Source organism: Balaenoptera acutorostrata, chromosome 11 (assembly GCF_949987535.1).
Source record: "Balaenoptera acutorostrata chromosome 11, mBalAcu1.1, whole genome shotgun sequence".
NCBI classification, from domain to species: Eukaryota; Metazoa; Chordata; class Mammalia; order Artiodactyla; family Balaenopteridae; genus Balaenoptera; species Balaenoptera acutorostrata.
The window spans coordinates 10,843,879-10,948,324 of NC_080074.1; the positions used below are offsets into that span (position 1 = coordinate 10,843,879).

At 55.9% G+C, this 104,446-nt stretch overlaps 6 protein-coding genes across 21 annotated transcripts in view; 1 reads left to right on the plus strand and 5 right to left on the minus strand.

Annotated features, from left to right (window-relative positions):
• Positions 1-4,594, minus strand: part of NOL12 (nucleolar protein 12) — a 4,669-nt gene extending 75 nt beyond the window's left edge. Inside the window, exons 1-6 of one of the 2 annotated variants that reach the window (XM_057555865.1) lie at positions 3,043-4,234; positions 2,840-2,945; positions 2,505-2,553; positions 1,826-1,968; positions 771-868; positions 1-364 (exon numbers count right to left, since the gene is read on the minus strand). The exon at positions 1-364 is cut by the window's left edge and continues 75 nt beyond it. In XM_057555865.1, coding sequence (XP_057411848.1) covers positions 199-364; positions 771-868; positions 1,826-1,968; positions 2,505-2,553; positions 2,840-2,945; positions 3,043-3,074 — 594 coding nt within the window. In that variant the 5' untranslated portion in view covers positions 3,075-4,234 and the 3' untranslated portion in view covers positions 1-198. Of the gene's footprint in view, positions 365-770; positions 869-1,825; positions 1,969-2,504; positions 2,554-2,839; positions 2,946-3,042; positions 4,235-4,436 lie in introns of those variants that run through there. The other variant, XM_007165642.2, reaches the window with a different exon arrangement.
• Positions 4,595-9,242: 4,648 nt separating this feature from the next.
• On the minus strand, positions 9,243-12,547 carry LGALS1 (galectin 1). The gene is made up of 4 exons (XM_007165643.3): positions 12,407-12,547; positions 11,065-11,144; positions 9,773-9,944; positions 9,243-9,441 (listed from the first exon to the last, which is right to left on the minus strand). The coding sequence occupies exons 1-4, from the start codon at positions 12,413-12,415 to the stop codon at positions 9,295-9,297; spliced, it is 408 nt and encodes a 135-aa protein (XP_007165705.2). The 5' UTR covers positions 12,416-12,547; the 3' UTR covers positions 9,243-9,294.
• A 7,318-nt stretch (positions 12,548-19,865) lies between these two features.
• Positions 19,866-41,265, minus strand: LOC103002857 (chronophin). 7 transcript variants are annotated; one of them, XM_057556417.1, is made up of 18 exons: positions 41,085-41,265; positions 39,887-39,929; positions 39,551-39,655; positions 38,331-38,407; positions 37,954-38,065; positions 37,786-37,862; positions 37,145-37,283; positions 36,517-36,585; positions 36,276-36,366; positions 35,719-35,864; positions 34,860-34,971; positions 34,411-34,492; positions 34,237-34,317; positions 33,608-33,724; positions 32,961-33,058; positions 32,461-32,626; positions 31,340-31,434; positions 19,866-21,207 (listed from the first exon to the last, which is right to left on the minus strand). In XM_057556417.1, exons 1-18 carry the CDS (start codon positions 41,141-41,143, stop codon positions 20,891-20,893), a joined length of 1,986 nt encoding a protein of 661 aa, XP_057412400.1. In that variant the 5' UTR covers positions 41,144-41,265; the 3' UTR covers positions 19,866-20,890. The 7 variants fall into 7 exon arrangements, with proteins under 7 accessions (XP_057412400.1, XP_057412398.1, XP_057412401.1 ...); XM_057556418.1 differs by lacking the exon at positions 19,866-21,207 and adding an exon at positions 29,084-29,251; XM_057556416.1 differs by lacking the exon at positions 19,866-21,207 and adding an exon at positions 29,084-29,251 and having other exon boundaries at positions 31,329-31,434.
• A 6,418-nt stretch (positions 41,266-47,683) lies between these two features.
• GGA1 (golgi associated, gamma adaptin ear containing, ARF binding protein 1) lies at positions 47,684-67,588 on the minus strand. 8 transcript variants are annotated; one of them, XM_057557087.1, is made up of 18 exons: positions 67,190-67,588; positions 64,552-64,647; positions 63,211-63,295; positions 61,888-61,963; positions 60,719-60,817; positions 59,614-59,737; positions 59,095-59,231; positions 58,323-58,403; positions 57,133-57,273; positions 56,974-57,055; positions 55,766-55,873; positions 54,934-55,086; positions 51,453-51,517; positions 50,817-51,085; positions 50,159-50,352; positions 49,052-49,221; positions 48,704-48,814; positions 47,684-48,611 (listed from the first exon to the last, which is right to left on the minus strand). In XM_057557087.1, the coding sequence occupies exons 1-18, from the start codon at positions 67,230-67,232 to the stop codon at positions 48,501-48,503; spliced, it is 2,145 nt and encodes a 714-aa protein (XP_057413070.1). In that variant the 5' UTR covers positions 67,233-67,588; the 3' UTR covers positions 47,684-48,500. The 8 variants fall into 8 exon arrangements, with proteins under 8 accessions (XP_057413070.1, XP_057413071.1, XP_057413073.1 ...); XM_057557088.1 differs by having other exon boundaries at positions 59,095-59,195; positions 67,190-67,586; XM_057557090.1 differs by having other exon boundaries at positions 50,817-50,983; positions 67,190-67,586.
• Positions 67,589-71,369: 3,781 nt separating this feature from the next.
• Positions 71,370-87,670, plus strand: LGALS2 (galectin 2). 2 transcript variants are annotated; one of them, XM_007165650.3, is made up of 4 exons: positions 71,370-71,433; positions 85,923-86,005; positions 87,140-87,299; positions 87,465-87,670. In XM_007165650.3, the coding sequence occupies exons 2-4, from the start codon at positions 85,938-85,940 to the stop codon at positions 87,609-87,611; spliced, it is 375 nt and encodes a 124-aa protein (XP_007165712.1). In that variant the 5' UTR covers positions 71,370-71,433; positions 85,923-85,937; the 3' UTR covers positions 87,612-87,670. The 2 variants fall into 2 exon arrangements, with proteins under 2 accessions (XP_007165712.1, XP_007165711.1); XM_007165649.3 differs by lacking the exon at positions 71,370-71,433 and adding an exon at positions 81,515-81,590.
• Positions 87,663-96,189, minus strand: CDC42EP1 (CDC42 effector protein 1). The gene is made up of 3 exons (XM_057557346.1): positions 96,035-96,189; positions 90,842-91,611; positions 87,663-89,506 (listed from the first exon to the last, which is right to left on the minus strand). Exons 2-3 carry the CDS (start codon positions 91,302-91,304, stop codon positions 88,884-88,886), a joined length of 1,086 nt encoding a protein of 361 aa, XP_057413329.1. The 5' UTR covers positions 91,305-91,611; positions 96,035-96,189; the 3' UTR covers positions 87,663-88,883.
• Between the last annotated feature and the right edge of the window lie 8,257 nt (positions 96,190-104,446).

Below are 104,446 nucleotides of genomic sequence, written 5' to 3' on the forward strand. Positions count from 1 at the left end.
TGGAGGCTCCCCCTGGCGGAGGCCAGCTCTCAGCTGCCTGCGTCGGCTGGAGTCCAAGCCCCAGGCCGGAGAGGTGCTGGCTTCCCAAGTTTGGGCCGGGGAGTCAGCGCCTGGGTGCAGGCTGGCTTACGGGACAGCCAAGCTGGGACAGGACAGGTCCTTGCAGCCAAGGCTGGGGCACGGCCTGGGTCTCAGGGCTCACTCCCCGCTGTGCCGGGCTTGGCCTGTCAGCCGGCGGCGCTGGGTCTTACTGGTACGAGTGGCGCTTGGGGGCTTCTTGGTGGAGTTCTGGGCCCGGCTGGGATGTTTCCTCTTGACCTTCTTGCGCTTGTGCGCGTGCAGCGAGGCCGTGAGAGAGGAGATCCTGTGGGAGGGTGGAAGGCTGGTGAGGCTCGGGCCTCAGTCTACCCTGGAGAACAGGGTGCGGTGGAAGTTTGGGCAGAGGGGGGACTGACAGCCCAGCTCATGGAGGGGAAGTCAGGACAGGCCATGGACGCCATTCCAAAGGCAGCATGCTCTGTCCCCAGAGGGCCTGCCAGCTCCTCAGCTCACGGCAAGAAAGGCCCTTACCCCAGGCACTAAGGGTACCCAGGGTCAGACATTCTCAGGGGTTGGAGGTGGGGGGCAGTGAGGGAGGCCGAGGACCACTTGACAAGCAGAGCAGAGCGCTGCCCAGGGCCCCACATGGGCCCCACACCACCCACCACAGGCCGCCCTCACAACGCCAACCATAGCAGCAGGCCCACAGGGGAGGACAGGCCAGGGCTCACCGCTGGGACAGCAGAGGGTCTCTGGACTTCCTGGGTAAGGCTCTGGTCGGCTTCTCTGCGGATGACGCGTCCTCCTCAGACCTGGGCCCGGGCCCTTGCTAAAGAAGCGCAGGACAAGGACCGTCACAGGGAATGCTGGATCGGGGGGCCTGGGCACCCTGAGCAGTTGCGGCTCTGTCGTGCGGGCGCATGACCTGCCGCCCCCCTCACCTGGGTCGGGGCTCAGAGAAGGCCATGGGCGGAAAGGCCACGTGTGCCCTAAAGCAGGGATGACACGGGCAGAACTGGATTCCAAAGTCCTCCACCGCCACAGCCTACAGTGAACACACTCAAACACTCACAAATGAACGAACTCTAAGATGGGGACGAGACTGGTCTTTGCATCAGTCCTTAGAGAAGAAAGAGCACCAAATGCAAGGTGAGTGCGAGCTCAGAAAGAATGTGATAAAGCGGCGGCCCTCGAACTCAAGGACACCGTAACCCATGCTCGGGGATGTGGTTTATCTGGTGACTGTGCGTGCACACGCATATAAACCCCTACGCGACCCAAACACAAGTTTAACTGAAACAAACGTTTCATAAGGCAGCACTTGCTGTGATGCTTTCTGACATTTTCAATGATATTGTGTTCCTTTTCTTTAAAAAAAAAAAAATGCTGGTTGAAACTTGTTATGACTCACACCCCACAGGTCAGGGCACAGAGACATACCGTGCAGTGGGAGTGATCACTGCTCTCTCAAGTGCTTCTAGTGGATCGACCACTTTTATCCTCCACAGCAACCCCACGAGGCAGCTGCTATCATCAGTGACTCCAAGGTAGTGGTGATGGGAAGCAGACAAGGCAGAGAGACCTGCCCAGGTTCCCACAGCCACTAGTGGTGGGGACGGCCTCTGAAGCCCCAGGCTCGGGGCTTTTGTCCAGGCCCTGGAGGGTGCCCCAGAGGAAAGAGGCCCTCACACTGGAATCCCATGACATGCACCCGCACTTAGTGACCCCCTGGCCAGCCAGGCTGCCCCTGTGTCCCTTCTTCCCTGGGGCTGCGAGGGAGACCCACCTCAGGCGGGGGCAGTCCGAGCAGCCGGGCCGCTGAGAAGTCCAGGTTGCTGATGGTGGTCACGGTGACCGTGTGGTTGAGGTGGTCGTACTGCACCGGCTCTGTCTTTGCTGTCACCAGCCGGTCCAGTTCGTCCGCCTCCTCTGTGCAGGTGGGCACAGAGCCAGGCCTCAGCCCCAGGGCACAAGTAAGCAGGCTCCAGCCACCGCCCCCTGCCCCCAGCCCTGGAGTGCAGTGGCCCCCCTGCTCTATCGGAGGGCATCCAGGAAGTCCCCAGCTCCAGAGAGTGGCCTGCAAATGCTGTAAATGACCCCCAACTCTTCCCTTCATGCTCCAGGGAGACCTCAGACCCCCTGGTCCCCCCCAGGACAAAGCTGGGGCCACACCAGGAGCTGCTGCTTCCCCTACCCCTCCACCCCCAGTCCCTCCAGGCCTCAGAAGCTGGCCTTTCTGCTCATGATCGGTTTACCAAGAGGTTTGGATCTCCTCCTGGTCTCTGATCCACTGACATTTAGAGACAGCTGAGGACTACCCCTGGCTGCCAGGTCACCACCAAGACCCCTAAAGCAAGGGATGTCAGCTTCTGTGCAGCCCTCACACCCCTCCGCTCCCACCCACCAAGGAATAAATAAACTCAGCCTGTTGGCTATTCTCCAGGACAGGCCAAGGATGGGATTACCCAGAGCCTCCTCTCTCTCTGCCAGCATCTTCAAGTATTCCTGGTGGCGCTGAAACCAAAGGGAAGGGAACATGGTGAGTATGGCCTCTCAGCTCAACCTCAGGCAGAGGCACTGCTCACCTCCAGGGTGAGTAAGACCACGGCTTGAAGAGAAAGACCAGGAGATCTCACCTTAAACCTTCCCCAGACCTGGGCCCATGACGTCTCTATCTGTATAAACTGCTCCCCAGGCCTGCCCACACCTCCCCTCATCCCTGCAGGTGTCCCTTTTCGGGCCATCGAGGCTGCAAGTCCCCTGGGAGTCAGAGACACCCTCCTGCCCTCTCCCTCTGCACCTCCTCCCGGAGCTTCTTCTGCTCCTGCTTGAGCCGTTTCTTGATCTCCTCAATGGCTGCCTTCTTCCGCTCCACCTTCCGCTTGTGGAAGCCTGTCAGGTACTCCCTACAGCAGAGAGGCAAGAAAGAAAGTCAGGATACAAGGAAAGAAGGGCTTGCTCCAGAAAGAGAAAAACAAAAAAAAAACCTAATACTGCACTCACCATGTGCCAAGCACCATTCCAAAAATGTACATGTTAACTCATGTAATCCTCACAGCAACCTGTGTAGTAGGTACCCATCCCCATTTTACAGATGGGAGACACTGAGGCACAGAGAGGCAAGGTTACTTGCCCAAGATCACAGAGAGTGTAAGGTTAGGGAAAGAGAGGGAGATGCTGCCTCTCTCCACTCACTACCCTCCAGGGCTCTCAGCTGCCAGCAACAGGGCCAGGTGGTGGGCACAGGCTGAGGGCCTTTGAACCTAGAACAGGTGAGGGTCCCTTCTTCTCTGGCAAACTCCATTACTCAGTGAATTAAGCCACTTCTAGTGGGGCTTTCAAGGCCACCCTCACCCAGACCTCCACGAACTTTCCATTGGACCAACCCCCCATTTGCCCAGGACCCCGCCCCTGGACTCATCTGTAAGTTGTGTTGATGCCACCCTGAGTTTTTTTTATTTGTTTGTTATTTTTGACTGCATTGGGTCTTCGTTGCTGCGCGCGGGCTTTCTCTAGTTGCAGCGAGTGGGGGCTACTCTTCGTTGCGGTGCGTGGGCTTCTCATTGCAGTGGCTTCTCTTGTTGCGCAGCACGGGCTCTAGGCGCATGGGCTTCAGTAGTTGTGGCACGCAGGCTCACTAGTTGTGGCTCGCGGGCTTAGTTGCTCCGCGCATGTGGGATCTTCCCGGACCAGGGCTCGAACCCATGTTCTCTGCATTAGCAGGCGGATTCTTAACCACTGCGCCACCAGGGAAGTCCCATCCTGAGTTTCTTGATGATGCTTCAGCATTTCCCTCCCTCCCCCTATCTGATCTCAGCCCCTCTCATCTCTCTAGAGCCTGCTGCACCATTCCCATCTGTTCCGCGGCCCAACGCTAGGCTTTTCGCTGACCCACTACCATATGCCCAGGTGGCACTCTGAGTGGGGGACATGTGATGGGCCGGACGCCAAGGCTTAGGGGTCCGACTCAGAGATCCCGAGGCCTGGCGCGCACACCCCAAAGGAGCTTAGTAATCGCCCGGTGAATAAATGAATTTAAGCCACTCATTTTATTCACTCATCGGTCATCAAAAACAGCTGAGTCGGCTGTGTGCGGGGCCGCCGGGCTGGGCTAGGGAGGTCGAAGCCACCGCTCGGAGACCCGAGCTCCCCGCTCTCGGGCGGCGCGTACAGCAGCGCTGGGCTGGTTGGGGAGCCGAAAAGAGAAGTAAGGGCGGGGCGGACGATTCCATTCCTCTGGGCTGGGAGCCCAGAGCGCCCGCTTCCTTCCGCGGGAGCTTCGCACCACGCCCAGAGGGCGGGACCGGAAGGGCCCTCCGCGTGAGCGTGTGCCAGCGGAGCTGGCCTTAGCCTTGCCCGGCGGCCCGAAGAGGATACGGTCCAGCCTTGACACTCACCGCCGCTTCTCCTCGTCGAAGCTCAAAATGAGCCGCGGCCGCCGGCCGTCACCATCTCGCTTCTTCTTCTTGTTGCGGCCCATAGCGGTGAGGCCTCGGCGGCGTAGCTCCCTCTCACCTGACACTTCCGGGTGTAGCGCTTCCAGCCTCCCGGAAGTGCCCCTCAGAGACGCCCCGCAGTTCCGCTCGCCAGGCCCCGCCTTTTAAAGGGGCCGCCCAGCCCGTCTCCCCGTCCCTCTCTTCTGCCTGTAACAGGCAAGATTCCTGCCCCTCCCCAACCCACCGCCGCGACTCCCAGCCCCAGTCCCTCTCTTAGACTAACAACGGTGAGAGCGAGACCCAGAGGTCCCAGCGCCTAGCACGGTGCCTTGCACACAGTAGGTGCTCAATACAGAGTTATTAGTGAATGGCCAAAGATTGCTGATCCTTCTTTTGATTTGGATGTCAACTCCGTGGTGGTCTCCAAGAGCACGTTTCTGGAGCCAAACTACCTGGATTAGAATCCTGGTACCCCAGTTACAGCTGTATGGTCCTGGACCAGTTGCCTTCGCTGTGCCTCAATCACCCTGTTTGTAAAAGAGGACTAATCATAGTGACTTGGTAGGTATTGTAAGGCAGTGGTTTCCAAACGTTGGCGTGCATCAGAATCCCCTGGAGGGTTTGCTGAAACCCAGATCGCTTGGGCCCACTCCAGAGTTTCTGATTCAGCAGTTCTGGAGTGAGCCCCAGAATATGCACTTCAGGCAAGTTCTCAGGTGATGCTGCTGTTGCTGGCCCACAGACCAAATTTTGAGAACCCTGATTGTGAGGGATAAGTGAGTTATGTAGCGTGTATCTATAACATAATACATGCCACACATGTGTTTGCTACACAAGCCATCACCCCTCTCTGTGCCTCAGTTCCCCAAGTATGCAGTTGGGATGTAGTAACACATCCTCTACTAAAAATGAGGGCATGAATGTGAAGGCAGTAAGTAAAACATCTGAAGGGGAATTTTAGTAGCTGGGATTGTATGCCTGAATCTCCCATTCTCAACTCATCTGTGTTGGGTACTGCAGACAAGCTGCTGCCCTTGCCCTTAAGGACTCACGGGTCCACAGGGTCAATGATCATTACAGTCCAGGGGATGACACCTCTGCTGTGAGGTGCATGGGAGGCTGGAGGAGCTCAGGGTTGGCTCTTCCAGTGTGGAGGGCTTCCCAGAGGAGGTGACCCCAGAACAGTACGAGAGTGCGGATGACAGACTCTTAGGACTCAATGCTCTTCTTTGACAAGTGACTGGAGCCCAGAGAGCAAGTAAGTACACACATATTGAGTGCCTACTGTGTGCCAGGCACACAGAGAAGGCAACTGTTATCTCAGAGAGGGGAAGCGACTTGTCCAGGGTTACACTGCTGTTCTTTGGTAAAGCTGGGACTTGACCTGGGTCACTGGCCTCATGGCCCAGCATCCTGGGGCGCTGGCCTGAGGGATCACTCTCCCAGTAGCAGCACACACCCTCCGGAGGGCAAGACGCAGACCCTGACCATGAGTTTTGAAAGGAGCTAGGCACACAGTAGGTGCATCTCTCCACGAATGTTGAACCCATTCCACAAGGGTCCTCCGCCTGGGGGATTCCACGTTGGGCACTGAGAGGAAGTTATCCTCAAATCCAGGGCACAGCAGGGGGCTTCAGGGTGATGAACAACTGCCCCTCTGACCCTCTGCCACCCCCTAGTGGCCATGCCCCATGCCACCCTTGGCACCCTCCTCCTGGGAGGAAGCATTGCCTTGGATGCAGTGATGCCCCCCAAAAAGATGCCTAGTGAGCCGCCTTCTGTGGAGGTTCAGAGAGAAGTGACTTAAGCAAAGTCACCCCATTATTAAGTGGTGTGCAGCGTCATCCTCAATTGCTGCCCTGTGTGTGGAGTGGTTCTGCCCTCCCAGAGCTTCCAGTCAGGTGCAGAGACTGGGGACTGAGTAAGGAGACACCTGCTTATGCAGGACCTCGTGTGAGGAGCTCTGTACAGTCCGCCCTCGCAGCCCACCGGGCCCGAGCTGCCAGCCCACGAGTGGTTCAGGGAGGTCACATCTGCAAAAGCTCCCAGTGCAGAGTGAAGCCCGCCACTTCGGGCAGGTGCTGTTGCTCCAAACTCTTCCCTGGGAGTTCCAGGTCCCCTTTACTCCAGGAAAAGAGATGCAGGACTGACAACCCCACCCAGATTCCAAAAGCTTGAGGGCCATTTACTGCAACTCACGGTCTAAAACACTTCCCTTTTTAGGTCAGTTTCTCCTTGACATTATTTTTATGTTTATTGAGCACCTGCTGTGTGCCAGGCACAGCAAGAGGTGGTATGTTCTCCGTAATAGAAATGATGATGAAGATGATGAGCCAAAAGAATAACGGCAGCTGCCATTTATTTAGCTCTTTACACGATTATCTATTTTGAGGTATGAGTTCCATTTTAATGAGGCCCAGAGATGTGCAGTCACTTACCCAAGGTCACACAGACAAGGAGAGCAAGTGCTGAGGGTGAAGCTTGAGTGGTCTAAGGACAGAACTCTGCTTAGTTTCTCTGGACCCAGTTTCATAGGCTCTTGAGACACACCGAGTCTTAAAAGAGGTGAAGGGAACCAAGAGTTACGGAGCTCCTACTACGTGCCAGGCACAGTGTAGTTCTCTACGTTATGTCAGCTAATCCTTGCAACGGCCGCACAGGGTGGATACTAGTACTAATGCAATTTGATAGATGAGGAAACAGGTTCAGAGAGGTCGATTAACTGGTCCAAGGGCACACAGTGATAGAGCTGGGGTTTGGACACAAGTCTGTCTGACTCCGAGCCCAGTTTCTTTCCTCCACTGCCAGTGGTCTCTCTCCTTATCTGCCCCAGGGCTTCCCTCTGCCTGGCTGTAGTCCCAGTCCTGGAGTATCGTTGAGTTCCGCCAGTGTAGAGAGAATAAGTGGGATCAGAGAAAGGCAGTCAAGAAGACACTTTCTCTCATGTCCAGCAGAGGGCGCCCCTCCACAGCCAGACTTCCAAAGCTGTTTCTCTCTGGGTGGCCAGTTGGGTGCCCCAGGAGAGCCTGGAGATTGGGTGTGGCTCATGGCAGCTCCCAGCCTTTGCGCTCCATCCTTCTTGGCCCTCTTATAGAGATGTGCCCTCCAGCAGACCCACTGAGATGGGAATCATCCACCCAAAAGGGCCAGGTGAAAATAATGACCCCCATTTCATGGATGAGGAAACTCAGACTGGGGGGTGGAAGAGACCTACCCAGGGTTCCACAGCTAGCGCTGGCTGTCCTGGAGAGTGAGATTTTGCCAAGCTCCCACCCCACACATACCTCAGGAGACTGCCTTGGGGGTTGGGGGTGCCTACTGAGGTCCCGATTCCAAGCCTTCCTGGAACGTTGGCTCAGTTCCCAGGGGCTGTTTCCCAAGGAGGTAGGGGGCCCTACAGCAGGGAGCAGAAAGGAAAAGGTGCAGGGGAGTGGTCGGTCTGCAGCGTTGCCCAGCTATCAGCTCATGTCCCATCACTTGCAACAAGTGAGTGTGATTGCCCTCCAAGGTAACAGAGCCTATCTGGTCTTGGAAAACACGTCCTCTGGAAACCAGCAGAGGAGAGGCTCATGGAGGCCTCATCTCAGGCAGAGTGAGTCTCCCACACTCTGCCGTGCAGGGAACAGGCTGTATGCAGCAGGAGGCCTCTGAGAACCTGAAGGCGGGGCTTCAAGTCGGCCCACCTGCCTCTACTTCTAGGTTCTCTGCAGGGGCTGGTGTATCCTGCCACCGACCCCAATTCCTCCTATACAGAAACGGGCCAGCAGGTGGCGCCAGGGCTATCGCACAAGCCCATCTTCCCTGTGTTGGGTTGAGGGTCCTGAGTAGGGCCACAGAACCTGAGTTTCCAGACTAGCACCCTGGTTGCCCTTACACTGTAGCATTGAGGTGTGCGGTCTGGCGCCACAAAGCTGGGATGCCTGGGGAGCCCCAGAAGGCTCAGCTGGGCCTGGTAGAGACCAGGGAGTCATCACTCAGAGCCTGTTTACTCCCCTTCAGATTCGGGGGGATAAGATCTCAAGGGGTAGTGCGGCAGTGACGGGAAACACTATCCACTGCGTGTGTACGTTGTGCCAGGCCCTACACTCATCCTCCATCACACACCTCATTTCATCCTCACAACAGTCCCACGGTAGGCTCCGTGCTATCATCTCCCTCATATAAATGAATAAACCGAGGCTCAGAGAGGTCAGTTAAGGCCCACAGGGGCACACAGCTGGTTTCCCTGCACTGTCTTGACCAGATCTCTTCCTAGTTCATGAAAACAAATGAGAGGGGCCCCAGGTATTCCTTTCACCTCCCCCTGTGTTGCCCCAGATACCATGTCATGAATCAGTCTGTCCTTGCCTCTCTTCCAGTTTTCGTTTATTTCAACATCTTCTGCGCATCTACTGTGTGCTGGGGCCCAGTGAGTTGGGAGCTGTTTGAGGGCAGTGACTGGGTCTTATTTAGTACTGAGCCCCTCGCTGTGTATTGAGCTCTCTGTTCAGCCCAGGAGACCCAGGGGAACAAGATGTCACTAACACTTAAGAGGTATGCATCGAGGGAATTCCCTGCCGGTCCAGTGGTTAGGATTCGGCGCTTTCACTGCCATGGGCCTGGGTTCAATCCCTGGTCGGGGAACTAAGATCCCACAAGCCGCACAGTGCAGCCAAAAAAAAAAAGGTATGCATGCATCGAGGCAGTGAATGGAGGTGAAGGAAGGGGCAGAGCCTGGGGGAGTCGGCAGAACCCTCCTCTTCCACACCCACACACACAGGAGGCTGGTTCGGGGGAGCAGAGGCAGCTGCCTTTATTGGGGGCCATGGGCCGGCTGGCTTTACTCAAAGGCCACGCACTTGATCTTGAAGTCGCCATCGGCTGCCAGGTAGTTGATGGCCTCCAGGTTGAGGCGGTTGGGGAACTTGAAATCGTATCCACCAGGCAGCTGGATGGTTAGGTCTGCCTGGTCGAAGGAGACGCACACCTGGGGGTGGAGAGGGGCAGTGAGCGTGTGGATCCCACAGCGGGAGCCTCGGCCCTACAGCCACAGCCTGCAAGTCCTAGGCCCTCCCAGAGCCCTTTCCTCACGTAGCCCTGACAACAGCCCCGCTTCATGGTGAGGCCCTGAGGTTGGGAGAGGGGATGATGCTCACCAAGGATCACACAGCAGGTGACGGGAGAGAGGGGAGATGGGAAGGGAGGGGAGATGGGGAGGGAGGGAAGGGGGGCAGGGTGGACCTAGGTCTCTAGCCACTCAACCCAGCTCTGCCCCAGCCCACCCAGGGCCCTGACCCCACCCCCAGGCCCCAGCCCACCTCCACAACACTTCCAGGCTGGAAGGGGAAGACGGACTCCCGCTGCTCAGCCCCCCAGGCCCCGTCATCCTTGCTGTTACACACGATGGTGTTGGTGTCCCCGTGCGCGTTGAAGCGGGGGTTGAAGTGCAGGCACAGGTTGTTGCCATCTTTGCCCAGGTTCAGCACGAAGCTAGGGGATAATGGGTGGGCTTGAGGCTGCCCCCGCCCGCTGCAGCCCCCTCAGACCGACCAGTCTGTGCCGCTCAGTCCACGTTAATGGACCTCACCGGGGGAACTCATGGAGCCGAGAGGCAGGAAACCTGGATTCTAGCTGTGCCCTGCCACCTCCTTGCTGTGTGACCTTGAGCAAGTCCCTGCCTCATCTGGGTCTCAGTTTCCATATCTGCACAGTGGGGGCTCCACCGGAAGTATCTCTTAAGGGCCTTGCTATGCTGACAGCCAGGACTCTTGTAGACATGAATTTGTGTCCCTGCCCGTTTGGTCAAGGTCAGAGACTCCCTCCAGATGGTGACCTCTGGGAGGGCAAGTGTCCTGTCTGTCTTGTCTATCTCTGTATCCCTGGTGCCCAGCATGATGTGTGACACACATTAGGTGCTCTGTAACCGTGGGGCGAATGAACGAATAACAATAATACATTTGCTGAGTGGAGGTAACAGCAAGGCCTCCCTCTGAGGGTTTAGAAAGAATGACATGAGCAGTGCATATGAAGCGTGCGGCTCTTTATACTGTCAGCTGGTCATCAACGTGTGAGATGACCCAGCATTTCACCTCCACACAACCTCCCCCCTCCATTAACTGATTAACAAACGAGGCTCAAGGCGGTTGGTTGACTGGTCCAAGCTCACAAGGCTGCGGAGAAACTAGGCCAGCTGGCCGAATGAATGATGAGTTAAGGAAGGGCCGAAGGAGTGAAAAGCCGAGAGTGAAGAGAGCAGGATACACAGACCTCAGAGGGCGGGCAGCGAGGGTGACACCCTTTCATTCCCTTTCCCCGCCCCCCTCAGCCTCTGGTCCCGCCCAAAGCAGTGGGGAGGAGAAGGCCAGCCGAGGCAGATGACGAGGCCGCAGCTGGTTTAGTTTAAGGGGGCGACAACGGTGGGGGCGTCCAGACTCCGCGGAGGAAGTGACTCACCCAGAAGACATAGCCTCAGCAGCCGCCGACATTAACCCCGCCCCGCCGGAGGGAGGAGCCGGGCCCGGCCAGCCACGCCCCTGCCAGACGCGGGGCGGGACCCTCGAGCTCCAGCCCCCGCCCCTACCGCCCGCCGCCCCCGCCGTCGTCCCCTCACCTCTTGGCGTCAGGGGGCACCTCGCCCCGCACTCTGAGGCACTCCCCAGGTTTGAGATTCAGGTTGCTGGCGACCAGACCCTGCGCAGACAAGACCCCGCCCAGCCGGGTTAGAGGACGCAGGGTGGGAGGGTGGGGGGTCGTGCCCCCGCCCCCCTCCCCGGGAAGACCAGGCCTGCTCTGACCAGGCCGACCCGAAGGCTGAGGAACCCGGCTGCAAGTTCTACTCTCCTTCTTTTTGTGGTCCTGGGCAAGTCCCTACTCCCAACTGGGTCAGTTTCTTGTCTGGAACATGACTGAGGTTCTAGAAGACAGGATCTAGAAGTTTCTGCGGTTTAGCCCAGGGATTTTAGATGCAGAGTAGCCTGGGAGGTGGAGTGCTGTGCTCCATCGCCTCACTGAATAGATGGAGAGAACCAGGCTCCAAATGCGTCACACTGCGAGTTGGGGGCAAAGGAAGGTGAGTGCGGCGTCTGCCCCTCTGCTGGAGAGGAAGAGGCCTGGGGCTGGGCCATCCGCCACCATCCCCTTCAAGCTCCTCTGTGCAGAGAGGGCCAGGGGCTGGAGAGGAGACCCCTAAGGAGCACAGCTAGACCCCTTTAAGAAGGGAGAGCAGCCCAGGGCGGGAGCCTGCAACCTGGCTGGCTCGGGGTTAACAAGAGCCAGCGCAAAGCTTAACTGGTGTGAGTGGTTCCTCCTGCCAGAAACTTGAATCCTTTCCCTAGGGGCCTGCAGAAGAGTCTTGCTGCCTTCTTGCTCCTTTATCCCACCCCCCACCCCCAGCTTGGAGGAATGGTTGAGCGGGAATTACCCCAGCCCCCACCTGACCAGCCTGGACAGAATCACCCGCCCACGGCTAACCCAGGCAGGCTCCCTCCCGGCAGCCTGTCTCAGATCCTGGCGACTTTTACAGCTCTGGAGCAGAGGGTGACTCTGCCCTGGCCCAGTGACAGGGACAGCTGCAGGGGGGAGGGGACAGGAGGCTCTTTGGGGGGAAGGGGGAAGGGATAGTGGCCTGGGCGCCCTCAAAATGCCCCACTCCACCTCCAGTCGGCCACACCCTTCCCACTCCCACTTAAAGAGCTGCAGAATGTCAGCCCTTGGCAGAAATAACTGTGCTGTCAGACCCTGGAGGAATCCAGAAAATTCTTAAGCCAGAGAAGGCCTTGCGGAACCATGGAGCCCACTCCCATTTTACAGACACGGTCACTGAGGCCCAGAAAAGACACTTGTTCAAGGCCACACCACAAGAACTAGAACCCCGATCGTGATCTGCCCTCACTCTGACTGGCTGTCTGCCCCCACGCCATCTCTGGGCCTTGGGGTGGGGTCCCCATACTCACACAAGCCATGACTGAGGAGAGGAGGATGTTCCTGGGACTTCAGGACCAGCTGTCTGAAGACTCTACTGGAGAGATGGGCCACAGCCCGCTCCCACCCTTTTAACTGGACCAGACCCGGGTGAGTCCCGCCCCCTGGATGCTGAGCCAATTGTAACTCAGAAAGGAGATGGGGGCCACGGGAGGCGGAGTCAATGGAATTTTGAAGCCAGTTCTGGAGCAGAGCTGACCAGTCAGAGTGGAGACCCCCCCCATTCCTTCTTAGCCACTCCCCCAAGGTCCAGGCTCCACCTCCCATTCTCTTACCCCTTCCCAAAATTATGCTGTGGCAAGGATTGAGGGAAGCCAGTGGAAAATAGTTTGAGGATGAGCTAGGCCCAAGAGTTGGCGGGAAGAGGGCCAAGGCCAGCTAGCTGAGCTCAGGGGGTCCCGCATAGAAGGCGGCTGAGGAGGTGCAGTGTCCTTCAAGAATTAGATCTGGGGTTCGTGAGGCTGCTCCCTGGCAGGGGCCAGGGCGTGGCCCGCCCTGGGCGCCTCTGCAGAGGACCCAGGACCCAGGACCCATTAACCACAAAGCCCTGGCCCCGCCTGGGCCTCCCCCGGAAGCAGAGATTGCGGCTGCTGCTCGTGCTCCTCACTAGCGCTAAAGAAAGGCTGGGCCGGTGCCAGGCTTGAGGCTGCCGCCCAGGCTCAGGGCTCAGGCCTCAGGCTTCGTTCTGCCTTCCCGAGGGGTCTGCCGGGGATCCTCCAAGAGCCCCTGCCTGACAGCCTCTGGCCTGTCAGAGAGGGTCAGGCCTGGGAGGGGGCCCAGAGTGAGCCAGGCCATGAGGGGTTGGGGTCCCCGGTCTGTGCACCCCCATCCACTCTCCTCACGTTTCTCCCTCTGACACCCGGCGCAGCTTTCCCTTTCCCCATCTGTTCAGCAGATATTTTACTGAGTACCTACTATGTGCCTGGCCCTGAGCTAGCCTCAGAGGATTCAAAGATGAAGCCCTCAGTCCCTGTTCTCAAGTAGCCCACTGTTGGGGCAGAATCTGGCCATGAACCTAATTAAGAAGCAGCATGATGCAGGCTCTGAGGGAAGTCATGAGCGAGCACCTTGGTGGGATGGTCCAGAATGGGAAGAAGGTGAGTCTTGAAGGATGGGTGAAGAAGCAGGGACTGGCATTCCAGTGTGGGCAAAGGCTCAGAAATGAGAAGGCACAAGTCTGGGGAACAGTGAGCATCTGGGCATGGCTGGAGTTTAGGGTGTGCTGGGGAGAGATGGGGCATGAGGGTGGGAAGCCAGCGGTACCTGGATCATGAAGGGCCTCACTGAGGGGTTTGGGCATTGTTTTATCTGAGGGTGCTGGGGAGCCACCGAAGGTTGTAGGAAGAGTGAGTATTGAGGCCAGATTTAGGCTGCAGGGAAAATCACTGCAGCAACAGAGTTGAAGGTGGGTTGGAGGGGTGCTCACCTCACACTCAGAAACCAGGTAGAGGGAGGAGCGTGGGGAGCACTGGGTGAGGTGGGGGGCTTGCTAAGAGAGTTATCAACAGGACCTGCTTCACATCACTGTCCCCCTCTGAAATCACCAGCACTGAAGAGGGAAGAAGATGTGGACCAGGGGTGACTCACATCTGGAGCAAACCCGCCCTGCCCTGCACTGCCTCCCCAGACCCCACCTTCCTCCAGATGCCTGAAACCCACGCTGGCACAGGAGGAGAGGGGCTGCCCGGGGCTGAGAGGCAGGCCCAGAGAGGTTGGGTCGCACCCCTTGCGAGCCCCTCATCCCTCCTCCTAGACCAAGCCAGCTGCCACGGAAACCAACCACAGAGCTTCACTTTTTCCTCCAGGGCCTCCCCCAAACCTCAGCATTAGGGAGGGGTGGGTGGGGCCTAGCTCCACTGCCTTTCCTCTGTGCTTCCCCTCCGAGGCCCACAGACACTCTCTGCCTGGTCAAGGAGTGGGGGCATTTCAGGAGGAGTCCAGGACCAAGGCCAGAGGTGCTTCAGACGCAGTCGTTGCTGTGACTGCCATCAGGTGGGACTGGCTGGCTGTTCCCACCCAGTAGTTGGGCTCTCAGGGCCTCAGGAGCTGCTCCTCCATTCTCCCCCCAACCTGGAAGACGGGTCCAGCACCAGGAAGTGTTTGCTGTTGGATGAGGGGCTGCTTTACTCCTCTCTGGCATCTGGCTTGTTGAGGGCTGGTAGAGAGATGGAGTGGCAGGGTGACAGGGTGTATAGGCCCCCGGAAAGGCCCCTTTGGGAGTCTGGAGACTTGGGTTCTGGTTCTAGCCCTGCCACACCCTCCCCAGGGCATCCTGGCAAGCTGCTTCTCCCTGCTTGCCTCAGTCTCCCCGTCTGTGAATTGGGGATGTGCAGCCCTGCTCTCCTGCATGAGGTTAGTACAAGGTGGAGTTCAGGTCTGTTGTACTTAATAGATGATTATTTTTTTCATAGAGTCTGAGAAGGTTTTAGCCTTCCTCTTATCTCTTCTCCCAGGCTGAGTTCACCTTCCTGGGTCAGCACTTCTGGGAGGCCTCCCTCTCACCACCCCCCTGTCCCTCGGCAGTCCCCTCCTGCCTAGGCTGCGGTGGGGAGTCTCTCCGGAGTCCAGTGTCCCCTATAACAGGGGCCGCAGTTTTCCTGAGGCAGGGACCAGGGACAAGGTGCATTGCGTGCCCCCCGCCCCCATCTTGGGGCCTCCTATTGGTGGCGCCCACTTATCTGTCAGGCCCTGTGCCCGGCGCCTCACTTTCATACATTATCTCATTTCGTCTTCACCTCCCTCCTGAAGCAGGCCACCTGGGTGAAACTTCTGCACAGGGAAGCTGCTCTGGGGCCCTGAAATGAAGCCGATGTTAGAATCAGAGAAGAGGGGCAAGTCCTGATTTGGGGGCTACCTGGCTGTGACTCTAGCCTTGGTCCTTGTCCTCCCTGAACCTGTATCCAGGCCCGGAAGGTGGGAATGTTACCCATCTTGGAGGGTAGCAGGAGTGTAATCCTCTGGCTGCTTGGAGGATTACAGGAGTGATGTGAGAGGGGCTGCACGTCAGTTCTCTCTCCTGCACCCCCCAAGGCCAAGGGCACCCACCCCAGGGACTCTCCTCCCCCTCACTGGCCTGCCGCAGAGGCAGCGAACTCTCTGGAATTCCTCCATCCTACAGGCTGGTGCTATGGGCTGGACCTTGGCTTCCACCATGAGAAATGAGCTGAGCTTGTCCAGACAGGGGATCCAGGCCAGCATGGCCCTTCCCAGCCTGCCGACTCTCCTGCCCCGCCCCCATGAAGGCTGCGCCTCCTCCAGCTGGCCGTGGTGGCGAGGGCTGCCAGGCCCACTGAGACGCCATCCACACCCCCAGGCAACCTGGCTGGCCCAGCTGGGGAAAGTGTGGGTGGTCAGAGCCAGCTCCAGAGCTCCTTCATTTAATGATGCAGAGACCACCCAGAGAGTGTGGCCATGTGGCCAGGGTCACACACACGGAGCTAGCGCTGCAGCCCTTTCATCTGCCGAGCCAAGGAAAGAACACTGTGGTCCGGGGATACCTGGACCTCAAAATGATCTTTTCCTCCTGCTCCATGAAGGAAGGACTAGTTGGGGGATGCCCCCAACTTCAGATACTTTTCCAACCAGTTTGTGCTGGAGCCCACCTCCCTGCCTTTGCTTATTTCCTGGTGTTTGTCCCCCTCTGAACACAGGCCCCAGCTCGCCTTTGGGGAACCACTCCTCCTCTCATATGAGGTCTGGGTGGGGTCCAGACCCTGTCATTCATTAGCCCTCCAGGGCTCAGGCATGAGTCTTTTTTTTTTTAACTTTTGGTGGGGGGGGAGGGTGAAATAATTATAGACTCACAGGAAGCTAAGAGTTTTTTAAAAGCTTAGAAAATATTTGAGACTTGAAGAAAAAAATGTGTTGGCCCCAAAATTCTAAGACTGAAGAGTTGAAATTAATGAATGTTTACTGTGCTCAAACCTAACACTTGGTAATCATAAAAATTGTATTACCTTGAAAACAATTTTGTGGGTTGAATTTTCTTCGAAAGTGTGCCCAGTTCTCCCTAGAGGTTGGTCACTCCTAAATTAGATCCCCATAGCCAAATAATGTCTAAAACAAAAGCATAAAAATATTTGGGAAAATGTATAGCAAAAACTCCCCACAAATATATTTAATGGGGGCTGTGGGTACATTTTAATGTTTTCTATAATGTGCTTGGGACCTGTGTATCAGGAGAGTTTGGGGCTGCAAATAACAGAAATCTCAACGAAAACTGCTTGAAAATTAAGGAAAATTCACATACCAAGCAGTCTGGAGCTAGGAGGTTTCCATGGTAGGTTAATTCAGTGGCTCAATGAAATCAAAGATCTGGGTTCCTGCATGATCATGGATTGTGGCCACGTAGACAGTCCTTGCTCTTCTGCACAACCACAATCCACAATTCATCCTTGCTCTTAGGACAGACAAGCTAAAGGATTTGGGATGAACTGTCTTCACATCTGCAACAGACTCTCGAATGAGTCAGTTAAAAAAATGTCAAGATACTGGATCGGCCAAAAAGTGAACGATCTTTTTGGCCAACCCAATATATACAGAGCAATGAAGCAAATCGGACAAATATGAACAATGGAATCTAGGTGAAGGGCACATGAGTGTTCATTGTGCTGTGCTTGCACCTTTTCTGTTGGTTTGAAACGTTTCTAAATTAAAATTTGGGGAGTGTGACATAATAAGAAATGTATATTTGGTCCATGACCCTAGTTCCTCACACAGAGTTCCTAAATCCTTTGGAATTTCCTAAGTGATATGGGTGCCTGAAAGAGCATCTTTTGTTCTAACATTTTGGTCTCTGACCCCAGTTCCTGACACAGCTCCTAAATCCCTTGGAATTTCCTGGGTGATAGGATCTTCTTTTGTTCTAATGAGGTGACTCTTGGTGGGTACCTGGATGGCTTCAGGAGGGGGGCTGGTCACCAGAAAGACCAAGCAGTGATCAGAAGCTTGTAACTTTCAGCCCCGCCCCCCATCCTCCAGGGAGGGGTGAGGGACTAGAGACTAACGATCAGTCATGCCTATGTGATGAATCCCCTCCATAAGAATCCCCAAACCACACAGTTTGGAGAGCTTCTGGTTTGGTGAACACATCCACATGCTGGGAGGGTGGCACACCCTAACCCCACGGGAACAGAAGCCCCTCACTTTGTACCCTCCAGGACCTCACGCTATGTATATGTCTTCATCTAGCTGTTCATCCGTAAGCTTTATCATATCCTTTATTATATAATAAAACTGCATTCATAGTGTTTCCCGAGTTTTGTGAGCCGTTGTAACAAATGATCAGACCTGAGAGGGGAGTTGCGGGAGCCTCCGATTTATAGCCAGTTGGTCAGAGTGCCAGGTGATGACCTGACACTTGTGACTGGCATTGAAGTGGGGGAAAGTCTTGGGGGACTGAGCACTTAACCTGTGGGGTCTGCACTAACTCCAGGTAGTGTCGGAATTGAATTACTGATAGATTGTAGGATACCCAGTTGGTGTCTGCAGAAAACTGGTGAGTTGCTTGATGTAGAAAACCCACGCATTTGGTGTCAGAAGTACTGTATTCTGTGGGCAGAGGAAACAGTTTGGCCTTTCAGTTGGAGTCAGAGAAGTGGGATTTGCTACAAAGGCCCTGGCTCATGGAAACGTGTGGTTTGGGAAGAGAAAGTGTGAAACGGCGCGGGATGAGGAACCTTTGATTCCTAGGTGGTCACGTGGTCACCCATGGTATGAGCAGCAGCTGTGCTGCATTGTCTAAAGGTAAACCTGGGGGAATCCCCTGGCGGTCCAGTGGTTAGGACTCCACGCTTTCACTGCCAAGGGCCTGGATTCAATCCCTGGTTGGGGAACTAAGATCCCGCAAGCCATGCATCGCGGCCAAAAAAAAAAAAAAAAATTTTTTTTTTTTTTTTGGCCACGCTGTGTGGCATGTGGGATCTTAGTTCCCCGACCAGGGATCGAACCCGTGCCCCCTCCGTTGGGAGTGTGGAGTCTTAACCACTGGACCACCAGGGAAGTCCCAAAATTATGTGCTTTCTTAACTAATTTTTTTTTAAAAAGGTTAACGTTACCAATGGAATTTAGACATGGCTCCAAGTCCTGGGGAGCTGGCTTACTGATGCATAAGGAATTGCAAAAAAAGTAAAACTTACAGTCCTGTGGTTATGCTTATCTGTAATAGCTAAGATGAAATAAAAAAGAGTGCTGGGTGGGACTTTGATGCTAGACCAAGCTCGGATTTCAGTGAGTCTGAGCTTTGGCCACTGTTTCAGAGCCACCCCCAGAGGAAAAAATTATGCCAGGGACAACAGAAAGTACCCCTAAGGCCTCTGGTCACCAAGAAAGTAGTCAACATGCAGGGGTGGGGGAGGAGGGAGGCAAAACTAGGTAACTGTTGAAACCAGGGGGTATAATGTGAAGGAGTTGTTTCATTTTGTGGATTGGTGTCATCAGCTTCCTGAAATATTAGCTGGGAGTCTAGGTGAAGGCCATGTGGTATTCATTGTGCTGTTCTTAGACTTTTTCTGTTGGTTTGCAACTTTTAGAGGTCTGGAGGAAACAACCCCAACAAGCTCTTCCCATCTTTCTGAAGCAGACTCACAAGCAGAGAAATATACTGGGCCATGCTTTGCAATCACATAATGGCTGCAACCGCTTTCACACCCAAAGCCCAGAAGAGTGAGAGGATGAGAGGGATGCACCCGGAGGGTGTTGGACCACCTCATGGGGCAGCCAATAAACTCTTATGCCTTAGCCAGGTTGAGCCAAGTCTGTCACAACCAGAAGTCTCCACAAGAGCACATTTGCTCCCACTTCCTGATGCAGCCAAGCTCAGTCAAGTACTCCCTCTTCCCCAGAAGAATCATACTGAAGAGAATTTTCCAGACCTCGAAGTCCTACCCTCAGCCAGCTCACAGATGGGCACCTGCTCTGCAGAAGGCACTGGGGATGCTCGAGGCCAGCAGGGCAGACAGTCACAGCAGCAGCCCAGGTGTGAAGGATGCCTGAAGTGGAGAGGGGTGCGCAGCATCTCACCTGAGCTCCTGGAGGGTGGGAACCGGTCTCCCACCTCAGTCTCTACAGAGAGGGGCTGCAGCCTCCCGGAGTCAGCCAACCCAAGTTCAGATCCTGCCGCAGGTGATCACACTTTCTAGGTGTGTGCCCTCATGTTTAACTCAGCATCACCTTTATGATGCTCATTCCCCAAGGAGTAAAGTGGGATGAGTAATGCAAGCTTGCTGGATTTTCTGAAGGACTGAAACAGATTGGTATATAAAGACTCAGTGAGGCATAAAGTGCTATTGTGCTAAGGTACCACTGCACACAGAGAATACTCTGGAACTGGGGTGAATCATTTCACGAAGCGGGTGGGCCAGTTCTGGGGACAGCAGGCTCAGGCAGGGGCTCCTCCCCCCACCCCACCCTGGACACAGACTTCAACCCACAGACACTCCCACTCGCACTTTATTAAGTACGGGAGGACTGGTTACAACAGGGGTGGAGGTGGCAGGGAAGGCCCAGCCCCCATCCCCACCATCACTGGCACGAAATAATAAATAGCTGGGGGTGGGCACGGGGGGGAGGTGGCACAGCAAACACTGACAGCATGGGGGGCGGGCCACAAAAGCCCCCCTCCCAAGCTGTGACCACCGTCAACACTGGTCTGGTACCATGATCAGGGAGGGGTGGGGCTCTCAGCTACAGAAGCCCCCAGAGCCACCAAGTGGCCCCCTTTGTGGAGGAGGGGTGTCTTCAGCACTTGGACCCTTATTTATGAACAGAAATCTGGACCCCTGGCTGGTCCAGTCAGACCCAGATGGTCAAGAGGCCACTGTCTCTCAGACTTCTGGATTGTTCTATTCAGGATCCAAGAGACTAATGGGTCATTATTACCTAGGGTCCTGATTGGTCTACCCCGGACCTACGACAAGAAAGGGTCATTGTCGCTTAGGCTCCCAATTGGTCCACTCAAGACCCAAGAGCAACGAGTCACTATCACTTAGCCTTCTGATCAGTCCATTCAGGGCTCAGGACAATGATGATTCTTGGCTACCTAGACCTCTGATTGGTCAATAGGAACCCAGGGCCAGGACCCAGGAGCAGGTAGAGCCCTAGAAGCCCCAGGGAGGAGGTAGGGGATTAAGTGCTCAGGGTTGGGGTAAGTCCTCACAAGGCAGCAGGGCCCAGATTTAAACAAGTGGAGGTCACAGGGCAGGATATAAGGCCACCTGGCTGGGTCAGGTCAGGGTAAACCAGTGGCAGGGAGGGGGCAGCTTCTGGGACGGCAGAGTGCCCAGCCACTGCTGGAAGGGGGTCCGAGGGCCCTGACATCTTCCCTGGGTTCCAGCCCCACCAGGGTAGAAACTGGGGCCAGGGAGCTGGTAGCCCTTAATGCAGCTCTTGGCCCATCACCTCCATCTACAGGAACAGGGTGAGCAAGGGTTGCAGCCGCAGTTGCTGGTCAGGTGGGCTCAGTCCTCCAACCCCTCCATCATGTCCGCGATGCTCTCCACATAGTAATGGGGCACGAGGTCGTGTTGGCCGGCTGCCAGGTAGGCCTGGGCCTCCTCCAGACAGGAGACGCCTGTGAGCGTGAGCACGGTGGTCATGCCACAGCGGTGGCCGAAGAGGATGTCGGTCTCCAGGCGGTCGCCCACCATAAGTATGCGGCTGGGGTCCACGTTGAAGTGCTCTGTGATGCACTCGAACATGTAGGGGCTGGGCTTGCCCACCACCAGGGCCTGGCGGCCTGAGGCTGTCTCTACGGCGGCAGCCAGGCTCCCGGTGCCTGCAGGGACATGGAGACTCGGTCAGGGCGGGTGGCAGCGGGGAAAGCATCCAGGCCCGGAAACTGGAATTCCCATTGAGGCAGCTTGGCACGGGGGTCAAATTAGGCACTAAAATGAGTTAAAAGGCCACCTACTTCCAAGTCTTAGTGTAGGGGTTAAGGGCACAGACTCTGCAACCAGATGCCTGCATTCACACCTCATCTCCACCTTTCTTGGGCAGGCTATTTAACCTCCCTGTGCCTCAGTTTTCCCATCCCTTGTATGGGGATATCAATGGCAGTATCTCATGTGGGTATTGTAAGGCCTGAATGAGCCACTGCATGTAACCGGGCCTGGCTCAGTCAGCCCTGCGTGCGGTTCACAATTTTACCCAGGCAGCCACACGCCTTTGGGCAAGCCAACCTCTCTGAGTTTCCCTAGACTCACTGGAAAGGGGGATCCAAGTAATGCCTACCTTCAAAGAGGTGCTGTGAGCACGACAGGGGCAAATGCTTTGGAAACAGAAAAGCCCTTAACGAACAGCAGTTGTGGTCACTGCTACAAGAATGTGTGCTCCTGGCATCGGAAACTGGCACAGCCCTTTTGGAACACAGCAGGGCACAGAAATGTTCGCACCTCTGACCCAGTCAGCCTCCACTGGGAAAGTGATCACAAGGCGAGAATTCAAACTGGAGACAAACAGCTACATGCTTGAAGATGTCCGTGGCCTCAGTAACTATAACAAGCAAAATTGTGGAACGCACCCAAGTGTTTAACAATAGGAGGACTGTTTAGAAAAGGCTAATTCCCAGCCCAGTACCATCCTGTCCCAAACAATGAGTCCACTGTGCCCGTCTCAGGGGTACATCTTTGTGCCAGAATGTTCTACCTTCACTCTAATGATGAGCACATTCTAAAGTGCCAGGGGCTGTGTGGGAGCTCATGAACGCCCATTTTACAGATGAGAAAGCTGATGTTCAGTGTCATTAATTAACTTGTCCAGGGTTGCACAGCTTAATAAGTGGCAGATAAAGGATATGCATTCAGGTAGGTCTGACCCAGACACGTGCAGGGCCAGCTTGTACTGGCTTGGGAGTGCTGAATGTTTCATTTTCAGGAATTCTGAAATGAGTTGGTGGTTAAACAAAGCCACTGTTAAAAGTCAACTTATATAAACTTAACAATCAAGTGAAATATGTTTAAAACAAAGGTAATAAATTCTCAAAACTCATCACTTCCTAATTATTTTACCATTATCTGTGCTCTTGAGGTTACTTGCATCCTAGTGATGGAAATATTACAGAATGGTGTGTACATATCTTCCCTACCCCATGATGAGAAGTGACTTCATGTTGGTAGGCTGAAATCAGCCACAGTGGGGGGAGTACTTACACCACAGAAATTGGCAAAAGGCATAAATCAAGACTCTTCCAGTTACTAGACATCAGTACTCCACTGGTCTGACCCCAAATGCTCTGGGCCTCCTGTCTCCCTTCTCACAGGGGATGACACTCAACTTGATTAAGCCGAAGACACAGAAGGTGCACAAACAGGAAGAATCCTCAGCCCTGTGGCCCCCCGATGAGAAGGAGGAACTTCCTTAGGATCAAGGCAGAGCTGGCCCAGAGCAACCCTGTTGGGAAGGTCTCCCTGACCTCTGACCTAGAACTTGCCTGCTTGTTTTCCTGAGAACTGGGTAGGGAAGAAAAGCCATTTGCCCTGTTAGTTAGAAATTCCTTCCAGGATGGGAAGGGCTCAACTGTGTCACCCCAAAGTGATTTTCTCAGCTCAAGAATGGTAGCTCTGGGGACTTCCCTGGTGGTCCAGTGGGTCAGACTCCATGCTTTCAATACAGGGGGCCTGGGTTCGATCCCTAGTCGGGGAACTAGATCCCGCATGCATGCTGCAACTAAGAGTTCGCATGCCGCAACTAAAGATCCTGCATGCTGCAACTAAGACCTGGCGCAGCCAAAATAAAAAATAAATAAATAATAAATATTAAAAAAAAAAAGGGCTTCCCTGGTGGCGCAGTGGTTGAGAGTCTGCCTGCCAATGCAGGGGACACGGGTTCGAGCCCTGGTCTGGGAGGATCCCACATGCCGCGGAGCAACTGTGCCCGTGAGCCACAACTACTGAGCCTGCGCGTCTGGAGCCTGTGCTCCGCAACTAGAGAGGCCATGATAGTGAGAGGCCTGCGCACCGCGATGAAGAGTGGCCCTCGCTTGCCACAACTAGAGAAAGCCCTCGCACAGAAACAAAGACCCAACACAGTCAAAAATAAATAAATAAATAAATAAATTTATATATATAAAAAAAAAAAGAATGGTAGCTCTGTCAGCATATTTCTTTCCTTTTTAAAATAAATTTATTTATTTATTTTTGGCTGTGTTGGGTCTTCGTTGCTGCACGGGGGCTTTCTCTAGTTGCAGCGAGCAGGGGCTACTCTTCATTACTGTGTGCAGGCCTCTTGTTGCAGTGGCCTCTCCCGTTGCAGAGCACGGGCTCCAGGCGCAGTGTGGCACCCGGGTTCAGTAGTTGTGGCTCGCGGGCTCCACAGCGCAGGCTCAGCAGTTGTGGTGCACGGGCTTAGTTGCTCCACAGCACGTGGGATCGTCCCGGACCAGGGCTTGAACCCATGTCCCCTGCATTGGCAGGCAGATTCTTAACCACTGAGCCACCAGGGAAGTCCCAGCATCTTCCTTTCCTACCAGGTCGGAGCCGATCCCTCTTGGCCCCCCATATCCCACCTCACTCACTCAGCCAATATTACTGAGGCCCAACTATATGCCAGGCACTGTGTTAGGCACTGGGAATAGAGCAGTGAATGAAACTAGGATCCGTACCCTGGGTGAGCAAGCATCCAAGCAGGGGAGTCTACGAACTTAACTCTGTCCTCAGATCACTACATCCCACTCTTCTCAACATCCTGTCATCCAAGGCTGGCATATGTTTTGCTGGTGACGTATTCCTAAGACAACAGGCATTTCTATTTGCCAGCTCAAGTGGCTGCCAGGTGGTAAATAGGTAAACACACAATTTAGGAGACCCATAGGCACTGCAGAGGGGGAACTGGGGTGAGATTAGCATTATTTCAGATTTTATGCATATTGGGGCCTTTATTAGTGTTTTCATTCCACTTTCAAAGCTGCATGATTCAGTTGTGCCCAAACAGGACAGCAGTGCTGTATTTGTTAAGCTCTGTCTCCCCCTCTTGGCTGTGGGAATGACCAGCAGAGCCGGCGGGCAAAGCCAGGTGGGTGCTGAGACCCAAGGGGCACGCGTGGGCAGGGCCTGGTCTCTCCCCATCTCCTCCACACCATCCTTCCTGAGCCCCTGGAGGAGCTTCTGAACCCACAACCTTAACCTGAGCTTTGAGGCCTCCAAAGAAACTCACTTTGCATAGCATAGCCTAGGGCATGAACTACTGCAGCTGGGAGCCCTGACCAGCGCCCTCACCTTGGATTTATGGGGAAACTGAGACTGAAGTGATCATGCAGCAAAGCTAAGACAGGCCTAGAACTATAAGATTCTCAGCCTGGAACTGGTTCTGCCATGGCTCAAGCCCTGTTCCATTCCCTAGTGCCCTGTCCTGTAAGATGCCTCCGCCAGGAAGCTTTCCCAGATCTCCTCAGCTCTAGGACCTCCCTGCCACCCATCTTAATACTGTGTCTACTCCTCAATCGATTCCACCCTGCCCTCCTAGGATTCGGTATCAATCGAGTCAGCGGCCAGCAGGGAGTGAGCAATGGAGATCTGTCCCTGCCCTCAGCTTATTGACTGGTTGTCCACACACACACTCACTACTGTCAGCTAGCCTCTGCTACCATCTGCTCTTGTCTAACTTGAACCCTCCAAGATGTAGGAGCCTCACTTGCTCCTGCTTTCTCTGCAGATCTGAATTCCCAAATGACAGCAGTGAAGAGTGCCTTGGATGGAGGGGGTGGGGTTTAGAGGTTGGGGGTAAGGTGGCCTCAAGACCCAAGTTCAGATCCTCTTGCTCTTGGGTGGCTCACTTCCCTTCTCTTAGCCTCAGTTTAACTGGGAAATGGGACAATAACTTCCATCTCCAGAGTAATTCTGAAACTAAATAACAGACACCAAGGTGCTTCATAAAGCTCTGTAATAGGAGAGGTCTTGGATACAATTTACATCATCTGAGCACCTACTGTGTAGCAGGCACTCATCCTGATCAGTCTCTCCTCAGCGAAACTGTCATGGTTACTATTCCCATTTTACACCCAGGGCAGAGATGCTCAAAGGTTATGTAACTTAACAAGATTACAGAGCCCTGGAGCTGGAACTGGAACTCAGGGCAAACTCCATCCACCTTCTGTGCTCCCCACACACCTGCCTTCAACCTGCCGCTAGAAACGCCTGTTTGAAACCTCCAACGGGGGGGGAATCCTTCCAGGCTTTGTCCCCAACTCTCCGACCTCACCCCGATGGCGGGTGGGGAAAATGACAGGAGCCCTTGAGGCTGGTTCAGAAAGGCTAGGATTGGGAGTCGGGGCCCTGGATTCCGCCTGCAACTCCTTGCGCCACAATGGGCCTCAGTTTCCTCATCTGTCAAACCGGGACCCCACTGCTGCCCCTCACAGGGTGACGGCTGCAAGAATTACCACATGTGGACATAAAAGCATCCTGGGCTCTTGCTGGGTGGGGACCGCCCTCACATCCCTCCTGTTCCCCACCTGTCACCTGGAGACGCCCCTTCCCCACCCCACTCCCAGGAGTGGAGGAATAAGCGCAGGCCGCCCCCTAGCTCAGTTTCCCCGCCAGCCCCGCGCTCACCGGGAGTCCGGCTGCCGTCGCTGAGCGGGTGCCACGGGTCGCGGTCGGTGGCCACCAGCAGGCAGTCGGGGTCGCGCAGGTGCGCGCAGGCCTCGCTCAGCTTAGCGAAGGAGAAGTGCTCGTCGTAGCCCACCAGCACAGCGCGCACGCGCGGGGCCGAGCCCGGGTCCTCGTCGGGGTCCCCCGCCAGGCGCAGCCCCGCGGCGCGCAGCTCGGCCCGCAGCCCCTCGCCCCCCACCACGAACACCGCGCCCTGCGCGTCCGGCGGCCCGAGCAGGCGCTGGCGCAGCAAGCGCGCGGCGCACAGCGCGGAGCTGAAGAGCTGCTCGGCGCGCAGCCCCCCGAAGCCGAGGCGCGCGAAGCGGAGGGCCAGCTCGGGCCGCGCGCGCCGGCTGTTGTTGCTCACGAACAGCGCCGCCTTGCCAGCCCGCGCCAGCCGCTCCAGCAGCTCCGGGGCGCCCGGCACGGCGCGCTCGCCGTTCCACAGCACCCCGTCGCAATCGAAAAGGACCCCCTGCGCCCGGCCCAGCACGTCGCGCAGGGCCGCGCCGCGCAGCCGTTCGCAGCGCGCCATGCAGCCGGCTGGCTGCCCGCACGCTCGCGCCGCACCGCTCTCTTTCCGCGAGCACGGCGCGCTCTTCCGCAGCTGGCCGGTTCCCGGCACCTGCCAATCGGCGCTCCGGAAGGGCCAGGGGGCGGGGTCACGGCCTGGCCCGCAGCCAATGGGGGCTAGAGTCTCGGGGAGGCGCTGGGCCGCGAGCTAAGGGAACCTGGAGAAAAGGGCGGAATCGCAGCCGCCACCGAGGGAAAAGGACCAATGACGGCCTAGCCTGGTCCTTCGTCACTCCCCTTAGTTCCACTGGGCCAGTAGTCGCTGAGCTTAAGCCCTAACTAGCCTCTTGCAGGGATGGGAGGCTGAGAGACTGACGCTCCTTTTGACCAATAAGGAGTTACAAGTAGAAAATATGGCCCGCTCCGTGTTCCCCAACCAATCAGAAGCTTAAGACAGCTGGTTGCTAGGAGGAAAACAGATGCTAAAGGAGATGTTATCTTTGGGTCAAATCTCATTGCCCTCTGAACCGTGATCACACCAGTTCCGAGCGAAGTCCTGAGAAGAGTGTGGGTGTGTTGGGGAGAGAGGCACACGGTGTCCTCTCGGACGCTGGAGCCCTTGGTCTAGACCAGTGGTTCTCCACTCTGGCTGTGCAGTAGAGTCCCCAGGGAAAATATTTTTTTTTTTTGAGATATAATTTACATACAGTAAGATGTGTAGATCTTAAATGTACAGTTCCATGACTTTTTAAAAATATATTTATTTATTTTAGTTATTTATTTTTGGCTGCTTTGGGTCTTCGTTGCTGTGCGTGGGCTTTCTCTAGTTGCGGCAAGTGGGGGCTACTCTTCCTTGCGGTGCACGGGCTTCTCATTGACGTGGCTTCTCTTTGTTGGGGAGCACGGGCTCTAGGCGCACAGGCTTCAGTAGCTGTGGCACACGGGCTCAGTAGTTGTGGCTTGCGAGCGCAGGCTCGGTAGTTGTGGCGCACAGGCTTAGTTGCTCTGCAGCATGTGGGATCTTCCCGGACCAGGGCTCAAACCCGTGTCCCCCGCATTGGCAGGCAGATTCTTAACCACTGCACCACCAGGAAAGTCCAGTTCCATGACTTTTGAGAAACGTTTTTTAAAAATACCAATGTGTGGCGGGATCCCAGAAATCCTAGTTTAATTGTTTTGGGTGAGACCCAGCATTTCAAAATTTCTTTGCTTTTTTAATTACCCAGGGATTCTACTGTGAGGCCAGAGTGGAGAGGCACTGGGCTAGAGGCAGCCTGTCACCCAAGGACCCTGGAGCGGGAAGGAGACAGAGCAGAAGTAGCCAGTTGCCCAGGGCAGTGATGGGACCCAGCTGCCTAGGTCCCCACTTGGGGAGGAATGTGTCACAACTCTGAGGTTGTCTGCCAACCTCTGAGAAGGTTCTGAAGATGTGTCTGACCCCCAGGAGCAGCTGGAGCTTCAAAGACCTGGGAAAAGCCACACCCTGTCACTCAGGCTCTGAGGCTGATATTTTCTGTTCCTCAGTGCCCTGGGCCTTTGCTCCTGGCCTTTACATAGGTGGTCTCCTTTGCTTGGAATGTTCTTCCTTCTTCCCTTTTTTAGCTGGCCAGCTCCTGAAAGACTCCCCCTCAATACCACCTCCTCCAGGAAGCCTTCTTGACGTCCACCCTACACACATAAACACACACACACATACACACACACACACACACACACCAGTCTGGGTTAACTGGCTTGCCCCTAAGTGGGCTAACATGGGTTCCCAGTGCCATGACACTTGATTCTTTTTCTTTTTTTTGGCCTTGCCACGCGGCTTACGGGATCTCAGTTCCCCAACCAGGGATTGAACCTGCGTGCTCGGCAGTGAAAGCGTGGAGTCCTAACCACTGGACCGTCAGGGAACCCCCATGACACTTGATTCTAATTGTCAGTTCTCCTGCCCGTCCGTTCCCAGGAGCTCCTAGGGCATAGGGCTGAGTTGGGACCTAGCCCAGAGTCTGGCACAGAGCAGCCTTAGGGAATATTTGAGGACAGATCCATCCCTGCTCCCCAGGGGAGGCTTCCCTGCCTTCTCCAGGAGCAGAGAACACCACAGGTTGGGGGAAACAGCAACAGCAGTCATCACTTATAGGGCACTTCTGTGTGCAAGGGCGGTGCCTTGGTCTTTACAAGTGTGTCTCTTGTAATCCTCAAACCAACATTTCTGTGGTGGAAGTTGTTAAAATGTTTTCACAGATGAAGGAAACTCCAAGAAGTTAAATAAATTGCTCAGGATGTGAGGGACAGATCCAGGCTCTGGAATCAGGCAGACCTGGGCCAGGTCCATGCCTCACTTGCCATGTGACCTTGGTCATTTTCTGAGCTTCAGTCTCCTCACCTGTAAGAGGTAATGGGATTTACTTCCCTGGAAGAGGATTAAATGGAAATCATGCATAGAAAAGCACAATGTGTAGCACAGAGTAAGCGCTAAAGATGTTGGCTGTTATTATTTCAGACAAGAAAAAAGAAAGGAGGCAAAGAACAGGTAATTTTTTCCTCTTTATCAAAGTGGCTTCTTTATTTCAAGAACAGAAAATAAAACTATCATTTGGGCAGCTGCTCCAGTTTTGTCCAAAATAATTTATTTACCAGCCTTACAAAAAAATATGTTGGCAAGAGAAAAATAAAAGTCCTGTAGGAGCAGGCAAGCCTCTCCTTCCTTCCGGCGGCTCCCCTGGGACCCTGCCAGAGAGTGGGGAGTTGGCTGAGGGGCACCCCCAAGCCCAGGGTGGATCCAAGAGTAAGAGGTATGGAAGTGGAGGACTGTCCTGAGTCCTCCTTGCCGTGAGGGCCGACCCAGCGGACACCGAGGCACTTGTAGGCAAAGGCTGGAGGCCCTCACCCCCTTGGGACGGGTGAAGGCTATGTCCTGGGAGGACAAGGTGGGGAGGAGTGATGCTGAGGGCTGTCGGGGAGAAGCCGCCGGCTCAGTCGGTCTCTGAGGCGAGGCTCCTGGGCCGGGGCTGAGGGGGGATAACTGGGGGAGTGGGGGCCCTGCCTGCAGCCTCAGGGGCCCCTCCCTCCTCTGCGGCCGCCCCCAGGTCCACATCGGTAGGTGCGCTCAGAGAGACTGGGATGAGGGAGGTTGGCCCCGGGGAGGCCGGGCTGGGGGAGGCTGGTGGAGGCCGGCTCTGGCGCCGGGCAGGCTGGGGGGCAGTGGGGGGCAATGGGGGTGGCACCGTGGGGGCCCGGAGGCTGCTGCCAACCAGACGGCGGGGCAGAGCCCGGGGGGTCACAGGGCTGCCAGAGCCAGGGGGCGGGGGTGGGGCTGGAGGGGAGCCGCGGGTGCTGGAGACCTGGGGGGGCGGCATGGTGGGCCTGGCCGGCGCTGGGCGCTTGGCTGTGGAGGAAGGAGAGGGGCGGTTAGGCGTTTACACTACCTGCGGCAAATCCCCAAGTTCGACGCCACCCTGGGATCTCTGAATCTGCTCTATCTGCCGTTCGCTCTGCCGGGAACAGTTTCCACGCTGGCTGCTCACCATTCGGGCCTCGGTCCACGTCTGTCCTCAGCTAGAGGGCCCCTCCCCCGCCCTGCCCCAGTTACTGGCATATTTTCCAGTTGTATTTTCTTCACGGGACTTCTTGCCCTCTGAAATGATCTTGTCAGTTTTAATTTTGCTCGATTATTGCTTGTCTCCCTGACTAGAATGTAAACTAAGCGAGGCCAGCTGATGTCCAGCTGGCTAGCACAGTGTAGGTGTTCAGTACAGAGTTGCTGAATAAAGAAAGAACTGCTGCCTGTTCCACCTGCCACCTGGGTCCTCCTCACCTCCTCTCAGAAGCCCACCGGAACTGCCCCACCCCAGCGCTCAGATCTCCCTGCACAGTCCAACCTCACAAGGCAGCCGAGGGGCTAGGTGGGGCAGGACATCTGGACCCTGGTCCTAGCTCTGTCTCCACCCACTGGAGGACCTGGGCAAATCACTTGCCCCCTGGGAGCCTCAGTTTCTTCATTGGTGAGATAAGATGACAGCCTTGACCTCCCAGGGCTGACGTGAGGACCAGCGCAGGTGATGCTGTGACGGTCCTTTGACTTGTGCTCCAGTGAGCACACATCCTGCTTGCACCCCATCCAGGAAAGGTGGCTAGAAGCCCCCTCCTGTAAGAAGATCCGTGTGCGACCTGCCAGCTCCTGCTGGTCCAGAGGCTCCTGACGCTGCCCCACCTACTCCCATCCAGGTGGAAAACTCTAGAGCCTCCTGGGCTGGGTGTCCCAAGTGTCCCAGTTACCCTGGCTGACTCTCCACCTGAACCCTCGGCCTTCTCACCTGCCTGGCTTTAGGCCACCTGAACAGGTGAGTGCACCAAAGGGGCTCAGAAGGAGGCTACCAAACCACCAGCACCGCCACCGCCCTCCTTCGCTGTCTTTTGAAGACCCCATCCTCCCTCTTCACTCTGTGATCCCTGGTCTTCTTGAGGGACTGAACTCCACCGCCCCCAACACTCAATCGCTGACCTTTATCGAGCATTTACTGTGTGCTGGGTATGGGCCAGGCAGCACCATTTAATTCTCCAAATAGCCCTACAAGGCAGGTGCAGTTATTGTCCCATTACACAGACGAGGAAGCTGAGGCACAGACAGGTGAAGTCACCTGCCCAAGGTCACAGAGCTGGAATCTGAACCCAGAGTGTCCGGCAGCAAACCTGGGCCCTTAGCCACCTGGATTCCTGGTCTCCCCTGGCTGTCTGAAAACATGGGACGGTCTGGGATTGCCCGCCCCCTTTCCCTGCCCACCCTCTGCCCCCCTTCTCCTCCCACAGCCAACTCACTCCTCCGAGCCATGTCCTCTGTTGGGGCGGCTGCCTCCAGGGAGCTCCTACTGACCTTGGGGGAGGCTGGTCTGGGGGGTGCCTCAGACTCTGCCCTGCGAGGGAAGGAGAGGGTCAGGGTCAGCCTTGGCCATCTCCCAGAGGACTCCTGGAATCCTGGGGAGATTCCCAGCCAACAGGCTGAGTTTAGGTCCTCCCAGGAGTTGTTCTCCACCACTTTGTGACAGGGCCTGGGATCTGATAAGATGCTTCTGGCATGGGCCAGAGTTTGTATCCACTGAGCCCTGGCTGCTGTGTGACACTGCGGCAGTGTCTGAGGTCCCTCATGTGGCCAAGATGTGGGGTAGAAAGCAGGGCCTCCCCTGTATCTCAGCTCTCAACCTCCATGTGATCTTTACGGGATGTTCCAGCCACTAGAAGCCAGAGAATGGACGAGAAGCGGGGGAGGAGGCCAGGGTTCATTCCTGGCTCTGCTCCATTGGCTACTCCTTGGGGAGGCCTTTCCTGAGCCCCCCTGGCCTGACTCCTGTTCCCTACTCGACCCCCCAACCCCCCGACCCTGCTCTACTGTCCTCTGTAGCACACATCACCGCCTGACATTATACTGTGCCTTCATCAGTGTTCTGGTTGATTCTGTCTCCCCACTCCCTGGAATGCGAGCTCTAAGGGCAGCATTTGTCTGTCTTGCTCATCTGAGGAAATTCATGGTTTGGGCCCCAGCAGTCTGTGATAACTGATCAATACCCACTGGGTACGGAGGCAACATGGTACCATGTTAAACCTTCCGATTTAAAGGACCAAAGAGAAGACTGGAAGGTACAGAATTTACACATTCCAAAATGATCAGTTCCCTAGTTCCCTAAATCTCCAGGGTCTGAAACAGTGCCTGGCACATAGTAGGTGCTCAGTAAAGAACCGTGTAACACAGAAGGGAACACATCAGAGGTTGAGAAGAATACGCCTCTGAGGTCTCTATCCTACCCAGTCCAAACTGGAAAACCTGGTATTTGGGATGAAAATATAATATTTCTTAAAATGCTACTGGACACCCTGAGAGATGGTGCCTCAGGCTGGGCATCTCGAGGCCAGGACAGGGGCCATTCATACCCGTCAGTCCTTACCTTTCCTTGAGAGCCACCGAGGCTGGGGCAGGGGCTGAAGCTGGAGCTGGTACAGCGGCTGGGGTGGGCGTGGCAATCGACGGAAGCTCCTCAGAAGCTGGCCTGTCGCTGACCTTGTCCTGGGGTGCAGGCCCTGAGAACAGGCCTGACACGTTGAAGTTGATATCTGCAGACAGAAGGGAGCAGATGTGAACTTACAGAGCTTCCGCAGGCCTCCCCGCCTCAGCCGGTGTCGGGACCACTTTCCCTTTCCCCTGATGTTGTCTGGACCATGTTTCGCCTTCCCACTCCCAGGTGGGCCTCACAACAATCTCACGAAGCAGGCATCATCATCCCCATTTTACAGATGAGAAACTGAGGCTCAGAGTGGAGAAGCCATTTCCTCCAGGCCTCGTGGTGAGTTTGCAGGGTTGCCAGGGACTGAAGCTGAGTCTGGAGGGCACCAAGCTGGGCAGATGAAGGCACAAAAAGGGACACGTTCACAAAGGCGGGAGATTTACCTCCAGGGAAGAGAGTGTCTGCATTTTGTATCAGAGCCTCGACCATGCCCACCACCTGGATGGATGAGACGGAGGCCGCGTCCAGCTGGGCCAGGTCCCTGGGACAAAAAGAAAGTGAAAGTGAGTCATCATTTAGCAAAGTCTAGTGACCCCAACTCTCTGGCCCCGTGCTGGGCACTGGGGACACAAGGATCAGGTGAATAACAACCCCTCACATAAAACAGCACTTTACAGTTTACAAAGCATTTCTCCGTTTATTATCTCATCTAATTCCCAAAGCAAAAATCCTCAATGTTTGTCTAGTTTCTCTCCAATTTACAGATGAGGAAATGAAGGTCCAGAGTGACTTCCTCAGGCCCATCTCTGGAAGGTGGGGGGCGGGGGGGGGCGCTAGAATCATATCTCTGGGCTCCCAGCTCCCCGTAACAGGCCACCAAGCACCCCATTACTGCCTTTACCCAGAATGCCTATCTCCAAAGCCCCATGGGGTCCATGATCCCTTTGGCTGCTCCTCACAGCAGCCTTGAATATTGGAGCTGCTCAACCTACTCCAAGGATGGGGAAACTGAGGCCCAGGGGAAAAATAAGCAGCAGATGTTGGGGGGAGGAGGGAACTGCCACCTTCCCCCCAACCTGTGGCCACTCACCCTTCTTTCTCAGGGGGCCACAGCAGGTTGGGCCCCAGGACAATGGCGATGTTGCTGGGTGTCATCTTGTTCACCTCCTGCTCCTCGGCCAGCCGTGCCAGGAACTTCATCAGGTACCTGGGGCGTGGGAGGGGGACTTGGACCAGGGGCAGGGCATCTTGGGTCATGAACACCCATGGATGCCCCCCAAGACCTGAGACTTCTCCAGCCTGGGATTGCCAAAGAGTGGCAAAGACACCACACAGGACATTTAGGAAAATTTTTACTAGTTACATTAGTTGACCTACTGAACACCACCTACGTGTCAGGCACTAAGTTGAGAACCTCCCAGCCACCCTACAGAGTAGGTACTGTTATGCTCCAAGTCTTCCACACGAGGGTGCTGAGGCACAGAGAGTTAAATTGCTAGCCTAGGACCACATAGTGGCAGAGGTGGGATTTAAAGCCGGGTGGTGTGGCTTCAAGGTTCAAGGTATGTGTTCAGTTCGATGTCTAGTATAAAAAAATACAGTTAATACCTCAAAGTGGTATTTTCAGAAATATTGCTTAGGACAAGGGCGCCAGCCCATGGCCCGGAAGTGGCAGCTGGGCCTTGGCTTGGGGAGGCAGGGTGTGGGCTGGGGGCTCACCTGAGGTTGCTGAGGTTCTCACGGGGCAGGCGGCTGCACACCTCCTGGAGGGCCTCCAGCCGGGCTCCTGGCTCCTTCAGGCTGTGGACGGGGGAGAGACCTGGTGAGCCTGCCCTGGGTGGCCCCTCTGCAGCCTCGTCCTCCCCAGCACCCGCCCCCCGACCCCATCCTCACCTGGATGCCCTCATCCAGTCGTCATAGAGGTCAAAGGTCATCAGGGGCTCCGGCAGCTCCCGCAGGTAGGACTTGAGGGCACCTGGAGTGGTGGCGGGGGCTCAGATGCAGCCCCCCAAGCCCCCAACTTTACCCCCAGTCCTCAGCTCTCTCCATGTTTGGAACCTTTGCCCTTGTTCACACTAACGTGTCTAGGTCTGATCATTTCTTTGGGCCACGGGCCCTTTTGAGAAAATGATAAAGCCTAGTGATCTTGTCCCCAGGAAAACATACACACGTTTCAGGGGGCTCACCATGGACCTCAACATTAAGGACTCCTATGTCTCCTCAGATGTCTTCTTGGCAGATTATCAGGCCTTAAGCCAAACTATCATGGGATCATTTCAGGCAGCTTCAGGGAAGGGATTTGGGGGGAAGGCTCTTCACCCAGGGCTCCTCAGAACAGGTACCTGCCACAGCATGGGGGTCAGAGCAGAACTCCTGCAGGCTGCAGGGGTCCGAGGCCATTGTCTGCTTGAGGCGCTTCAGCACTGAGGCCCCGGCGGCCAGACGGAAGAGGCCCTGAGGTGCGAGAGGGGGCAGGTGGGGATCACGGAGGGGTGGGCGGGGCAGGACACCCCAGTTGGGAGGCCCTGGCCCACTCATGGCCTGGAGTAGGCCTCGGGGGCCCCACTGGGCTGGTGGGCAGAGTGAACACCACTGTATTCGTGGTTCCTCTCGACTCTCAAGGTCTAAGATTCTGAGCAAAACGGGAAGTCCGGGAGGAGCTCAGAAAAGTCGTGGGGAGACAGGAGTCTGGTTAGGAATGAAAGGGAGATAGGAGGCCCAGCAGGACTGTCCTGAATCCGAGGTCTGTCTTTGGGTGTGGTCCACCTCCTAAGGGTCTGTCCTCAGGAAAGCAGCCGATACACTAGCACAACCGAGGTGCAAAGGACGGATGAGGGCAGCGTGTGGCTGTGACTCACGTGGAGTCTCCGGCTTCACGGCCACCTTCTCACCTGCTGGGCACATCTACCCATTGGCCTCTGCCTCCCCCTTGCAAAATGGAGCCAATGAGGGCTACCCCCAAGGGTTACTGGGATAATCCAATGGAACAAGGAGCGCAAAGGGCTGATGGCACAGTGCCCGGCCCACGTGAGCATCGTTAAGTGGGAGGTGGCATCAGTTCAGCAGCAGGAGGCCACGCCTTCTCCCGGCACCTGTACGCTAATGGTGAGATTACAGGTCCCAGCACGGGCAGCGTGTAGGAGGTGTGGGACCGAGTGAGGGCCCTGGTGCTCCTTCCCCACCCACCCCAGTGAGTCCCACCTCTTCCTTCATGCCCTCAGAAAGCAGCATCATGACGCAGGCCTCGATGGGCAGGGCGATGTCCCGGCCCAGCTCTCGCAGGTGGGTTCCCAGAGGCACCCCATACACCCTGGAGAAGGGGGCGGCCATCATCGAGGGGGAGGGGTCTGCAGGGACGAGACAGATCAGCGGCCCAGGGTCCTCCCACCTCTGAGCATCCAGGTCAGGGCAGACAGGGGCATCCCCAGACGTTCTCAAGGGGCTACCACCTCCCTCCTGACCACCCATGCCACACATCCTGAAGTCATCCAACACATCTCTTGAATCCGCCCACCTCCACTGCCCCCACCCCAGTCCGGGCCACCGTCACCTCCCTTCTGCCTCCTAACAGGGTTCCAGTGCTGCCCCTTCATTCCATCCTCCACGCAGCAGCCGGAGCAATCTCTTCATCGCGAATCTAATTGAGCGCTCCCCTGCTCAGAACTCATCCCTGGCTCCCTGCTGCCTTTCGTGATGGAGTGCAAGCTTCTTAACGTGCCCCAAGCAGGGCGGGGGTCGGGGCCTGCCTGTGTCCCCACCTGTTTGGCTGTGGTTCTCCCTCAGCTCAGCCAGGGCCGTGTCCAGCGAGCTCAGAGACTTGCGATGGTAATCGGCCTGAATCTCCATGAGCTATAGGGACAAGGGGGCACCCCCGGGGGAAGTGAGGGAAGCTGAGCCTCCCCCAGGGGCCACAAACGCAGACTCCTCCCTCCCACCATCTCGCAGGGGGTCTCAGTGGCCCCTGAGCTCCAGGTGGCAGGAGCCTGGTCTTGGACTCACGTGGATGAAGTAGTTGGCATAGGTGTCCTCCTTGGTGGCAAAGTGGTACAGATCGGCCAAGTACTCGTCCTTGGGGACAGAGAGGGGAGGGCTTATACCAGCGAGGCTGGAGCCCAGCGGGGAAGCTTGGAGGGGATAGCAACTTGCCCAAGCTGTACGGGGAGGGTCACAACCAGCTCTCCTCTCTCTGCTTACGGTTTGCTCCTGGGGCCAGCCCGAAGGGACCCCTTTGAACTCTTGAGGGGCTTTTACAGCTTCTAGTCCTCTTCTCTGTGTCCGTATATCCTCAGCACAGTGCCTTGTGTTACTCACCACTCATTTGTTCACCCACCCTTCATTCATTCATTCACTCACTTAGCAAACACACTGAGATTCTGGTGAACAGGCGTCTCTGCCTCCCAGGTGTTATGCGCATGGTATAGACAGAAGTGGCTACAAGGTAATGGCTAAGTACACAGGCCTTGGAGCCTGACAGCCTGGGTTCAAATCTCGGCTCTGCTGCTTCCTAGCTATGTGGCCTGGGGCAAGTCACGTCACCTCTCTGAGCTTCAGTTTCGTCATCTGAGAAATGGGGATAGCACCCACCCCTGCCACCACCACACACCCAGGAAGCCCCAAGTGCCCTCACCTTGCACTGCTCCACCTTCCTCTTCAGCTCCTCCTCCTCCTCCTTCAGCATCTCCACCTTGTTGGCTGTGGTGGTGTAACTGCCCGGGCCGCCACCCAGGCCCTGACCACTGCCTGAGTTCTTAGCTGCCTGACTGAGCCTGGGGATGATCCCAAGGTGGGGAGGTTACTGTCCCCATCGCATGTCCAGAGCCAAGGGCCCCTCCATAGGCCTGACCACATAGGATTCCGGAATTTATAGATGCAAATCCCAGAGCTGAACTGGCCTTGAGTCTCTGCCCACCCTGGGCAGAGTGCTCTGGCGCACCCCCTGGTGGTGGGCTTGGTGATCAGGGCCACGCACCTCCAGAGTGGAGGGTGGGGCCCCTCCCGCCATCCAGGGATCTTGGAGGATTGTTTATGGCTATCCCGGGCTTTTGGGTACCCCAGCTGGCACAAGCACATGCACATACGCGCACAGAGGCACCCTCACACGCACTGTCCCCATAGGTCTTCCTAAGGACCAGGCGTGTGCACAAGGACACACACTGTACTCAGTGGGCCCTGCAGTGTCCTCCTAGTGGGGGAAGGGCCTCGAAGCTCTGTGGCCGCATCCGTGGGCTGAAGTAGGCGTGAACCTCACCTAGAGGCTGTGGCGCCCACCTGCTCTTGAGCGTGTTCCAGTCAGACACCAGCTTCTGCAGGCTTTTCTTGTGCTTGAGGATGGCTGGCAGCTCCTCCTGGGGGCGGGCACAGGAAGGGTTCAGCGGGCTGCGGAGGTGGGAGCTGGAGGCTGGGGATGTTGGGGGCAGAGGGAGGGGGCAAGGTCACCTCACTCAGCCTGTTGAGCGGCTGCAGGACGTCCCGCTCCAGGGTCATCTCAAGCTCGGCCAGGATGCGGGCAAGCTGGTTCTGAATGGCACAGCTCATCTCCAAGGCCTTCCTGTGGACACAGCACCCAGTGGGCCGGGCCCCACAGCCCCTCACCCAACTCCGGAGAGACCGGGGAGGGGGGCCTCCTCCCTCCCCGTCACCCCCCGTCTATCTCTCCTTCGTCTTCACTGAGCCCAACACCCGCGCAGGTCTGGCCGCCCTCACTGACCTGGACACTCTTCCCAGCCTGGTCATCCTTCCACCGTGGATGCCCTCCCTGACTGGGACCCTCTCCTGACCCAGATCCCTCCTTGGCATCTCCAGGTCGTGCTCACCCCATGCTGGAATCAGGGTCCAGCTCCTTGAAGCTCTCGGCCATCGTGGTGGACAGAGCCATGAGGGGAAGCTTCTTCTGCAGGGAAGGGCGGGGCCGGCTGTGAGCGTGAGCGCATGTGCTCACCCACTGGGTTGCTTCCACACCCCTGCCTGAGCACATGGCGAGTCTCCTGGGGGCAGAATCCCCACCAAGGCCCTGGGCGTGGACAGGGGAGGCGGGAACCCAGGAGGGCCACGGACACAGGTGAGAGTAGAAGCAGGATGAGGACAAGGTACGGTGGAGGTGACAGCTCCCCGTAACCATGTACAGAGCCCCCACCCATCTGAGGCCCCCTTGCCCCCTCCCAGAAGCCACTTGATTGGGCACGAAGGAGTGATGGACCAAGTCCCATCACTGAATGGAAAACTAAAAACAGAGGGCATGGAGCTTGCCCCAGTTCACAGTTAGAGGGAGGGTGGAGGAGCCAGGAACACAACCTCAGAGTGGGCCCTCTCCCTTGCTGCAGGGCATCTGTGGCTGACCTAGCCCCTGCGGAGCTCAAAACCCTCCACGGTTCCCTATTGCTCTGGCCACACGGAATTGTTGCCCAGTTACAAGTTTGCCCCCCACATTCCTACCTAGCGTTGTAGAGAGCACCAGCTTAGGTCAGGGAGACCAGAGTTCGAATCTCAGTTTTGCCTCTTACTAGCTGTGTGACCTTGAGTGGGTCACTTTACCTCTCTGTCTCCGTTTCCTCCTCAGTACACAATGCTAATAAGGGCAGCCTCGTCCTAAGGTTGTTTTCAGCATTAAGTGAGGCAATGCATGGAGATATCCTAGTAACAGACTAGCAGTAATCAGTCCATAAATACTGGCTGCTGGTTAACACCAGTGAGTAACACTCAAAATCCAGCTCAAATGCCACTTCTTTCAGGAAGCCCTCACAGACTGCCCAGTTGTGAGCACCTGCCCTGGGTGCTGATTGGACAGAGAGGTTCAGGTGCTGTCAGAGGCGTGGCTTTGGCTCAGAAGATTGGTGCAGGCGGGCGGCGTCAAGAAGGGGATGGGGAAGAAATAGGACCTCATGAGTGGGGTGCCGGAGGAGCCTTGGGACAGAGCAGTCTCCACCCCCTTGGTGCCAGAAACTCAGACTAGTGGGGAGACCCCAGCCCCGACCTCGCTGCCCCGCTGGACAGAGGTGTCCTGCCCAGGCCCCTCCTCCCTGGGACCCCCACTCACCACCCGTTTGTCCATGTCCGCCCCGCTCTGGCCCTGCAGACAGGCCTGCAGCCGTTTGTGGACATTGTGGGCTGCTCGCTTGGCCGGCTCCAGTCGCTGCTCCACCTGGGAGGGGGTCCAGGGGTTATGGATCGTGGGGGGCTGTTGTTCCCCACGCCCCACTGTCCTGTTCTCCCCCAGAGCAGGAACTACCTTTCTCTTCCCTCCTCCTGGGGACCCCATTGCCAACAGCGTGGGAATGACTCAACTCGGGCCCCCAATGGCATCCCTGCCTGGCCCTCTGCTGACAGCCTGCATGGGCCTGCCCTGCCACCCGCTGCCGGCCCAGGCACGTACCTGCTGCAGGTCCTCCCCCAGGAACTCGGCAGTCTCCGAGGTCCTGCAGGGGGAGACAGCTTCTGCTGAGCTGGCCCAGGTTAGGAAACCCCCGCCTCCTCCTGCCCCCCAACTGCAAACAGGGCACCTGAACCCCAGTTGCTTCCAGTGTCCCTCCCAGTCAGGCCACCCTGGGTGGCCCGCCTGCCTCATCCCAGTCGGAACACATTCCGTGGGGGCGGGAATAGGATACCGGGCTTTTTCCTCCTCCACCCAGGGCTGTGTCCTGAGAGAGGGCGGCCGAAACCGAAGCAGGGACTGGGGGAGCCTCTCTCTTCTGCTGACCTGGGGAGAGGAGGCCCGGGCTGCCCCAAGAACAGGAAGTGTGCGAGTTCAGACTCCTGGGCTGTTGGTCACAAAGGACTCTGGACTGTGGTGGTGGGCAGGTCCTGGGCCCCTGCCCGGGGACACGCTGGGGACACTGAGGCTCAGAGCAAGGTGGCCTGACTGCCCACGCTCATATAGGCATCTGCGCCAGTGTGTGACTAGAGCAGGTCTGTGGACACCCAGTCCCCTCCCCTGAGCCCAGAGAATGAGAAACTCCCAGCGCAGGGGGAAGAGGAGAGAAGACAGGCCCTGGGAGCTCCCCAAATTTCCGCCCTCCACACCACCAGCTCAGGGGCTGTGGTGGGAATGTGGGGATGTTTCCATCTGAGGCTGAGAAAAGCAGAAACAAGACAGAGAAGCAAGGAGGCCTCTGGGCTGGAGGGCGGCAGGAAGAGGCGCAGGGCAGGGCAGGGGCGGCCCCTCCTCCCATCGCTGCCAGGACCCTATCTCTGCTGCTCCCGAAAGGTCTGGGACCCTGACCGTCCCTCCCCCGCAGGCAACCAGAGATGGTTAACAGTCCCCCCTTGTACAGAGGGGACAAGTGAGGCCAGGGAGGACCATCCACTCAGGGGCTCATGGAGACAGAGAAGACCCAGCATCCTTGATCCTCCACCCACCCTCCAATCACGGGTAGGGGTGCCCCTTCCCCCAAAGGCCAGCGCCTGCCTCTCCTGCTCTGGCTGGGAGAGGGGGTGGCATTCAGAGGGGAGGAAAAGAGGTGGCCAGTCAGAAGGTGGCTGTCCAGCTGTCCTCAGTCTCCCCCCGACCTCCCACCTCCCCTAGGGTCCTGACGGGTGAGAATGGGACTGGAAGGGAAGGGGTTGACACTCACCGTCCCAAGCTGCCCGTGTGGGCCAGCTGTCGCATGCGATGCAGCTGCCTCTTCATCATCTTGGGGGCGGGCTGGGGGCCGCGGGGTCACGGTGGGGGTCGAGGGCCCGGCAGCCCCCGGCCCAGCCTGCCTCTGCCCGCGCTGCCTCTCTCGCCCCGGGTGGGTGGGCGGCGCTCTCCGCTTCCTGGGCCAGCCGCGCTCTCGCTGCTGCTCACTCTCTCCTCCCCCGCTGGCGACTCCGCCCCCGGCCCCCAGGTCACTCCTCTCTCCAAGTTTGTTTTCTCGCTCTTTCGCGTCTTCCGGGCCCCCCGAGGTCGCCCCCCCACGGTCCCGGCGAGCGTGGGTCCGCCGGCCGCCTGGCGATCCACAGGTTGTGCGCGCGGCCCCTCCTCCCCGCTCCGCCCCGCCCAGCCCCGGTGGCGGGAAGCAGGTAAGCCCGTTCCTGCCACCGCGCCTGCCCGGCTTCCTGGGTTCCTGCCCCACCCGCCGGCCTGCAAGCCCTGGGTATAAATAACTTTGGCACCCTCTTAAGGGGAAAACAGGGTTCCATGTTTAGGAGGCAGAGGCCAAGGACAGGCCCATCTAGGCCTCCCAAAGTATGCTGTCCTAGACTCCCTTCCGGAAGGACCTCCTGGCCACCTTGAGCTAAAGGTCAACCCCTGCTCCCCTGCTGGAAGATGGGCTGGAGGCTTTGGCTTCCTGGGGCCACGCTGCTGCAGCGTGCCCGTGGACAACTCCCTGGAACTCTGGACTCACTGTCTCTAATGGCCTGTGGGTCAGCTGTCCTGACCCTGCCCACCCGGAAGAGTGGATAAGACACTCCTGCCTGCTCTTCCAGCACCCATACTTCTGCTCCCATCGCCCCTTTCACGGGGGTCCCCACTACCCTCCAGCCACAGCGAAACCTCCCAGAGCAGTTCCCTGACACCCTGCCGTCTTCCAGCCCCAGCCGCGAGTTTCCTCTGTCTGTGAAATCCCTTCGCCCGGCAGACTTCCTCAGTCCCTGCCCTAACTTCTTGTAAGGCAAGGACATGGACACTTCTCTGACCTCCCCAAACTCAGTACTGTAGTAGTTATTTCTTCGGCTCTCCACCCAAAACACACTGGGACATACAGTAGATGCTCCATAACTGCCAGTTAATACAAGATGAGAGCCTTTGGCAAACAGTAGGCTCTTCTTACTCTGAACCCCTGCACCCCTTGGGCATCAGGAGCTCCGGGGGGTGGGGGGAGAGGGAGGGGCCTGGGGTAGGGTCCTAGCACACCTATTGCACTTTGCCTTGTTGGAGTTTCAGTTCAGTTTGAGGGTTACTTGAGCACCTACTGTGTGTGGGTGGGCAGACTGGGCACTTCTGAGGGCAGGACCTCCACCTCATACATCTCCGTGTGCCCCGGGCCCAACATGGGGCCTGGCACACAGTGGGCACGTGCTGGACACTGGTTGCCCCTCCAACTCTCCAAAGGGAGAGCCAGGCAGACCCTGGTGGGGTGGGGAGGGTCTGCGAAGGGAACCTGAGTGTGGAATCCTGGCCGCAAGTTGGGAGGCTCCTGGATCAAAGGCTTAGGCCAGGATGAGGGGATTGATCCCAGGCTAGGTTTCCCTGCCCACTTCCCCTTCTCCCAGCTGGAAGGCCCCTGGAGGGGATTCTAAGGGGGGCAGGGCTTGAGGAATGCCTCGATGGAGGGAGACATCAGAGTCCAGTATAGACTTGGCTTCTGGTTTTTTTTTTTTTTTTTTGGCTGTGTTGGGTCTTCGTTGCTGCGCGGGCTTTCTCTAGTTGCGGTGAGCGGAGGCTACTCTTCATTGCAGTGTGTGGGCTTCTCATTGCGGTGGCTTCTCTTGTTGCGGAGCGTGGACTCTAGGCTCACAGGCTCAGTAGTTGCAGCGCGTGGGCTTAGTTGCTCTGCAGCATGTGGGATCTTCCCGGACCAGTGATCGAACCTGTGTCCCCTGCATTGACAGGCGGATTCTTAACCACTGCGCCACCAGGGAAGTCCCGACTTGGCTTCTTAAAATGTGGGGCTGCGCTTTGCAATGTCTGGGTTCTAGTCCTGGCCTCTCCACCTTCCTCACTGGACAGATCCCAGAACTTGGTGGTGACTCAGTTTCCCCTGTCTCCGCAATGGGCACAACCTACTGTGTGCAGAATTAGGAAACTGAAGACTCCCAAGGCAGCAACTTGACACCAGGTGCCACTGTCCTGCCGTCTGAGAAATCTCCAGGCTACATGGTGTCCCCATCCTGTTCCAGCCCTGCCTCTGGCCCAGACCACACTGGCCTGGGCTTGTCCACTTCCCCAGCTGTTCTGAAGGTCCTTCAGGGCAAGGCCTGGCTTCTACCCCTGTCCCTCCTAGTCTTGCCTGGGCCTGAGTCCCCAGCTGCAGCCTGGGGAGGGGTCAATCTATGTGGGCTGTAGCAGCAGCTGCTGTGGAAACAACTGAGCCGTATAATCAGGCCACCTGAGCTCTGGGCCTCCCATCTGGGCTCCAGACTCCCCTCCAGCCAGACCCAAGAGCCTTTGCAGGAAGGGCACCTGGCTCCTCCATGTCCAGCCTGGGTGGGGCTGCTGTACCTTTTAGCTGGGTAAAGGGTATGTTTTAGGGTATATTTAAGCTCAAGCACACTCAGATGTTGAATCGTGAAAAGGTTGGAAGCCCTGAAGTTTGGATCATTGGCTGTTCCTTCGAAGGATGTTGTCATCAGAGACTTTTGGACTCAGAGGTTTCAATCAGTGAATGTTGAGATCATAGTTGTAGAACTGCAGATGCGGAAGGGGACCTCAGAGGTCACCAGCCAACCCCTTCTCTAATGACTTGCTGGGTTGCCTCCTGAGGAGGGCCTGGGCCTTGTTTGGCTTAGGCTGAATTCAGGGGCCTAGCAATATGCCATAGTCACAGGAGCTCAATAAACACAGCCGACTTGAATGGCAAGTGAAGACTTCGCATCGATGGACGTTTATTTCCAACCCAAGACAGAGCTTACTGGTGTGGATGGAGCTGGCTGGCTGGGCTCAGCCTCTCACCAGCTGGGTGACCTGGGGCGAGGTAGTTCACCTTTCTGAGCCTTTGTCCTCCTCGGTAGCTTGAGAATAATAGCATCTACCTGATAGGTTGTGAGGGTTAAATAAATTAATTTGTAAAATACTTAGGACAGTGCCTGGCCCTGTTTATTATTCAGCCTGCAAAGTCAGTAAAGACCCTTTAACCCCCATTCCTGCCTCAGTTGCCCCCTAAATGTGTCCTGCAGCCTGGGTTCAATGGCACTTATTGTCACGTACTTCACATCCTCCAGTGAGGTTGGTATCATGTGGTTTTATTAATTAATTAATTTTTGGCTGCGTTGGGTCTTCGTTGCTGCACGCGGGCTTTCTCTAGTTGGGGCGAGCGGGGGCTACTCTTCATGGCGGTGCGCGGGCCTCTCATTGCGGTGGCTTCTCTTGTTGCGGAGCACGGGCTCTAGGCGCGCCAGCTTCAGTAGTTGTGGCACGTGGGCTCAGTAGTTGTGGCGCACGGGCTTAGTTGCTCCGCGGCATGTGGGATCTTCCTGGACCAGGGCTCGAACCCATGTGCCCTGCATCGGCAGGGGGATTCTTAACCACTGCGCCACGAGGGAAGCCCTTGTGTGGTTTTATAGGTGAGCAGACCCAGGCTCCTGGCCCAGGTCCCTAGCCGGCTAAGTGGTAGAGGCCAAGTTAGAAAGCAGATCTGACAGGCTCCAAAGCATCCACGTGCTCTCCTGCTGTACCAGATGGCACTGCCTGAAGACTCTAGAAATGCTGGTCCCTGCCCGACCCCCCACCCCGACCCCCCGCCTTAATCCCTGCGGCTGCCTCGGGGGGCCCAGAGGCTTCAGTGCAGATTGTCTGCCAAAACCCGCGACGGTCTAGGAAACGTCCGCTGCTGAAGCTCCAGCAGGATGTGGGCAGGGAGGCCAGTGGCCGGCGCTGAGGCGGTGGTAGCAGGGGTCAGCTGTGGGGCCGCGGGACTGAGCAGGAACATCCCACTTCAGACACTTGAGAAATTGTTTGTGGCTGTATCACTGCTGCCCTCCAAGGGGAGGCTTCTGCCCAGAGCAGCTAGGCGTGTGCTGTCATTTCTGGGGCTCCGAAAACTTCCTTGCCTCCTCCTCCAGCCAAAAGGACTTACCAGGGAACCCCGGGTGGGGCTGAGGCACGGGGACTCCACCGCAATCCTGACAGCCCCGGAGAGCGTGTGCCCTTAACCCTGGCCCCAGAGGACAGCAGCTGACCGGGAGGGGGCGTGGGGGGGGGTGCGATGTGCAGTCAGGGTGGTCACTTCACAGGACTGCTGGTCACACCTGGGCCCTAACATATGCCCTCAGGCACCTTTATAAGCTCCCTGAGCCTCGGTTTCCCATTTTCACGGGGCAGCTGGAGGGAGGGGCTGCGTGCTGCCGGCCTAGAGCGGTGCCGGGCTAGGGCCCGCTCCCCTCTTATCTGCCTTGCTGGGCCCGTGCCCCCACCAGGAGGCCCGCGGAGAATGGGGGCAGGGGCATCAAGGGGACTGCAGAAACAGGCTCCCCAGGCGAGCGGTGGCTTCTGTTTCTCTTGGCTGCTTGAACAGACGAGCCCAGTGTGCTGTGGTTATTAAAAAAAAAAAAAAAAAAGAGCTGCTGCCTCCAGCCACACAAATAGAAGTGGAAGTGTGCCTTCAAGGCCTGGGAAGTCCCACTGCTCCCGGCGTGGGCGGGGGTGGGGGTGACCCTTGCAGAGACAGAGAACACTCCTGCGTGTACCCCCTTTCAGCCTGAGGTCTCCAGGGGCTCTGAACCTGTGTCTGGATTGACACGCAGTATTTGGGGGATGACTCCTCCAGGTGGTGAAGGCAAAGGCACCCCTCCTCTGATCAGACCCCCCCTCTAGCCCCTCAGACAGATGCGGGCTCCTGCAGCAGCTCCCGTGTGCATCTCCCTCCCAGCTCTCGGTGGTCATGCTCCTGGCTCAAGGGTCCCGTGCCAGGCTGTGAGCTCTGAGGACAGGGCTGTGCCTGGCACAGGTGCTGCTCAAGAGGCACTTGCAGGACAGACATGCAGACAGCTGGATGGGTGGCCTAGGAACAGGGAAAGGTGGTCAGAAAGACTGAAGGGATCTCCCTGTCCCTGTGACATCTGGGTCACTCCAAGCCGACTGGGGGACCCTTTTGCCCAAGGACTCTTCAGAAGGCCTCTGAGGGGCCTTACAGCTCACTGGGTTCCTCCCACCTTTTCAAACAAGGAACCTAAAGGCCAGAGAAGGAAGCACCTTGTTCAAAGTCTCACAGCAAGCCAGAGACCCCACTGGAAGAGGCCCAGGCTCCCAGCCGGCAGTCACAGGCTCACGCAACCTGTAGAGTGCGTGCTCCTGAGGGTGCTTCTGGGACCCCAGGGGGACGCTACAGGGAATAGGGTTTTGTTTCATTTAAAGGAAGAAGCTTCCAACAAGAGATTATCTTTCGGAGACATCACAAGGGTTTAGGCAGAGTCCTGCCTGGTGGGCAAGGAGGGGAACAGGAAGGAGGCCACGTGGCTGAGAGGTCAGGGTGTCTGGGGTCCTGGATGCAGGATGGTGGTCACACTGTGGGGGCAGTGGGGAACTGGATACGCCGGCTCTGAGGCCTTGCTCCCTCTCCTGTGCCCTCGACAGCACGGCCCACGTGGAGAAGCTCTTGCCCTGCACTTCCAAGGGTCGGCCTGGCACAGAGAAGGGCCATCATTTGCAGAACTGAAAAGAGCACACAGGCTAGGCTGGCCTCCAGCACTTCTCAATAGTATCTATGTAAAGGTGTTCAGCGCCCAAGTTCACACTGGGAAACACTAGATTAGACAAAGGGAAATTGATGTCTTAAATGCAGAACTTCCACCGTCTGCTAGAAGAGAAAGGGCGGGCAGCCTTCCCCAGATGTCTGTGAGCAGGAACCCTCCCCGGCAGAGCGCGGAGGGCACGGAGGGCGGGCTCCCCACCACAGAGCAAGCCCTGGACTAGCTCCTTCTGGCTCTGCTCCGAGCTGGTTGGCTCCCTCAGCTGCTAGCCTCTAAGCCACTCCCCAGGCCTGGACCCCAGCCTCTCAGAGAAACACTGATAACCCAGTGGGGACTGTGCTGCGGCCGGGAGCGGCAGGGCACCCCCCCACCCCCTGTGCAGGGTCCGTGGGCCTCTCCGGAAACAAGCTGCAGCTGGCACCCTGCTCCCTGGGAGTAGCCTCTGGGGAGAAGGAGAAGCTGAGGCACGGGCCTCGGGTGGTGCTGCACCGCAGCTGTGTTTTGAGGGCTGAGTGCAGCAAGAGGAAGTTGTGAGTGGCCAGGGGCCTCCCCCTCAGCGTCTGCAGCAGCTGGGGCTCCTGGCAGGCCCGAGCAGCCGCTCTCTTCCAGCTGGGACGGCTCTGGGCCCACCACAGCCCTGGGTCCTCTCTGGTGACTCAGCAGTGGCCACAGGCCCCTGAGCTGGGCCTCTTCCGGTATAGGGACTGGGAGTAGTGAGGAGAGGAACCATGGCCCGATCTCCAAGGAGAGGCAGAGAGCTCTGCGGGGCAGCCCTGGGGACCTCCCACTCTTGGACCCCTCCTGACTCCCTCTACCTCAGAAGGACCACGAGAGCAGCTGGTCCAGGAAAAAGGACGTTTTATTTCCATAAATACTCCTGCTCTCACTCACACACTGACCCCACTTCTGCCCATGGACAGACGGATGGACAAAGCCCAATGAATGAAAGAGACACACTGAGAACTCCAGTGCAGGACCTCCCTTGGCCAGGGGCCTGGGAGCCCCCAGCTGGGGCCACCTGTCTCTCCCCCAGTCCCCCTGGAGGCCTGACAGCAAAGGGGCCAGGAGAGTGGAGTGAGACCCCCAGGAGGAGTGGGGGAGAGGTGGGGCTCCCCTCACTGGGCCCCCTGAGACGGTGACCACAGGGCCACGCAGAGAGAAAAGCTAAGAGAGTCAAACCACACACCCGAGAGTGCAAAGAGCTGGGGGTGTAGGCGTCGCCCCCCCCAGTCACCCGGTTCCTATGGAGGAGGCCTGAGCTGGTCCCGGCTCCAGCACGGCCCCAAGTTATGGCTGGGCCTTCCCATAAGGCATAAGAGACAGGCAGGGATGACCCCTCCCCAGGCTGGGGTCGGGGCTGGGCCTGAGGTCCTGGCCCTTGCCCGACAGCCATGCTTCTCCCCCACGGCCCCCAGTCCTTCCGGGGCCCATGTGCAGCACTCCCCTGCTCCAGCCTCCCACCTGTGATGAAGGTCCCCACCAGTGCAAACTGAGGCCTAGCCTCCTGCTGGGTTTGGCTCAGCAGGGGAGAGGGCAAGGAAGGAGGGGGCCACAGGGGGGAGGGGAGAAGCACCAGACCCAGGGGAATATGGCCGTGGGAACCCAGGCTCAGTGGTGGCCAGTCCCGTTGCCCCTCCTCTCCCCAGCCCCTCTCTGTTCTAGAGGCTCCCCCAGGTCTCCGGTGGGGGGAACTGGTCCACGTCCCCCATCTCGTTGTAGGTCTGGTCGCCCATGGTGAAGAGCAGCTTGTAGCGGAGACGAACCTTCTCCTGAGGCAGATATGGTGAAGGCAGAAGGGTCGGACGGGGAAAAGAGGCTGCCCCACCCCACAGCGGTGCCCTGTCACAGCCGGGCCCCTCACCTTCTGGGGGTTGGCAAGGAGCAGGACCTGGGTGATGGCTGAGGGGTGGACGATGGGGTTAAATGCTGGCAGCTCTGTGCCTGAGGGCGGCTGCAGCTTCACCTTCATGACCTGCAGACAGGAGGGCAGGATGGGGCACAGCTAGCCCTGGCTTCTCGTCCCTGGTCCCTGGGGAACAAGGCCCAGCCTCCTGCCAGCTCCTCCTCTGGGGGCCCTTCTACCCCCCAACTCCCCAAGAAGAGAGAGACAGAGAGATGGAGACAGAGGCCCTACCCCCGCCCTGGAGAGCTGGCTCCCCATCCAGCCCCAAGTCACCCTGCCTTGAGGAGGGGGGTCTGCCTATGTCACCTTGGGGACAGCTGACTGGAAAACAATGTTGCGGATGGGCTGGGGGGCGGTGCTCAGCATGGAAACCACCACCACCAGCACATCGGAGCGCCCGGGCAGTGGGTCTCGAGCGAAGTGGAAGAGGACCCGGAAGCCATGTTGGTCATACACAGTCACTGGCAAGATGCTGCCTGGCGGAGGAGAAGGGGAGAGGGCGATGGCGGGGGGCGTGGGGGGGGTGCCAAGCCTGAGCCCAAGCACATCTGACCAGCTCCCCACACCCGGCTGACCCCAGGCACTTGCTGCTCTGCTGGGGATGAATGAACAGACCCAGACCCAGGCTGTTGCTTTGACCCTGGGCAGCAGTGCAGTCAGGGGTACAGTCCGGGGCCCAGACAGGCAGGTGGACTTCTAGTGTGATGGTGAAGGCAGGATGCCCACCCTGGAACTGAGTCCCAACCAGGCTCCCGAAGTGCCGGGCGGCTGCTTCCAGAGTGCTCGAGTGAAGGGCTGCGCCTGAGCTTCACTCATGCTCTCACTGTGTGACCCTGGCACCGCCACTCTGCTTCTCTGAGCTCAGGGTCCTCCATACTGCTAAGACGGTGGCACCACTACCTAGCTCCTGGGGACACCAGGGGTGTGACACACTCGTCACAGTGAGCTCACAAGATGGACAGTGCCGAGAAGACTAGCACGTCTTCATCAGTCTGCTCACAGCCTGGTGCCGTGAGTGGCCCGTTTGCTCCTGGGCAGGAGAAGCCTAGGCTTGGACCTCAATCTTTATCCTGGTTCGGTTTTATGATCTTGGAGAGCCCCCCCAAACCTCCCCTGTCCTGGCCCTGCCTTCCCGGGGAGGGGCGCAGAGGCCATCCATGAGAAGTCCTCATGCCTGGGTCACCCTGGAGTTTAGAACGTAGTTTTGTGACACTCTGGGACCAGTGAGAAAACTGAGTCCTGGGAAGAGGAAGGGTCTTGCCCAGAGCCCCCTGCTGAGTCGGGCAGGGCTGGGAGGGGAGCCCTGCCTTCCCACCTGCTGCCCCAGATCCAGCTCCTGACAGCAGGCAAGGCGGGTGGGGCCGCGAGCTGACCCAGCCCAGCTGGTACCCGCTGTGCCCCCGCCCTACTCACTGGGTTTGATGGACTCCAGAGGCACAGTGATGTTGGCCAGCGAGAGCTCCGTCGGTGTGGGCTGCTGCAGGGGCCCAGGGGGCTCGGGGGACACGGTGTGGAGGAGGCTGGTGGCGCCGGAGCTGGACAAGCTGCAGCTGCTTTTATTCTGCAGGTCCCGGAGTGTGAGCCGGGGCGCTGGCTGCTGCTTCTCCCTTATTGGAGGGCGGTGCATTGAGAGGTGAAGCTTCGGTGGCCAAGAGATGAGGGGCACAGAAAAGGCTGGGCTTCCTGGCTGTCCCTGACGGCTGGCTCAGACGCCCCCTGTCTCTCTGGCCTTGGTCTCCTCACCTTGGAATGGGCAGCTCTTGCTCACCCCACCCACTCGGGGTCAATGCCCTCATCCCTGGCAGCCCTCTGGGCCTTCAGTCTTTGTCAGGTGCTGGCAGGCCAGCCTAGGGGAGGGCGTGTGAGTGGGGCACGGTCCCCTCTCATACTCTCCACGCCCTGCTGGATGGGCCCTGCACCTGCTGCGGTCACTGCTGTGTCCCTCGAGCCCAGGACGGCACCTGGCACACGGTGGTGCTCTGGCAGTGCTGCTCACGGGGACAGACCAGCACCGGGCCTCTCCCTGATGGGCCTGGGGCAGGGGCAGACTCCGGGCAGGGCGTGCCCTCACCACCGCACTTGCTGGGACTCCGGGGGCAGCGACTGCTGCAGGAGGGTCTTCCCCAGGAGGTCCAAGTCATCCAGACCACTGCTCGTGGGCAGGGACGTCTGCGCCGGGGGCCGACTGTCCACGCTGGGGGCCGGAGTGGGGTGGGGGGGCTCAGTGCCATCAGATGACTGTCGGGCATACAAAGGATGTGGGTGGGTGAGGCTGTGCTGAGAAGGCGTCAGGTCACCTGGCACTGCCCTGAGGCCCCTGCCCCTCCCGGCAGGAGACGTCTGGAGAAGTAGCAGCAGGGGTGTGAACAACATTCCCACCGGCCTGCGCCCCTCTCACCCCAGGGCCATCGGCGGGCCAGGCCTGGTCTGGGATTCTACTCGAGAAACCATCCCGTTCCAGGGAACTCGGAGTCACCCTCAAGAGAAAAGGAACGGGGAACCCCCATCTCAACCCAAGGGAAACCCAAGGCTGAGACATGCAGGGAAAAGCGCTGTGAGGAGAGGCCCGCCCACCTTCCTCCATCCTGGGATGGGTGCCTCCGCCCCCGGGCCACCCCTTCCCCCGGCCCTCCTGCCCACCCGTCCCTTCACTGCCCCTCAGGCTGCCTGTCCCAGCTGCTCTAACCCTGGGATGGGCCCATCCTACCTGGAAGCTGTTCCACCCAGCACCATCCAAGCCTGGGCCTGAAGGGGGTGTGGGGTCGCTTAGGCCTGCAGGGAAGCAAGACCGAGGTAAAGCAGCTGGATTCGTGAGCAAAGGCAAGAGAGCGGGGCGGCTATGTGCTGAGTCAGGGTTCCCTGATTTCTACCCTCCCCCTGCACCCCCTCCTCCGAGAGGCTCAGTTCGAAGGGGACACACCCCCTTCCCCCCTAGAGGGAACCAGCCGCAGAGCAGAAGTAGAAACCAAAGACGCCGAGAGCCCATTCCCTGGGCCCAAACACACTTCCTCTCTTGCCACTCAGAAAACAACTCAACTACTGAGGTCAGGACTTTCACCTTCGTTCATTAGCGGGCAGCTGGGAGCCAGTGGGGGTGGGGTGGGGGGGAGGGGAAGAGGGCATGGGAGATACCACGTGAGGTTCGTAAACTCACAGATCCAGGCAGGCTGGGGTCAGCATCCTGTGCCCATCCAAACTGACTGGAGGGACACCCTCTGAGCGTCACAAGGGCACTGCGGTGCAGTGAACAGGGCCCTGGGCCCAGGCCCGGCCCAGAATCTGCGGAACCGTGGGCAAGGTGCTGGCTGGGCCACAGGGCCCCTGAGCACACCACGCGGATGGCCTGGGCAGACTCTAAAGGCCCTGTCTGCCCTGGCACAGGCCAAGGCTGGCTGACTGGTGCAAAGGAGGGCAGTGGCGCTTCTGGAAGAGGCGTGCTCATCGCCTGCTGGTCGGTAGAGGGCATTAGGTCACCAGCCAGTTTGACCTCTGCCCGCCCTGAAGCACACCCCCAGCCAAGTTCACCCTGGTTTTTAAAGAAAAGCCAAGTTATCCTGTTTGTAGCAAAGCCTGAATAAGTGAGGTCTAGCCTGACAGGCAAGGGTGAGGCACGGGAGGCTGTAACTGCTGGGTCTCCACCTCTGGACATGCCTCTCTGAGAGCAAGGACAGCACAGTGGAGGCTGCGAACAGCCCCGGGTCAGGCACTGCAGACATGGGTCTCAGTCCTCACACAGCCTTACAAGGTGGACGTGGACAGAGCAAGGCCTAATTGCTGGAGCTCAAACACAGCTCTGCCACCCAGCTGTGTGACCTTGGGCTGGTGGCAACCTTCCTGTGCCTCCTCTGTAAGACGGAGACAACAGTAGCATTTGCATCAGAGGACTGTTGTCACTACTGAATGCGGTGCCTGCCCGGCGCGGGGACGCCCTCTCTGGCCGACGGGAAGTGCGTTTTGCTCACCCCACCCTCCCTCTCCCCCTTCCTGCCGCAGAACCGTTTAGGATGAGCCCCCTTTGTGGTCCCGAGGCTTCCTCCACTCCCCCGAGGCGGAGAGCTGAGCGGCTGCTGCCCTGCCACTTCTGGTTCTGGTTCCCACATTTTCTTTGCTTTGAGTAGCAACCAGAGGAAGCTGGAGGCTCAGGGCTCTGCTGAAGCGACCGGGGACAGGAAGTGCGAAGCACACAGTGCCTCGCTGGGGGCTGGGCCACACGCTCCCACTGCCGGGGTCAGGAGCTGGCGCAGGCCCTGCTGGGGAAGACGAGCCTGTGTGCGCTTTCTGGTCACTGGCCCATCTTTACCTCTCAAGCGGGGCCAGGGTCCTCTCTCCCTGAGTCACCCCGGGCTCTGAATGAAGAGGGGGCAGGTGGGTGGGACTCCTCGGCAAGCCCCCGGGCACCCTGTGGTCAGGGCCTCCTCCGGGGTGCTGGCTGACGGGCCCACACAGGGGAGCTTGACCCGGTCCGCTGTCCCCCTTGTCTCCTGCTCCTCACTCCAGGTCCTCACTTCCCGTTTCCAGCTGACAAGCCGAGTCAAAGCAGCTACGAGTGAGGCTTCAGAATCTGAGGGCCTCGTGCAAAGCCTGGTGCCCCGTCAGGCAAGTCACTCAGCCTTTCTAAGCCTTGCTCTAGCATCCGTGGACCAGGGACGTCGCCAGCACCGTCTTCTGGGCTGAGCGGAGGGTGGGCTAAGACACAGCAGCGCTCGGTGGCCGCGGTCAGGGGAGCCCCCGCCGGGACCCCGGCACACCATCGCTTCTCGGAGTCCGTCAGGTGCAGTTTTCACCTCAGAACTAACACAGGAGAACACAGTCTGACTTGGCTTCCAAGTTAGTTTCCCAACATATCCTCTGAGACTCCTGTGACAGGGTAAGGTCTCCTTGACAGAGCCCGATCACCTCTATTCCTTCACAACTTTGGGGCCATTGTGAGGAGGCTCTGAGGCCCTCCCGCTGCTACGCTCTCAGCGGGCGCTGCTGCGCCTGAAAGCTGGAAACTGTAAAACTGCTTGGCCGGCGGGGTGCCCTCTGCTTCTTCCCCAGGGACGAGCCTGCTCCCCACTGGGCTCTGGAGCCCCGACCCCGCCAGAGTGACTGCGGGCCTGGCCTGGGACCAGCGTGGCTCACAGAGTGCCTTGCACTCCTGCACGGGCTTCCCTGGAGCTTCCAGAGCTCCCCACCTCTTTCTCTCAGTGGCGAGGAAATGCTGACTTGCCTGGGGAGCTCCCAGTTCTAGGCTCTAACCTGCTACAGGGAAATCCCTTTGTTTTCCCTCAGGCCGCCAGAGCCTAGGTGTGGCTGGCTTATCAGAAGTGATGCCAGCCTTACCGTTTTTTTTTTGGGTTTTTTTTGAATTTTTTTTTTTGGCTGCGTTGGGTCTTTGTTACTGCGTGTGGGCTGTCTTTAGTTGCGATGAGCAGGGGCTACTCTTTGTTGCAGTGCGTGGGCTTCTCATTGTGGTGGCTTCTCTTGTTGTACAGCACGGGCTCTAGGTGTGTGGGCTTCAATAGTTGTGGTGCACGGGCTTAGTTGCTCTGCGGCATGTGGGATCTTCCCAGACCAGGGCTCGAACCTGTGTCCCCTGCAATGGCAGGTGGATTCTTTTTTTTTTTTTTAATAAACTTCTTTATTTATTTTTGGCTGCATTGGGTCTTCGTTGCCGTGCGCGGGTTTTCTGTAGTTGTGGTGAGCGGGGCCTACTATTCGTTGCGGTGCGCGGGCTTCTCATTGTGGTGGCTTCTCTTGTTGCGGAGCGTGGGCTCTAGGCGTGTAGACTTCAGTAGTTGTGGCACGTGGGCTCAGTAGTTGTGGCTCACGGGCTCTAGAGCGCAGGCTCAGCAGTTGTGGCGCAGGGGCTTAGTTGCTCCGCGGCATGTGGGATCTTCCTGGACCAGGGCTCGAACCCGTGTCCCCTGCATTGGCAGGCGGATTCTTAACCACTGCGCCACCAGGGAAGTCCCACCAGCCTCACCCTTTGACTGTAGGACCTGGCACAAGCTCCTTCATTTCCCTGAGCCTCAGCTTCCTCAGCTGTGAAATGGGCCTGGTGCCTATGCCCCAACCTCCAGAGGACTCACAGGAGGAGGAACACGCTGACGTGACTGCGCTCTGAAAGCCGCCTCGTGTGCTGGGGGCATCACCCCCCACCTGCAGCAGAGCCTGCCCTGCTCTGGGCCCCGCCCCTTCCTCACCCAGAGACATGAGCTCATCGTCAAGTAGGGAAACTGAGGTGCTGGGCTGCTCCAGGCTGGCCTGGTCACCAGGGCAGGTGGGCGTGGCTGGGTCAGTGGTGCCCACCGGAGGGAGATCCAGACCTGAGAGGTCCAACAAGGCCGAGGTGCTCCCTGGGGTGGGAAAGGAGAGTCAGGCCAGCCTTGGGCGGAGGACACTCAGAGTCCCTGGGGTCTGGGAGCAGCGAGCTTCCCCTCCTTGGCCACATTCCCTCTGCCCCGAATCTGCTTGCCAGGTCTCTTCTTTGGCACATAGTGTCCCTTCCTCACAGAATATACTTCCTTCTTCCCTCTTGGCCAATTGCCTCCCATCCTTTAAGGCCCCTCTTAGACTACGATGTTTCTGTGTAGTACCCCACCCCCACCTCTCCCAAACAGGGCCAATTCTAACCTCTCCTGGGGTCCCCCAGGGCTGTCACTTTACCCTGAGTGGAGCCGAGCCTGTAATGCTGATGTATCAAACCCTCCGTGCCCACTTCTGACAATTAAACTAAGCCTCGGGGGTGTGGCCTAGCCCCACACAACAGGTGCCAGACTGGTCAAATGAAAGAAAGGCCTTCCTTCTCCTGCCTGTCCTTGCCAAACCCTCGGCTCCCTCCCATCCGACTCTCATCCAGACCTCCTCCCCCGCCTCCCCGGCAGCTGCAGGCTTGGCACAGACTCCACCCCCAGCTCTCCCAGCGAGGGCCTCCCACATCTTAAGGGGCCACCAAGCTCTGTGACCAGCACCCTACCCGGGACCCCATGCCTCTCAGACTCGGGGGCCCTCCCAGCTCTCCTGCCACCTCCTCACCAGGGATGCAGGCGGCTGTGGCATCGCCGTTGACCTCCTCTCCTCGCACCAGCTGCTTGTACAGGTTAATGACCTGGGTGAGGTTGTCATTGGCTTGCAGGATCTCCGCTGCAACAGGCAGGAAGGGAGAGGCCAGGCTGAAAGAATGTGGGGGCCTCCGAGGGGAAGATGAGCACCCCGCGGCCATCTCAAGCCTCGTGGGAGGGGCCTGCGGGCAGCCCACCTCGACTCCTCAGACTCAGGCCCTCTGCGACCTGCCCTCGTCCAGTCTCCTCCATGCTGCCCCGTGCCAGCCCCCGAACACACAGGTGTGCCCCGGCCTCCAGGCCTCCACGCTGGCTCTGCTGTCTGGAGACCCCTAGATCTCTGCATGGCTTCATCCCTTCCTGCTTCAGGTCTTCTTCCAATTCACCTCAGGAGGCCCTCTCTAACCCCGAGCCCGCACCACCAGTCCCGCCTCTGTTTTTCTCCATGCCCCTTATCACCGCCTGACAAACTGCCCCGCTCACACCCTTGCTTTACTGTCTGTCTCCTCTCATCAGGCTACAAGCTCCATGAGGATTTGGCTCTGTTGATTTTGATCACTGCCATACCCCCCGGGGCCCAGAACAGTGCCCGGCATAAACAAGGCCCTCATCGATGTTACCTCCTGGGGGCCAAGGCTTAGAGGGATCTGAGCAGCAAGCCTCTTGGGTGGGGACCAGGTGCCTGGCACATGGTAGACGCTCAGGGAACTCCTGATGAATGGAGGCTGAGATGGTACCTAGACTGCTGCCCGAGAGGCCCTGGCTGATGTGGGGGCACAAAACAAGGACGAGACTCTGACGTGTGGCCCTAGCAGGAGCCATGGGGCCCAGCTCTGGAAGCGCTCAGTCCTGAGGGATTTGCTCTAGGTTTCGAGCTCACCCTTACTGGGGAGGCAGTGTCTGGAGGGAGAGAGCCTCTGGTCCACCCTGGCTCTGCCACCGTTCTGCTCTCTGGACAGGTCACTTCCCTCCCTGAGCCCCAGTTGTGAAATAGGGACAATTCTCCCTCCTGTGCGGCTTACGGGCAGTAAAAAAGGTGTCTGCGAAGGGGCTTGACCCAAAGGGTCTCTAAAGCACATCAGCCCCTGATCTCTGCTTCCTTCTTCCTCAAAGTGGAGAAACCCAAGGTCACTGCTGGAGAAGGGGGCCCCCTGGTGGCAGCTCCTTCCAACTGCAGCTCACCTAAGGCCTCGTCATTGTCCTCCGTGTCGCTGGCCAGTCGGAAAAGCGTGGGCCGCAAGCGCTCACAGCGCTGGTACAGTTCCTGGGGGCAGCAGGGCGGGCAGGTCAGGGCCGGCAGGGGCCCTGCAGTGCGTGGGGGGTGGGTGGGGGCGGGCGCACCTTCATGAGGTCCTCACTGCTTTGGGCAGCCGTGCCGCCCTGGCTGTGGTTCATCACCATCTCCGTCAGCAACTTCACGTTGTTGTTCACCTCCTCGATGGCGCTCACCCGCTTTGAGATCTTCTCCATTCGCTTCTGGTCCTGGGGAGGCATCGGCAAACGGCCCCGGAGCGCCCGAGTCAGGCCTGGACCTGAGCCAGGCACTGTCCCACACCACCCTCTGCTGGGTGTGAGATCAGCCCCTGCTAAGGGCCCCTTGGGCCCAGGACAGGGCACTCTGGTCCAAGAAGCCCTTGACCAACGCTGTGTTCACTTCCTCTCCTCTTGCCAACGCCCCCTGGACCCAGGCCTCTGCACGAGCCCATCAGAATCTCTAGGGGTGGCCCAGGAATCTGGGTTTCCAACACACTCACTAGGTGATTCTGGAGGGCCGGGAGCTAGATTTACACCTGTGGTTCTACATAACCCTCCCCCTCTCTGTGTTTGTCCCTTGAAAGGAGGTTCCCGTACTTGAGAGTGAAAGGGGACCTTAGCGGTCACCAAGTACAACTGAGAAACTAGTGCCGTGACCCCCTCGAAAGGCCACTGCAGCAGTGACCCTGCTATCCCTCTCCCACTCCGCTCACCATGCACGCTCCTCCCTTGTGGAATGAAAGGTGGGCTTGTGCTGTGCCGTCTGATACACTCGCCCTCCTTGAGAGGGGCTGCCCTTTCTCTGGGCTGTCAGAGCACACAGTCTGCCCTAAGACAGCCCCCAGTGTCTGCCCTCTGGGTCTCCGGACTGCACTTTTTTGATGACATACCCTCATCAATAAAAAAGATTTCAGCATGCACCCACAACACAGGTATACATACTTATAAAATACATGTATATTATTCTCTCTGTACGTATATGTATGTAAAATATACTATATCTTGAACATAGTAAGGCCTAATTTCCCTCTAACTTTTACAGAAGAGGTATTCAGCCTCACAGAAGCCAATGCAGGTCAGCTCGGCTGCTGGGAAATTCTTCCTTCCACACGCTGATCCTGGCTCTGCCCGCAGGGTCCCCCTGACTCGGTCAGCTCTTTTTCTGCTGTCACAGCCCTTTAGTCGGGCCACTGCGCACACGTACACACGACCTCCCTCAGTGGCCCAGCTCAACATCCCATCCCGCCACCTCCTTGCACTCTAGGCTTGGCCATCACCTCCTGCACCATCTCCTTGATGAGTTTGTTGGCTGCTCGGAGGTCCTCGGGGTGGGAGCTCTTCAGCAGGCGGGCCAGCATCTGTGGAGACAGAGGGACATGGCTGTGACAGCAGTCCTTGGGCCTGGGGTCCCGTGCTGGCTCCTTTTCCTGGTGGTGGGATGTGAATAAGTTACTAAGCTCTCCATGGGATGGCAAGGATCTACTGACACCTTACGGGGTGGCCGTGGGATAAGTGACACACTGCACGTAAGTGCTCTCCGCAGCGCCCGGCAGAAATAAGCTTTCCACAAATGGTGCGGGACATTACATTACTATTGCTAGAGAATTCTTCTGGAAGGATGTACAGGAAACTCAACAACGTTTACCCCCTGGGACTAGACTGGGTAGAAGAGGAGCTTTTACTTTTTATCCTACCTCCCGTGCTGTTTAAGTCCTTGCCCATGACCACGTGCTTCTTTAACAACAAGCTAGTAAAATTATTGTTGAGAAGGTCACAGACATAAAAACAGGCAAGCTCCTTCCTGATCAACCTACGAAATGCCCTCAAACCAACCCCAGGGCCACCAGCCTCAGGCCTGCGTTTACTAAGTGAAGGGCACTGCGTGTGCAGCACTCAGCATGTGTAAGGGCTCAACAACCGGCACCCGTCACCCACCACAGCGGCCGTGCTCAGCGTAGCCTCTGCTCCAGGGACAGGGCCGCCAGGGGCTGGAACCCGCTGACCCCCATTTGGCCTGGAGTCCTCATCTGGCCCTCCCTGAAGCCTCACCTTGGATTTCTCCTCGTCTTCAAAGATCACATTCTTGGGCCGTGGCGGAGGAAGGGGAAAGGTGGCATCATCTGGAAGCTTGGGGTCGGCCTTCACAATCCCTGCAGCGGACGGCGGTGGGGAGACCGTCTCAGGGGCTGGGGTGGAGGGGAGAGGGGGATGGGGGCAGGCAAGGGTAGGATGGAAGGTGGAGGGCAGGCTTTCTCCAGCATGCTGGCGCTGGACTTTGGGGGGTCAGGGCCTGCTCCTGAACTACCATGTCAAATAGTGTGTGTGTGGGGTCGGGGGCAGTTAGAAACCTGTATTTTGAGGCCATACCATGGGGACCAGTCTCTGACTCAACCCCATCTTTTCTCCATCCAAGCTGGCCTCAGGCAGAACCATAAAGAGGCCCCACTGGCTCTATGTTCTTGAGAAGTTAAAGGGCAGACCTAGGACCTTGCTGCCAGAGGCCCTGAAGCTGCCAGAGCCCCAGGGAGGAGGGGAGGAGGTGGCCACACCCCACCTCTGGTGCCTCACCCTGCTTCTTCAGCATCTGGTAGGCCTCTGCGATCTTCACCTCCTCAGGGAGGCCGACCGTCCAGCTGTAGAGAAGCTCCAAGATCTTGTTCTTCACCTTCTCCGACGTCCGAGAGCCCAGGTACTTCGGGGACGGAAGGGAGAGGAGGCTTTGACATTGCCCGGCCCCACTCACTGTAGTCCCAACCCCAGCCTAAACCTGGCTGCCTCCCCAGGACTCCTTCAGAAACCTCAGCCTACATGACCCTCCCACCTGACCAGCCTGAGCTCACCTCCTAGCCCTGCTGCTCACCAGCTGTGCCAGCCCTGGGTGTCCCAGTGCCCCGCCTGTTAAGTGGGGATGACAGCAGTAGCACCGTGCTGGGGACGCAGAGCTGGCACAGGTAAGGCCCAGAGCCCGGCGCCTGCTCTCGGCCAGCTCGTGGAAACCTTAACTGTGACCTCAGGAAGGAGGAGCCACCAGGCTCCGGGCTGACCAGGGAAGGAGCAGGTGTGGAACCGCTCGGCCCTGGGCTCCATTCAGTCTCCCAGCAGCAAACTCGGCAGAGGGAACCGGCTCTCACTCCGGTCATCTCCTGAGAAGAGCTGCTGGGTCATTCAGCTGCTCTGGTCAAGGGATGGGTCTGAGCAAGGATGGGCGAAGGGGTGGGCTCTCACCCAAGGGGCATCAAACATGTTCCTGCCCTAGGGGAGGACTCCTCAGGCCCATCAGAGGCTCTATCACTCAGGTTTGGGGCCTCAGCATCCAAGGCCTCAAGGAGGCCACTCTTGTAAGGTGGAGACAGGGAGGCCCTCCACTAGACACCTAGGTGGGGTGCTGTGGCCAGGTCTGCAGGGAGAGATCTCAGAGCCTGAGCAGCCTGCGCTGGGGAAGTGTTCTGTGTTCACTGCAATCATTCCTCCCTAAGTGCCAAGCAGCTCCAGAGCTGGCCGGCCACCAGGCAGCCTGGAAGCATTCTTCCTGGAAACCCAGCCGTCCCGGACTCAGCCATGAAGGGAACCCTGAGAAAGGGTCTGTGTTTGTGTCGGGTCAGGATGAGGCCAGTCACCCCTCCTCAACCGCCATCTGACAGCGCAGGTCGGAGCGCGCGCTGGGAGCACCCACCTTGGGAGACACGACCTTGATGAGCTCGTTGAGGAAGCGGAACTTGCCCACCTCGTCGTGGAACCTCTTGCCGCAGCTCTTCATGCATGTTTCCAGCACCTGAGGGGGTGGTGTGAGGTGCGGGGACCCCCAGGGAGGATCAGAGGAGGTACCCTTCCTCCCACGCCTCAGCCAGGGCCCAGAAGCCCAGGGACCGGCAGTGAGAAGGGGGAAAATGACTCTTGAGAAAAAGAGGATTCTGAAGTTCAGAGACCCCCTGAGATTGATCACCACCCTCTGGGGGACAGGGCTGGGCCACCCCGAGAGCCTGGCGATGCCCAACTCGCAGCACCGACTTAGTCCCTCCATGGCTTGGCCACATCTGAGGACCACTTGTAAATTATTTTCTTACTATTTTCCTTTGATGATTTTTTGAAACGTAAATAGGCACCATCAAACTCAGCCTTATCCTAAGCTAGATGTATGTGAAATCAGAGGACTAATATGTATTTCAGGGAAAAAAAACCCACCCAAACTCTAACATGTTAAAACAAATACATAACTATTAAAAGGAAAACTGTCTATCTACCACCGTCTAAAATCAGCTTTGCTGTATGGTTTGTTGCTACCTGACCCATGCTTGGGGGCCACAACAGTGCACTCCCTGCTCTTCTGCTACTGGCTCAGCTTTGAAACCTCTGGCCTGAGCCCAGCTGTCACCCCTTGCACCCCTGTGCTGTCCTGTGCCTGGAGGCCATCGATGGGCTGGCCCGGCCCGGCCCCGCAATGCATCTATAAACACGGAGCTCTATAAACACGAAGATTCCTGGAGGCATATACTATAGGGGTTCTGGTCGGCGGGCCTGGGGTGGGGCCCTGATTCAGCCTCCTGAAGGTCGGAGGCACAGCTGGAGCTGGGAATCCCTGGGCCGAATGACCTAGGGTTTCCTCCCCACAAGAAACCTAACTGTGCAGGGTCTGGGGTGGGAGGCCAGCCCACTGGTTCATTGGTTGCCATGGGACCCTCAGGGGCTGGGCCACACCCCCATTCTAGGCCATCCGGGCACAATTCCCTTGGGCTCTAAAGAAGAACCTGTTGGGACCCCAAAAACCCCAGTCTTGGCCCCCCCCCCCCGGTGCCACCCACATGGTCAGGGGACAGATGGCACGATGCTTCCCCTTCTCCTCACCGTCAGGGCCTGGATCGCCTCCCACTCCTGCGGGGACTGGATCTTGTGGGCCAACAGCCGGGTGGCAAGTGGAGGCCTGGGTGAGAGGAACAGCAAAGAGCCAGACTAGCCACAGAGCCCCGGGCACCCCAGGGAGGGCGGCCACACTTCCCCGCTGGAACTGCAGCCGGCAGCGGCTTCTCCAGGACACATGCAAAGGCCCAGCTCCCTCTCCAGATTGGGGCTGGAGACTGTGGCACAAGAGGGCAGGACCAGGTAGGGAGCGCAGGCCGGGGACCTTTGAAAGGCGTGAGCTCAGCCCGTTGGCCGGCTTTACTAAGAACTATGACCTGCCGTGTCCTTGGCTTGCCGTAGGGACAAGTACGGAGAGATACCCACAGCCTTCAAGGGCCCAGCCTGGGAGCAGAACATGACAATGTGCACAGAATATTCTGCTGGGAGAAGTCACGGTGGCAATGGTGACATCATCTACCAGATCATGAAAGACCTGTCACCAGTGACAGTAACAGCTAACACATACGGAGCACTTACGATGTGCGAGGCACCTCATGTCCATTTTCCTGCCTAACCTCCATAAGAGCCCCCCGAGGTAGGCAGCACTATCACCTCCACTTTACAGTCCCAGAAATGGGGGCTCAGAGGCATCTAGTTACTCGTCCAGGAGACTCAGCTAACAGAAGGGATGGGACTCCCACCTGAGCAGCTGGACTGGGGAGCACACACGTCACACTGTCTGCACGGCATCCCGAGTGGAGCGCCTATGCTCATGGGGTGTGGCGGGAGCGAAGCACACTGAGCTGTGCTCCCCAAACTTCAGTGCCACCTGGGGAGCCTGCTAACAACGTCCCCCCCAAGCTCCCTGCCGGCCAGTCTAGTCCAAGTCTGGGTGCAGCCCACAAATGGACATTTTTGACAAACACACCAGGTGATTCTAATGCAGACGGTTCTGGTTCTTCCTTGAGCAAAGGGCCTGCTGGCCCCTCCCAGCTGGGGAGCACGCAGCTCTCTGGGAGGCCCTCCCCAACAAAGCATGGGTGCTTCATCAAGCCCGGGACTACCTCCTTCTCTCTACGAGATCTTGGGGCAACTGCTGAGCTCCCTGAGCCTCGGTTTCTTCATCTGTAAGATGGGTCCAGCAAGACCCACCTCAGAGGGTGGCACACAGTGGCACTGAGTACAAAGTGCGCGCTGCCATTGTTAATTTGGGAGCACTTAAGAATGGAAACTGGGTCTCAACTCATCCTCGTCTCTGCCCAAGGCCAGGGTCTGGAGTGTGCACGGCAGGTGCTGAGTATGTGAGTGAAAGACGGGGAAGCCACCTACCCCTCAAAGTCCTCGTTGAGCTGCTCGCAGAAGCCGTTGATGCTGGCCCAGTGCAGCTCCTTGTTCAGGGGGTTTGTGGCTCTGTCTGGAGAAGAGAGGGCCAGTGGCCTGGTGAAGGGATCCCTGCCTCTCCCACTCCCTGCCCTGGCGTATGGCTGAGCGTGCGAAAAGGCCTCCCCTAGACTCCCTGCTCCGACGGCCCCGAGACCCCAGCACTGACGTCCGTCAAGTCAATGCACAGATGAGCCGTCGTCTGCGGGCTTCTCCTCGCAGCTTCTCCCCGAAGGGCCCCATGTCTAGAGATTGTGCTCAGGGGTCGTTCCCCTCCCGCCATTGTCCCAACCCCTGCTGCTGTACGCGTGTCTGCACCTCCTCTGATTCTGCTCCTGAAGTGTCCCCGTAATTCTCACGGAATTTACTCTCAGAGGAGATTCAGAGGTAAGGGAAAAAAGCAGTAGTTCCAACCTCAAGGAGCTTTGCAGCTGGGAAGTGGGCCAAGGTCAGCTAGGTTCTCAATAGAATGTGACAGAGGGAGGCAAAGGAGCCGTGGGAACCGGTAACAGGAGGAGAGGACTCAGGGGAGGCTGCCTGGAAGAGGCAACACAAGAAGCACTGGAGGGACTTAACCAGGCTGGGGATGACATGCCTCGGAACAGCTCCAGGGTTGCGGGTGAGAAGAGCTGTGGATAACAGCTCAGGGCATGGGGGGCCTTGGGAAGGAGTGCGGCTCAGGTATCGCTTCCTCCTTCCCTAACAGCGCCACCTGCCCGGGGCAGCACTGCCGAGGCAGCTCTCTGCTGTGTCCCCCAGACCCGACCTTCATCGTGGGCCCAAGTCTGCTACTGCACCGCATCCCAGCCACTACTGCACACGCCCGTAAATGCACACCCAGTAAATGAGTGAATGGATGTGGGCTCAGCTACAGGCAGGCAGGGGGAGGTTCTGGGGGAATCCGAATCCAGGAGTAGGTAGTGGCCAGGAAAGGGCCAACAGGAAGGGGTGGTAAACAAGGCCAGACAGTACCCCCCGACCCCTAACGTTGGTGAGACAACAGCTAAAAATAAACAACAAGGTCCTACTGTATAGCACAGGGAACTATATTCAATATCCTGGGATAAACCATAATGGAAAAGAGTATAAAATGAGAACGTATATATGTGTAAAAGTGAGTCACTTTGCTGTATAGCAGCAATTAACTCATTGTAAATCAACTATATTTCAATAAATTTTTTAAAAAACCCCAACGATTAAGTAGGTCACTTAACTTCCCCGAACCTCCATTTCCCCATTTGTAAAGTTGGAGCAAAATAAGAAGTGATTTGGGATGACAGCATACTCTACCCAGGGTAAGGCGTGGGGCAGCCAGAGCTGGATCTTCATCACCTCTCGACAGCCTATCTCCAAGCGTCACCCTGTGCTGGTCAGTTCTGCCCAAACCTGAGGATGGAGCCGAGGGTGTGGAGGGCACAGCCCAGGAGGTGGGACACAGAAGGATCTGTGGTCAGGAGGAGGCTGGGGACTCGGTCTGTGGCCCTGCCTACTTGGGGCCCTGTGCTCTGGTGGGAGGCCTGGAGTCCTAGGATCCCAGTGCCTGGCAGCCAATCATTTAATTCATATTTATTCAATAAATATTCTGAGTGTGGGACCACAGCAGTGAACAAGACAAAATCCCTGCCCTCTTGGAGCTCATCGCCCAGCAAAAGATACACTGACTACTCAGATAAACAAACAAACACAGGATACTGTACACTGTTGCAGAGTGCTACAAAGAAAAATAAAGCATTAAAAAAAAACAGAAAGAAAGAAAGAAAACCATAGCAGGGAGAAGGTATAAAGAAGTGTGTGTGGGGTGCTGCTTTCTGGGAGAGCTCTCAGAGGTACAGCTGAGCAGAGATCTGAAAGAAACATTTCCTCTGTGCATACAAATCTCTGTTCCAGGTGCCCTGCAGAGCCCGCCAGCCCCTGGGAGAAATGAAGCCCCTGCTGACCACCCAGGAACACCAGAAACAGGTGCCCCCCATCCACTCTGCCTCCCAGCCCCCCAGCACGGCCAGAGGCTGCTTAGAAAACTAGAACGGGGCTGGATATTGCTTACTCAATGACATCCAGCCGGGGGACCCTAAAACAGGAAGTCCCTTAGAGTGTCAGAGACATGTGAGTCTGAGTGAGGACAGAGAAACTGGTTCTAGAGCCCGCTCCTAAGTCAGAAGCCAGTGAGGAAGAAGTAGTGGCATCATGAGACATGTCTGCATCTGGTTCAGAGCGAGGGCCTCTGGGTCCAAGGAGATCTGACCAACCTCTCTGGCCCTGGCCCCCAACTCCCAGCCCTCTTACCTCTACCTGGGGGGAGCACTTTCCCCAGCAGGCAGCAGGGTAGAACACACAGGGAAGGAAGGAATTGTTTCACAACAGGGCATGACTCCACCCTGTCACTCTACAGTGGTGACAACGTCATCAGTTACCCACCAAAAGCTACTCTTCACCTCCAGTCACTGCAAGGTAAGAGCTTACCATTTTGCTAGGGCACAAAGGGGAAGAAAAAGAGAAAACCACCTCAGCCGCCATCTATCAGAGTCTAGCCTCCTGCCAAACCTGAGTGTCCTGACTCCTGTCTGTTTTTCAGATCAGACTCTTTGGCCGCTCAGAAAATCCCCACCGTTGCTAAACCTGACACTGTTCCGTAGCACCCACGGCTCAAGGCTTGCGGCCTGTCAGATCTGTCAGTGAGGGCCCTGCCCATCCCCCCTAAGTTATTGCTGAGACCTGGACACTTGTGGCGTTCCAGAACAGTCTCGACGGCCACTGAGTGCTTCCTTTCCATGCCCTCCCCCTCCACTGGCCAGACGGACTCTGAAACATCCTTGGAGACGGTGTACTTCTGGGACCATCCTCAGGATTCAACTCTGCACAAGACTGGCTTAAAAGGGGCTGGTCATAATCCCAAATCATCCTGTGCAGCTCCCTGGTGTGCCTGGAGTCAAGGGGCTGAGATGAAAGCAGACCCAGAGGACTCTCTGAGGCCCTGGTACAGATGTGACCTGAACGGGAGCAAAGACTTGGGAGGGAGCTGTCCCTAGTCCAGGGGGAAGCAAGCCGTGCTCTCAGGAGCAGAGTCCAGTAGTGGGTTATGAGAGCCGAGGATCTTCTGCAGTGTGGGACATGGAGGTCAGGTAGACAGTGTGAGGGCTAGTACTCAAGCCTAAGTAGTAGGAAATCGTGTCTGAGGAGACACAGGAGGGGATGCAGGGCCCTTTGGAGAAAACTTAGCAAGGGCTAGGAAACGAGTCTTTGGTAGGGGGTGCAGAATCTCAGGGCCTGGACTGAGGGTAGTGATAGAGAACTTGAAATCACTTCTGGAGTCTGAGACAGGACCCTCCCAAGTCTGTGGGGTTTGGGGGTTTCTCACTATGTGGCCAGAGCGCGGGGGATTCGATGGGTTAGTGGGTCCTACCTTCCTGGGCGGGGGAACGAGCAAATCTGAGTTGCAAGCTCAAGAAAGGGATAGGAGAGAGTCACGCCATGCAGCGCCAGTGAGTGGAGGATTCGGGGCTCAAGGGGAGCCTGGTCCCTCGCTCCCGGGTGTGAGGTGCAGCTCTCGGGGCCGCTCGCTTGCTTCCTCCCGGAGTCCAGGGAATGACTTGGGTGTCCGCTCCGCGGAAAAGTCTGGGCCCGAGACAGTTGGAGGGTGCTCTGTCCCGGGGGTTCTGGGCGCAGAGCCGGGCGCAGCTCACTCCTCCCCGGGGGTCGCGGCCCAGGAATCGGAAGGGTGGGCGGCGCCCGCTCCCATCGCCGGCTCGCGCAGCTGGTGGGGTCTCCCTTAACCCCAGGATCGGAGGTATGGGCTTGGGACACCGCCCCTACCGGGCCGGGGCAGGGCGTGAGGAGGGGGCGCTGCGTACCCCGCCCCCGCCGGGAAGGGGCCCGCCTAGTGCCCCCGGTTCCGGTTCCGGTCCGGCCCGCGCCCCTCCCGGACACTCACTGATTCGCGCCTCCAGAGTCTCCGGCTCCATCGCAGGCTCCATCGGCCACGGGCCCCCAGCCTCGGCACCGCCCCCCGCCGCCCGGTGCTCTCGCGGGACCTCGTCGGCACCACCCTCCGCCGATTAAAGGGGCAACGTCCGTCCCGACGCGCGGAGCCGAAGAGCATTCGGCACCATAGAGACGCGAACGAACTCGCCTAGAGCGCCACCTGCGCTCCCAACCCCTCCCCCAAGCGGCGTTAACATCGTGGGAGGGACTCGCCGCCTGCCTTGCTCACAGCGCTCTGGCCGGAAAGGAAGCCGAGGGACTCGGGGCTGAGGGCTGCACCATGGAAACCCTGCGGGACGCTCTAAATCGTTCTGCGTCACGGCGATGCCTATGATCGCTTCCGGAAGAACTTTCCGCGGCCATGTTTTTGAGGGGCTCTTAGGTCACTTCCGTATCCCTGAGCGGGTATTTCCGCTTAGATGCAAAAGTGGGAGGGTCCCTTAAAAGGGCAATGACGTACGTTGGCCGCTGTGAAAATAAGTCAAAGTTTGAGTGCTTACAGTGTTCCAAGTATTGTTTTAAGCACTTTTTATACATTTCTCTATTTACTCCTCACAACATGAACGAGGTAGTTTGTCGTAGATCACACAAGTGGCAGAGCCGGAACCCTGTACTATTTTCTGCATTCATTCTGCAATCATTTCATGCACTCTGTATTCGCCTTGCTCTGGGACAGGCGCTGGAAGAGAAAGGCAAGTCCAGATATTTATTACACAACGTGGTAGGGGAAGCCCACGGGGTAATGGCAACACAGGAGGGGCCCTCTACCCCAAACTGGGGTGGGTATGAGGGAGGTGCTCTCTTGTCAGGGGAGGTTTCACAGGGGAGGTGATATTTAGCTGAAAGACAGTCAGAATTCTCCAGGTAAACCTGGTGTGAGAAGATATTCCAGGTAGAGGGAACCAAACGTTTCAGGGCTCACAGGAGAGAAAGAGTATGATGAGGTCAGATAATTGAAAGTATTTCAATTACGCTTCAGAGGATGTAGGCCTGGAAATACGCTGGGGCAAGATCACGCAAGTCCTGCAAGTTTAGCTTTTTTTCTTGTGAACTATGTTGGAGATGTCCTTAAAGAGTTTCACGCGTAGTGGTGACAAAGTCAGGCTTTTGTTTTAGAGAGGTCCAGGCGGCAACAGTGGGCGGAAGATACTGCTGGGTGCCAGACTGAAGTCAGGCAGGGCAGAATGAATAGACTTCCTAGCCTCTGCCTTTTCTCCTGCCGTTTCTCCTTCTATTACAGACCCTTTTCATCTGTTTTCCCACCCGCGGCCCCGGGGAGCCCGGTTACCGGCTTACCCGGGTCCGTTGCATTCTGTCGCCCCCTGGCGGTCCGCCGGGGAACTGGTCCGTGGTGTCCTCTCGAGCCTCTTGGTCTCCGGGAGGGTTAAAGCGAGACCGAGACAGGGAACCTGGCGATTCTGGTTCTGCTCGGCCGTCGCCCTGGCAAGCGACCTCGATTCACCTTGTAGAACGGAACTGACCTCATTAGGGAGTTGAGAGGCATGTGCTGGGTCAGTTTTTCCCTAAACTCAATCATTCAGCCAGCTGGGACGCTTTTCTAAATTCTCCCCCACAGGCCATTAAAATTATACAGGAAAGTGATATGTATGTTTACTGCATTACTCAATAAAAGCTGTAACATAATATGTACTTAGAGCTCTTTTCCTTTGTTTCTTTTATTACTGAAATGAATTATTACAGAAATAAAATGCAACCGCATTTACCGCATTGATTTAGGGGCATATACACACTGTCAAGACTCACTTTTTAAAGACGGCATAGATTTGACCAGGGTTCAAATTCTGACTTGACTTCTTTCTAAACTGTATGACCTAGGACAAGTCACTTAGACACTCTCTATCTCAGGCTTCTCATCTGAAACACGGTTGTGAGAATTCAGTGGAAGGGTGTCTTCAAAGTGAACCCCAATAAATGCTCTCCACCCACTTTCTCTGCTGGACTTTTCTCCTTAGCACTTATCTGTCTTAGCACTGTCTATTTCCTTTCTTCATCGTGTTTTCTGTCTTCCTCCCCCACTGGAATGTAAACTCGGTGAGGATGAGGAATTTCAGCTATTTGGTTCACCGATGTATCCTCAAGACTTGAAAGAGTAACTGGCACATAGGTGTTCAATCAACATGGATTGAATAAATGAATGAGTTGAAACTATTATTCATAAGCTTTATGGATGAAGGGGTGCAGGAATATGCTCAACATTGCACAGCGAGTGTGTGTGGGAGGGGAGCCAGATCGTACTTTTAGTGAAGGCTCTAGGCTCGCCTCACTGAGTCCTGGAGAGCAGGGATTGGTGAGGGAGTCAGGAAGTGACTATGCAGGTAGGGCCTGGCCCAAACTGGGTGTCAGGGTAGAAGGTGTGGAAGGAAGGATCTGAGGATGGTGACAAAGGTGAGGATGCTGAAAGGAAGGAGGACCAACACAGGAAACAGGAAATGCAGGAATTGGGCCTTTGGCAGCTGTTCCCTTCTCCACCATTTGCAAATGTGTTCCTCTGAGTGACTTGGGGAACCCCTAGGAGGGGGTGGGCAAGTAGAGCTGAGCTGTCCTTGAAGCAGCTATAATCAACTAATCCAACTGCTGGTTTTCTCTGAGGTGGCTACCTGTGTCAAAATCTCCTGGGGAACTAATGAAGAATTCAGGCTCCTGGGCAACCTCATATTCAAGTAGGACTCCCGGGATGTGGCCCAGGAATTTGCAGTCCAAAGTTAGCGTTATCCTATGCTCAGTCCACCCCCAGCTCCTTGAACCTCCTTTGCCTGCTCTGGTTCCTCAAAGACCTTAGATCCGAGATGTGCACGTCTGGGGTAATACAGACCCACCCGATGGTCTGACTGCGCGGTGTGGATGATCACTGCAGCTTAGCGGGATCCTGGTGTCCGACCTCCCTCTGCCCCAGCTCTTCTTAACATCAGCCTCTCCCAGCTCGGTGCTCAGGTATACCAGGTAGGGTCACACTCGCTGTGTGACTGAGTTGTGTGCCAACGGGGTTAGAGGATAAGGGGCTGGGGACTGAAAGGTCTGAGCAACCCCGTTCCGCCCCCCACCCCCATCCATACCCCTTTCCAGCGGGTAGGAAGATCTGGTTTTTACAGAAGGGTGTGGCCACAGAGGCCGATATTATGACCCTCCTTCCACTGGCTGGAAGGAAACTAGAGACCACGGATTTCACCAATAGGAAGGCAATATGCAAATATTGCCCAGCGTTAATTGGCTGGTGGACAGTTGCGTGCCATTCATTCTTGTGCTCTGAGACTTGGAGCGTGGAGTACAACTCTGAGGTAGAGGTTGCACTTGGAAGTAATTATTGAACGCCCACCTTGTGCCAAGTCCTGTGTCAGGGCATACAGGGGTGAATAAGACCGGCAAGGCACCGCCCTCGTGGAACTTACATTCTAGTAAACTAATAAGAACATAAATAAATGAACAATTTGTTTTCTAAATTTCAGATCTGGGTGGTGCCACGAAGACAATGCACCAGGGAGCTGTAGCACCAGCGATGCTGTAACAAGTCCTGCAAGGGTATATTCTAAGAGCAGCAGAGGAGGGCAAGACCGATTACCCTGGTGGTGGAGTGAGAGGTGGAAAGAGGAGGTGCCCTTGAGCATGGAGCTGAAGGAGGAGGAATTTCCTCCCCTAGCTGAGGGGGCAGTATGTGGGAAGTACATACTGAACTTTAGGAACCCCAGGAACTGTGAGGTAGATGGAGGGAAGAGTGTGCAGGGCAGGAGAGAGCAGAGTTATGTGACTTTGGGCAAGTCTTTTGCCACTTGAGCCTCGGTTGGCAGAGGATTAAAGATAATGTAGAACACATAGTATATATGTGCCCTCAATAAATGCTAAATAAAGAAAGCTCCAGGTGGTGACCACTACTGTCATACTGGGAGAGCCCCTCAATTGTGTTCCCTAGATTTAGGGCTTTGGTACCCCTCTCTCTTCCCTTTCCCCCAAAGCTTATACCTTCAGGGCTTCTGTCTTCACTTCTCCCCCTGGAACTTAGCACACTGGCAGTTTGTCTTCCTGCCTCCCTAGGGGACAAAGACTCCAAGTAGAGCAGGAAAGACTTGGATAAGCTCCAAGAAAGGACTTCCTTCTCTTTCTGTCAGAGTTGCAGCTGCTCAGAGGAGGGGACAGCGTGCATTTCCCACAGATTTAGAAAATTCTGGAGCTGGAAGAAAGGTTTGCGATAACATATATAGTCCAGAGCTTTTTTTTAGAAATTCACGTTCTTTTATTTATTTATTTATTTATTTGGCTGTGTTGAGTCTTCGTTTCCGTGCGAGGGCTTTCTCTAGTTGCGGCAAGTGGGGACCACTCCTCATCGCGGTGCGCGGGCCTCTCACTATCGCGGCCTCTCTTGTTGTGGAGCACAGGCTCCAGACGCGCAGGCTCAGTAATTGTGGCTCACGGGCCCAGTTGCTCCGCGGCATGTGGGATCTTCCCAGGCCAGGGCTCGAACCCGTGTCCCCTGCATTGGCAGGCAGATTCTCAACCACTGCGCCACCAGGGAAGCCCCAGAGCTTTTTTTTTTTAATTTAGTTTTGTTTTTTTAGTTTTTTTTGATGTGGACCATTTTTAAAGTCTTTATTGAATTTGTGACAATATTGCTTCTGTTTTATGTTTTGGTTTGGGTTTTTGGACACGAGGCATGTGGGATCTTAGCTCCCCAACCAGGGATCGAACCCATACCCCCTGCATTGTAAGGTGTAACCACTGAACCGCCAGGGAAGTCCCTAGTCCAGAGCTTTTCAATTTTGTTTTTTTTTGACAGTTACCCAATGTAAGAAATGCACTTTACATCAGGACCAGCTGAACTCAAGTTTTATGGAGGCTGAAGTTTGTAAAATTTAGGGACCTCTTTAAAAAAAGAGAATATAAAATTATGTATGCAAAATCAGGTATTTATTTAGAGCAAAAAAATAAATTCCTGTAAATTACAAACTTTAAAAGTCTGACTGGGATTTCCCTGGTGGTCCAGTGGTTGAGACTCTGAGCTTCCACTGCAGGGGTTGGAGGTTCAATCCCGGGCCAGGGAACTAAGATCCCGCGTGCCGTGTGGCGTGGCCGAAACAAACAAACAAAAAATAAAAAGTAAAAAAAAAGAGTCTGACAAACAACATAATCATAAAGTCAGAACAATAAGAAATTTTCACTAAACTACCTGACGTATTGCTTTACTACCTTTTTTCCTGCAATTTGAGGATGCATGCTTTTCATATAGCAGTGACTTTCTTATATTTTCTATAAAGAGAAAGAAAAGTCAGGCTTCTAGCATGTTTGATCAAAATGTTTTTTGTTTTATTATTTTAGAAAAGTTTTTCTCAGCTTTGCAATCAGTTTTTGGTAATGTCATGTAAACCTAAAATGTTTAATTTTGTCAAATTTGGGAAAGACAAATTTTCTGTGTGGTTTCACTAGGAGCCGCAGGCTTTGTCAGAACAAAATGTGGTGTGTATGAGACAGAACCTCATGAGTCATGATATATAAAACATTTGAAGACATACACAGATGTACTTGCTATGCACAGTACTGTTATGGGTTGGTGTCCTACAACAGAGGCATCCTGGTTAATTCTATTGCACATGATTCTCCCGCCCCAAAAAGAAAGTAGCATGTGGTGCATTTATAATTAGATACGCTGTGCTATTAATTGTGTTCCCAATGGCGTGGACTTTTGCTGTAACTAGATCAGTGGGAACTCGATCCTCCACATGTAATTTTACACGTCTGAGAACTGGAAGAGTTTTCCATAGACTGGCTTCTGGCTCTATACAACGCAGACCTGGGTTCTCCTCCACTGCCCACATTCTTCCCACATCAGGTGCCTAGGTGTCATGGTGACGTAGTGATGTGACCTCTGTCCCTGCACCTTTATGTCAGGACACCAGGTGAATTGACATGGTGACTGGGTATGGGTGATTGGAGTATTTCTGGGAACCAGTCCCTACGCTAGGATGCTAGCAATCACCTAACTATTCTAGAAGTTGACTGTGAACCTTATAACTATAATCTACTAAACTCAAACTAAATGTATGTCCAACTCAATTTCCCATTAGTTGGATCTCAGAGTAGTTGGACACAGCCTTTGGAAAGAGAAAAGTGTTTTACTGATATGGAGCAATCTTCAAGATATATTAAGAGAATAAAAGCAAGGTACGAGACAGTGCAGCACACTTGAACCTGTGTGGTGTGTAGGGTATCTCTGGAAGGAAGCAGGAGAAGGGTATTCGCCTCTGAGTAGCTGTGGGGACCGGGGTGGATGGGGGACTTGCTTTTCCCTGTAAAGCCCTTTTGAGCTTTGTGAAGTGTCTTTTAAATCGCATGCATGTCTTCTTTTTCTTTTTCTTTTCTTTCTCTCTCTTTTTTTTTTTTAGATAAATGCTTAGCAGTTGACAATCTATTTTTCAACCTGATTTAGATTGTTCTCTTAGTGGCCAGCAGGAGGAGGCAAATGCTTTCTGTCTCTTGGAGAGAGGTTTCCCCTTCTACAACCTTCAGAAAACACCATGGCTGTGCCCTGTAGCTGGAACCCAGACTCCAGGTGGGGTCTTAAAAGGAAAATAAGTGAAAATAAGTTGTCATTACGAACTCTAGGGAATCTCTGATTTTTAAAATAGCTTTATTGAGATATAATTCACATGCCGATCAGGAGCTGGGCGCAGGTGGGAATTCTCGGTTGGGAGTTGCAATCCAGGTGTTGCTTCTGTACTCCATGGATCTGCCGCATCAGCTGTGACCAGGCCATTAAGGCATCCAAGCCCCCATTGTCCACAGGAAGGCTGGGTGCTCTGGACGCAGGGGGAGGAACCGGGCTCAGGGCTGAGGTCTCCTCTCCCCCAGGAAGGGCACTCCAGGACTACCCAAGTAACAGAAACAGTTTGCTTTATTGTTTAATTTCTAGAGAGATGTTCTCTATGGAAAAAATGTTCCTCTTGCCACTTATAAGAAGCAGAACATAGAACATTATGGTCTCTTGTGTAAATGCACCCAGTACCACATGTTCATAGGTAGGTATGACCCTGAGAAGGAGCCTCCCTGATCCAAAGGACCTGGGTAACATGCTGGGAGGGGGTGGGGGGAAGAGGAAGTGAAGGGGCAATGCATCACTGGATTGGAGCCACTGAAAATACCCCCCTTCTGAGCCCTGTGATGAGTGGTTCTTGCTGCTGATCTACCATCCAACCACCCATTCGTCCATCCACCCCTCACCCACCCACCCAACCACCTATTCACCTTTTCATCCTCCCATGCACTCATCCATCCATCCATCCATCCACCCTTGAGTTAAGATCAACCTGATAAGGTCCAGCCAAGAGTTGAGGAAGAGTTCTAGGTGGAGGGAACAGCAGGGACAAAGTCTTGAGGCTGGAATGAGTTTGGCGAATCCACAGGTCAGCCTGGCCAGGGGGCATGTGTGATGAGATGAGGCTGCAAGGTGGACAGGACCCGATCGGCGGGACCTTGTCAGCCAAGGGGGGGAGTTTGGATTTGTTCTAAGTGTGAGGAGAAGCCACTGGAGGGTTTCGAGCAGGAGAGTGGGGTGTTGTCATTTCCATTTTACAAAGACCCCAGTGGGTGGTGAAAAGATTGTGGGGGCAGGAGCAGAGAAGGGGAGACAGTGAAGTGGCTGTGACTCACCCCTTCCTCCCACAAAGGCCCTCCCCAATTCCAGGTGAGGCGAGGATGACCCAGGAGCTCCAGTGGACCTAGGCAGTCCTGGAAGGATGTGCACTGGGAGTGTGGCCAGGTGCAGCCAGCAGCTGGGGTTCAGGGTGAGGCCACAGAACCCGGCGATCAGGTTAAACAAGGAAGATCCCTGGACCAGATGAGGTAAGAGCTCTGTGGATGTCCGTTGAAGGACAGACGGTCGGCTGGTCAGAGATGCAGAAGCAGGGCTGGACATCCAAGCAGACCTGATATTAATATTTAATAACAGCGAACATTTATTTATTTAGCTGAACATGGGTCAGCACTACGATTAGCACTTCACGTACGTTCTCCCTTAAGGCCCACATCTGCCCTGTGAGGTGTGACAGTGACAGTTGCCATTTTGTAGATGGACCAGCTGAAGCCCAGAGAGGTTATGTGACTTGCCCAAGGTCACACAGCTATAGACAGACCTCCCTGTGCCTGAGGCTAACACAACTGAAGAAAGATTGTGGGAATAAGAGGGGCTTTTCTCTGTATAGGGACTGGAAAGCACAGATCATAAGCCCTAGATCTGTCCAGGGGAAACAGGGCCCCGATCTTGCTGGTGTGATCATTTGGCCCCTTGAGATGGTACATCTGGCTGTCACCAGCGTCTTTCTCCTTACCCATCATGCTCTAGTCCCAGGCTCCCTGGGCTCTGGGAGGATGGACGCTGGCTTCCCAAGGAGAACTGTCCTCCAGGGGCGGGGGAAGGGATGTGCTCACCAGCCAGAGTCCAGGCTCTTAGATGCTGCTTGTTGCAGATTCGCTCCGAGCTTCTGCTCTCTCCACTGTCCTGGATACTCGGCTTCTTCGTCTCAGGTGAAACCTCTGCCCATTTAGGAATCCTCCCTCAAAGCAAGGAAGGCAGACATTTCTTTCTTTACTTAATTTTTAGCATCTATTATGCACCCCACATGCTACATAGGTTAACTTTTTTAATTTAAAAAATCTTTAAAAATTCTCACAATCGGGAATTCCCTGGTGGTCCAGTGGTTCCACTGCAGGGGGCACGGGTTTGATCCCTGGCTGGGGAACTAAGATCCTGCATGCTGCATAGCCAAAAAAACCAAACCAAACAAACAAACAAAAATTCTCACAATCACCCCGTGAAGAAGATACTATTAGTTCCCTTTCACAAATGAAGAAACTGAGGCTTGAAGTGACTTGACGTGGCTCCTCAGCTTGCAGGTGACAGAACCAGGATGTGTTATTTGCCTATTTGATGCCAAAAGCTCGGTGCTTTCCATGGGCCCCGTCCTGGCACCTCCTGGTCTCAGAAAGAGGAAGTTGGAGAGGGAATGAGCAGGGAGGGAAGTGCGGACAGACATCACTGATGAGTTGATTTGTTTGTTCTTTGGGAGGAGAAGGACAGGAGAGGAGATAGGCAGGGATCCCACAGACCTCAGGACCAAAGTCCCCCAACAGCAGGAGGCCTGGTGGGTGACAGTTACTGGAAGCCACGGGCCAAACTCTCCATTAGGCCCAGCAGAACACAGTGGCTCAGGCCCAGACAATTTAGGGGCCCACCAAAATGTTATAATCTCTTATAAAATCAGAAGAGGAATTCCCTGGCAGTCCAGTGGTTAGGGCTCCATGCTTCCACGGCAGGGGGCACAGGTTCCATCCCTGGTCGAGGAACTAAGATTCCATTTGTCACGTGGTGTGGCCAAAAAAATAAAATCAGAAGAGAAAATGAACTTTCAGGTGGACAAAAATGTTTTAATAAATAGCATTGAGGGACTTCCCTGGTGGCTCAGTGGTTAAGAATCCGCCTGCCAACGCAGGGGACACGGGTCGATACCTGGTCGGGGAAGATACCACATGTCGTGGAGAGCTAAGCCTGTGTGCCACAGGTACTGAAGCCTGTGCACCTAGAGCCCGTGCTCCACAACAAGAGAAGCCACTGCAGTGAGAAGCCCTCGCACCGCGACGAAGTGTAGCCCCCGCTCACTACAACTAGAGAAGGCCCGTGCGCAGCAACGAAGACCCAACGCAGTCAAAACTAAATAAACGAATAAATTTATTTATTTAAAAAATATATATATGTAACATTGATATATTTATTCAATGCAGTCATAAAATACAATTAAATATATGTATGTTTATGTCTATGTGTATATAATATATATTTTCTAATGGAGGAAGGGACCCATGAAGGCAGAAATACCTCAGGCTCACAAAAGTCATGATGGGGCCCTGGGAGTTTGCAAGGAGAACATTCCCACAGGCCTGGGTCTCAGACCTGGCCGCCAGGTGGAGGTGAGCAGCCTTCCTCCCAGCTGACACAGGTAGGGCACTGGGCTCCTGATAATAATGACAGTTTTCTGTTAACTATTAATGAAGTGCCAGGCTTTGTCTCCCTTAATCCTCACAACACTTATTGCTCTCATTTTACAGAGGAGGAGACTGACCTCAGAGAGGTTGGAACCAAGATTCCAGAGCTATACTGACCTCTAAATGACATTGGAGAACCCCCTCCAGCCCCAGGAATCTGGGACTTTCTGAAGCCTTCCATTGGGGTGTCATTAATTATTTTCTAGTCGCTTCCTGTGTCCAAGCTTGTCTCTCTACTAGACTTGGCCTCTTTAAGGCCTGGCTTTATTTTGTACTTTTCTTCTATGGGGCCCTCAATCCCATGCATTTGAATCAAGTCTTTTGTGCTTTTGTTCCATGAGGGAGACCCTGTGTGGCCAGCTAGGCCATGTCCTCCTTGGCACCTCAGAGGTGGACACATCAGCAGCTTTGTTACGGCTGCTCCTCACTGTTGTCCCTCAGCGCAGCCTGGTGGCCTGGTGTACAATTCAGTGAAGGCAGATCTGTAAGGGCCCATCATGAAGTCCTGGGAACTTGCTTTTGTAGCCGCTTTATTCACTTAACACTGTACCATGAGCAAGGAACCACGGCCACTGAGGGTCTCCTCAAAGTGTGATTTCTGATGGCCACGTAATAGTTCATTTATATTTTCTTAGCACCACTAACTTAGCCAATCCTGTAGTATTGATGTTTCACTTTCTAACTCTTCCCTGATGATGATGATGATTTTTGCTATTCAGTCAGTCAGTCAATAAATATTTATTAAGCATGTACTAAGTGCTGAGAACAACTTTCTGATCATCTGGCTTGATTCAAGGGTAACATTTGGAATATTGAGCAGAACATCTGAAAACCTACGAGAAGGGGCCAAAGTAATAGGTAGAGGAAAATTCATAGCTTTAAATACAGTTATTAGTAAGAAGAAAAGATGAAAAGTCAATGAACTAAACATTCACCTCAAGAAGTTAGAAAAAGAGCAATAAAAGAAAAAGTAAAAAAAACCTCTAAAAGTTAACTAGCATAAAAGCAGAAAATAATGAAGGAAACAAAACCAAGAGCTGGTTCTTTAAAAAGACCAAGGTAGTAGAATGTCTAGGGACATATGCGGACTGCAGATTATTTATTTATTTATTTTAAAAATTTATTTATTTTAAAAATATATTTATTTATTTTTGGCTGCTTTGGATCTTCGTTGCTGCATATGGGCTTTTTTTAGTTACGGCGAGCAGGGGCTACTCTTCGTTGTGGTGCATGGGCTTCTCATTGCAGTGACTTATCTTGTTGCAGAGCATGGGCTCTAGGTACACGGGCTCAGTAGTTGTGGCATGCAGGATCAGTAGTTGTGGCATGCGGGCTCAGTAGTTGCGGCACATGGGCTTGGTTGCTCCGTGGCATGTGGGATCTTCCTGGCCCAGGGATTGAACCCGTGTCCCCTGCATTGGCAGGTGGATTCTTAACCACTGTGCCACCCAGGGAAGTCCCCGCAGATTCTTTAGTCAGGAGGCTTTCATGAGCATTATTTCTCCCACCAAACTTCTGATAACAATTGCTTGGCAAAGTGTATTACTTATCTACTGCTGTGTAACAAATTAACCAGAACTTAGGGACTTAAAATAAGAAACACATTTCTTACAGTTCCTGGGGTCAGGAATCCAGACAGGACTTAGCTGGGTGCCTTCTGGCTCAGGGTCTCTCACAAGGCTGCAGTCAAATTGTTGGTGACACCAGCCATCCCAAGGCTCAAATGGGAGAAGATCCGCAGCCAAGTTCACTCACATGGGTATTGGCAGGGCTCAGGTCCTCATCACTGGTTGGCCGGAGACGTCAGTTCTCTGGCACATGGACTTCTCCATAGGACTACTGATAACATGGCTCACTTGCTTCTTCCCCCAGAGCTAGGGCAGAGAGAGAGAGAGAGAATGAGAGAGAGTGAGAGAGCAGTCTTTTTGTAGTCTTTCTTTTCATAATCAGTCTTTTGTAACCTAATCTTCTAGCATTCTGTTCTAGAATTCTAGTATGCTATTAGAATTGGGTCACTGGGTCTAGCCTCGCTCAAGGGGAGCCAGTTATACATGGGTGTGAATACCAATAGTAGGGATCACTGGGGGCCAGCTAAGAGGTTGCCACCACACAAAGGGTTTAAGATCATACTCCTCCTGGAGGTCAAATATTGTTTTTGCTAAGTGAGGGCAGTGTAGCATGCCTTGGCAGTCATCTGAGCAATGGGTTGGTAGACAAGGCAAGCTCTGCTACTTGTTAGTTGTATGAGGCCTGGGAACCTTTGTTCCTCATCTGAAAAATGGGGTAACAGTAAAGATCACCTCCAGAATTTATTGAGTTTATTGTGATGAGGCCTGGAGAAAGTGCTCTGTAAAGTGTAAAATACCCTGCAGAAGGTAGGCATTATTAAGAGAACAAGGTTGGAGATGCAAGTGTCAGTGATTTTTTCCTTTCCTTTATTAGTATTTTAAAAATCTTCCATTGATGTAAAACATACACACAGAAAAGAGCACAATTCATAAGTGTGGTCATGTTCTCCTGTCTTTAAACATTCTTCTAAAACAAGTGAACTTTTAAGTTTTTTTTACTTTGTGTACTTTCTACAGTGGGCTAGAGTTACTGATATCATCAGAAAAATGTCACCTCTACAAGGTGTAGTTTCTGTTGATTAGAGAGTTTCCGTTTATGAAGCACTTTCAACTCCTTATCTTGCTTGGGTTTTACAATGGCCCTGGGAGAAAGATCAAGAAGGGATCAATTTCCTTGCGAGGAAATCACTCTCGTCTCGGGGCGGGCCAGGGACTGAAGGCGGTGTCCTCTGTGAGTGCTGTGCAGTGAGCCACCTGTCAGCTCCTGGCACAGAAGGGCCTTCAGCAGGGCTGGCCCAACAGCACCCCACCCAGAGTGGCTACCGCCAGCTCTAATGGAAAACTCTCCAGCTCGCCAGACCAGGGCTCTAGAAAAATTCTACTTCTGGGAATCCGCCTTAAAAAAATTGTCCTGATGCTGCCAGACGTTATGTGCAAACAATTGAATGCAGTAACATTTTTAATAGCAAACACTTGGAATTAATGTAAGTGTTCAGCAGAAGGAAATAGGCTGAATAAATTTAGTCATTGAAAGGTAGAGTATTTCACTGCCATTAAGATATAGTTCTGAAATATAGATTTGTGGGCTTTAATGTTTACTGAATGAAGCAGGATCAACAATTGAATAGACAACGTGTGTCTATGATATAAATCCATTGAAAACCGCATGGAAGGAAATGTGCCAATAAAATAAGCAGGTTCCATCCTGGTGGTGGGATTATGAGTGATCGTATTCCTTTCTTTTTTTTTTTTTTTAAAGTTTTTATTTATTTATTTATGGCTATGTTGGGTCCTCATTTCTGCGCGAGGGCCTTCTCCAGTTGCGGCAGGTGGGGGCCACTCTTCATCACGGTGCGCAGGCCTCTCATTATCGCAGCCTCTCCCGTTGCGGAGCACAGGCTCCAGACGCGCAGGCTCAGTAATTGTGGCTCACGGGCCCAGTTGCTCCGCGGCATGTGGGATCCTCCCAGTCGAGGGCTCGAACCCGTGTCCCCTGCATTGGCAGGCAGATTCTCAACCACTGCGCCACCAGGGAAGCCCCGTATTTCTTTTTATTTAATATCTCTAATTGACTATGGTAAGCATGTCAATTACATAAGTAGCAGCGGTAAAGAGCAAAGCAAGGAAATCCCATTACCCACCCCACCCTCCCCAGCCCTCCCACTCCCTTCCCTACTTAGTTTGCTATTGATACTTCTAGATGTTTTCTTTGAATCCACCATGTATTGCTTTTAAAACTTTCACAGACAATCAGAAAAATCATGAGGTGAGGGGAGAAAACAAAAGACTCTCAAAATGAATCTGGACATCATAAAAGTACAGAGATTTTTACAAACAAGTCTCTCTGTTTAAGGATGAGAAAGTGGGGCTCAGGGTTGTTGTGTAGCCTGCCAAGCTCACATGGTTTGTGCCCGCTCCTGGCGCCCAGTTCAGCGCTGCTTCTGGGTTCACATGCCCTCGAGATCCAGGAGGAGGCTGGGAAGCTGGGCTGGAGGGAGGCCAGGAGGATGCTCTGGGCTGAGTGGGCTGGGCCGGGGTGAGGAGCCTTCTGCCTGTTTGTTCTGGGTACCAGGAGATGTGGGTGGAGAAACACCCTGGCAGAAAGGACCAAAGTCCTCATTTATGGCCTTGGGGGAGTTAATGTGTAATACTCTAGGATATAAGCTGGACTGTGAGGTGAGAGTCTGAGCCCAGATCTCCAGGAGCCACCGAGGGCTGCCGTCAGGAGCTGCCACCATGTCGGTGAGGATGCCGGCTCCCCACTGCCCACCTCCTTCAACCCTCTGCCTCTTCGCCTGAGTGGGGGTGGGGTGGATGCTGGCGGAAAAGCATCGCTGCCCCTCCAGCCTCCGTTTCCTCATCTGTATACTGAGGAAGTTGGACAGATCACCTCCACAGCCCACCCCCCCCTTTTTTTTTTAAATGAGTTTTGTACATTAGAATCATTTGGGGTGCTTGCTACAAATATACATGTTTAAGGTCACATCCCAAGAGTTTTATTTTAAATTTTTTTATTTATGGCTGTGTTGGGTCTTCGTTTCTGTGCTAGAGCTTTCTCTAGTTGCGGCAAGTGGGGGCCACTCTTCATCGCGGTGCGCGGGCCTCTCATTATCTTGGCCTCTCTTGTTGCGGAGCACAGGCTCCAGATGCGCAGGCTCAGTAATTGTGGCTCACGGGCCTAGTTGCTCCGCGGCATGTGGGATCTTCCCAGACCAGGGCTCGAACCCGTGTCCCCTGCATTGGCAGGCAGATTCTCAACCACTGCGCCACCAGGGAAGCCCCCCACCCCCTTTTAAAAAAAGTATTTATTTATTTACTTGGCTGCGCCGGGTCTCAGTTGCTGCACACGCAGTATTTTTAGTTGCGGGCATGTGGGATCTGTTCCCCAACCAGGGATCGAACCAGGTCCCCTACATTGGGAGTGTAGTCTTAACCACTGGACCACCAGGGAAGTCCCTCCACAGCCCTTTAGCACCGAGGTTCTCTGCTCCCTCCACCACCGTTCTGAGTCTGTTTCTTTCCCCCTCTAGCCTCAGTTTTCTCATCAGTAATTTTTTTTTTTTTTTTGCCTATCCCCCTCAGCTTGTGGGATCTTATTTTCCCGACCAGGGATCAAACCCGGGGCCCCCTGCAGTGGAAGCGCTGGAGTCCTAACCTCTGGACCGCCAGGGAATTCCCTCTCATTAGAAATATTAATCGTGGCAATAATAGTAACTGCTAACATCTATAGACATCTTTAACCTATTGAAGATGAAGAAACTGAGACTCGAAGATTAACTTGCCCAAGATCACAATCTGTAAATTGCAGGGGTCGAGGTTCTTTGAGGTCCCTTGCTCATTCTTTGATTGCAAACCCTGCTCTGCCATAGCCTACTGTGTGGCCTTGGACAAGGTACCCTCTCTGAGCCTCAGTCTCCCATATTTGGGGAATTGGATCACAGATGGCATCTTCTGAAGATGGTATATTGGTTTCCTGCAGCTGCCATAACAAATTTACTCTCTCACAGTTTTGGAGGCTTGGGGTCTGAAATCCAGGTGTTGACAGGGATATGCTCTCTCTGAAGGCTCTAGGGGAGGATTCTTTCACGTCTTTTCCAGCTTCTGTTGGTTGCTGGCAATCTGTGGCCATCCTTGGCTTGTAGCTGTATCCCTCCAATCTCTGCCTCCGTCTTCACATGGTCTTTTCCATGTGTCTGTGTTTCTGGGTCCAAATTTCCCTCTTCTTATAAGGACACCAGTCATATTGGATTTAGGGCCCACCCTCAGCCACTATGACCTCACCTCAACTTGGCCCTATTTCCAAATAGGTCTCATTCACAGGCTCCGAGTAGACATGGTTTTCTGGGAGACAATATTCAAGTCAGCACAGGTGGGGTGCAGGGTGTGGATGTGACTGGAGGGTCCAGCGTGGATGGCACGGTGCTCTCCCCACACTCTGCCTCCCAGGGAGGACCTTTGTGCCCAGAGACTTTCCCTACTTTCTCCTTCCCCTGGTCGTCTCATCCCTCCCTTTTTTTCCTCCTTCCTCAGAGACCACCTAGTCCAAATCTCTTATATTAAAGATGGGGGAACCGAGGTCCAGAAGGTGGCACAGCTGGCCCCTAGTCATTTGGCCAGTTAGGAGCAGAGCTGGCACTAGATCCTGACCCCTGACACCTGCCCCCACCCCGACCCCAGCTTTGCCTCCCTGTCTCTCTCTGGACTTCAGACTTTGTTAAGCAGGGGGGTCAGGCCCCCTCTCACGGGCATCCCTGTTTGTCCAGATGCACCCCGAGCCCAGCTTTTCTCATGCCCCTGCCCTGCAGCAGCCTTGGAGTCTCGGGTTCTTCTGTTTGAGCCAGGCAGCCACCAGGACGTACAGGGGCAGCGGGGGTGCTTCTCCCCATCCCAGTCCCACCCTGACTGTCCCAGGGTCTTGGTGGGTGGTGCATGCAACTAGGAGGAGACAGGAGAGTCCTCACGCCATCTGATGGGGACTGTGCGTGCCACAGGGCACACCGCTGTGAGGGTCTGCTTGGCAGCAGGGTGCCCATGTTCCTCTTTGGGACGGACTGGATAACCTCTCTAAGGAGGGCATTCTCTGTCTATCTGTGAGAGGCTGAAGGAGAATTTTAATCCAGTCTGGCCGGTGATCCAGCTGTTACCCTAAGTGCCCATCTGAGGAGTTAGGCTTCCTGCCTCCGAATCCCACTTTCTCGAAGGCAGGGAGATTTCCCCCCACCCAGGGGACGTCTGGCCACGTCTGGAGACATTTTTGGTCGTCACAACTTGGGGGGAGGGTGCTACTGGCACCTGGTGGATAGAGACCAGGGATGCTGCTCTACCACCTACAGCACACAGGACAGACCCACGGGAGTGATCCAGCCCAAATGTCCAGGGTGCCGAGGCTGGGAAACCCTGCTCTGGGGCATCATAGGGTCTGACGTGCTGTGAGGCTCCACGCTGCTGGGCTTGGCAAGCCCTCTTTCAGGCCTTCCTTTTTTAAAAAAAATTTGTTTTATTTATTTATTTATTTAGGCTGCGTTGGGTCTTCGTTGCTGCGCGCGGGCTTTCTCTAGTTGCGGCGAGCGGGGGCTACTCTTTGTTGTGGTGCGTGGGCTTCTCATTGCGGTGGCTTCTCCCCTTGCGGAGCACGGGCTCTAGAGCGCAGGCTCAGTAGTTGTGGCTTGTGGGCTCCAGAGTGCAGGTTCAGCAGTTGTGGCGCACGGGCTTAGTTGCTCTGCGGCATGTGGGATCTTCCTGGACCAGGGCTCAAACCCGTGTTCCCTGCATTGGCAGGCGGATTCTTAACCACTGCGCCGCCGGGGAAGCCCTCAGACCTTCCTTTTAAAATGCACTGCCTCCAGGAGAACCGGGCAACCCTACCCCTGTGTATGAACTGGCAGATTATTTTCCCTCTTCGTGGAAAGGAGGCAGCTGTCAGCAGGGGAATATTGATCCTCCCCCCACGGACACCGCCCTTGACTTTCAGCAAAGCGCCCCGGTCCCACGAGTTGGTTCAGGGCTTCCCAGGTGTGCTCCCTCCAGAAAAAAAAAAAAAAAAAAAATCAGTGAACAGAAATCCCACAATGTAAATGTGTTCTCCCATAAAGTGTTCTAAATATTTGGTGGCTGCTGTATCCTGTCTGGCCCAACCTCACACCCTCCAACCATGGATGTGAAAACTGGACATTTTCTCGGGCTGGGATAATGAGCTTTGAAAACCCAGCTTTGAGAGCCTCCCTCTAACCGTAGTAAAGTTGTGGGAACCCCTGCTATACGAAATTCAGACAGTGCCAAGGTCGATGGAAAAATAGGAAGCAGATGGATACTGTAGTAGCAATAAATAAGCACAATGACCACAGTCCCTTGATTTGCTTTTAGCCTGTGCCCTATTTGTGGGCTTCACAAACGTGAGCTCTCATCCTCCCAACCAGCTCAAAGGAGGCGTTATTAACCTCAGGGCCTCCAACAGCATCTGTTACACAGTGGACGCTCGGCAACTGGTTCTGAATGAATAAATCAAATTAGCCCATTTTATAGATGAGGAAAGTGAGGTATGGAGAGGGATTGTGATGGACATGTTCAGACATGTGACTTACGGAGTTTTATAGATTCTTCATTTGGGATGGGCCTAGACCTGCCTGTGATACAGTCATTTTCTGTCAGTGAAATGACTCCAAGTTTGTGCAAGAACTAAGCATATCCTTGTTAGGGGGATTTTGCAGAGGGCACTGTGCATCATCACTTAAACACTTTTAGGAACAGTGAAGTGGGCAGGAGTCATTCTATCCATTTCATAGATGGGCAAGCTGAGGTTCCCTCAGCTGGGCCCTATGTCTCCAGATCTGGCTGTTCTTCAGGCTGCAGTGGATGAGAGTGAAGCAAAATGGGCAAGAGGGGGGCTCCGGGAAGCTTTGATCTGAGCACTCTGGCTCTTTCCCTTGCCAGCTCCGTGCTCTCATGTGGGCAGAGGGAGAGTGAGGCCTGGGGCCAGGTCGGGATGGGATGATGCTGGTGAATGGGTTTCACCAGCAGAAGAGCGCTGGGCACGTGTGTGATTGATTTGTGTGGGTTGTTTCTCTGTTGGCGCAGGGGAAATTTGAGATTATGAACATGGACATGAAGGAGGGGACAACCCTGAAGATCAAGGGCAAGATCGCAGATGATGCTGATGGGTGAGCCAGTGGGGGGGCAGGTGAGGCAGGAGGGGGAGGGGGGCTGCCCACAGACCTGAAACAGGCTGGGAAGGGCAGCCTTGTGAAATGGTCGGACAACGAGAGTGACCTCAGACCAGGGGCCTTCTGTACACTCTTGCACGCTCTCACCCCCTCCCACACCCCTGCTGGCTCCTCTTCTGTTAGGGCTGCTTTCACATCTGAGGCTTCAGAATTCACAGTGGATGCCATGTGCTCAGTTCCTTGGCCCCAACAGACACTGAAGGGGCAGGTGAGAAATCCCGGAAGCTCTGCCCAGTCCTCTGCGAGTCAGGTGCCTCTACTGAAGGCCCAAACCCCCAGGGAACCACCCTCTTGACCCAGCTGAAGGGTCAGAGGCCGGCCTTTCACACACATTATACCAGTGACAGCCGCCAGGGGCCGCCAAGTGGTCTTGTTTGCCTTCTCTCCATTAGAATCCGAGGCATTTCTCTGCCTCAGATGTCACAGCTCAGCGTTAGCCTCTCCTGTGTGCAGGACAATGTCAGCATTTCTTGGGACTGATCTCCATCAACTTTTGGTTGGGGAAGGGCAGGCAGACACATTGTGTAGGAACCAAGAGAAAAATCACCCCTTTCTCCTGCGTGGGTCCCTAAGGGTTGCAGAAATGTGGGATACCTCTGGTCTGAGACGTCCCAATGAAGGCACCCCATGACTCAGAACGTCCCACTCTCAGGGACCCTGAAGGTCTAACTCAGGCCCCTGTAGTGATCTTTTCAAGAGATCACACAACTCCTGACTGCATACCTCTAATGACAGGGAGCTCACCACTTTAGGTGTCCAACTATTTATGGCCAAACTTAATGGGTCTTCAGATAGTTGAGAACAGCAATTCTTTCCCCCAGGATAGACACCTTCATTTCCTGAAATGTCACTATTAGTTACCCTCTTGTCAGGAACCTTAGTCTGTGCTCTAAATGGAATGTGATAATCCAGTGCCAAGTCTGATCAAGTTGTCACCTCCCTTGTTTTAAGGTACAGACCTCAATTAACACAACCTTTGGTGATTCTTCCAGTATGTGGTCAACCCTGCGACCCAAGCTGTTTTAGCCAGGGCTGGCCCCTTATTCTCACCTGTTACTCTTTCCCCTGCAGCTTTGTGATTAATCTGGGCCAGGGGACAGATAAACTGAACCTGCATTTCAACCCACGTTTCGGTGAATCCACCGTCGTCTGCAACTCACGGGATGGCAACAGCTGGGGGCAGGAGCAACGGGACAGTCACATGTGCTTCAGCCCGGGATCAGAGGTCAAGGTGAGGTCAAAGGCGGGAGGGGCCTGAGGAGGATATCAAGGGGAGAGCCCAGATGGTAGGGCACCCTGGCCTAGACACGGGCTGGGACCATCTGAGCCACCAGGCACTGCCGTGGCCCCTTTCCAGGGTGCTCCTGCCTCCCTGATGCCTTCCCTCCCACTACAGCTCCTCGTGACCTTCGAGAACAACGAATTCAAGGTGAAGCTGCCAGACGGGCACCAGTTGACCTTTCCCAACAGGCTGGGCCACGACCACTTGAGCTACCTGAGTGTGCAGGGCGGGTTCAACATCTCCTCCTTCAAGCTAGACTGAGGGCAGCACCTCGCCAGAACGCAAGACCCCGGAGCGGATTCCCGCTCCTGACCCCCAGCTACCGCCAGTCACACGGAATCAGCAGCCCTTGGGTCCCGGCTTCCCATCTGCTGTTCCTAACCCTCTGCGCTCATCCCCCAAGGCTAAGAACCAACAAAAGAATCCACCTTTATAGAGTCTTTCCGTGGTAGGAACTGTGGTGCTTTCCATTATTTTAATGCTCCCAGCATCCTCATGATACAGATGAGGAAACTGAGGCATAAGGTCCTTGGACTGCCAAGTGGGGGCTGGGGGTTGGGACGTGCTCCCGAACACCTCTAAGCCACCAGTCCTGCCTGCTTGTCCCCTTTTGTCACCAGGGCAAGTGCCAAGCTGCCCTGTGGGATTATGGTTCCAGGCACCTGGGCCAGGGGCTGTTCCCGGAACTATAGATAAGGGCTCCCACCTGGGCCTCTTATCTCAGGGCTATTCATTCCGGCCTAATTACTCATTACCCAGTGCCTCGGCCCCTCCCCTCACTGGGGCCCCCTGGGGGAGTCCTTGGCTTTCCAAACCCAGTGCTCAGGGGACTCAAGCAGGTGGCGCTGACACTGTCCTCCCAGGTCCTCAAGCATCTTGCAGGACACCTTTTATCAAAAAAGCCTTCTTTAATCAGGACCCAGAGGCAGGTCTGGGGTGCACGGGAAGGTGGGATTCCCCCACTGTGAGGTCACACCTGACTTTTCTCTGAGGCTTCTGGGACAAGTGGGGTGGCGGGGGGAATGTCGGGGAAGCAGCCTTAGCAAGGGCTGGGGCTCTCAGAAAGGCAGTGGGGACCCTGCTGGGGGCAACTCCAGGATGAGCTGGGGCAGGCAGTCCCTCTGGGAGAGGGGACAAAGGCTCTATGTGCTATGCTCCCCACCCCCACCCAGCAAGGGCAGCTTTCCCAGCACAAAGGCTGCACTGTGAGGCGAGGCCCTCCAGCTGGTGGGGACGGCCTGGGGTGGCGGGTGGGCCCGAGGAACGGCTACTGGGTCCAGAGTGGCAGTGGGGGGAGGCAGGGCGGCCCAGCATGGCCCATGGGAACACCCGGGTCCCGGGACAAGCCTGGTCTCCTCTGGCCTCCCTCCCATGTCTGTCCTGCAGAGGTGTGGAGGGGTCTGGGGACAACTTGGGTTCTCCCATCTTTCATTGGTGGGACCCAGCTGTCAGGTGAGGGGCTGGCTCTGCACGCGGGCAGTTCACAGGCGGTGCCCCGAGGCTGGCTGGGGTCCTGAGCCCATGCCCAGCCGCTCACACCTTGACCTCGTCATCCTCCTCAGCTTCAGCAAACTTGAAGGTGTTGGCTTGCACCGTGCTGGGCACGGGGGCCCTGCTGCCTGCCTGCGGTGGCCCCCACTCTTCGTCCAGGCTCTCCCAAGAGGCCCGAGCCTGGGGCAGCACCTCCACCAGCTCCCGCCGAGCATCCATCTCAGTGTAGTGGCGGCTGCTTTGGCGGCCACCCCAGCCTGCTCCCCAGTGCCTGCCGGGGCCCACGTCAGCAGGTGCACAGGGACGCTCTCCTACCGGGCTGGCCCTCGCCTCGGCCGTTGGGCCCAACCCCGGGGTTACCCCATTGGGGCACTGTCCACGGGGTGGGGGGCTTGAGGCAGGGGTCGGGGGGTTTGCAACAGGGGCTGGGGGATTTGCAGCAGGGGGTGGGGCTGGGGTGTCGGCTGCAGAGCCTTCTGAGAGGCTCATGACCTCCAACAGCTCACTGAGGAGAGAGGGCCCCAGGTCGAGGTCCAGGCGCAAGGACAGGAGGGAGTCAGAGCGGCGAAGCTCAGGCTCAGAGGGGAAGGAGCTATCACGGTCTCGGTCACGAGGCTTTTCTGGGCGAGGCAGGCGAGAGATGGTGCAGAACCCGGAGTCCAGGCCTAGAAGAGAAATAGGGACCAGGGTCATAGCTGGGGTCCCTAACCAGGAACCGGGGAGGGGAGAGCCAGGACCAACTCCAGCTTGCTATGTGGCCTTTAGCAAGCCACTCCCCCATCTGGCCTCAGTTTCCCCCATCTTTCCAATACAGTGAGCCCCGTAGTCTCTTGTGTGATCCTCCTGTCAACCCTGGAAATTTACATAATCCTCATTCCCATTTTGCAGATGAAGAAAGTGAGGCTCAGTTTGGGAAGAGGGGAAGGGCTAGCCCAGGGCCACAGAGTTTGATGGGCTGGAGCCAAGCCTGGAGCTCAAATCTCCTGACTCTCAGTCCCAGCTGTGAACTTGTATGACCCCTGGTTCCCTGCCATGAACCCATAGCATACGGGCTGGTTTGTGGGCACAGGGATAGAACCAGCAGCCAGAGTCTGACTACATAGAAATCAAGACCCAAAGGACAGGCAAATGCCCTCCAAAGGTCCTCTGTCGCAGCCCCTGGCTCCAGGACCACCAGGACTGAGATACAGTGGTGGGACTGTGGACCAGCCCTCAGTGAGATTCAAAGCATCACCCCTGGAGTAGAAGCACCGCAGGAAGCCTCTGGTGCGGGGGCAAAGCTGCAGGGCAGGAAATGGCCACCAGGTGGCAGGAGGGGCCCCGGTTCCCAGGTGAGCTGTCCAGAGGAGGAGCCAAGGTTACACCTGCCACTCACCACCCTGGCAGGAAGTGCCTCTGGCTTCTGTCCATGTGAGTGGTTTTCCAAATTTGGCAAGTTACAGGAACCTTTGTTCACATAACGACACAGCAACAGCTCCTGTGTCCTGAGCACCTACTATGTGCCAGATTCTGGGCCACACTGAATATGTGTAGCATCTCACTGAATCTTAGCAATGACCTTGAGGGGCCCATTATACAGGCCAGGACTTGACTTAACAGAGGTCAGTTGGCTCCCTGGGAATCAGGCAGAACCAGAATTTGAATCCAGAGCCCTGGCTCTCTGTCTCTCCACTATATCATTCTGACACAAGGGAGCTGCTTCCATTGAAGGGGGCTAGAGTGGGCTGGCCCAGCCAAGGGCCTGGGGGTGGGGGTGGGGGGCAGCTCAGGGGCAGGTAGAACTCAAACCCCATCTCTTCACCTCTCAACCTCAGTGTTTTGGGGAGTGAGCAGGTTCCCACCCTGTGACCCCCCGCTCCATCCATGATTTGGGGTTTGGGCCTGACCTCCATGGAGGCTGAAATGCTGTGGGGAAAAGAGCTCACTTGGAGGCTTGGCTGAACCATCAAACACTCTGGGCCTCAGCCTCTGAAAAATAGGCAGATAGCCCAGGCCCTCACCGTAACTGGAGTGGCCGTCTGTGGAGGTGACAGGGCTGCGGTCGAATCTGAGCTTGCCCACCACGAGGCTGTCGTAGGCGGCCTGGTTGAGCTGAGGCAGGGAGATGGCGTTCTTGATGATGGGGGAGATGGCCGGTGGAGCAGGTGAGGGCGCAGGTGGGGAAGCCATCCTCCGGGGCGGTGCCCCTACCCTCCGCATCAGCTGCAGCTTCTTGGCCAGGAAGCTGCGGGGCGAGCGGTGGGTGCCCCGTGAGCTGCCACCGTGGTTGCTGAGGAAGGAGGTGTCGCCGAAGACATCCCCGCCACGGCCCACGTGCATGGTGTGGCGGAAGTCCCCCAGTGGGGGGCTGATCATGTCCGCAGTCAGCCGCCTCTTCCCCTGCGAGCTGGACACCCAGCCCACGGGTGAGAGCTTGCCCAGGTTCATGGCCGGGGCTCCTCCGGCCCCCTGGGGGCCCGGCATCGGCTCTGGCTGTTCACAGCTGCTGGTCCATGCCCACCGGGGGCCTGGGGAGGGCGCTGGGCTGGGCTAAGGGTCCGCTTCTCAGCTCCCTCCTTCACGGTGAAAGGGGGTGGATGGAGGCTGCGCCCCTGCTCTCCTAAGGTGCTGCCCCCAAATGCTGAGGCTATGGGAAGTCCATGGCTTGTCTGTCCCTGAGGCCTGGCTCCTAGCCCTGTGGAAGCAGCTGTAGGTGTTCTGTCCAAGAACACAGAAAGCACCAGACGTGCCTCAAATGTGGACAGCCCCTCTCCTGCCCAGGGGTGGAGACCTAAAAGAAAGAAAAGTAGTGGTAGGCCTGGGGGCATCCTGGGTCCAAATAATAACAGCTAAAGAGAACAAATGGGGACTCCCTGGCGGTCCAGTGGTTAAGACTCTGCGCTTCCACTGCAGGGGGCGCAGGTTCCCTCCCTGGTTGGGGAGCTAAGATCCCGCATGCTTCTGGCGCGAGCAAAAAGTAAAAAAAAAAAACAAAAAAAACAAATGATGGGGAACACGGAGAAAATGCTGAGCAGGCAGACCCACAAAGGAGGACACATCGCATGATTCCACGTACAGGAAATTTAAGAACAGGCAAAACAAAACAATATGATAGAAATCAGAATTGTGGTTGCCTTTGAACAGGTATAGACTGGGAGGGGGCACAAAAAAATTCATCAAGCTGTACACTTAAGCTGTGTGGAGGTAAAATGTATGAATGGTCGTTATACGGCGCCCACTGATGAAGCACCTACTGAGTGCCAATGGCTTAAGTTCATCACTCATTTAACCCAGACAACAGCCCTGAGGGAGGCTCTATAGAGAGAGGAGAAACTGAGGCACAAAGAAGTGAAGGGACTTGCCTGACGCCACACAGTAGGCAATGGTGAAGCCGGCAGGGCTCCCAACCCCAGAGCCCTTGAACCCCAGGGGCCTCCTGCTGGTGGGTTGAGTAAGTCACCTCCCTTCTCAGTGGGTTAAATTGTCTTCCAGCAAGGCCAGGAGGGAGGAGGTGCCCGGTGAAGGTTTTGTGAACTGCTGTGTAAACAGCAGAACCCTTCGCCTTCTACATGCTTCCTGGAAAAAGGATCCTGTGGTCAAAAGTGGTTTTTCCAGATGCCTACTACATGCCTGAGCATATTCAAGGCTCTGAGAAGGCCCGCAGGAAAGAACATTATCATAGTTTTGACAAAAGCCTTGTCACCGGGGAACAAGTTTTGGAAAAAGCTCAGCTGGTGCCAAAAGCTATTTCTTGCCTACTTCCTCCCCTCCTGATCTCTCCCCCACTTTCTTCCCCAGTCCCAGTCTTCTCTAAGCTTCTCTTGGTCTGACCCTACCCCTTCTAGTATCATAGAAAGTGTAGGCTGGAGGACACCTATGAGCCTATGGTCCCACATCTGGTTTTCCTGTGGCCCAGAGAGGCCAAGCTTGCTCAAGGTCACATCAAGAGAGCTGGTAGAGACGTCAACTCAGAGCCTTTGACTCAACGTAGCCTTTACTGGCCCGTGGAGCCCAGTCTTGTCTCTCCAGATCACAGCACACTCTGAGGCTGGGGCCACTGCCTGGATTTTCCCTCCTCCCTCCGTCCCAGCACTCAGCTTGGGCTCTGCACGCGGCCAAGTGCCAAATCAATACCAGTTTAATCACAGGAGTTCTTTGTGATACCTTCATGCCAAAGGTTCACCCCTTGTCACCTTCCGAGGGAGGGGAGGTGGATAATTCAGTGGCCTCACAGTGTGACCTTGGGCAAGTCATTTACCTCCACAGGCCCGGCACCTGAGCTGATAGACGTTGATAATGATTCTTAACAAGAACACCTAGATCTGAGTGTCAACTTAAAAAAAATTTTTTTGCTGCCACCTCCAAGCATAAAAACCTCAATTCTGCCCTTCAAATGTTATTTGAAATTCAAAATAGGTTAAATAACTAGATAAAAACAAAGGAGGCAATAAAACAAAGCTTGCTTTGTTTTCTGACTACATTCTCTTCCCTTCCCACCATCTGATCCTCTCCCAACCATAACTCCTCCCCCCTGGGGGGCGGTTCTGAATCATCCCTTTCCCTGGCACCTCCGGCACCAAGAAGTCCTTGTGGAATGTTTGCTGAAGTTATGAAGCACTCTGCATTTGGCCAGCCACTACATGATGTCATCTGATTCTCCAACAGCCCCGAAAAGCTGGAGGGTTAGCCCATTTTACAGGAAGAGCCACGGCTTGGAGAGAAAGAACTCTGGAGAGAAAGAACTTGGCCAAGGTCACATGGCAGGTACCTGCCATGGGCCAGGTTTCCCTGCTCTGTTGAGATGAGGATTAAATCTCTGGAGGAGGGGGGGAGGGTGTCATCCTGAAATGTCATGAAGAGGGGTCACTGTGTGTGCCATGGGGCCACACCCACCTCTCCCCAGCCCCCAATTCCCTGGCTTCTAGAAGGAGCCCCTCCTTTCTCAGCAAAAGGGGCTCCAGCCCCCACCCAACACCCATGGCCACTTTGACTTGTGAGACCAGCTTCTACCCCAATCTTGTGATGTCCCCACCTCCCAAATGTCTCTGGGCACCTCCAAAAGATCTCTACCCCACCCACTGCTGTAGAGAGACCTGCGGCATTGTGGAGTTGAGGGCAGGGCACTGCTACTGGGGACCTGTTTTCCCATGCGGAAAACAAGAACTGCATCGAACGCTGGTCCTCTCGCAGGAGAGTTTTAAGAGTGGAAGATGCTGTAAATTAAACCCTTGGATCCTGAAGCAGGGCTGGGTTTCAAAGCCAACATTCTTACACTAATATCTCTCATCCTGGGGACCCTTGATGGCAGCCTATTTGGCACTTGACGCTGACCACAGGGTATTGCTCGTGGTTAGGTGTGCCCCACCTGGCCCTGGAGTAAGCAGGGCTGTCCAGGAACATGGCCTATCTCCCCTCACCCGTCCAAGAATACTACCTGCTAATGCTCACAAACACCCATTTTACAGATGGAAAAAATGAGGCACAGAAAGGGAACTGACTTGTCCCAGGTCAGAGAACAAAAAAAGTGGTGTGGCTGGGAACCTCCCCAGGAGTCGACCAACATCAATAGTAAATGCCAGGGGAGTGGGTGAAGACTCCAGGGGTGCGGGGAAGAGTTGCTGGGGTCCGGGCAGATGCCCAGCCGCTGAGTACAGAAGGGCAGGCCTGGGAGGCAGGAGACTCAGCTCTGCAGATTCGGTGTCTGTGACCTGTGCTAGAGTGGTCACGGTGCAGCCTCAGCGTCCCAGGAGTCCTCATGTTTACACTACAGAGGACGGTCAGGCCTGGGTACTCGGTAGGAGCTTGCTCAATAGCAGTGATGACCACAAGGACAAGGTTTGGGGCCGGAAGCAGGGACCATGCGTTAGGGAAGGCCAACAGGGGCCGCTGTGGAGGCACCTGTGGTTAGAGGAGGCCCAGGGCTGTCTGACGGAGGTGGGGGGAGGGGGAGAGGCAAGGCTGAGGCGGGCATGGGGGCCGCGGAACCCTAGCGCTCACCTGGGGGTCACCCGCAGGCCCCTAGCGGGCACCACCTCTCGTCCTGGAAGCCACTACCTGCACATAGGCCCCCTCTCGCAAGTGTCCCGCTGGGTAACACCACCCCTGCCAGTGCGCAGCGGGACCCTGTCTCTGTTAGGGCTGCTCTGGCCTCTGGAACAAGGGGTTAACTCCCTGGGGGCTGCCTTCTTCTGCTCCTCAACGTCCTGCCACTTCAAGACGCGGAAACTGAGGCCAGAAAGAGGGTAGCAAGCTGTCCACAGTGGCAGCGGAGACCCCGTTCTCAGGACGTCAAGGGGGATAGTAGTAGGAGGGAGCACCTTGGGCCACCAGGGGAGGAAGGGGGAAGAGGGGGAGACGCTTCTTGCCCAGACACCCCAAGTTAGAGCCGAATCAGCCTTTGGCTCGGCGAGGCTGACTGGCTTCCGGCAGGGTCTCCCCAAGTCCTCGCTTCCAGTCCCTGCACCGCGTTTCGCGCGGCTGTGTCCTCCGGGCCAGTCCTTTCACCAATCTGAGCCTCAGTTTCCCGATCCAGAAAATGGGCTTCAAACTTCTTGAGTCTTGCCTGTCTCGGCAAGAATAGAACAATCTCGAGGGCAGTCGGGATTGGAAGTCCGGGAAAAATTTTGGCCAGAAAACATTCCCTCCGGGAGGTACGGGGTCAGAATGCGGAGGGTCGCTTCGCGGGTAAGGGGGCAGTCGGCTGCCTTGGCCCGAGGGGAACCTGACGGGATGACCTCATCCGCTGCTCCGGCCTGGAATGCGGCGGTTGGGGAGGGGGCAGGGTGCCTGGACCATCTCCCCAGCGGTCCCCCCCACTTCCCGCTCTCCGCGCGGGCCTCGCCAAGGGGCCAGACATTCCGACACATAGCCCCCTCCCCGTTCCTTCCCTTCCTTTCCCAGGGCAGGAAGGAGCCTAGACTGCCCTCGACTCGCCCCCTCCTCCCGCAACCCGCTTTACCTTCCAATTCTCTACCCCACTCTTCCCGCCGGGAACATTGCAAAACAACCCGAAAACTTGGAGCGTCCCGGCGCCGCTCCCGCGGCCAGCGCTCCGGGCCTGCCTGTTGGCACCCAGGGCGACTTTGGCAGGCTGGCCCCCCTCCCCCGCTCCTTGAGCCTAGCGGGGGGTGCCAAGTCCTCGCGGCGCCGCGATCCCCCTGCCGGTGTCCACGCCCACCCCGGGCTCGACGACCCGCGGGCCAACTCTCAGTTACCTTCTCTCCGCGAGCCGCGGGAGCGGGGGGCGAAGGGCGGACGCGTCGGCAGCGGCGGCGGCAGTGCGTACCGGCGCGCAGCCCGGGCGAGTGGCTGGGCCGGTCTGCGCCGCCCTGGCCGCGGGCTCCGCGGGCTGGCTCCGGGGGCGGGGGCGGGGTGTGGGCCCGCTCCCTCCTCCCGCCTCTCCCCTCCCGTCTGCGGGCGGGGCCGGGCCCCCGTCCCGGGCACCGATCACGCCGCCCCGAGCGGCGGCGGCGAGAGCTGGAGGGGGAGCGGCGGGGGCGCCAGGTCAGGCTTTTGCCTGCTGCCTGGGGCAGGGGGATCCGGGGAACGTGCGGGTTGCCGGGGCGAGGTGACTCGGTCCCTGGATCCCAAGCCCTCTTCCACCGGCTCCCTGCGTAGCCTTGGGGCGCCCTGACCTGGTAACTCTCGCTGCTGGGCTCTTCAGCCGCTCCCTGCGGGAGTCTGGGGAACAGGGAAGCCGGATCTCAGAGGCCTTGAATGCCAGAGTCCTGCTTAGACCTTAAATTCTACAAACTGGGATACCCACTCACTTTCTCCTAACCCCCCTTTCCTTTTTGCTCCAGTACTGGCCCCCGCGGGTACCAGGACACAGACATGAGCCAGACTGGGGTGCAGGCCACTGGTAGAGTGGTGTGGTGTGTGGTCAAGGCTGTGGACCTTGGAACTCAACAGCCTGGCTTCCTATTCTGTTCTGGTCACTGCTTATCCTTTCTGTGCCTTGCTTTTCCCATCTGTAAAATGGCATAATAGCAGCAGGCATCAGATGTTATGTTGTTAAGTGTTCTCTGCTGTGTCAACACCTAGGAGTCTTGCTGAACAATTACATGAGGTCACACCTCAGATAGATGGGTTCCGAAAGCTTTATTGAGCACCCCTCAACCCCACCCATGAGGGGCAGGGAATCAGCCAGGCACAGCACTCTGTGCCATCTTCAAGGAGGGGAGATCTCCGATCCCTGCCTCATGCTGTTTTGACCTCCTCTGATACTCCCCTGTGACTGTGAGCCCCCTGAGGACAGGCAGGAAGACCTGGGGCTGTCCTTGCCCAAAGAGACCCCTAACACAGCCTGCAGGAGAGGGGCGGGGCTCAGCAAGGTGTCCTAGAAGAGGCGATACCAGAGTTAACTTGTAAAGGACACACAGGCAGAGGGAAGGGCAGTGGAAATGCACACACACCTGGCAAGAGACAGAACAAGCTAAGGAGCTGCATGGAGGAAGCAGGTGTGGCTGGAGGAGGGGCCATATTTACACACACGTGGAAGGAGGTTTTCGGGGTTCAGAGCGCCGTGCTTCTTTCATTGGCTCCCAGAATCCTCATGCTGGCCACCAAGGGAGGGGTTATTTCCCTAGCTGGACAAATGGGAAAACTGAGGTATAGAGAATTCCAGCACTTGCTCACACAGCAGTAGCATCGAGACTCCAGTCGGTCAGAGCTCTTTCCCTGGGCTCAGGCTTGAAGGTGCTTTGCCCCGGGAAAATTTGGAACATCTCAGAGGCACTGAATAGCATGGGGGAAGGGGGGCTGCCCCTGAGAGGATCAGATGGGGGGCACAGTCAAGGGCTGGGAGAGACTTGGGCCAGGCGTTGGGGGCTTAAACTTAGGCCAGGTGTCCCGCCTCACCAAGCCAGCAAGCAGTGTGATCAAGTGTGAATTTGGAAGCTCTTGCTGTGAGCCAAGAACATCCGTGAAGGACAGTGACGGAGGCAGGGACTAGCGCTCTGTGGGTATCATCTTTAACAGCAGCAGTGATAAGCAGCATTTATTGAGCATCTAATGCATACTAGGCCCTGTGGCGCCTCGCATGCATCATCGCATTTAATCCTCATGAGATCCCTGTAGGGACAATACTGCCATCATGTCCATTTTGAAGAGAAGCAAAGTGACTTTCCCAAAGCCTCCAACTGTGGCAGGATGACCATACTTCCCGGTTTGCCCAGGATGGTCCCAAGATAACGCCTACTGTCCCAGCGTAATTATTAATAGCACTTCCTTTCACTCTCAAAGGTGACCTGGTTAGACAATAAATTACACATCTAGTCAGAATATCCCCGGAGCAGCTGGCAAAGTTTGGTGTGATGTCAGAGGCCCTGAGACCATGGGTAAGGCACTTGGCCTCTCTGAACCTCAAGTTTCTTGTCTGTAAAATGGGTATAATACCAGCATGGAAATTTGCTGCTCATGGGTATTTACTACTTGCTGAGAGCCCCAGAGATATGGCCGAGAGAGCAGTGTTAATGGAAAAAGTTACAACCTGCCATACATACTCTCTATCTTCTTTAGCTCCGGGCTCAGGGGCAGGCAGGGAACAATCAGTGGTTGAGAACCTTCCTACTATGTGCCAGTCACTTTGTTTCTGCTAGCTCTCTGTGAGGCAACCGGTGAGTTAGAAATTCGTTGCCCCATTTTACAGATGGGTAAACTGAGGCTGAGAGGTGCTCTCCCCTCATTCTAAGCCTCTCTCCAGATAGAAATACAGTACTTCTCTATCTATATAGGCTGCATTCCTGTTCTTGGCTTCACTCCTGATTTAAGGATCCAGCTCAGTTTTCCTTCCAGAAAATGAGAGAAAGGGAGGGGTCTGGGCATCCTTGTGAAAGATGCAGGGATGGGCAGTCCCCATTTCCCATGGTTTTCTCCTCTCCCAATTTCCTGTGGTCCCCTTCCTTCCCTTGTCAAGAGACTGTGCCCAGGAGCGCAGGGGTTAACCCTGGCAGAGCTGTAATCACCGTGCAGAATGCAGAACAAATGCCTCCCAGCTGGGGACTGGGAGCCGCTAGGTGGGACTGGCTGCCTGGAGTTCAGGAGGCCCCCTCTCTTCCTGTGTGCTGAGGAACCAGGCCCCTTGAGCCATAATCACAGAGCTCAGCTGCTGCCTCAGCTCACCCTGCAGACTGGGTGGGCTGAGGCCTGGGGCTTATGGAAAGGAGGCAGTTTCTGGGCAGAGAGTCCTTTATGGAGCTAGGGTGGAGGGGGCAGGGCACAGCTAAAGGGGTCACTTCCCTCTTGGGGACCTAGGAATGCCAGTGGCTGCCCACCAGGCTCCAGTGAGGTTTGGAGTGGGAGCCTTGAGCTGAGTGAGTTAGCCACATCTATCGGCCCCCATCCCAGCCCCTCCCTAGGAGGATGCATCGTTTCCATCCCAAAGTCTGGCTCAGCTTTCGGTCAGTTTATGCATCTGCTCAATGACCCACTGATTGCTCTTCTCAGTCCTGTCTTTTTTTTTTTCTTCTTTGGTGATGCCACGAGACATGTGGGATCTTATTTCCTGGACCAGGTATCGAACCCATGCCCCCTGCAGTGGAAGTGCAGAGTCCTAACCACTGGACTGCCAGAAAATTCCCCGAGTCCTCTGTCTTTTGAGTGTCCGCTACCCATCTACCCACCCACCACCCACACTCCTATCCATCCATCTACCCACCCTTCTACACATACATTTAACCACCAATTTACCCAGCCATCTGTTAGCCTATTACCCATCCACTATGCCATCCTACTACCCACTACACCTCAGTTGACCCACTGCCTACAGCCCTATCCATTATCTAGCTACCCCCCACCCATCCATCCACCTCCCCACCCATGCCTCCTTCCACCCCTATCCATTTACCCACCCATATATCCACCCCCCCCCACTCTATCCATCCAGCATCCCTTGTTCCACTGCCCACACCCACAGCCATCTACCCGCCCACCTGTCCCTCCATGGGTCCCTTCACCCACTCATTCCTTGTTCATCCTGTGATGATCTTACATCAACTCATACCTGGCCTCTGCTGACCAACATGAGTTTCTGAGTATGTCGTCATCTTTCTCAGGCACACACCTCATTCACCTTCATCAATGGGTTGCCCTTGGGCAAAACATCTTTGAAGGCTGCTTTGCAATGTCACCTCCTCCTGAAGGCCCTCCTTCAGAGTGAGCCTCTCCCCTGCTCCTGGTCCCTCCTCCATATTGGCATCAGTTACTCTGTGAGCTAGCTCTCCAATGAGACAGTGATGTCTGTGCTCCTGGCGCATTTGGGGAACAAATAGTCACAGCCAGCATAGGAAGGGGGTCCTTTTCACCCCAACTGGACTGCATCCACCATGAGGGCAGGTGTCCTCCTTCTGGGACCACTCCAGGGACACTCTCCACGGGCTGGACTCCCGGCAGAGGCTCAGACACACCTGGGCATTGCAGGGAAGGGGGCTGCATTGGGTTCTCCAAGTGATTTGTGCTGCAGGCTAGTTCCCCAGCTTGGGGAGACTAGCAGTGGGGCGAAGGGGGCTACCCCATGCTCTCACTTCTAGCACCCAGCATGCATTTCCAAGTCAGACCAACCCGAGTTCAAATCCCGGCTTTGCCTCTCACTAGCTGAGTGACCTTGGTTGAGCCGCTTCCTCGCCTGGGCCTTGTGATGAGCCATAAAATTCACTACCTGTCCTGTAGGTGATGGTCAATGAAGGGGAGCTATTATTATTACTATCGTTAGAACTTTCCTTTCCCAGGAGGCGATTTCATTTAACACACATTAAGTAAGCACCTGCTGTGGGCCAGACCCTGGGCTGGGTACCCTGTGAGGAGGCAGTGGTGAGTAAGGAATGCAGTCCCTGCTCTCAGAGATTTGTCTGGTCTGGTGGGGAAGACAGAGGCCAGGAACTGGTAGGGCTGAAAGGCCAAAACAGTGGTAGAAGGGGCCAGGGAGGCAGAGGACTGACTGAGGAAGTCCAGGGAGGCTTCCTGGAGGAGGTGGCATTTGAACTGGGCCTTGTGTCTTGGGGTAAGATTGCCCACAGGTGGAGCTGGGGAGAGAGCTGGTCTCGAGAGGGGAGAAGATAAGCTGCGGAGGGTCTACTGTGAGGATGGGAGAGAGGCCCTGAAGGCAGTGCCTGGCCCTCTGTGGTGTGGGCTAGTCTGGGCCCCCTGCCCTTTCCCCAGCAATGGCTGCCCGCAGGTGTCACAGACCCTGAGGTGCCTTGGGATCCTTACTGGGGTTTCTCATTAGCAGAGGCTTGTGGCAACCTGGCCCCAAGTTTTTTTCCCTGGTTGACCTTGAGGACAGGAACGTGCTCTGAGGGGAGCCAGGGGACGGAGACTTTCCTGGAAGGAACCTTCAGCCCTTCCTTCCTAGTTCCTTCCGCCTACCCCAGATCCCCAAGAGTCAACAATTGGTGGAAGTTTCAGAGCCTCAGTGGGCTTCTGAGAACACTGAGGCCCAGAGAGGGTAGGCCTTGCCGGGGCTGCACAGCGAGTCAGCAGTGGAGCTGGAGTCCTTGGCTGCCCCACACCGCATGGCTGCCTTCAGTGTGAATGGGCGTGTGTTGAGTACCTACTGTGTGCCAGCTCCCAGCCTAACAGAATGAAGCAGACAGGCTCACAGAGAGTTAAGGCTCAGACAGAGCACGGACTTGGCAGGGCTTCCAGGAAGGCTGCCTGGAGGAGGTGGGACAAGGCTCTACACAGATATGTGAAACTGTGCGAACCAGAAGGTGTGAGAGCCAGGCTGGGTACACTGAATGTGTGTGTCTGGCATGGGTGTGTGTGCCATGGGGTGTCAGCTGGAGTGATGACTGAGTTGCTGGGGCATCAGGGCCTGGCCTGGGGCTGGCGGGTGGCCTGGGGGCCGGGTGATGACAGATTAGTCCCTGGCTGTCCCCGCTTGGCTGTTTCTTGAGGTGATGCCTGGGTGTCAGTGGGTTCTTGGGAGCAGCAGGGTCAGGATGGGAATTAATCCCGAGGGTACTTCAGAGGGTGGGACTGCGAGGCCCACAGGGAGAGCATGGCTCCCAGAAGCAGGCAGCTGTCAGGGCCGGAAACGCCTCTGGAATTCCAGGCTCTGGGAAAAGGGCTGGCCGCGTGGAAGAGTTTTCTCAGCCAGAGCCTTCCAGGCCAACTCAGCTCTGGTTCCTTATTCACTGCTCCGCAGGGAAATGGGGGAGGGGAAGCCCCCCCCCCCCCCGCCCCTCAGGCTCCCTTTCTCCTGGAGAACAGGACAAGAAGTTGGAGGGGGGCTGAGGAAGGATGTGGGGTCAGTTCCTCCAGCCCTGCCCCTGAGGAGGACAGTCAGATGGATGGATGGAGGGGGGGGGAGTGGGGGTCTGAGGTGCCTATAGCTGCAGGGGGTGGGGAGGGACAGCAGAAGGGCCAAGGCCAGGTGACCCTGCCATCTCAGGGATGATGAGGCTGGCTTCTTCAGACCTGGGCCAGGTGGCCAGGGGCCTGGATGGAAGGGCAGTGTTGCACGGGTGGGCGGGTCCTCCAGGAGATCTTTGTTCTCAACATGAGGAGGGGCGGGTGTGGAGAGAGCAGGGGCAAGGAGGGGGGACAGGAAAAGTGTTTGAGGAGCAGAAACAATGGCCTATTCTCTGCTGCCCAGCCTGGCCTGAGAGATAGGCCTGTGGGCTGGAGGCCAGCCCTGCCTTGCCCTGACCATCGCTAGCATCGACTCCCCCAGCCTATCCCAGCCCTTGGGGCTTCACCTGGTCCTGCCTAGGTCCGGTGGGGCTCCTTCCTCAGCCCCACAACCATGGGCTCATTCCTGGATGCACGGGTCCGTCTGTTTTCTTCTAACAAAAGCCAGCCCACTTTGGTGGATGCAGGGCTTTTACGTACGTGATCTCCTTTGTGTGGTGGACGCAGAAACGGAGGAGGGAAAGCCCTTCCCACTGGCCCACGGCCCCTGCCTGTTGTTCGTAGAGCTGGGAGTCGAACCTGGTGCTCCCGGCTCTGAGTCCTGGGTTCTTCCGATGATCCCCCTTCCCACACAGCTTCTTAGCTCCTGGTTTCCTCCCCCGTTTCCTGGACGTATGATAAGAGGAGGATGAGCTGAAGTGAGGGGAGCAGTAATTAAGCACCTCCGAAGTGCCAGATGCGAGCTTGAGCTCTGGGCTCGGTGCTTTACTTGCATTGGCCCTAATCCTCACAACACCATTATACAGATAAGGAAACTGAGGCCAAGGAGGTAAAGTTACTTCTTCAACCTCTTGCGGCTCGGAAGTGGTCCCACTGGATTCAAACCTCAGTCTGTGGCGTTCACACTGCCCTGCTGCCTTGAGGGCAAAGGCTCTGAGACCACGAAGGGACCCTGTCCTTGCAGTGTGAGGATGTGGGGAGGAACCCCGCGTGTTGCGCACACATCTTCCTGGGGCCGGGATTGCTCAGAAGCCTCCCTGACTGATGGATGTCACTTCTACTTACACCTCTTTGGTGACTGGGAGCTCATTCCAAGAGAACAGCTCTGCTGGTCAAGAATTTCTCCCTGAAATAGAGCAGAAATCAACTCCTCATAACCTCTGCTCACTGCTCCTCCCTCCACTTCCTGGGGCCGTCCCCTGACGTTCGCCCTTCCAAATGTCTGCCCAGGAATCAGAAGACCTGGCTTCGACTAGTCCCAGCTGTAGATCTTGGGTAAGCTCCTTAGCCTCCCTGTGCCTCAGTTTTCTCATCTGTAAAATGGGAAGTAATAATGCTGCAATCAAAGAAGATGGCTGGAAAAGAAGCTTTACAAACACAGGCTGGGGGTGTGTATCATAATGATTGCAGATTTTCAGGCTCCTTGTACTTTTCTGAGTTGTTTCCTGAACTGAACTGTCACGTCACAGCAAGCACTCATTAAGAAACTCCTCGGCACCTGGCAATAGGGCACAGCCATTGCCTCTGGACGCAGGAATTTGCACCCCAGCTTGCAGAGGGGAGACGCAATGGCTTGTACAGTTTTATGTGCAGAGTAACCTTTATTAATTCATAAAGACTCTGACACCATCCTCATGGGTAAGTAGGGGATCTCACAGGTGAGGAAACCGGCCCAGAGAGGTGAAGTGACCTACCTGAGGTCCCACAGCACTTTTCTGCAGGGCGATTGACTGTTTGATACTCACCAGGCCATTCCCCTGTCAGGCCTGCAGGGGTTAACTGGGCTGGCAGGCACTCAGGCAAGCAGAAGGGAGGGTCTCATGGAGAGTGAGGGGTGGGGGGTGGGCAGCCCCCTCTAGGTCTCTGACTCCACCTCGGTGGGCAGCTTGAGCCCCTGCCAGCCTCTTGTTGACTCAGCCGGCCTCTCTCCTGCCAAGGCCTGCTGGCCAGAGCTCCCACGGGGAGGCTCAGGCCGCATTCTTCTCGGGCTGGAGCCTGGGGGGTGGCTGGCACCTCCTGGTGGAGGCTGTGTGCTGGTTTGTGGGTGCTGGGCCAGATGCTGGGGCGAGGCAGCGGGATAGCCTAGCCTGAGAACCGGGCTACTTGAGCATGTGGCTCAGCTTCGCCATTAGTGAGCTAGGTGATCTCAGCAAGCCACTGCCACCATCCTGTGTCCACCCCGTGCCTCAGTTTCCCCGTCCATCAAATGGATATGACGGTAATAAGCCTTGCCAGCCCTACCTCGTAGCTACTGGGAGGATCAAAGGAGAAAACGA

Excerpts from the sequence above, each read along its gene's own strand:
- LGALS1 (XM_007165643.3), bottom strand. Across the intron at positions 9,945-11,064 it reads GTGCCCCCTGACGCCAAGAG|CTTCGTGCTGAACCTGGGCA; the intron begins GTGAGGGGACGA and ends ATTATCCCCTAG. Across the intron at positions 9,442-9,772 it reads AGCCTGGAAGTGTTGTGGAG|GTGTGCGTCTCCTTCGACCA; the intron begins GTGGGCTGGGGC and ends CTCCACCCCCAG.
- CDC42EP1 (XM_057557346.1), bottom strand. The coding sequence starts at position 91,304 with ATGCCGGGCCCCCAGGGGGCCGGAGGAGCCCCGGCCATGAACCTGGGC. Across the intron at positions 89,507-90,841 it reads AGACGGCCACTCCAGTTACG|GCCTGGACTCCGGGTTCTGC; the intron begins GTGAGGGCCTGG and ends TTTCTCTTCTAG.
- GGA1 (XM_057557087.1), bottom strand. The coding sequence starts at position 67,232 with ATGGAGCCTGCGATGGAGCCGGAGACTCTGGAGGCGCGAATCA. Across the intron at positions 57,056-57,132 it reads GCAGTGAGGACCTCATGAAG|GAACTGTACCAGCGCTGTGA; the intron begins GTGCGCCCGCCC and ends TGCTGCCCCCAG. Across the intron at positions 51,518-54,933 it reads CGATGAGCTCATGTCTCTGG|GCCTAAGCGACCCCACACCC; the intron begins GTGAGGAAGGGG and ends GCTTCCCTGCAG.
- LOC103002857 (XM_057556412.1), bottom strand. The coding sequence starts at position 41,143 with ATGATGAAGAGGCAGCTGCATCGCATGCGACAGCTGGCCCACACGGGC. Across the intron at positions 38,066-38,330 it reads GACCCTGATTCCAGCATGGG|GAAGGCCTTGGAGATGAGCT; the intron begins GTGAGCACGACC and ends CTGTGTCCACAG. Across the intron at positions 35,865-36,275 it reads GGAGAACCACAGCCAAACAG|ACCCCTCCCCCTCGATGATG; the intron begins GTGGGGACACAG and ends TCGTCCCTGCAG.
- LGALS2 (XM_007165649.3), top strand. Across the intron at positions 86,006-87,139 it reads ATCGCAGATGATGCTGATGG|CTTTGTGATTAATCTGGGCC; the intron begins GTGAGCCAGTGG and ends TTTCCCCTGCAG. Across the intron at positions 87,300-87,464 it reads GCCCGGGATCAGAGGTCAAG|CTCCTCGTGACCTTCGAGAA; the intron begins GTGAGGTCAAAG and ends CTCCCACTACAG.